Source organism: Lonchura striata, chromosome 26 (genome assembly GCF_046129695.1).
Source record: "Lonchura striata isolate bLonStr1 chromosome 26, bLonStr1.mat, whole genome shotgun sequence".
In the NCBI taxonomy this organism is placed as follows: domain Eukaryota; kingdom Metazoa; phylum Chordata; class Aves; order Passeriformes; family Estrildidae; genus Lonchura; species Lonchura striata.
Genome location: NC_134628.1, coordinates 6685450 through 6807345, shown reverse-complemented (window position 1 = coordinate 6807345; position 121896 = coordinate 6685450). Strand labels below are relative to the sequence as shown.

General features: G+C 57.9%; 6 protein-coding genes across 6 annotated transcripts in view; 2 read left to right on the top strand and 4 right to left on the bottom strand.

Annotated features, from left to right (window-relative positions):
* Positions 1-2006: 2006 nt before the first annotated feature.
* NKAIN1 (sodium/potassium transporting ATPase interacting 1) lies at positions 2007-42936 on the bottom strand. The gene is made up of 7 exons (XM_021528395.2): positions 42630-42936; positions 16009-16146; positions 14906-14986; positions 12859-13056; positions 12007-12067; positions 8583-8664; positions 2007-3726 (listed from the first exon to the last, which is right to left on the bottom strand). Exons 1-7 carry the CDS (start codon positions 42681-42683, stop codon positions 3717-3719), a joined length of 624 nt encoding a protein of 207 aa, XP_021384070.1. The 5' UTR covers positions 42684-42936; the 3' UTR covers positions 2007-3716.
* A 7875-nt stretch (positions 42937-50811) lies between these two features.
* Positions 50812-63937, bottom strand: SNRNP40 (small nuclear ribonucleoprotein U5 subunit 40). Its single transcript, XM_021528396.3, has 10 exons — positions 63716-63937; positions 62843-62972; positions 62253-62346; positions 61193-61358; positions 60369-60491; positions 58579-58699; positions 57478-57560; positions 57029-57090; positions 55034-55137; positions 50812-51877 (listed from the first exon to the last, which is right to left on the bottom strand). Exons 1-10 carry the CDS (start codon positions 63929-63931, stop codon positions 51828-51830), a joined length of 1149 nt encoding a protein of 382 aa, XP_021384071.1. The 5' UTR covers positions 63932-63937; the 3' UTR covers positions 50812-51827.
* A 237-nt stretch (positions 63938-64174) lies between these two features.
* ZCCHC17 (zinc finger CCHC-type containing 17) lies at positions 64175-82757 on the top strand. Its single transcript, XM_021528397.3, has 8 exons — positions 64175-64297; positions 64409-64516; positions 66504-66561; positions 68281-68381; positions 70277-70368; positions 71515-71615; positions 74701-74849; positions 82078-82757. Exons 2-8 carry the CDS (start codon positions 64475-64477, stop codon positions 82240-82242), a joined length of 708 nt encoding a protein of 235 aa, XP_021384072.2. The 5' UTR covers positions 64175-64297; positions 64409-64474; the 3' UTR covers positions 82243-82757.
* Positions 82758-83470: 713 nt separating this feature from the next.
* FABP3 (fatty acid binding protein 3) lies at positions 83471-87074 on the bottom strand. The gene is made up of 4 exons (XM_021528398.2): positions 86872-87074; positions 86045-86217; positions 83926-84027; positions 83471-83755 (listed from the first exon to the last, which is right to left on the bottom strand). Exons 1-4 carry the CDS (start codon positions 87050-87052, stop codon positions 83702-83704), a joined length of 510 nt encoding a protein of 169 aa, XP_021384073.1. The 5' UTR covers positions 87053-87074; the 3' UTR covers positions 83471-83701.
* A 5214-nt stretch (positions 87075-92288) lies between these two features.
* Positions 92289-106884, bottom strand: LOC116184426 (cAMP-dependent protein kinase inhibitor beta-like). Its single transcript, XM_031506769.2, has 5 exons — positions 106568-106884; positions 94471-94676; positions 93305-93408; positions 92933-93084; positions 92289-92403 (listed from the first exon to the last, which is right to left on the bottom strand). The coding sequence occupies exons 4-5, from the start codon at positions 93075-93077 to the stop codon at positions 92321-92323; spliced, it is 228 nt and encodes a 75-aa protein (XP_031362629.1). The 5' UTR covers positions 93078-93084; positions 93305-93408; positions 94471-94676; positions 106568-106884; the 3' UTR covers positions 92289-92320.
* Positions 106885-117911: 11027 nt separating this feature from the next.
* The window catches only part of SERINC2 (serine incorporator 2), a 14029-nt gene continuing 10044 nt past the window's right edge, over positions 117912-121896 (top strand). The window contains exon 1 of the mRNA XM_021528399.2: positions 117912-118004. Coding sequence (XP_021384074.2) covers positions 117966-118004 — 39 coding nt within the window. The 5' untranslated portion in view covers positions 117912-117965. The remainder of the gene's footprint in view (positions 118005-121896) is intronic.

Genomic DNA, 121896 nt, shown 5'->3' with positions numbered 1-121896 from the left:
CGCTCCTCCGCCGTTCCTTTGCCGGGCTTGGGAGGGAGGAAAATCAGCTCGTTTTTCTTCCTGCCCTTCCTGGCTACGGCCGCGCTGGGGGCTCTGCTCGGACTCGGAAATGGGGACGGGGCTGGGGAGGGGACAGGGGATGGGGAGGGAGAGGGGATGGGGAGGGGAGAGGGGCTGGGGAGGGGACAGGGGATGGGGAGGGGAGAGGGGCTGGGGAGGGGAGAGGGGATGGGGAGGGAGAGGGGATGGGGAGGGAGAGGGGCTGGGGAGGGGAGAGGGTTTGGGGAGGGGAGAGGGGATGGGGAGGGAGAGGGGCTGGGGAGGGGAGAGGGTTTGGGGAGGGGAGAGGGGCTGGGGAGGGGAGAGGATTTGGGGAGGGGAGAGGGGATGGGGAGGGGAGAGGGGATGGGGAGGGAGAGGGGCTGGGGAGGGGAGAGGGGCTGGGGAGGGGACAGGGTTTGGGATGGGGACAGGGGCTGGGGAGGGGACGGGGCTGTGGGATTGGGACAGGGCTTTGGGGAGGGGACGGGCTAGGAAGGGGACAGGAGTTTGGGAAGGAGACGGGCCATGGGGAGGAGACAGGGGCTGTGTGAGGGGACAGGAGTTTGGGGAGGGGACAGAAGATGTGGGAAGCACACAGGGCTTTGGGGAGGGGACAGGGGCTGTGGGAAGGGGACAGGGGCAGTATGAGGGGACAGGGGCTGTGCAGATGAACCGGCTGGGGCCAGGGTGGGAGGGGTTCAGAGCGACCCCCCCGACTCCCCCGAGTCTGTGAGTGTCAATGCAATCCCCACACGCACTGGATTTTAAATCTGGGGTGCCCCGATGGTTTTTTGGGGTGCTGCACTCAGCTCCAGGCTAGGGTAGGAACGCGGTGGGGACATCACACGGCACAGGTGACATTGGGGACAGCTTTTGCCCCGTCCCAGGAATTCCTCCTGCTGCTCTCAAAAGACAATTCTGGCTCTAAAACTTAACCCGTGGTTATAAACTCAGAGTTGTGTCCCAAAATTAAAGGTTTTAATGGAAAACCACTTTAAGGAGTCCATGCCAGCCTCCACTTTGATGCTCTACCACCCTTCCCAGGAGGGCAAAGCTGCAGCTCCAACGCCTCTGGAGGATTTCCCAGCTGTGGAGCCCGGCTGGGATGAGATGGGATGGGATGGGATGGGATGGGATGGGATGGGATGGGATGGGATGGGATGGGATGGGATGGGATGGGGTGGGATGGGCCAGGAGATTGTTGGGGAAGAGGCAGATCTGTGGTGAGGGCAGGGGAAGGGTTCGCTCCAGGATGGATGCTCTGGCTGGGGGTCTGTGGGATGGTGTACCAGTGTGGCCATGGAATGAGCCCACCTGAAGAGCTGTCCCCAGCCCTGGAGCCTCTAAAATCAAGGATGTGGAGCTGCTGGAGAGAGCCCAGAGGGATCCACGGAGCTGCTGCAGGGCTGGAGCCCCTCTGGAGCCAGGCTGGAGAGCTGGGGGTGCTCCCTGGAGAGGAGAAGCTCCAGGGAGAGCTCAGAGCCCCTGCAGGGCCTGGAGGGGCTCCAGGAGAGCTGGAGAGGGACTGGGGACAAGGATGGAGGGACAGGACACAGGGAATGGCTCCCACTGCCAGAGGGCAGGGCTGGGTGGGAGATTGGGAATTGCGAATTGTTCCCTGGCAGGGTGGGCAGGGGCTGGGCTGGAATTCCCAGAGCAGCTGTGGCTGCCCCTGGATCCCTGGCAGTGTCCCAGGCCAGGCTGGACACTGGGGCTGGAGCTCCTGGGACAGAGGGAGGGGTCCCAGGGGTCGCTCTGGATGGGATTTAAGGTCTCTTCCCAATCCAAACCATTCCATGATATACGATGGGGAAATCTGAGGCATTCAGAGCCCTGAGGAGGAGGTGGCAGTATTAAGGAAGGGAAAAGGAGCAAAAAAATTTAAAAAAATTTAAAAACCACTCTCACCTTAATCACCTGAACTCCTGGGGAAGGGCAGTGCCCCAAAGCAGAACAGCACCAGCTGAAACTTTCCTTTGACTTTTATCATTACAGAATAGAAAAGAAATCCTCGATTCACGTTACAAAGACGGGCTCATAGAAAACCAAGCCAACAGAACAGAAACACCCAAGGTCCCGGAGTGCCCAGCTCCTGTGGAGCCCAGCGGGGGAGGCTCTTCCCAAGAAATGCCAGCGAGCTCTGCCTGCTGCTTCCTGCTGGTTTGGGAAGGGTTGGGAGCAGAGGAGTGTCTGCCTATCCTTCCCATCCCATCCCATCCCAGAGCAGGTCAGTGGAGCATCCTTGGTCCTGGAAAGGAAAATAAACCCCAAAGATGCTGCTGGCCCCAGGGCTTGGGGATGGGGATATGTTCTGGAGGATGAGGGGGATCACTGCCTGAAAAAAAACCACGATTTTCCATGGAAAAAAGAGAGGCAAAGGGTGGAAAAATTATTGCCTGTAGAGTTCGCAGCTTGGCTGGAGGTGGCGGGGGGCTGTGGGGGGCTCAGCCCATCCCAGCTCCGGGCCCTGGCACCTCCCTCTTGGGAAGGGACAAAAAACCATTCCAGGGTGTAAAAAATTGCCCTGGCACTGGAGGAGAAACAGCTGGGAGGTGAAATCCACCCAAACTCCCCAGCTCCCATGGGTGCAGGGCGGGCTTCGGAGCAGATCAGGGATCCTGGAGGAGCCGCATCCCATGGAAAGGAGAGTGAGGAGCTCGTGGGACACTCCAGGAAAATCCTTTTTTTCCTTCCAGTTCCTTCCAAGGCTTTTCCTTCCCAGCTGATTTCCTTCTGCAAAGCAATCCCTGCCCACGCCATCTCACACCCCCCAAAAATCCTTCTCCCGGTGCCGCGGGAGCTGACGGATGAGTTTGGCACCGAGCCCCCCGCGGATGAAGGGAGCAGGGTGGGACCCCCAGCCCTGCTGAGGTTTGGGAGGGTCCAGGGGGTCCCAGCGATGCTGAAGGCACGGTGTCAGCCTCGGGGGGGGGGGCCCGGCTCAGCCAGAGTCTACTCAGGCACTTTAAATTAAATAAAAACCCAAAGAAATGATTGGAAAAAAAAATCCAAAGCAACCCAAAACATTCATCAGATCCATTCGGGCGGCTGGGAAGGGGCTGTGCCGCAGTGTCGCTGTTCCCAGCTCGGAGCAAGGCCCCCAAAATGTGGGAAGGAGGGGAATGCAGGGCGATTTCGGGGTCCTGTCCCCCCATGTCCCCAAATCTGGGGGTCGGGGCGATGCTGATGGACAGATCCGACTCCTCAGAGTGTCCGGGGCGAGCCCCCTCAATGCTGCATCCATGGGGGGCTGGAGAATTCCTGCTGGGGCCAAATCCCCGTTTTTGGAGCCAGTCTGAGCCCAGATCCGCAGTTTCAGGGCATTGTCCCGAGCCCGCCTGTCCCAGGGCGGGGCCTGTCCCTGTCCCTGTCCCTGTCCCTGTCCCTGTCCCTGTCCCTGTCCCACACCCGGCTCCCGTCCCATCGCCGCTCCAAGGCAAAGCCGGGCTGGCAGCAGCTCAAGTGTCCTGTGGGCGCTGCCAGCCCGCCGCTGTCCCCGTGTCCCGGTGCCCGGGGTGGCCCCGCGGCTCCGTGGGGCGCTGGGCGGTCCCGTGCTGGCTTTGGGCTGTCCCGGGCTGGGGAGGGGACGGGCGCTCGCCGTGGTGGCACCGTCGCACCCGTGGTGGCATCTGGGGCTGGTGGCTCCGCGGGGTCCTGGCGCCGCCGGCTCCCGGTTATCCCGAGCTGGAAAAGAGGGACAGGAGGGGCTGGGACAGACCCACGGCGTGTCCCCAGTGGGGACAAAGGGACAAAAAGGGACAGGAGGGGCTGGGACAGACCCACGGCGTGTCCCCAGTGGGGACAAAGGGACAGGAGGGGCTGGGACAGACCCACGGCGTGTCCCCAGTGGGGACAAAGGGACAGGAGGGGCTGGGACAGACCCACGGCGTGTCCCCAGTGGGGACAAAGGGACAAAAAGGGACAGGAGGGGCTGGGACAGACCCACGGCGTGTCTCCAGTGGGGACAAAGGGACAGGAAGGGACAGGAGGGGCTGGGACAGACCCACGGCGTGTCCCCAGTGGGGACAAAGGGACAAAGAGGGGACAGGAGGGGCTGGGACAGACCCACGGCGTGTCCCCAGTGGGGACAAAGGGACAGGAGGGGCTGGGACAGACCCACGGCGTGTCCCCAGTGGGGACAAACTGACAAAACGGGGACAGGAGGGGCTGGGACAGACCCACGGCGTGTCCCCAGTGGGGACAAAGAGCCGTGGCCAGAGGGGGACAGGGCCCTCTCATGGGGTCCCTGCTCTCCTTCCAGCCCCAGAGATGTCACCGAGTGGGGGGGCAGGGCTGGCGTCCCCTCACGTGGGGACACGGAGTTCTTGGGGTTCATTCCTCTCTCTTCTTCTTGTGTCTGTTCTAATTTTATTTTTATTTTTGGTTCTTATTTCTATTTTTGTTGTCATTATGATCAGCATTGTTATCGTTGTTACTATTAATAATTTTATTGTTATTATTAATAATAATAATATTGCAATTGCTACTGCTACTATTGCCAGTACTATTATTCTTCTTGTTATCTTTTGCTTAATTTCAGTTAATAAACTGTTGTTACCCTGCAGGTTTTCCCTATTATTGTTGTTATTTTTCTTCTTATTATTATTAATAATAGTAATAATAACAAGTTCTCCCTGTTACTGTTGTAGCTATTTCTATTTTCATTGATAAGAATACAGCTCCTCCTACAACTATTATTACTACTACTATTAACATTATTCCTGTTATTATATATTTTTTAATTTCAGTTATTACCCCACAGGTTTTCCCTATTATTGTTGTTATTTTTCTTCTTCTTAATAATAATAATAATAATACAGTTCCTACTACTACTGTTGTTATTGTTATTATATCTTTCTTCATTTCAATTATTAAACAGTTGTTACTCCATAAATTCTCCCTATTATTGTAGTTTTTATTTTTATTTATAACAATAATACACTTGCTACTACAATTTCTATCACTATTACTACTACTAGTATTATTCTTGTTATTATATTTTACTTCATTTCCATTATTAAACCATTGTTTTATCACAGGTTTTCCTTATTATTGTTGTTGCTATTGTTATCAACACCACCACCACCAATATTATTATTATTATTATTAATAATAATAATGATGATGCTATTACTATTTCTATTACTGTTGTAATTATTCCCAGACCTCCCCACGCCACTGTTAATTCAATCACAGCTAATTAGAAACTGCAGAATGAGCTGTAATTGCTGTGGCTGCAGCCCGGCTGGCCCTGGGGACATGAGAGACCTTGGGGACACAGCTGGCCCTGGGGACACTGGTGACCCTGGGGACACGAGTGACCTTGGGGACATGAGAGATCTTGGGGACACCAGTGACCCTGGGGACATGAGTGACCCTGGGGACACGGCTGGCCCTGGGGACATGAGTGACCCTGGGGACATGAGTGACCCTGGGGACACGGCTGGCCCTGGGGACATGAGTGACCCTGGGGACATGAGAGATCTTGGGGACATGAGTGACCCTGGGGACATGAGAGACCTTGGGGACATGAGTGACCCTGGGGATATGAGTGACCTTGGGAACACGAGTGATCTTGGGGACATGAGTGACCTTGGGGACACAGCTGGCCCTGGGGACATGAGTGACCCTGGGGACATGAGTGACCCTGGGGGACAGGAGTGACCCTGAGGACATGAGAGACCTTGGGGACACGAGTGACCCTGGGGACACGAGTGACCCTGAGGATATGAGTGACCCTGGGGACATGAGTGACCCTGGGGACACAAGTGACTCTGGGGACACGAGTGACCCTGGGGGACACTGGTGACCCTGTGGACATGAGTGACCCTGAGGACACGGCTGGCCCTGGGGACACGAGTGATCTTGGGGACATGAGTGACCCTGGGGACACGAGTGACCCTGGGGACATGAGTGACCCTGGGGACATGAGTGACCTTGAGGACAGGAGTGACCCTGGGGACACGAGTGACCCTGGGGACATGAGTGACCTTGGGGACACGAGTGACCTTGAGGACAGGAGTGACCCTGGGGACACGAGTGACCCTGGGGACATGAGTGACCCTGAGGACACGGCTGGCCCTGGGGACACGAGTGATCTTGGGGACATGAGTGACCCTGGGGACACGAGTGACCCTGGGGACATGAGTGACCTTGAGGACACGAGTGACGCTGAGGACACGGCTGGCCCTGGGGACACGAGTGACCTTGGGGACATGAGTGACCTTGGGGACATGAGTGACCTTGAGGACACGAGTGACCCCGAGGACACGGCTGGCCCTGGGGACACGAGTGGCCCGCCCCACAGAGCCTTGTTTGTCCCCTCGCTGCTAAGAGGAGCAGTGGGACCCCGGTGTCCCCCCCTGTCCCTGTCCCCTCCAGGAGCCACCACGTGTCCCCACTTTGGGGACAGGAGCGCCCCTGAGTCCCTGAGCTGCCACTGCTGCCAGGGGGATGGAGGGGACATGGAAATGACACCTGCATGAATTAATCATTAACATTAACCAGCTGCTGGGGACAGGGGGAGCTGGCAGAGCGGTGACAGTGTCCTGGTGTCACCCAAAGGCCCGGGTGGGTCACCGGGACTGGCAGAGGGCACAGGGCGGGTACAGTCTCCCGGGATTTGGGACAGGGACCCGCCCAGGAGCCCAGGTGTCCCCAGCACAGCCCCATCCTGCTCTGCCGGCAGCTTTGTGTCCCCTGTGTATCTAAAACTGCTGTTCCGGCACGTAAAATCCATTTTTGGGCTGATTTCCCCAAATCCTGCAGCTTTCCACAGCCACGGGGGCGTGCTGGGCCTGCGGCACCCCCGGCACCCCCTGTGTCCCCGGGGTGACATGGGTGGCCTCTCCTGTCCCTCTGCCCGTGGTGGCCGTGCCCGGTCCCACCCGGGCAGGGCTGAAGGGACACGGGGACATGTCCCACCCATGGCACATCAGTCCCGGGTCCCCCGAGGGGCCGGGACGACACCCCAGAACCCCCAGGACGTGGGTGCTGGCACCGGGAGCTGCCACTGCCACCATCCATGTCCCCATCCGTGTCCCACCCACACCCAGGGGCTGGGGGCTCTCAGGGAAGGACCAGCCCCGTGCAGGGTGCACAGCACCCATGGGTGCTCCCCTCCACCCCATCAGTGTCCCCAGGGAGGGCCCGGCAGTGTCACAGATGGATTTGTCCCCTCCCAGCCCCTCTTTCCCTCCCTAATGGTATCGCCTGCCCTGGAATTTGCATACAAAACCTAAAATATAATTAAATTTTGGCAGCGGGCAGAGCCTGCTCGAGGTTAATCCCTTTAGATTTGCGAGCCTTATCTCGCTGGAATGTTCATCGAGCCCGGCCTAATGGGAAGGGAGGGCGAGGAGGAGCCGGCCGCGCTTATCTGGAGAGCCGAGAGCCGCGGCTGGCCGGGCACGGCCGGGGAAACTGAGCAACACAGCCCGGAAAACACAGTCCGGAAAAACAGCCCGGAAAATACAGCCTGGAAAACACAGCCCGGAAAACACAGCCCGGAAAATACAGCCCGAAAAACACAGCCCGGAAAATACAGCCCGAAAAATACAGCCTGGAAAACACAGCCCGAAAAATACAGCCCGGAAAATACAGCCTGGAAAACACAGCCTGGAAAACACAGCCCGGAAAATACAGCCCGGAAAATACAGCCCGGAAAACACAGCCTGGAAAACACAGCCCGGAAAATACAGCCCGGAAAATACAGCCCGGAAAACACAGCCTGGAAAACACAGCCCGGAAAATACAGCCCGGAAAAACACAGCTCGAAAAATACAGCCCGGAAAACACAGCCCGAAAAACACAGCCTGGAAAACACAGCCTGGAAAATACAGCCTGGAAAACACAGCCTGGAAAATACAGCCCGAAAAATACAGCCTGGAAAAATACAGCCTGGAAAACACAGCCCGAAAAATACAGCCTGGAAACCACAGCCCGGAAAATACAGCCTGGAAACCACAGCCTGGAAAAACACAGCCCGGAAAATACAGCCTGGAAAACACAGCCTGGAAAACACAGCCTGGAAAAACACAGCCCGGAAAATACAGCCTGGAAAACACAGCCCGAAAAATACAGCCTGGAAAACACAGCCTGGAAAATACAGCCCGGAAAACACAGCCTGGAAAACACAGCCTGGAAAACACAGCCCGGAAAATACAGCCCGGAAAATACAGCCCGAAAAATACAGCCCGGAAAACACAGCCTGGAAAACACAGCCTGGAAAATACAGCCCGAAAAATACAGCCCGGAAAATACAGCCTGGAAAATACAGCCCGAAAAATACAGCCTGGAAAAATACAGCCCGGAAAATACAGCCCGGAAAATACAGCCTGGAAAATACAGCCCGGAAAATACAGCCTGGAAAACACAGCCTGGAAACCACAGCCCGGAAAACACAGCCCGTAAAACACAGCCCGGAAAACATAAACACAAACACAGCCCGCGGGGGGATCCTCCCTGCCCGGGGAGAGGATGCACAGCCCCCAATCTGTGCTGAGACAGCGCCCTGCACCCCTGAGCACCCCGAGACTCACGTGTAGAGCGGCTGGAGCTGCAGGTGCGACGTCTTCTGGGGCGCCTGGTACCCGTAGGAGTCAAAGCCGCCGATGAAGTCAACTGGGGAGAGCCGGGAGAGCGTGGGGTGAGCCGGGAAGGGCAGCAGGGAGATTCCCGGCACCCCGTGGCATGGGGACATCCCGAGCTGCGGCTGCATCCCAGCAAAACGCGACACCCCAGGGAAATGCGACCTCTCAGTGGGCAATTGGGAACTCCTCAGAGCCCCTGCAGGGCCTGGAGGGGCTCCAGGAGAGCTGGAGAGGGACTGGGGACAAGGATGGAGGGACAGGACACAGGGAATGGCTCCCACTGCCAGAGGGCAGGGCTGGGTGGGATATTGGGAATTGGGAATTGTTCCCTGGCAGGGTGGGCAGGGGCTGGGCTGGAATTCCCAGAGCAGCTGGGGCTGCCCCTGGATCCCTGGCAGTGCCCAAGGCCAGGTTGGGCACTGGGAGCTCCTGGGACAGTGGGAGGGGTCCCTGCCATGGCTGGGGTGGGATGGGATTTAAGGTCCTTTCCCACCCAAACCATCCCGTGATTCGGTGATCCTGAATCACCACAGCATCCCGAGGAATCCTGGTGCTGCATCCCCAAGGGAATAAATCAGAACCACAAACTGGGTCAGATCAGAAGGGACCGCTGCTGGTCACCCAGCCCAACCCCCGCTCAGTCCGGGCCCCCCGGGGCACCGGGAATTCTGTCCCGGCTGCTTTGGATCCCCCAGGGAAGGAGGCTCCCCAGGCTCTCTGGGCAGCCTGGAACGGAGCCTCTGGGGAGGCACAGCCCCACCCCGGCCAGGGCCTCGCCCAGCCGACAGCAGCCGGGACGGCGGCAGCATCCCGGGAAACACGGCAGCATCCGGGGAAACACCGCAGTATCCCGGGAAACACCTCAGCATCCCGGGAAACCACGGCAGCATCCCGGGAAACACCGCAGCGTCCCGGGAAACACGGCAGCATCCCGGGAAACACGGCAGCATCCCGGGAAACACCGCAGCGTCCCGGGAAACCACGGCAGCATCCCGGAAAACACGGCAGCATCCCGGGAAACACCGCAGCGTCCCGGGAAACCACGGCAGCATCCCGAGAAACACGGCAGCGTCCCGGGAAACACCTCAGCATCCCGGGAAACCACGGCAGCATCCCGAGAAACACGGCAGTGTCCCGGAAAACACCGCAGCATCCCGGGAAACACGGCAGCATCCCGGAAAACACGGCAGCATCCCGGGAAACACCTCAGCATCCCGGGAAACACCTCAGCATCCCGGGAAACATCTCAGCATCCCGGGAAACACCGCAGCGTCCCGGGAAACACCGCAGCACCCCCGGAAAACCGGGAAAACGCTGCAGCATCCCGCAAAACACGGCAGCATCCCGGGAAACAGCGGTGAGATCGGAGGGAAGGGTCCGGAGCTGCTTCCCTGACCCGGCGGTTCCGTTCTGTTCTCCTCTCGCAGCCCCCCGGGCAGAGGGCGGGGTTCCCTCCCTGCCCCCCGAGTGGGCATTCCGGGAGAATTCCGGGAGAATTCCGGGAGAATTCCGGGAGAATTCCGGGGACTCAGCGCTCCGTTGGGGCTGTCACCTCGGGGCTTGCAGGCACCACCGATCAGCTTTCACCGCTCGGAGGCTCATCCCGCCCCAGCCCCTCACCCGAGCGGTGCCGGGGCAGCTCTGGGGGCGCCCTGGGGTGCCCTGGGTGGCTGTGGGTACCCAACTTCTCCCGGATCACCCCGTGTTTCCCCAGACCTGACCCCTCTCCCTGGCACAGGGATGGACTCCAGGTGCAGCCAGGCTGGGGAATCCAACCTCGGCAGGATCCCCAGCACCACCCAGCTCCCCAAATCCCACACTGGGGTGGGTTATCCACGGGTGCCCAAGAGCTGAGGGATCCAGGGGAGAGCCCCCCTCTCCCGGAATATTTCCCTTCCTGACTCAATATTCCGCCAGCTCTCGATTTTGACGCCATCCATCCATTTCCAAATCGAATAAGATATTCCATTAAAAAGATGCATTTGCATCCCGGGCTCAGGCAGCATTAATATTAAAATTGTGTTGGATGGAGGAGTTTGTAGGAGTGCAAACACGCTCCAGAGCCGCCAGCGCCGGATAAATCCTTTTGGAAAGGAGCTGCTCCCGCAGGCAGAGGCCAATTCCCCATGGAGAGGCTTTATGTCCATGGGAAAGGACGGAAAACAGGGGGCTGGGCTGGGCTGGGACCACCCGTGGGTCCGTGGCAGGGGTGGGGTGGGGATCCCGGGGCTGATCCCGGGGCTGATCCCAGAGCTGATCCCAGGGCTGATCCCAGTTCTGATCCCAGGGCTGATCCCGGGGCTGATCCCGGGGCTGATCCCGGTGCTGATCCCGGGGCTGATCCCAGAGCTGATCCCAATGCTGATCCTGGTGCTGATCCCAGAGCTGATCCCAGAGCTGATCCCAATGCTGATCCCAGGGCTGATCCCAGGGCTGATCCCGGGGCTGATCCCAATGCTGATCCTGGTGCTGATCCCAGTGCTGATCCCAGAGCTGATCCCAGTGCTGATCCCAGAGCTGATCCCGGGGCTGATCCCAGTGCTGATCCCAGAGCTGATCCCAGGGCTGATCCCGGGGCTGATCCCAGTGCTGATCCCAGTGCTGATCCCAGAGCTGATCCCAGGGCTGATCCCGGGGCTGATCCCAGTGCTGATCCCAGTGCTGATCCCAGTGCTGATCCCAGTGCTGATCCCAGTGCTGATCCCAGAGCTGATCCCGGGGCTGATCCCAGTGCTGATCCTGGTGCTGATCCCAGTGCTGATCCTGGTGCTGATCCCGGGGCTGATCCCAGTGCTGATCCCAGGGCTGATCCTGGTGCTGATCCCGGGGCTGATCCCAATGCTGATCCCAGTGCTGATCCTGGGGCTGATCCCAGGGAAGGAGCGAATTTGGGGGGCTGTGGCCCAGCCCTGCTGGGATCTGCCTTGCTGGGAATTATTTCATGGCAGATGAGCTCCTAATGCCCTTGGACAGCCACAGCCTCCAGCACCTGGCTCACCGGGCTGGGGTGGGAGCAGGAAGAGCAGTAAGATTGGATAGAAGTTAGCCTTCACTTTGCCCAGAGTGCTGTTTTCCCCGTTTTGGGGTGAAGACCTGGCAGTGGGGAGGTTGTGGGGACACAGCCCGGGGGACACGGTGTCCCCAAGTTGCTGTGGCTGTCATGGGGGGAGGGAGGTGACAGCTGCCCCGTCACAGCCCAGCAGCTCTGCCTCACCAGGGATGGGAAAATGGGGCAAAAACCCAACTCAAGGGATTTCCTCAGCTGCCTGGGACCCGGGCACTGCTTCCCAGACCCTGCTGGGAGCTGCCATCCTGCCCAGGGTGGCACCAGCTGGGACCCTGTGCCCCTGTCCCCCCCAGGCCAGGCACTTACAGCTGTCCTCCTCCTCCAGGAACACTTTGCTGACGTAGCAGGCGTAGACGAAGCCGAAGAGCTGGGGAAAAACAGAGAGAGAGGTTAATGGGTCATGGGCAGCACAACGGGCACCGTGCCAGTGGGGCATGGCTGGGCGACTGGCAGTGAACTGGGGGCACTGGGAGTGAACTGGGGGGCACTGGGCATGACCTGGGGCAACTGGAAGTGAATTGAGGGCACTGGTGGTGAACTGGGGGCACTGTGAGTGAACTGGGGGGCACTGGGTTTGACCTGAGGGGACTGGGGGTGAACTGAGGAGACTTGCAGTGACCTGGGGGGCACTAGGGGTGAACTGGGGGGCACTGGGAGTGACCTGGGGGGCACTGGGAGCATCCAGAGCCCATCCCAGCGCTGTTTGGGGTGCAGCAGGGTTGGATGGATTCAGCTGCACAAGGCGGGGGCCCCTGAAGGGGCCGGAGCTGGCACCCCCAGAGGGTGCTGAGCCCCACACAGTGCTGGGAGCCCCTCTGGGGACTCTGATTCCCCTCAAAGCTGTATTTTAGGGAGCTCTGCCCCAGGTGTGACCAATTGCCACCCCACCACAGGGGGTGACAGTCACCAGGGCAGGGGGGCCCTCCCTCCCAGCAGGCAGCACATTCCCAGGGAGCGACTCCTCCATCCCTGCAGCGCCCAGCCCTCAAGCTGACAGGTTCTGGGGTGGTTCATAGCCCGGGCTGCTGGCAGGGCTCTGCCTGCTCCTCTCCGGCTGGCAGAAACGCGTGACGGGGCAGCGCGGCGCCTCTGCTCAGCCCGGCGCCGAGCCCCGCCGTCCCCCTCCGGGCTGGGATGGGGTGAGGAGGGCGCCCTTACCGCCAGGAAGATCTGCGTGGCGCTGCTCACCACCTCGATGTACTGGTAGTCCAGCAGGCAGCCGCTGACCGTGATGACGTGGTGGTCCTCGGGCGCCAGCTTGGAGTTGAGCACCGGCGTCACCAGGCAGCCCGGGCCGTTCTCCATCCACCACGAGCGGTGCAGGGAGGTGTTGAAGGTCATGATGAAGTCTCGGTCCTGCAGCAGGGGTGGGGGGGAATGGTGGATCCGGGGCTCTTTGCAGGAGGGTTGCACAGAAAATGGGTTTTCCCAAGGCAAGGACGCTCCCCGAGATCAGAGCAGGGCATCTCCCTGACCCCCGCCCGGGGTTTGGGGCTTCCTCCGCTGCCGGCACCGTGGCCATCCGCTCAGGCAGCACCCAGGTGGCACCCAGGCGACAGGATGGGTGCCACAGAGCGGGCACCAGAGTGGCAGGGAAGGTGTTTGTGATGGTGCCTCCTGCCACCCCAGGGACGGGAGCGTGGCAGCACCCCATCAGCGTGTTCAGGGGTGCAGGGCAGCCCCTGCCGCTTCCCCTGGGCTTTTGGGGTGCCATGTCCTCATCCCACTCCCAGGGAGTCTTGCAGGGTCCCCCTGGAGCACGTCCCCTCCTTGCCAGCCCCTCACAAGCTTTGGGGCTCTGCCTGGGTCCTCTCCAGCAGCTGTGGGGTGACCTTGGGCAGGCAGCAGCCCCCTGCAAAGGAGAATCCTCAGCCCCTGGCTGCCCCTTTCCACCCCACGAGAGCCCCCCGGGCACCTCCGGTGAGCCCCCACCCCATGAGGGTCCCCCTGGCACCTCCGGTGAGCCCCCACCCCATGAGGGTCCCCTGGGCACCTCTGGTGAGCCCCCACCCCATGAGGGTCCCCCGGGCACCTCTGGTGAGCCCCCACCCCATGAGGGTCCCCCTCGTATCCCCGGGGACCCCCCACCCCCCAGAGAGACCCCCCAGCCCCTCCCTGCCCAGCCTGGCTGTGCTGGGGCTGAGCATCCCCCGCAGGAAATCACCGACCTGGAATGAAAAGATTTCCTCTGCTGGGGGCGGCAAAAGCCCCGAAAGGGAGCGGGTGGGTTCGGGTTTGTGAAGCCGAAAGGGAGCGGGTGGGTTCGGGTTTGTGAAGCCGAAAGGGAGCGGGTGGGTTCGGGTTCGTGGGGCCGAAAGGGAGCGGGTGGGTTCGGGTTCGTGGGGCCGGAGGATGCGCAGGGCGGCGGGCGAGGGGAGCCGGGGCGGGCAGCGGGGATTTCCAGCAAAGCCCGAGGAATCCTCCCCTCTCCCCGGCCTGCCGCGCACCCAGCGCTCCGGGACAGCCTGCAGTGGCCCGGAGCTGCTCGGGGAGATGCTCCCGGCCGGGGAACAGCCCCGGAGCCTTCGGGCAGCCCGGAGAGCGGCGCTGGCTGTCCCCAGCCCTCCGCGAGGGCCGGGGAGGGACGCCCAGGGACCCCCGCCCTGGGTCAAAGGTTCCCTCAGAGCAGCCCCATCCCCGCGGGAAGTTTTTCGTGTAAAAACGCAATTGAACAGCGCGGGGTGTGGTGAAGGGACGGCCCCGGTCACATCCTCACCCCACGGCCGCAGGGTGACGTCCCAGAGCCGGGAATGCCGTCCAGCCATGGCTGGGAACCCCAGAAATCCGGGGGAAATTAGGAATATACAGCAGGGAAGTGCCCTCCCCCCACCCACTGCCCTCTCCATCCCTGCCCCAAACTTCCCTGCCACTGCTCATCCCATTCCCGGTGGGAATTCCGCCTCTCCTTTATCCCCTCAGTGGAAATAAAGGGAATTCAGTTTGGGCTCGGACACGGCCGCTCTCTGCCGCTCGGAACCGTCCGTTTGTCCATCCCATCCCCTGGGAATTCCCTGCTCCGGGGAGGCGCCCCCGCATCCGCCTTGCTGCGGGGCTGGGGCTCCCCGGGCTCGGGGGCACTTTTGGGGGAGCAGGAGGAGAGGAGGAGGAGGAGGAGGAGGAGGAGGAGGAGGAGGAGCGCAGGAAGAACGGCAGGACGGAGGGCAGGAGGATGCAGGGAGGAAGAGGAGGAAGGCGGGGGCGTTACCTGTGACAAGCGCCCGACCTCCAGGTAGAAGCAGATGATGAAGGCGTTCCAGCCGACCCACAGCACCAACCACACGGCGTACTGCGGGAGGAGACGGCTCAGGGCACGGGCACCCCCCGGCCCCGCTGCATCCCCCCCAGCCCCGCTGCATCCCCCCCAGCCCCGCTGTACCCCCCCTCCGACCCCGCTGCATCCCCCAGCCCCGCTGCATTCCCCCCAGCCCCGCTGCATCCCCCCCAGCCCCGCTGCATCCCCCGGCCCCGCTGCATCCCCCCCAGCCCCGCTGCATCCCCCAGCCCCGCTGCATCCCCCCCAGCCCTGCTGCATCCCCCTCCGGCCCTGCTGCATCCCCCAGCCCCGCTGCATCCCCCAGCCCCGCTGCATCCCCCAGCCCTGCTGCATCCCCCCCAGCCCTGCTGCATCCCCCAGCCCCGCTGCATCCCCCCTCCGGCCCCGCTGCATCCCCCAGCCCCGCTGCATCCCCTCCGGCCCCGCTGCATCCCCCAGCCCTGCTGCATCCCCCAGCCCCGCTGCATCCCCCAGCCCCGCTGCATCCCCTCCGGCCCCGCTGCATCCCCCAGCCCCGCTGCATCCCCCCCAGCCCCGCTGCATCCCCCCCAGCCCCGCTGCATCCCCCAGCCCCGCTGCATCCCCTCCGGCCCCGCTGCATCCCCCTCCGGCCCCGCCCCGCCCGCTGCATCCACAGCGGTCCGGCTTTGGGTGGTGGAATCCCAAAACCACAGCACGGTTTGGGGTGGAAGGGACCTTAAAGTTCATCAGTTAGGGGAGAACCCATGGGGGCGCCAGGCATCATCCCGGGCTGAGTTAGCGAGTCCTAATTCCAGGGGAGAACTCATGAGACGGGGAAAGTGGGGAAAGTTTTTCCCGAGGATGGGCATCCACCAGCTGTGCCTCAGTTTCCCCATCCATAAAACTCCAATACGCATGGAATTTCCTTTGCGAGGGCTCTAATTCCCACATGACACGGCAGGGACACCTCCCAAATCCCACTGTGCCACTCCCCGCCCTGTCCAGCCTGGCCTTGGACACCTGCAGGGATGGAGCTGGGGCTGACCCTGCTGCACCCCCAGGCTGGTACCTACCATCATGAGGTATCTGGATCTGTACTGGATGGTGCCAAAAATACCCAAAATCACGGCCATGATGTGTAAGAAGTTCGCCAGGATGGGCGCCCACTGGTATCCCAGGAAATCAAAGATCTGCCTCTCCAGCGCCGCGACCTGCAAGAGAGCAGGGGAGGGGCAGGGATCAGGGACAGGGATCAGGGATAGGATCAGGGATCAGGGATCAGGGATCAGGGATCAGGGATCAGGGATAGGGATCAGGGATAGGGATCAGGGACAGGGATCAGGGACAGGGATCAGGGATCAGGGATAGGATCAGGGACAGGGATCAGGAATCAGGGACAGGGATCAGGGACAGGGATCAGGGATCAGGGATAGGGATCAGGGACAGGGATCAGGGACAGGGATCAGGGATCAGGGATAGGATCAGGGACAGGGATCAGGAATCAGGGATCAGGGACAGGGATCAGGAATCAGGGATCAGGGATCAGGGATCAGGGATCAGGGACAGGGATCAGGGATCAGGGATCAGGGATCAGGGATAGGATCAGGGACAGGGATCAGGGATCAGGGACAGGGATCAGGGATCAGGGATCAGGGATCAGGGATCAGGGACAGGGATCAGGGATCAGGGATCAGGGATAGGATCAGGGACAGGGATCAGGGATCAGGGACAGGGATCAGGGATCAGGGATCAGGGATCAGGGATCAGGGACAGGGATCAGGGATAGGATCAGGGACAGGGATCAGGGATCAGGGATCAGGGGCAGGGATCAGGGATAGGATCAGGGACAGGGATCAGGGACAGGGATCAGGGATAGGGATCAGGGACAGGGATCAGGGATCAGGGATAGGATCAGGGATAGGATCAGGAACAGGGATCAGGGATCAGGGATCAGGGACAGGGATCAGGGACAGGGATCAGGGACAGGGATCAGGGACAGGGATCAGGGATAGGGATCAGGGATAGGGATCAGGGACAGGGATCAGGGATAGGGATCAGGGACAGGGATCAGGGACAGGGATCAGGGACAGGGATCAGGGATCAGGGATAGGATCAGGGATCAGGGATCAGGGATCAGGGATCAGGGATCAGGAATCAGGGATCAGGGATAGGGATCAGGGACAGGGATCAGGGATAGGGATCAGGGACAGGGATCAGGGATCAGGGATCAGGGATCAGGGACAGGGACAGGGATCAGGGATCAGGGATAGGGATCAGGGATCAGGGATCAGGGATCAGGGATAGGGATCAGGGATCAGGGATCAGGGATCAGGGATCACGGACAGGGATCAGGGGAGGGGAAGGGATCAGGGAGGGGAGGGGAGGGGGCAGGGATCAGGGGAGGGGAAGGGATCAGGGATCAGGGATAGGGATCAGGGATCAGGGATCAGGGATAGGGATCAGGGATCAGGGATCAGGGATCAGGGCCTGGCACCCGGGGGGCTGAAGGCAAGGAGCAGTGGGAATCACTGGGAATTCCATGGATAACGGGTTGGGGGGGCTGCAATGTCCGTGTGCTGCACTGGCCAGCGGGACAGGGGTTACTGGGGAGATCTGGAGCTAAAAGGGGAACCCAAGGAGATGTGCCCCCACAGCACCTGCTGTGCCTCACTTTCCCATCACTCAGAGCTTGGGCACTCCGAAAACCCATCCCGGAGGATGATTTGTGATGGGAAAAGCCTCCAGGTCCCGTATTTATTTTCCAGCCCATCCTCCATGGCTCCATCGGGCTCCGATCGCCGTTTCCAGCTGTAACCCACAAACGGGGCCGTGCTGCAGGCAGGTAAATCCCCCTGGCAGGGCTGGCAGCTGGGGGGATCCATCCCTGATCCCAGCACTTACTTCTGGCTCCATCGCTCCTAATTACAGGATTAGCTCCAAGGAAGGGCTGAGCAAAGGCAAGCTGGGAGCTCTGGAACGTTCAGCGATGGATTTAATTCGAAAAATGGGGATTTTGGGTGAGGCCATGGTTTTTTAGAGCGGTTCTAAGAAAGTTTTAGGGAACTTGAGGGTGCTGGCACACCACACGGTGCAGGGACAGGTTGGCAGCATCCTGGAAAACCCCAATTTTTTTCCATTTGTCTTACTCAGCCCTGTCCTGTCACTCTTTGTGGTGGCCCCGATTCACCCTGACAGCTTCAGGGCCCTCCATCCTCCCCACAGCACCATTCCCCAATTTTCTGCCTGAAAAAAAGGGAGTTTATTCTGAAAACCACAGGAAAAAAAACGGGTATGCATCCCCCCTCCATTCCCCAGCAGCTCCCAAAGGGATCTGGAATTAGGGGAGAACCCATGGGGTCCCAGGCATCATCCCAGCCTGAGTTAATTAGTCCTAATTACAGGGGAGAATTAATGAGGTGGGGAAAGTCCTTGCCTGGGTTGTTCATGAGGATGTGCATACCAGCCGTGCCTCAGTTTCCCCATCCATAAAACTCCATATACTCATTGAATTTCCTTTTTGAGGACTCTAATTCCCACGGATTTCAGCCCAGCTCCACCCCGGGGCTGTGATATCCCATCCCCTACCCCTGGGATAGGATCTGCTGGATCGGTGCCAGCGGGAGCCTGATTTTAATTAAAAGCGATGCAAACCCGTGGAGCAGCAGCCCCTGCATCTGTGGGGTTGGGACAAAACTGCACTGACACTGAATTCACTTCCCGGCTAGTCCAACTCTCCGAGGAAACAGCCTCTGGAAATCCTCACAGCCGGGCTGTAAATCTCCTGAACTGAGGGATGTGAGTAATAAACGGCACAGGGAGCGCAGTGCTCGGGGTTTTCTGGCCACCCATCCGTCGGGGGCTGTCGGCAGAGCTGCTGAACGGCAGCTCCGGGTACCAGGGATGCCCCAAGCTGAGGGATGGGGCTGGAGGAGCCTCTGAGGGCATCCCATGGGGCTGGAGCAAAGGGATCACACCCGGGCGGCTCCTTAATTCCAGCCGGGACGGCCTGAAAGAGGAGGACGGGGGAAGACCCGGCTGGAAGCAAACCCTTCTCCATCCCCAAGAGGCAGAATTCGGGATAAACACCCCAGTTTCCCCATGGATCAGCTAATTAGGGGCTGCTAATTGCACCACAAAGCTCTGCTGGAGCTGCCCCAGTTGTTCCCTGGGTGTGTTATTCCAGCTTTTTCCCTCCGTGGGAAGAGCAGATCTCGGATTTTCCATCCTCGTGGGATGCAGCTGCAGGTTAAGAGACAGAGACTCACAAAGGCAGCGTGGCTGCAGCTCCCCGGCTCTCACCTCCTGCTGAGGACATCCCAAGGACATCCCAAGGACATCCCAAGGCCAGCCCCACGTGTTTCATGAGTGGGGAAACTGAGGCACAACCTCCAGCGGGAGAATCCAGGTTTGGTGCCCCTGCCCAGGGAATTGCGGGGCTGAGCGAGCACCCTCAGCTCAGAGCTGCTGCTCGGGCTGCTCCAGCCCCCGCAGCATCCTCCCCGACCCCGCGGGGTAAAATCTCCCTGGGAGGGACCTTCAGGACCCCCGGCCCTCGGTGACACAGCCCCGGCTCCGGGGCTCAGCAGCATCCCAAGGAACTGCCCAGCAGCCTCCAACACAGCCGGAATTGTTCCGTGGGGCTCAGGGCACCCTCCCTGTTGGAACTCCAAATGTCCCTCAGACATTTTTGGAGGTTCCAGGCCCTGGTCAGAAGCATTTGAGCCCCTGGCAGGCAGCTGGACACAGCTGTGATTTTGGGTTTGAGCCATGGGATGAGTTACCAACTTTGAAGGTGGAACAAACAGTCACAAAAGTTTAGATATTATAGGAGAGGTAGTCACAAAGTAGAGGGGAAAATTTTTAGTGCTGTACAGGGGGGTTTTAGCACCTGCACGGGGGGGTTTTACTTTGTACATGGGAATCAGAGGTTTTAAGATGGATTTGGGATTTGGGCCTGCCCTGTCCTCCCTCTTTCTCCTTCCTCACCTCCATGTTCTTGGTGATGTTGGCACTCACAGATTGGTTTGGAGTATAAAAGCACCATTTAATATAGGTAATAGGCATTGGGGAAAACTGTAACCATGGAACATGTAATGTACCATATAAAAGATAGAAAATCATCATTTAATATAGGGAATATGTATTGGGGAAAACTGTAACCATGTAACACGTAATGTACATATAAAAGATAGAAAAGCACCATTTAATATAGGTAATAGGCATTGGGGGAAAACTGTGAACATGTAACACGTAATGTACCATATAAAAGATAGAAAAGCACCATTTAATATAGGTAATAGGCATTGGGGGAAAACTGTGAACATGTAACACGTAATGTACCATATAAAAGATAGAAAAGCACCATTTAATATAGGTAATAGGCATGGGGGAAAACTGTAACCATGTCACACGTAATGTACATATAAAAGACAGCAGCAGCCCTGGGTGGGAGAGAAGAAGCAGTTGGGGTCAGAGAGGATGTCAGGGTGTGTGTGTGCCTCTGCCTGAGCTGTGAGCAAACCACAGCAGCCCCAGGAGAAAATCTTTTAGATAACTTGCAATAAACTGCCTTGAGACCGAACAACAGAGACTGCTGAGCCTTTCTTTGGAAGCTCGGGTTGGAGGAGAGACTTTCCAGCACACAGAGCCCCTGAACCAGGCCGGGGCTCCAGCACCTCCCTGCCCCTGGAATGGGAATTCCGGCTGCCCACAGCACCGCCAGCCCCGCTCACACCCCTCTCCCCACCCCCATCCCACTGCTAATTAAGATAAACCCGCAGCGGATCGATGCAACGAGTTTTAGGGCTCCCTCTTAATTAAACACTCACGAGTTCATCGACCGGCCCCAAAACTTCGCTCGGCAGCAAATCACAGCAATTAGCTGGGGTGGGCAGCGGGTCCCGCTCATCCCAGCGCGCCAGGGCTTTGTCTGCACCGGGAAATGGGAGCGGGAGGGACCAAACTGCATCGGGGGCGAGCGGAGGGCACTGCCAGGAGGGGACACCCGTGGGGAGGACACTGCCACTGCCAGGAGGGGACACCCGTGGGGAGGACACTGCCACTGCCAGGAGGGGACACCCGTGGGGACACAAGCTCAGCCGGGGCTCAGGGAGATGGCACCAGGGAGGCAGAGCTGGAGGAAAATGGGATTTTTCCAGCGTGCTGGCACCATATTGAAGAGGGAAGGAGTTCCTCTGCCCCTGAATCAGCTGTGGGTTTTGGCGCCCTCACTTTCTTCAGACCCATCCCATCATTCCAAGTTTTCCCATCCATAATCCCCACAAGGAGGGTGGGAGAGCTGGGTCCTGCTCTGGCTGTGCCAGGAGCATTGCAGGGTCACCAGGGAGCCCCTTCCCACCACAGCTGAGAAACCGAGCGTGGAAACCCAACTGCAAGGTGGGGAGTGCTGGGTGAACCCCCCAGACCGAGCACCCTTGCAAAGCAGGAGCCTCCCTGCCCAGCAGCTCCTCCTGGAACCAGAGAATCCCAGAATGGTTTGGGTTGGAAAGGACCTTAAATGACCTTAAATCCCATCCCATTCCCATGGCAGGGACCCCTCCCTCTGTCCCAGGAGCTCCCAGTGTCCAGCCTGGCCTTGGCACTGCCAGGGATCCAGGGGCAGCCACAGCTGCTCTGGGCACCTGGGAGAGCCCAAACCTCTCCACAAGCCCTGCCAGGCTACAAACCCCCCTGCATTTTCCAGTGGGGAACAGCATTGGGGAGACCTGGAATCATCCAGGAAATCATTATTTCCTTTCCTTTATCCCTCTGGTGCAATGATTTTTGGTCCTTTTTCTCATCCTTGATGAATCCCAGAGTGGTTTGGGTGGGAGGGGATCTCATCCCAGCCCAGGGACCCCTCCCACTGTCCCAGGAGCTCCAGCCCCAGTGTCCAGCCTGGCCTTGGGCACTGCCAGGGATCCAGGGCAGCCACAGCTGCTCTGGGAATTCCAGCCCAGCCCCTGCCCACCCTGCCAGGGAACAATTCCCCATTCCCAATCTCCCACCCAGCCCTGCCCTCTGGCAGTGGGAGCCATTCCCTGGGTCCTGTCCCTCCATCCTTGTCCCCAATCCCTCTCCAGCTCTCCTGGAGCCCCTCCAGGCCCTGCAGGGGCTCTGAGCTCTCCTGGAGCAGTTGGGACCGTGGAGCTGGCACTGGGCAGGACCCTGGAGCGGGCACTGGGCAGGACCCTGGAGCGGGCAGGACGCTGCTCCTGGCTCCCTGCTGCTCTCCAGCCCCGCAGCAGCACCTGCACCCCGGGCTGAGCCCTGAGCTCCCCTCGGGCAGGGCTGCTGACCCCCATGGCTCATTATCCTATGGCTCATTATCCTGCAGCGGGTGATTTCCTCCCGCACACCCGAGCCCGAGGCTCGCCGGGGATTTAACTTTTCATTTCGCCGCGTTCTGAGGGGATTTGGCCGTTTTGATTCCTCGTGTGCCGCGGCCGAAGGCGCTGCCAGAGCCTCGCTCGCCCCGTCCCTGAGCCGCCGCCTTCTCTGCGAGTTTTGGCCCCAAAAACCGTCGGGGTTCGGAGAGAGCCCCCCGGGGCAGCGTTCGCAGGGACAGCGGGATGCCCGACCCAGCAGGAATGTTCCCCACAGCCGCGGAGCATCCCCGGGGCTCCGGCCCGGCCCCGGCCGCTCCCGGTCCCACCCCAAAGGTGCTGCAGGGCCCCACATCCGCACCCCGGCCCCCCGCAGCCTCACCCCTCCCCCAGCCCCTCTTTTTGAGGCAGTTTAGGGCATTTTGGCTCTGCCTGCGCCCTCCCTTGCCCACGAGGAGCCGCAGGAGCCGGGAGGAGCGGCTCCAGCCCGCAGCGCCCCGGGAAGGGGAACCGGCCGCGATGTAACGGGGAGAGCACGGCTGGTTAGCGGGGAGGTGCAAACACCGTGAACCCAGGGACTTCATTTAACGGCTTGGAAACGAGTTCCTGACCTACTTCCAACTGCAAAAACTTCCGTAAAATCAGATGGAAAGGAATGAAAGGCGCCAATCGCTCTCCAGCATCGGGTGGGGATGAGCAGGATGCGGCCCCCACTGGAAAGAGGCCCCGATGCAGGAGCAAACCCGCGGCAGGAGCAGAAATTGGGGTGAAAGAGGCACAAATCGGGTCCTTCCCCAGCCCGGACAACCCCTGTGGGTGCCGCAGGTTGTGGAGCCCCTGTGGACCCCCCCAGACCGGAGCTCCCAAGCCTGGCTGGAGCATCGCTGCTCCCTGGGATGTGGCACTGGGGACACTTGGGGTGCTCAGGGCCCCCAGCACCCACCCCGCACCCCACGGCTTCCCCTCCTCTCTCCCACTGCCCCCCCTCCCCTTTCCCAGTTATTTATTTCATCTCCCGCATCCGGCGGCGTTGCCATGGGAACGCAGCCCCGGCTGGATGCGCCTGGAGGCCAGATCCCGATGGAATCTGCCCCACGGGATGCACCCCGGGGTGCCACCCCTTGGGTGCCCTCCAAGCCCTGCTCCCACATCCGTGCTCCTGGCTCCATCCATCCCTGAGGGTGCCATCAGGGGAGGCTGGGAGATGCACCCTTGGGGTGGTTAACGGTCACTATTATTATTATTATTATTATTATTACTATTACTATTACTATTACTATTACTATTACTATTACTATTACTATTACTATTACTATTATTACTATTACTATTACTATTACTATTACTATTACTATTACTATTATTATTAATTCCCCGAAATTATCAAACCCATCCCATCCTATTCTGGCTCCATCACAGGAGAGGGAAACTGAGGCACGGCATAAAGAGACATCTCCCACTCCTCTCCAAAAGCTTCACGGTGCTTGAGAGGCTGGGAACGCTGAAATCCAGGGAATTTGGTGTTCCCACGTGGAGAGGGGATGCTCCATGACCACCTCCCGATGATTCTCACCCAGGAGGAAGCTCCTCCTCATTTCCACGCCTAAAACAAAGCCCTGAGCCCCATCAGCTCCCAACCTGTGGGGTCTGGGTGCATTCGGCTCCAATATCCCCAAAAGAACCCCGGGAATTCTGACAGTGTTTTCTTTTTCCCCCGGAAACAACATAAATTCCCGATTTCCCCAGGAGCAGGCTGGTCTAAGTGATTTACCACTGATAAAATATCTCCTTAACTCTGACACACTATGGCATTTATATTTATTTTATATTTTATATGTTATATTTTATATGTTATATTTTGTATGTTATATTTTGTATGTTATATTTTATATGTTATATTTTATATTTTATATTTTATATGTTATATTTTATATGTTATGTTTTATATTTTATATTTTATATTTTATATGTTATGTTTCATATTTTATATTTAATGTTTCATATTTTATATTTTATATTTTATATTTCATATTTCATGTTTCATATTTTATATTTTATATTTTATATGTTATATTTTATATTTCATATTTCATATTTTATATTTTATATGTTATATTTTATTTTATATTTATTTTATATTATTTTATATTTATTTTACTGAGCTCTAACACAGCGCCCCAGCTCCTGTTGGCAGCATCGCACAAACGCCGCCGCGAGTTCCCTTTCCCTCCTGCCTCCCAGCCAGGAAACTTCTCCTGGCCGAGGGATCTGGGCGATGGAAGCAGCTCGGTTTCCTGCCCGCCCGCCCAGCGGGCTGGGTATTCCCGCGGGGAATCGCTCCGTCCCTCGGGAACTGCTGCCGCTCCCGCAGGAGGGAGCGGGGCCGGTCCCGCTCATCCCGGGCTGGTGCTCAGCACCCCCCGCCCAGGGGTCCTGGTGGGGGGACTCGGGGTGGTGGCACTGAGGGTGCCAGGGGTGCCCCCGGAGAGGGGAATGCAGTGGGGAACAGCCCGCAGGGGAAACTGAGGCACAGGGCTGTGACCACAGCAGGACTCAGCGTTCCAGTGAGGCTGAGGTCACTGGTAGAGAGCCTGCCCTGCCGTGCCTCAGTTTCCCTGGAAAACGGCCTGACTCTGGCTCAGCACCACACCAGGAGCATCCACTCTCCTGGCCAGGGGGAGCAGCTCCATCGGAGCAGGTCCTCAGGGAAACTGAGGCACGGCAGAGCGCAAGGAAGCTCCAGCCCTGGAGAAAGGCCGTGCCTTGGGAACACCAAGCTGGGAGCTGCTCCAAACCCGTGGGAGCAGGGCTGGGACCTCTGGGGTGGCCAGAGAGCCTGCTGTCCTCTCAGCCATCCCACCCCATCCCATCTCACTGTATCCCATTGTATCCCATACCATCTGTCCATTCCCAATCCCATTCGTGCCAATCCCATCCCGTTCCAGCCATTCTATGCGTCCCACATATCCCATCCTATCCCACCCCTTCATATCATCCCATCTCACTGTATCCAACTGCATCCCATTTTATCCCACTGTATCCCATTGTATCCCATTCCATTTGTCCATTCCCAATCCCATTCATGACATTCCCATCCCATTCCAGCCATTCTATGCATCCCACAAATCCCATTGTATGCCATTGTATCCCATCCATTCCCATCCCATTCCAGCCATTCTATGCATCCCACAAATCCCATTGTATGCCATTGTATCCCAGCCATTCCCATCCCATCCCATCCCATCCCATCCCATCCCATCCCATCCCATCCCATCCCATCCCATCCCATCCCATCCCATCCCAAATAAATCCCTGTCCCACTCCAGCGTGGATCCCTGAGCCCCAGCTCAGCCTTGCAGGAATTTGTTGTCCCCAGGGACATCAGCTCCCAAACCCAAGCCCCATAAAGAAAATCAGGATTAATCCAGGACCTCAATCAGGCATCCCCTTGGAGACTCCCAGCAGAAGCCACTGAGAGCTGAAGCGTTAATTAAAATGGAGGCAAAATCCCTAAAAAACCCCACAAGCAAATGGGGAAAAACTAAGGGCCGAAACCTGGGGATATTGGATTTTAATCTGCGGGTTCAGAGACAAAATGTAGGGAAATGTGGGTTTAGACCTGGCAGATCTTGGGCCTGGGTCTGAGCAAACTAGGGCTTAAATCTGGGAGGTTTTGGGCTTAAATTTGGGGAATCATTGGCTGAGATCTGGGGGAGCTGGAGCTGAATTTTGGGATCTAAGATTTAGGACAGCTTGTGCTTTAATCTCAGTTTAGGGTTTGGATTTGGGGATCTTGGTCTTAGATCTGGTGGATTTGGGGGATTTTGTGCTTTAATCTGGGACATCTTGGGTTTAAATTTGGGGAATTTTGTCCTTGAATTTTGGGGATCTTGGCCTTAAATTTGGGGGATTTGGGGCTTAAATATGTGGGATTTGGGGCTCAAATTAAGTAATCTTGGGTTTAAATTTGGGGAAATTTGTCCTTATATTTGGGGGCTTTATGGGAGATTTGGGGCTTAAATATGGGAGATCTTGAGCTCAAATTTAGGAATTTACTTTGGAGGATTTTGTCCTTAAATTTGGGAGATTTGGGGCTTAAATATGGCGGATCTTGGGCTCAGATTTGGGAATCTAGGGTTTAATTCAGGGGCACTGCGCAGCCAGAGTGAATAAGATGGGAAACCAGGAGAGATGTGGGGAGCCTGACTCCCTCAATCACAAATTCCGGGAACGAGACACAGACAAAGGCTGGGGCTGGACGTGGGAGGGGAAGGGGCAGGGAAAAGCAAAGGAATGGGACAATTGCTCCAAAAATTTGCTAAGACCCAGCAGGAAGGGGCAGGATGGATGCCGGAGGAGATGCCCCAGTAGATTAAGCCGCAGGCAATTTCCATGCTAATTCTCCCCGTTCTGTTCTTTATCCTGACATCTGGGAGAAACCAGAGGTATTTTTCCTCAAATCTCAACCGATGCCTCAAAGACACCGTTAATAAAATCCGATAGAAGAGAGGGGGAAAAATGAATCTATAATATATATATATATCCACATACAAAAAGAAAAAAAATCCAATTTACTGACTTATTTAGCGCCACTTTCCGTAATCAATTCTCCCAGGGAAGAGCCCTGATTAAAGCCAAGCGCATCGCTATGGAAACCGGCATTCCCTCCTCCCACGGCCCGCGGGCTGCGAAGGAGAAGCTCGGCCGAGGAAATCTGCCTGGAAACAACCCCGTTAATGAGCCGGGCAGCAAAAATAAAATAATCCCTGCGAGCGCTGGCGCCGCCAAAGGAGCAGCCGGCGGCAGCCGGTGGGGAGGCGAAGCGGCTCCCAAAATATTGATTTTTCTGGGATTGTTTTGGAGGAGGAGGGGACGCTCCCACATCCTGGAGGGATGAGCGGACATCTGGAGGTGGTTCCCGTGTGCGCCCACCCAGCCCGGCGGGTGTGGGTGTTTCTTCCAGCGTTTATCCAATTTTTTAGTTTTAAATCCCGGATCAAACCGCGCAGGTCTGAGGGATGCGCCTGGCCGGCGAGGTGGGAGCTGCCGGCGTCAATGGGATTTATGGGATGAGCCCGGTGGGTTTCCCTCTCCTCGGGGGAATTCCACAACCCACGGGCACCCGCGACTCTGGGTGAGGGGCACCACCCCCACTGCCCATCCTATCCTGGGCTTAAATCTTGGGGGGGTTGGGGCTGGAATTTGGGGATCGTGGTGTTGGATCTGGGGGATTTTTGTGCTTAAATTTGGGAGAGTTCAGGCTTAATTTGGGGCTTAAATATGGGAAAACTTTGGTTTAAATTTGGTGGATTGGTATTTTAAATATGGGGTATTTGGGGCTTAAATATGGGAGAGTTTGGGATAAAATATGGGGGATTTGTATTTTAAAAATGGGGGATCTTGGGCTTAAATATGGGAGCAACCCCCCCATGGGTGAGTATTTATTGGAGAACTGGAGATTTATTCCTATTTATCCATTGAATAACGAGACCTGGAGGGTTTGGGGGTCTCCTCCTGGCTGGGTGAGCGCCCTGTAAGGAGAAGGAGCTGGGATAGAAATTCCCACGGGCTGTAAGGAAATGAGCAGGGGGTGGGAGTGGTGAATGGCTGGGATGTTCCCTGAGCCCTCCAGGAGCTTTTTGGGGTGCGAAAGTCTGCCCAGGACAGCTCAGTATCCATTGAGGAATTCAATAACAATCCCATCGACATCCTTCCTACTGCTCCAGTAGTGGGAGTGGAGCCCCAGTGCCCTGGCAGGGTCCCACAGGACCAGAGCATCCCAGCGTTCCCAGCACCTCTCCCCCGCAGCCCAGGGCTTTCCGAAATCCGGGAGCTGGAGAGGCACCCAAAGGGAAGCAGCGTCCAAATAAACCCAGAATGTTTGCAGAGACTCCTTCAGCCAAGTGGTGCTGATCCCCACGATCCCTCTGCTGTTGATCCCAATGATCCCTGTGCTGTGGATCCCATGATCCCTGTGCTGTTGATCCCAATGATCCCTGTGCTGTGGGTCCCAGGATCCCTGTGCTGTGGATCCCATGATCCCTCTGCTGTTGATCCCAATGATCCCTCTGCTGTTGATCCCAATGATCCCTGTGCTGTGGATCCCAGGATCCCTCTGCTGTAGATCCCAAGATTTCTTCACTGTAGATCCCAACAATCCCTGTGCTGTGGATCCCATGATCCCTGTGCTGTGGATCCCATGATCCCTCTGCTGTGGATCCCATGATCCCTCTGCTGTGGATCCCATGATCCCTCTGCTGTAGATCCCAAGATTTCTTCACTGTAGATCCCAACAATCCCTGTGCTGTGGATCCCAGGATCCCTGGGGGTTGGATCCCAGAACCTCTTCACTGTTGATCCCACTGATCCCTGGGGGGTGGATCCCAGCATCCCTGTGCTGCCAATCCCAAGATCCGTGGGGATTGGATCTCAGGATCCCTGGGCTGTGGATGGATCCCTGGGCTGTGGATCTCAGGATCTCTCTCTGCTGCCGATCCCGGGATCCCTGTGCTGTGGATGGATCCCAGGATCCCTGTGCTGTGGATGGATCCCGGGATCCCTGTGCTGTGGATGGATCCCGGGTCCCGTTCCCGTTGATGGATCCCGGGTCCCGTTCCCGTTGATGGATCCCGGTTTCCCGTTCCCGTTTATCCGGGCAGGACGTGCCGGGCACGCCGTGGGCGCCTCATTAAGCGCAGCCATGGGCAGCTCGGGAGCTCATTAGGGACTCCTCAAACAGCCGTAAAAATTGCTTCCGTTAATTGCTTCGCCCTCCTTCCATCCGCAGCCCTGCGGGAGGAGTTTTGGGATGGGTTTTTCCAGCCCCTTTCTTGGGTGGGGGTCGTGGCTGAGCAGCTCCGGGGGCTGGATCCATCCAGGGCTCCGCTGCATCCCTTAAGGACAAGATGTGACACCGGGATGTCGCGACAGGCGACATCCCTACACCCAGCAGGGATGTGACACTGGGAAAAGCGGGATTTTCCTGCTGTACCCACGCGGCACAGCTTTGCCAGCTGGGTGACGGGGGCTGTCCCACCCCATCCCCCTCACGGGGACACCCACGGCAGGAATGAGGTTTTCCCTACGAAAATATTTAGGGAAACCCAGCCCAGCAGCACCAAGGCCCGGGCCCCGCTAACGAGAGTGCGTTAATTGCGGTGCCGTTAATTGCGAGCCCTCGCCCCATGTATAATTCAAGGCCCTTTGTTAGGGCCGGGTTTGCTTTGTCTGGGAAGTGCCACCTCCCCACGGGACCGACCCTGAGCCACGCAGATCCTCCTGGGGGAGGGAAGGATCAAAATTAATTAGGGCCTGGGGCTGCTGGGAGGGGGATGGGGTCATTAGCAGGGCTGGAGTCATTAGTGGGGTCAGCATCCCCTCATGGGGCAGGGGATGGGGCAGGGGGACATGGGGACAGCCCGGAGAACCATTTCCTGTGAAAGGAGCAGCCGGGGGACCCCAAAAGGTGGTGGGAGCATCAGTCCAGGCTGTGGGTGCTGCTGGGCTGGGACTTTCCCCCACATTTTGAGGTGGAAAACCTCATTCTTGCTGTGAGTGCACCCAAAAGTTTGGGGTTGGGGCCTGTGGGTGCCAAAGCTGGGGGCAGCACCCATGTCCTGGGTGGATGATGGAGGATCTGCACCCATGGGGCATAAATCAGTGTGGCATTCACAAACCAGCCCCAAATGGGTGAGGGCGTCCCTAAATACAGCTCCTGACACCCACCAGAACCCCAGGTAGACACCCCAAAGTCACCCCAAATTCCCCAGACACCCACAGCTCCCGGTGGTGCTGGACCAGGATCAGCCCCAGGATCAGCTCCAGGCTGGGCTCAGGGCTGCAGCCTGAAATCCAGGTGGGATGCAGCCCTGGGAGGGCTGGAAAGGGGACAGGGACATCCTCAGTCCCAGAGGGACTCTCCACAGGCCACCACCCCACAGCTGCTGAGCTTTAGGGGAGGAAAAGATCTAAAAAACAGAAATAAAGCTTTTAATAACCCACCCCCGTGGGTGTTTTTGGTCACTAGCAGCACCAGGCTGTGCTGCTAAATGCAATCCCTGGGGGAGCCAGCAAATCCAAGACACGAGGCAAATTCCCAGGAGGGAACAAAACAGGGAATAAAGCATAACCCTGAAATTCCCATGGCTCCAGACTGTGCCCGTGTCCCTCCCAGGGGGAGGGGGGACATCCCAGGAGCAGTGTGGCCACAGGCAGTGGCAGGGCTGGCACAGCCAGGGTGGGCACAGGGACCCCCGGCCCCCGGGACTCCCACGCCCGGTCCCAACCCCCAGCACCGTCCCCTGGATGTCCCCACCCAAGCCTGGCAGTGGCACCCACGGTCCCATCACCCACCCAGTGGCCATGGGGAGCCACCCCCCAGTGCCACCCCCCAGTGCCACCTCCAGCCCCGGGCACCCTCAGCCCCCCCAGCTGCTCTGTGACCACCCCAGCGGTCCCCACACGGCCACGGGGGCTCAGTGCCAGCCCTGTGCCACCCACGGCCGTGCCAGGGCTGAGTGTGGCCCCACGGCAGAGCCGTGCCTGTGACGGGCTGGGAGAGGCAGCACGGAGGGGACAGCAGGGGACAGGGGCTGAGGGGGTCCCGCAGGTGGGTGTCCCCAGGGTGGTGAGAGGGACGGGGCTGGTTCCTGAGCCAAACCAGGGCCGGGAAAGCAGAGAAAACACAGATCTGAGCCTGCCAAGGTTTGTGCAAAGCTGCCGACCCCGGGCCCGGCTGCTGCACCCACGGGTGGGACCTGGGTCCTTTCCCAGGGGTGGGGGACACAAATCAGGGTGGGGGGACCCAGCTGGACCCCACAGCCACGGCTGTCACCACCCCTGAGATCCATGGGGTGGAGAGGAGAGGGGGAGAGCCCAGGAGGATGGGACAAGGACTCTCAGTGTGACACTTGCAGGCAGAGCCTGAGCACCACCATTGAGCCGAGCTGTGCCTGCACGGCATTAGAGCCCGGGCAGGGCTTCCCTGGGGCTCCCGTGAGCTCCAGCACTCCAAGAACCCTCCAGCCCCATCTGAGCATCCCCTGTGCTCACCCGGAGCACCCTTCACTCATCCCAAGCACCCTCTGCTCCCACCCCGAGCACCCTCCATGCTCACCCCAGCACCCTTCACTCTGACCCCAAACTCCCTCCGTTCCCACCCCAACCACCTCAAGCACTCTCCACTTCCCGAGCGCTCTCCATCCCACCCCAAGAACTCTCCACTCTGCCCCAAGCACCCTCCATTCCCACCCCAGCCACCCCAGGCGCCCTGAGCCTCCCTGATTCCCACCTGAGCCTCCCTAATTCCCACCTGAGCCTCCCTGATTCCCACCTGAGCCTCCCTGATTCCCACCTGAGCCTCCCTGATTCCCACCTGAGCCTCCCTGATTCCCACCTGAGCCTCTCTGATTCCCACCTGAGCTTCCCTGATTCCCACCTGAGCCTCTCTGATTCCCACCTGAGCATCCATAATTCCCACCTGAGCCTCCCTGATTCCCACCTGAGCCTCCCTAATTCCCACCTGAGCCTCCCTGATTCCCACCTGAGCCTCTCTGATTCCCACCTGAGCCTCCCTGATTCCCACCTGAGCTTCCCTGATTCCCACCTGAACCTCCCTGATTCCCACCTGAGCCTCCCTGATTCCCACCTGAGCATCCATAATTCCCACCTGAGCTTCCCTGATTCCCACCTGAGCATCCATAATTCCCACCTGAGCTTCCCTGATTCCCACCTGAGCATCCCTGATTCCCACCTGAGCCTCCCTGATTCCCACCAGAGCATCCCTGATTCCCACCTGAGTCTCCCTGATTCCCACCTGAGCCTCCCTAATTCCCACCTGAGCCTCCCTAATTCCCACCTGAGCTTCCCTGATTCCCACCTGAGCCTCCCTGATTCCCACCTGAGCCTCCCTGATTCCCACCTGAGCCTCCCTGATTCCCACCTGAGCTTCCCTGATTCCCACCTGAACCTCCCTGATTCCCACCTGAGCCTCCCTGATTCCCACCTGAGCCTCCCTGATTCCCACCTGAACCTCCCTGATTCCCACCTGAACCTCCCTGATTCCCACCTGAACCTCCCTGATTCCCACCTGAGCATCTCTGATTCCCACCTGAGCCTCCCTGTGACCCAGCACCCTCCACTCCCACATCCCACCCCGGGCACCCTCAGCTCCCACCCTGAGCTTCCTCCCCTCCGCTGGGACATTTCCCACCGGGGGTTTGTGTTTGTACCCGGGAGCCCCCGTGGGCTGGCACGAGTGTCCCCAGGGGCAGTGGCACCGTTCCAGTGCCATTCCACGGCTCCCTGCAGCCCCAGCTCCCAAACCGGGGCAGTCACTGAGGCCACCCCCGGTGTCCCTTTGCTTTCCAAGCCCCGTCCAGCACAGGTTCCACATCTTCCTGCCCCGCACCATGCCAGGGAGGCACCTCTGCCTGCTCCAGCTCCCCTTGGCTGCCCGGTGCCACCTGCCCGGGGCTCCAGGGCCTCGCTGCCGATCCCAGAGTGCCCCAGGGTGCTAATTAGCCCTAATCAAGGTAATTAGCCTGAGAGCCCAGCAGCAGGGCAGCCCATGGCTGTGTCCCCTGTGTGTGACAGCACAGCTGTGACCCCGGCCAGGCAGGGAGGGTGATGCGGGTGACAGGACACAGCAGCAGCGGTGGCCTTGCAGTGTCACTGTCACCGCCAGCCCCCGGGTACCCCAGGACCTCCCCCAGCACCCCCAGGGCACAGGAGCCCTCTGCCAGGACAGAGCCTCTGCCGCAGGAGGCGGCACCAGGGGCTGAGAAATCCCCTCTGGGGGGTTCCCAGCCCATCCCTCTGTGCTCACAGCCCGGCACCCCAAACCCCCCAGCCCTCCTGCACCCCTCCCTGCCAGCTCCTGCTCCCCAAAGCTGCCGGGACTGCTGAGCCCCCTCGCTGCAGCCCCCAGGAGCTGATCCCTGGGGGTGAGCAGGGAGCCAGCACCCCACGGCAGGTCCCAGTGCACCCCAACTTCCACACCCAGTACATCATGGGGACAGAGGGGGACACGTCCTGTCCCGCTGCTCCAAAGCACCACTTGGACCATCGTTTCTTCCTCCCCAAAATCTCCTTCTACCACAGATGAGACCCAAAGGAGGGGGAAATTTCCCCCAAGCACATGGGAGCTGTTATTAATCTTATTAAAAACCTCTCGGGGTGGAATGTCCTGGGCTGCTCTCTGCCCGCTTTGCCTTCCCACTTTTCCGGCCCGTTAATCCGTATTTTTGGAAATTGAAATAAATAGCTGCTTTCAAATGGGGGGAAGGAAAAAAAATCAGTGCCAAGGGGGCCATTCTGAGCTGCTCCAAGCATCCCCCAGGATTTGGGTAGAATGTTCTCTCCCTTCTCAACCCCCTGTGTTCATCAATCCAGCCACACTGGCTGCGGTGGTGGGGACAGGGACATCCCAGGGCATTCCCGGGGTGGGAGGGATGGGGACACGGCCTGGAGCAGCGGGATGGGCTGGGAAGGTTCCCACTGCTCAGCCAGGCCGGCGGGGATGGACACAGCCCCACACCCAGAGCAGGCTGCTCAGACAGGCAGCGCTGAGGGACTGCTGGGGCTGCGTCCCAAAGGACAGACACCCCCAGGCGATGGCCGCGGCACCCCGGCCCAACAGGAGTCCCGGGCGGTGGACTGGGATACACAGGGAATGGCACGGGGCTGGCAGGATGTCCTGGCACCCACCCCCAGCACCCTCCAGAGTGCCCAACCCACCCCTGTGCCAGCCTGTGAGGGGCAGGGCTGGGAGCTCTGGGTCTGCATCCCGGAGGGGGATGTGGGTTCCCTTTGGGAACTGAATTCCTCCACGGTGAGTTTTGGACTGGTGGAGCCCCAAAACCTCTTCCAGGGCTTCCCTGGGGTTTCTCTCTGGAGGAACTGAGCAGAGAAGAGCCAAGAGCATTGCTGCAGAAGGGAAAAGTGGTGGGAGCTGATGCCTCAGGTTTTACTTTTCTGTTTTTCACATTCTGTGCTGCTTTGGTGTGTGGGTCTGAGCTTCACATTATGGGATGGTGAGCTCTCTTCACAGAGTACAGAGACAGAACAATTCCTGCTCCAGCTGGGCACCAAGGACAAATGATCCAAAGCTCAGCCCAGGAGCACAAACAGCGTGGGCTGGAGAGAGAAAAACAAGCAGGATGGGACTGATGGGCTGGAGCTGGAATGGGACAATGAACTCCAAGGTGCCAATGGAGCAGAACTGATCCCAGGGAGAGCCCCAGTCACCATCCCTGGGTGTGTTTGAAACAAGCCTGGATGTGGCACTGGGTGCCAGGGCTGAGTTGAGGGGCTGGGGCTGGACTGGACTCGATGGTCTGGAAGGTCTCTGCCAACCCAGTGACTCTGTGATTCTGTGAATCTTGAAGGGATGATGGCTTTAAACTAAAAGAGGAGGGATTCCAATGGGATATTGGGAATTGGGAATTGTTCCCTGGCAGGGTGGGCAGGGGCTGGGCTGGAATTCCCAGAGCAGCTGTGGCTGCCCCTGGATCCCTGGCAGTGCCCAGGGCCAGGCTGGACACTGGGAGCTCCTGGGACAGTGGGAGGGGTCCCTGCCATGGCAGGGGTGGCACTGGAGGGGATTTAAGGTCATTTTCCATCCAAACCATTTCACGGTTCTGTGATGTTCCCTCAGAGCAGCCACAGACCCCGAGCCCCTCCAGAGGCTGTTTTGCCACATCTCCCATCCTCAGCCCCCTCCTGATGTTTGGCAGTGGATTTTGGGATGGAACACGCCCCTGCCTTTTCCAGGAGGAATCTCCCGTGCCAGGCTCTGCTCACCACCAGCCCCTCATCCCACACCTTCTCTTCAGTGCTGATATTATTCTTCTCTCTTTCTGCCTAGTCCTGAAATGAACACCATTGATTTTTCATAGAGCTAATTTTTTTCCTAACAGAAGCCACCGGGGATTAAATCAAATTCCTTATCAGCATCCAGACCATTGCTGGGGCAGCTCAGCCCCTTCCAGCAGCCAAGCTGGGAGCTCAAGAAGAAACAAGAGCCAGGTTTGGCTGGGCAAGACACATTTCCCAGCTCTCTGAGCCCCCCTGCTTTAGGTTTTTCTGCTCACATCAACCTTTCCTTCCCGGGCTCTGACGGCTCCGCTGTCGGGCCAGGCTGGTTTCAGCCTCATCCTCTTCATTTTCTCTACAACCCAGCCCTTTGAGACATTTATTTTCCAGTCCCCTCACTCCCAGCTCTGTTAAGAACCGCCATGAATGATTTAGGGAGTTCTTCAGGCGGTCTCGTTAATCCTCTGGGGTGCACATTAGCTGGTCCTGCAAATTTAGACGTACGGCACTTTAATCGTGGTTTTAATTGCGAGCTGTGAGGCTCTGCCTTCCCAAACACACGTCAATAAACCTTTCCAGCCTGCCTGCAATGTGGCTGTGCCAGAGGATGCTCACCCACACCGAGGTCTGGGCTGGCTGCTCCTCTCCCCGGCCACCCACAGCCTCGGTCCCTGCGGGGCTCTCGGAGCGCTCACCGGGGAGGAGACGGACTGGGCTGGGGTTTTCAGGCTTTTCAAGCACATTTCCCACCTTCCCAGGTGCTCCAGCCCCAGTGTCCAGCCTGGCCCTGGCACTGCCAGGGATCCAGGGGCAGCCACAGCTGCTCTGGGCACCTGGGAGAGCCCAAACCTCTCCACAAGCCTTGCCAGGTACAAACCCCCTGCATTTTCCAGTGGGGAACAGCACTGGGGGCACCTGGAACCATCCAGGAAATCATTATTTCCTTTCCTTTATCCCTTTTGTGCAAAGGTTTTTGGTTCTGGTTTTTATCCTTGATTCAGGAATCTGAATCCCAGAGTGGTTTGGGTGGGAGGGATCTTCAATCCCAGCTCATCCCACCCCAGGGACCCCTCCCACCGTTCCAGGTGCTCCCAATGTCCAGCCTGGCCTTGGGCACTGCCAGGGATCCAGGGGCAGCCACAGCTGCTCTGGGCACCTGGGAGAGCCCAAACCTCTCCACAAGCATTGCCAGGTACAAACCCCCCTGCATTTTCCAGTGGGGAACAGCACTGGGGGCACCTGGAACCATCCAGGAAATCATTATTTCCTTTCCTTTATCCCTTTTGTGCAAAGGTTTTTGGTCCTGGTTCTCATCCTTGATTCAGGAATCTGAATCCCAGAGTGGTTTGGGTGGGAGGGATCTTCAATCCCAGCTCATCCCAGCCCAGGGACCCCTCCCACTGTCCCAGGAGCTCCCAGTGTCCAGCCTGGCCCTGGGCACTGCCAGGGATCCAGGGGCAGCCACAGCTGCTCTGGGAATTCCAGCCCAGCCCCTGCCCTCCCTCCCAGGGAACAATTCCTTCCCAATATCCCATCAGAATCCCTCCTCTTTTAGTTTAAAGCCATCCTCCCTTGAAGATTCACAGAATCACAGAATCTCTGGGTTGGCAGAGACCTTCCAGACCATCGAGTCCAGCCCAGCCCCAGCCCCTCAACTCAACCCTGGCACCCAGTGCCACATCCAGGCTTGTTTCAAACACACCCAGGGATGGTGACTGCACCACCTCCCCGGGCAGCCATTCCAGAACTTTGTCACTCTTGCCATGAAAAACCTTTTCCTAATATCCAACCAAGGTGGGGAGGTGGAAGAGATTCGCAGTCCCGACAGCCCTTAATGCAGGAAAAATGAGGCAAAGCGAGTGGGTTTGGGGAGAAAATGGTTTTTTCAGCCCTGAAGGTGATTAGCCACAGCCAGAAACGAACTCTGGGTGTGTTGGCCTTTCCCTGCTGCCTTTGGGCAGTGCTTGCCCCAGGATTGGGCCATGTTTGGAAGGCTCTGGATCCTCTGGATCCCTGGAGGATCCTCATCCCTCCATGCCGGCCCCTGTGACCCCACAGAGCCGCAGGTATCGGCTCCTGCAGCACCCCCACCCCGCGGAGAGGGATGTGGGGGGCTCGGGGGGTGAGGGACTCCCCTCGCCATCCCCGCGCTCCCGCCAGCCCCCCATTTCCATGGCAACCATGCAAATGGGAAAGCTTTCCATAATCATTAGGGAGCGGAGCGGAGCAGTACAAACAGTGGCGGCAGCAGATTACAAACCCATTATGAACAGTCGCACCTTCTGAGCGCTGGTAATTACACCTAATTGTGCATTTAATTGCGTAATTGAAAACCTCCATCCCGAGTTCAGCCCGGGCTCCTTTCCGCCTTCCCGGGCGGGGGGATGCGGCCGGGGGCGGCCCCGGTGCCCGGGCCGGGCCCGCGCCGAGCGCCCGGAGCCGTGCGAGGACAAAAGACGCCGGCAGGCGTGGGAGCAGGGTGGTTCCCTCCGGTGGTGCCAAACCCAGGGAAACCAGAGCAGGAGGAGAGGGTGGGAGGGCCACGGAGCCCCCAGGGTGCAGAGGGGTCCCGCTGTCGCACAGGGATGAAGGATCACCCCCTCTCCCCGCACCCATCCCTCGTTAAACCGAGCTCCCGATCCTTCTCCAGCCTCGGAGCCGGGGTCACACCCGCGGTGCCCTGCGCAGACCCCGCCTCGGGGGGAAGCTGGGACGGAGCCGCGGCCCCGCGGGGACCGGGCATGCCGGCGCCGCTCTGGCGTGGCACTGCACGGCACGGCACGGCACGGCATGGCATGGCATGGCACGGCATGGCACGGCATGCCACCGCGTGTCACCTCACCGCAGCCCGCCAGCCTGGCAGGCTCCGGCAGGCGGGAGGTGCCAACCCAGCTCTGCTTTTGCAGCCAATTAAAGGAGAAGGAGAGAAACAAAGAAGGAAAGGAGAGCCCGGCTGGAAGCGGCTGCCGGCTCTGCCAGGCGGAGGTGGGGCACGCAGCGCCCCTGTCCCCATCCAGCTGCGGGGCTGGCGGCCGCTCGGAGCGGGCAATGGCATCGCCGCTGCGCGATGGAGAAGGAGCTGAGGATCCTGCAGCGGCGCCTGAGCGCGGCCGGCGGGCACGGAGCGGGCTGGCCAAGGGACACGCGACAGCAGCGGCACAGACCCGGCCCGACAGCTGCCAGCAGTGCATGTCCCGATATCCCGATATCCTGATGTCCTGGTGTCCTGATATCCCGATGTCCCCATGCCCCAATATCCCCATGTCCCCATATCCTGATATCTTGATGTCCCCAATATCCCGATGTCCAATATCTCGATATTCCAATGTCCTGATATCCTGAAATCCCAATATCCCTATGTTCTGACATCCAAATATCCCAATATCCTGATGTCCCAATATCCCAATGTCCAATATCTCAATATCCCAGTGTCCTGATATCCCAATATACCTCAACGTCCCAATATCCTGATATCCCAATGTCCCAATATCCTGATGTCCCGATAGCCCCATATCCCGATACCCTGATGTCCCGATACCCTGATGTCCCAATATCCCAATGTCCCAATGTCCCAATAACCTGATATCCCAATGTCCCAATATCCCAATATCCTGATATCCCCATATCCCAATGTCCCAATATCCCAATATCTCCACATCCCGATATCCCAATATGCTGATTCCCCGATGTCCAGATATCCCAATGTCCCAATATCCCCATATCCCCATATCCTGATATCTCCATACCCCAATGTCCCAACATCTCAATGTCCCGATGTCCCGATATCCTGATATCCCAATATCCCGATACCCTGATATCCTGATGTCCCAATGTCCTGATATCCCAATATCCTGATGTCCCAATATCCCGATACCCCGATACCCTGATGTCCCAATATCCTGATACCCTGATACCTCAATGCCCCGATACCCCGATACCCTGATGTCCCCATGCCCCGATGTCCCGATGTCCTGATATCCCAATATCCCGATGTCCCGATGTCCCAATACCCCGATGTCCCGATACCCTGATGTCCCCATACCCCGATGTCCCGATATCCCGATACCCCAATATCCCGATACCCCGATGTCCTGATAGCCCGATACCCCGATATCCCGATGTCCCGACGTCCCGCTGTCCCCATACCCCGATATCCCGATATCCCGATGTCCCGATATCCCGATGTCCCGGTGTCCCCATACCCCGATATCCCGATGTCCCGATATCCCGATACCCCGATATCCCGATGTCCCGATGTCCCGATGTCCCGGTGTCCCCATACCCCGATATCCCGATGTCCCGCTGTCCCGATGTCCCGATATCCCGATGTCCCGGTGTCCCCATACCCCGATATCCCGATGTCCCGATATCCCGATACCCCGATACCCCGATATCCCGATGTCCCGATGTCCCGGTGTCCCCATACCCCGATATCCCGATGTCCCGATATCCCGATACCCCGATATCCCGATATCCCGATATCCCGCTGTCCCGATATCCCCATATCCCGATATCCCGATGTCCCGCTGTCCCGATGTCCCGATATCCCGATGTCCCGCTGTCCCCATACCCCGATATCCCGATGTCCCGCTGTCCCCATACCCCGATATCCCGATGTCCCGGTGTCCCCATACCCCGCTGTCCCGCTGTCCCGCTGTCCCCGCCGGGCCCGCGGGGGGCAGCGCGCTGTCCAGCCCGCCCGGCCCCGGGGCACAGGAGCTGCGGCCGCGGCTCCAGCCCCACGCCCGGGCGGGCAGGGCCGCCCGCTCCTGCCCCATCCCGCCGCCTCAAGCTCCCGCTTCCCCAAGGGAGGCTCCGGCCCAGCCACGGGGCACGGGGACGGCTCGGTGTCTCCCAGCTGCTGGGAAAACCGGCAAAACCCCGCAGTTTTGGTTTTACCCCACCTCGTCATCACGAACATCTGCTGGTGGCCCCTCGCGGGGCGGGGCTCGGCCGGTGGGGGTTTGGCAAGTGGATTTTTTCAGGGAAAAACCATAAAAGGAGGCAAAATCTGGCACGGGCTGCTTGTCCCCAGGACTGGGGTCAGCCAGCACTCGCAGCACGGCCTCGGCAGGGGTGAAGGAGCTCGGGGGGTGTCTGAATGCTCCAAACACGACACCAATGCTGCAGTGTCATGGCCCAAAACCCAGTTTCTAAACTGGTTTGGGTGTGGGTTGGAGCGGGCAGGGCTCTGCAGGGCCCCTCTGGATCAGGTTCCTTGTGCCCAGTGGGTGCCAGCTGCACCTGGGGGCATCCAGAGCATCCCTGGGACCAGGGGGGCAAGGGAGCAGGTCATGGATGTTGGGAAACCAGCTGGGGTGCGACAGGTGCCCACGAGGGGACACTGGCACACGGGGAGCCGTGGAAAGGTGCCCAGAAGGTGACAGTGGCACACTGGGAGCCATGGGAAGGTGCCCAGAAGGTGACAGTGGCACACAGAAATCCATGGGAAGGTGCCTGGGCTGGGCAGGGAGCACCAGCCAGAAATGGTGGCATCACCTCAGGATGTCACCATGCTGCTGTTTAAGGGACACCAGGGCCCAGGCTGGCCAGGGGGGCTCAGCTGAGCCGTGCCCTCCCTGGGCAGCCCCGCTGGTGGCAGAGCTGCTCCTGCAGCCACAGGGCAGCCCCACACACACCAGTGCAACCCCAGCCCCGTGACTGGGCACACTGGGAGCACAGCTGTCCCCAGCCCCAGAACAGAGGGCCCAGGACAGGTGGGGGGACAGGAGCCCGCTGGTGCCATCCCCATGTCGGGGTGAAGCAGAGGAGGGGAGCAGGGATGGGGTCGGGGATCGTCCCCGCTCCCTGAGGCTCCATCCCAAACCTCAGCTCTGCCTGCTCCAGGTGCTGTGTCACCTCAGGGTGGCCTTGGTCACCCCAGGGGACACCTGGGTGGCACTGCCACCTCCAGTGTTCTGGGGCTGGCTCAGCACAAGGCCATGGGTGGGCACCCAGACCCCTCACCCAGGATGAGGAGCTGAGGCTTGGAGGCATCTCCTCATGGAGGGGTGGAAGTTGCTGCCTCCAAAACCAGGAAGGAGCTCTGGAGAGCATCCCAAAGGATGAGCTGGTTCAGGGTGTGCCTGGAGAAGGAAGGAAAAGGTCCCTGGAAAGGGATTGGAGCCTTTGGGGATGCCAACAGCACCAGGACACACGGGGGAAAGGTGGAGGGAAAGCCTGACCCCAATTAGCAGCAAAGTTCCTCCGGGTGTGAGCAGGAGCTCTCTCCCAGCCCAGGAGCTCGCACCTATTCAGCCTTCCCCCAAAATTAACAGATTAACATCTCTCAGATCTGGGATATCTCGGGGAATAATCACCAACAAACCTGCCTGGGAGCTGCGTGGTGAAAAGGAATGTGACCAAAAGCCAGGAGACTCCTGCACACCTGGAAAAGCCCCGCTGGATTTATCCTGGCTCGGGTGAGTGAAACACCAAGCGAGACTTCACAGCCCAAAGCGAGGGGACAGCTGGGGACACGGAGGCCATCCCTGCTGGGAATGGGGAGACTCCAGCCTGGGAATGATCCCACTGTGCTGCTCAGGGCTGAGCACTGGCTTTAAAGCTTCCCCATCCCCCCAGCAACAGCTCCTGCACCCCCCATCCGAGAGTGGGGACCCCTCCCCACCCACTGCCTTCTGGAGGATGAAGAATGAACAGGAGCTGGGAAGAAAGTGCCTGTCAGCAGGACGCCACCATCATCTCCAGAGGGCTCTGGAGCCCGTTTCCATCGCTGTGTCCATCCATCCATCACCTCCCGTCCCCGGGGACAGCACGAGCTGACCCCACACATTTCAGCAGTCCCTCCCTGCTCTCCTCGCCCTGACGGGCCCGGCACGGCCGCGGGGGCAAGTTGGAGGCTGCCGATTCTCCATTAACGCACCACCCTGCCGGGATAATTAATCGCAACCTCGCCGGCGCTGGTTTGAGCAGAAACCCCCGGATCCCCCCCGCGCTCCCTTCGCCGGCTCCTCGGGCACAGCCTGATGAAGATTGATTCGCGGGCGGCGGCAAGCGCGGCACCGAATTGTCACGAAACCCTACAGCTGAAGCCCTACAATCCCGTGAAAAGCAACGCTCTCCTTTCCCCTTGCCACCCGGTGTCCCCGCCGCGGGTCCCGCTCAGGAGCAGGAGAGTTTCCAAAGTGCTGCCAGCGGCTCCAAGTTTCCCTCTCGCCCCGACTCAGGGGACCGGCACCCCGAGACGCATCCGTGGAGTCACCAGGATGGGAAACCGCGGGCGGGAGCGAACTCGGAGGGGAGAGATTGCAGTTGGGAACAAAGCTCACACCTGCTGGAGACGCAACCTCGGGCACTGACGGCGCAGGGAAGGGGTCCCCATCCACCTCCCCGGCCAGCGCTGGCTCGAGGCAGGAGATGAGGGTGGCACTGCCTATCTTTTAGATCAGCATTTTTTCTTTTCTGTGGGTTTTTTTTGGGTGATGGTGAGGCATCCCCAAGCTGGTCCCAACACAAGGTCACCGCCGAGGCGGCGTGGGGAGCGGTGACAGGCAGCATCTCGCACAAAGCACCCCCGGCATGCCGATGAGCCTTACCAGCTGCAGGCAGCAGAATCCCACCAGCGTGCATCGCCCGTTGCATCTCCCCATGGCTCCCCAGCCGGATGCTCGGGGCTCCCTCACCGTGGCCTCGCTCCGCCGCCGCGCTCCAGCTCCTCACCAGCCGCCCCTCGGCCACCCGGGGAGCGTCACGGGGGGCTCCAGCACCATGTCCCGCTCTCCAGCCTCGGGCCAGCCCCGCCGGCTCAGCACAGCGGCGGGCTGGGCTCGGCGTGGGGCATCGCCCCCTTCTCCCTCCGCCGCCCGCCCCGCTACAGCCCGCTGGGGCGGCGCGGGGGCCGCGGGGCCGCGCAGCCCTGGCCGCCCATGCCCGGCCCGGCCCGGCGCGGAGCCGCCCGCTCCGCTATTGTCTCCCGCACAGCCGCGCTCCGCGCCCCGGGCGGGCGGGGCCGGGCGGCGCGGCCGGAACAAGGCGGGCCGCGGCGGGCGGCGGGGCGCGGCGGGCGGCGCGGCCGGGCGGGGCGGGGGCCGGGCGGGCACAGCGCGCCGCGCCGAGCCCTTGGCGGCCTCCGGGGGCGCGGGCAGCGCGGCCCCTGCGCCGCGCCGCGGCTGCCGCCCGGCCTTATCCTTGATCAGCAGCGTTTGTCTTTGAAATCGCCGGTTTTTGTGATGATTCTTTTTTCGCCTCCGGAGCCAGGTGCGGCTGGGTGAGACCCTGGGGAAGGGCTGCGAGATGCGCCCCCCGTTTTCCCCCCGCGTCTCCCGCATCCCCCGGCCCTGCGGCCCTTGGGCGGCGCCTGGACCCGCAGCACAGGGACCCCGCCACCTCCCCTGGGGTGGCCATGCCAGCACAGCAGCTGGGCTTGAGGGGAGGACAGATGGCCGGGCCCGGAGGGAGCGCCCCACATCCCCCCGCAGAGCCCCGCAGCGCAGAGCCCCGCTCGGCACACGCGGCTGGGGCCAGGGGCGAGTGCCGGCCGCGGGCAGGGAGCCTGGGCAGGGAGGTGGGTGCAGGCAGGGCGGACACGGCCCCTCACCGCCACCCACCCGCTCGCCTTTGTTCTGTTTTCACAGCACACCTTCAGGGACATCGCAGAGTGCGAGGAATCGCCGGGATGCTTTAGAAACCTCTGGCTGAAATGCCGCCTGGCAGAAGCACTTAGAAACAGTTTGCTGCTTTTAATTTCCATGATTTCTTAATCCTCAGTGCTGATGTTCAGAAGGAAACATCTCCTAAACCCACCTCACGCTGCCTTAGGTGTCAGAGCATCCACACGGCATCTGAGGGATGAAGCTGCGTTTGTGTGTGTGGTCCAAACCCATCCGAGCTTGCCAGGGCTCATCCCTGTGTGCTGCTGGGACCAGCCTGCAGCACCTCCCACACCTGGAGCTTCTCCTTCCTCCTCCACGATGGGGATTTCTCTCCCCCCCGGGGCTGTTTTGTGCTCCCGGGAGCATTTGGGGAGTTCATGCGTGTTTGAAGGACGGGGCTTTGCAGAAAACGCCTGGCTTTTGTGCATTCAGACACACACAGTGCAAAGATGCAGCGGGTTCCTCAGGGGATGCTCTGAAGCGGGCTCCTGGGAGCAGGAGCAGACTCAGATGTGGTTTATTCCACCCTGGCCTGGCTGAGTGACCTCCAGCAGCCCTGAGCATTCCCAAACCTTGCTCTGCACGCTGCCAAGGATCCCAGCTGTGGGCTGGGCCATCCCTCCCAGCTCTCATGGCTCCAGAATTCCCAGGCTTTCACACGGGACAGGTCCCATCACCTTCATCCCGTTCAGTCCCAGGCCCATGAGGGTTATCCTGGCACAGCCACAACTCCAGCATTCAGCTTTTGGGCTCCTCTGGGATTAAACACAGCAGAAACTCAGAGCAGAGGGGTTGGCATCACCACAGGTCAGAAATGATAAGGACCAAAGCACCCCACAGCATCTCCTTGGCCATGGCCAGGCAAATCTGCCCAGCTCAAGCCTCCTGCCCCCAAAAACAGCAGGAAAAGGCAAAATACTCTGATGGAAAATCATAAATTCCCATCCAATGGCGTCGAGATCCCACCTGGCTCCTGACCAGGTGGAGTTTTGCAAAGAATCAATTTTAGATTAAAAAAAGGTCAATAAACCCTGTCATGGAGCTTCCCTGGAAGGAGAGGAGACAACTTCATCCGGGAGAGGCTGGGGAATGAGCCCAGGGCTTTGTTCTGCTCAGAACCTGCCACTCCACACGTCCCACCCTGGGGTTTATGTGGAACAAAAAGCCTCAAATGGCCAAAATTACAGAGAAAATACCTGGTGGAAATCCAAAAAGGGTCATGTCATCAATTGGGAGGATGGGAAATGGGGGGGAGCCATCAGGCTCCACGCTTTGGTCCCCAGCTGTGCTCTCACCAAGCCTTGTTGTGCCTCAGTTTCCCCAACACCCCTGGTGGGGTCAGAGCCTCATCCCAAATCTCCTGTGGGACAGAGAAGGGAACGACTCCCATCAAGGCTGAGACTTCATTTCTCTGCCACCCCAGATGCCTGGTGGGGTGGCAGGGATGTCCCCTGTCCCCCATGGCCACCTGGCCCTGGCAGGGGCTGGATCTGACCCAGCTGAGCTCTCCATCCCCAGGGCAGCAGCAGCCAGATGGGATCTCTTCCCCAGGTACACAAAATCCTCTCTTTCCACTAAACCCGAGTGTTTGAAGTCAAAAACCATCTGTATCTTTATGCCAGAGAGAGCTCCGCTTGCCAGGGGTATAAACAGAACACAGAGAAATCAGGTTTTTTCACTAAACTGATATTTTTATACCAAAGTCAGGTTTTTGTCTATTTGGGCAGGGCTGGAACAGCCTGGGGACAGGGACAAGGGACATCCCAGTCCCAGGGCCAGGGATGGGGGAAAGGATAGGCCAGCTTGGGTCAGGAGTGCTCCAGCCCTGGGGGCAGTGACTCTCCAGCCCTGGATTCCGGGGATGCCCCAGGTTTGGGATCAAGGGTGTCCCAGTCCAGGGGTCACATTGCTCCAGCCCTGACTCCTGGGATGTTCCAGAGCCAGGTCAGGTCAGGAATGCTCCATCCTCGGGGTCATAAATGCCCCAGGCCTGGGGTCAAGGATGCTCCAGACCTGGCCCCAGGGATGTCCCAGACCCGGGATCAGGAATTCTCCATCCCTGGGGTCATGGAGGCCGTGGCTGTGGGGCCAAGGGCGCCCCATTCCATGGTCAGTGAGTGACACTCCAGCCATGGATACCAGGGGTGTCCCAGCTTGGCACTGAGGATGTCCCAGTCCTGGGGTCAAAAATGCTCCAGCCCTGAGTTCAGGGATGTCCCAGAGTCAGGATCAGGAATCCGGGGATCATGGATGCCCTGGGGTAAGGGGTGCTCCATCCCTGGGGTGGAGAGGCCCTGGCTGTGGGGTCAAGGATGCTCCGGCCCTGGGGTCAGGGACATCCTGGCCCCGGGGCCAAGAATATTCCATCCCGGGGCTCAAGGCTGCTCCAGCCCTGACTCCAGGGATTTCCCAGGCTCAGGACCAGGCCCAGCCCAGCCCCAGGCTGGAGAGGGCTTGGAGCACCCAGGGATAGTGAGCAGGGGTGAAATGGGATGAGCTTTACATCCCTACAACCAAACCACTCCGGGATTCTGTGACTTCCCCAGCCACCTCCAGGAAGAAACCCACATTTATTTAAGCAAACTTTCCCCAATTTGAAGATAATTAGCCCCCAGCTACCAGTCACCATCAGCTCTGTGGATCCCAGGTAATGGACCAGGCTCAGGCGGCTGCTGGAGAATTGATGGATGAGTTAAAATGAGTTCCCACCATTCCTTCTCTGTTATCTTATCTCTGTGCTGGGGAGAAGGGCAGCACATCACAGGATCCATCATCATCATGATGCCTTTGTAGCTCGCAAAATTCATAATTAACAAAAAATTTCTATTCACTTGCTCATGTAATTTAATTAGCTTTCCATTAAACGCAGACTAAACAGCATCTATTCCCCACCAGAGCAAATAATTGTTTTCCATTCTTTCAGAAATCATCCTTGGAACTCTGAATTCATTAGGGAGCAGCAGTGGGAAAAGGTGGGGAAAGGAAGGGAAAAGCTGCAGGAAGGAGAGGCAGGGGCTGAGAGGGGGCGGGGCAGGGCCGGAGCTGCCTTTGGCTGAGCCGGGATGTGCCGGGATGTGCCGGGATGAGCCGGGATGTGCCGGGATGTGCCGGGATGAGCCGGGATGAGCCGGGATGTGCCGGGATGTGCCGGGATGTGCCGGGATGAGCCGGGATGTGCCGGGATGTGCCGGGATGTGCCGGGATGTGCCGGGATGAGCCGGGACGAGCCGGGATGTGCCGGGATGTGCCGGGATGTGCCGGGATGAGCCGGGATGTGCCGGGATGTGCCGGGATGTGCCGGGATGTGCCGGGATGTGCCCACTGACCCCGAGGGGGGCGCTGGATCCATCCCGCTGCACCCCCGAAGCTCTGGGTGCTGCCTCCACCTCGCCCCGGAGGAGCCTTTGGGCTGCCAAAGGGTCAAGAACGGGATGGGGACGGGGACAGGGATGGGGACGCTCCCCAGGGCAGCCTCGGGGTCACTTCCAGCCCCCCAGTCCCCACTGGGATTGGGGATCAGCCCCCCCTGCCAGCCCAGCCCCGTGGAACCGGGGCTGTTTATCCGGATCCCAGGAATGATTTAATTTCCAGTGGAAATCTCTCAAGCAAATACCTCCCTCGAAGGAATAAACCTGTTTAAGGAAACAATTTTCTCTGCGCTCAGATGAGGCTCGAATGCTTTGCTGCAGCCATGGCCCGGGGCTGGCTCGGATCCACTGCGGGATGGGAGCCAGGAGAGACCCGGGCTGCCCCGGGTGCAGCTGGGACCAGTGGGAACAGGGGGGGCTGGCCCCAAATCCCCCTGGATGCTGTTGAGAACCAGTGAAAATGGGGAAAACTGGCCCCAAATCCCTCTGGGTGCAGCTGAGAACCAGCAGGAATGAGGGGAACTGGCCCCAAATCCCTCTGGATTCTCTGCTGCCCAGCACAGTGCACTGTCCTGTGCCCAAGGGGTGGTGGTGGCAGTGGCCATGCTGGCCCTGGCACCTCTGGGGTGGTCAGTGCCAGCACTCCAAGGTGGATTCCAGCTCTCCATGATGAGTTCCAGCTCTCCAAGATGGGTTCCAGCACTCCAAGGTGGATTCCAGTCCTCCATAGTGAGTTCTGCCTCTCCATGGTGGGTTCCAGCTCTCCAAGGTGGGCTCCAGCTCTCCATGATGAGTTCCAGCTCTCCAAGGTGGGCTCCAGCTCTCCATGATGAGTTCCAGCTCTCCATGGTGGGTTCCAGCTCTCCAAGGTGGGCTCCAGCTCTCCATGGTGGGTTCCAGCTCTCCAAGATGGGTTCCAGCTCTCCAAGGTGGGCTCCAGCTCTCCATGGTGGGTTCCAGCTCTCCATGGTGGGTTCCAGCTCTCCAAGGTGGGCTCCAGCTCTCCATGGTGGGTTCCAGCTCTCCAAGATGGGTTCCAGCTCTCCAAGGTGGGCTCCAGCTCTCCATGATGAGTTCCAGCTCTCCATGGTGGGTTCCAGCTCTCCAAGGTGGGCTCCAGCTCTCCATGATGAGTTCCAGCTCTCCATGGTGGGTTCCAGCTCTCCATGGTGGGTTCCAGCTCTCCAAGGTGGGCTCCAGCTCTCCATGGTGGGTTCCAGCTCTCCAAGGTGGGCTCCAGCTCTCCATGGTGGGTTCCAGCTTCTCCCAGACCAACTTCCCTCTCTCCCAGGGGCTGGGACATGGACACGTGTCCCAAGGGGTGGGCATTGTCCCTAACTGCAATGAGCTGCCCCACCCGTGTGTCCATCCTCACTGCCCACAAGGAACAAAGGGTTATTTGATCCCAAAATTCCTTGGCACTGGGGAAGGGCACAGCGCTGGGATGGGCACAGGGGGCTGGGCTGGGAGCTGGGCATGGGCAGGGAGTGCCCACAGAGCTGCCCAGCCCTGGCTCCGTCTATGCAGGGCCTGCTCAGGCTCTGTCCATCCTGGCTGGGCTCTGTCCATCCAGTTCTGGCTCTGTCCATCCTGGCTGGGCTCTGTCCATCCTGGTCAGGCTCTGTCCATCCAGGCCGGGCTCTGTCCATCCTGGTCTGGCTCTGTCCATCCAGGCCGGGCTCTGTCCATCCTGGTCTGGCTCTGTCCATCCAGGCCGGGCTCTGTCCATCCTGGTCTGGCTCTGTCCATCCTGGTCAGGCTCTGTCCATCCAGGCCGGGCTCTGTCCATCCAGGCTGGGCTCTGTCCATCCAGGCCGGGCTCTGTCCATCCAGGCCGGGCTCTGTCCATCTAGTTCTGGCTCTGTCCATCCAGCTCTGGCTCTGTCCATCCAGGCCAGGCTCTGTCCATCCAGGTCTGGCTCTGTCCATCCTGGCCGGGCTCTGTCCATCCAGGCCAGGCTCTGTCCATCCAGGTCTGGCTCTGTCCATCCAGGCCAGGCTCTGTCCATCCTGGTCAGGCTCTGTACATCCAGGTCTGGCTCTGTCCATGCTGGCTGGGCTCTGTCCATCCTGGTCTGGCTCTGTCCATCCAGGTCTGGCTCTGTCCATCCAGGTCTGGCTCTGTCCATCCAGGCCGGGCTCTGTCCATCCTGGTCAGGCTCTGTCCATCCAGGTCTGGCTCTATCCATCCAGGCCAGGCTCTGTCCATCCAGGCCAGGCTCTGTCCATCCTGGCTGGGCTCTGTCCATCCAGGCCGGGCTCTGTCCATCCAGGTCTGGCTCTATCCATCCAGTTCTGGCTCTGTCCATCCAGTTCTGGCTCTGTCCATCCTGGTCAGGCTCTGTCCATCCTGGTCAGGCTCTGTCCATCCTGGCCTGTCTCTCCATCCCTCTGGTCTCTGGGCCCAGGGATTTACCCTTAATCCGGATCATTTCCCAATCTGGGTCATGGCTCCGTGTCCATCCTGCCCAGGCCATGGGGGTGTGTCTGGGCATAGGGGGTGACACCCAGGGTGACATCCAGAGTGACACCCAGGTACCCCAGGGTGGGTGTGGATCCATCCAGCCCCTGCTGCCCCACCCTGGGAGCCCCAGGACTGCCCAGAACTCAGGGCAGGGGAGGAACGATGCCCCTCCCTCACTTCCCTGCTGGTTCCTGGGGTGGGAATTAGGACCAAAACCCTCTTTTGGTTCCTTTAAAGAAGCAGGACTCGGTAGGGTTCAGGATTGCTGCCACAGATCAGCCCCAAAGGTCTCTCTCCCCTCTGGCACTTGAGTTTAGACCCAAACAAACCCATAAACCCTTGGGATTGTAACAGGTTCTAATTAAGCCCAAAATCTGTGGGGCAGCCCCTCCCCAGCCAGGGGCAGAGGAAGGGGCTCAGCCCTGGGCATGAGGCTCCCACTCTGGCATGGGTGGGGTCCCTCCTGGCAGTAAATAAAATAATAAATAATAATAATGAAAAAAAAAAATAAACAAAAAATTTAAAAAGTAAATAAAACAAACCTCCAGCCCTGCCTGCCCCTCTGCAAGGAGGGGTTTGTGTGCCTGGAGCTGCTCATCCACCGGGCTCTGGAGATGGAGCTGCCTGGGCCTGAGCAGCAGCTCCCTCAGGGCTCCTGCACTCACCCATGGCGGGCAGGGACCATGGGGCACCCCAGGGACCATGGGGCACTCCAGGGACCATGGGGCACCCCAGGGACCATGGGACACCCCAGGGACAACTCCAGGGCCAGCCCCAGGGCTGCAGCAGCCATTCCCATGGGATCCCGCCTGCCATTCCCCCTGGAGTCAGGGGAACGATGGGAGGGGGATGTGGGCAGCTGCCAGGACCTGGGGAATCCTCCCTGGATTTGGGAGAGGGACTGGGGACAAGGATGGAGGGACAGGACCCAGGGAATGGCTCCCAGTGCCAGAGGGCAGGGCTGGGTGGGAGATTGGGAATTGGGAATTGTTCCCTGGCAGGGTGGGCAGGGGCTGGGCTGGAATTCCCAGAGCAGCTGTGGCTGCCCCTGGATCCCTGGCAGTGCCCAAGGCCAGGCTGGACACTGGGAGCTCCTGGGACAGTGGGAGGGGTCCCTGGGGGTCGCACTGGGTGGGATTTAAGGTCCTTTCCCACCTAAATCATAAATTCAGTGATTCCACCAATGATTCCATCATTCCACCTCAATGATTTCCCGGTTATCTCCAGGTGAGGACCAGGATTTAATTCTGGAGAACAGAAAAGTAACCAGAGCAATAAACCCCAGGCACTGAGCTGTGTAAAAAAATCCATTTATTGCAGTTTTAACTGTATCAAAAAACCCCAAAGGGAACAGCCCAGGGAACACACAGGCCACGTGTGGAACTGAACCAAAAACTCTCCATTTCAAGGGAGCTGCAGAAGGGTTTCACCGTCAGTGGCACAGCCAAACCAAAATTCCTTTCAATTCCGAGTTCTCCCCAGAGGAAGGGGAGGGGGAGAAGCTGCACAGTGAGACGTGGGGAGGGGACAGCCTGCATGGGTGTCACACCCTGCACGGGTGTCACCGCCAGCGGGTGTCACAGCCAGCTGCTGTCACAGCCTGCATGGGTGTCACCGCCAGCGGGTGTCACAGCCAGCGGGTGTCACAGCCTGCACGGGTGTCACAGCCTGCACGGGTGTCACAGCCAGCTGCTGTCACAGCCTGCACGGGTGTCACAGCCTGCATGGGTGTCACAGCCAGCATGGGTGTCACCGCCTGCACGGGTGTCACCGCCTGCACGGCTGTCACCGCCTGCACGGCTGTCACAGCCAGCTGCTGTCACAGCCTGCACGGGTGTCACAGCCTGCACGGGTGTCACAGCCTGCACGGGTGTCACTGCCAGCACGGGTGTCACCGCCTGCACGGGTGTCACCGCCTGCACGGGTGTCACAGCCTGCACGGTGTCACTGCCAGCACAGGTGTCACACCCTGCACGGCTGTCACACCCTGCACGGTGTCACAGCCTGCACGGTGTCACACCCTGCACGGTGTCACACCCTGCACGGTGTCACAGCCTGCACGGTGTCACAGCCTGCACAGGTGTCACACCCTGCACGGTGTCACACCCTGCACGGTGTCACCGCCTGCACGGTGTCACACCCTGCACGGTGTCACAGCCTGCACGGTGTCACACCCTGCACGGTGTCACCGCCAGCGGGTGTCACCGCCTGCACGGTGTCACACCCTGCACGGTGTCACCGCCAGCGGCTGGACCCTCGTGCCCCTCGGTGCCAGCCCAGCCCCGCGGGCACTGACCCCGCAGCTCCGGGTCACTGGATCTCCCCCATGTACAGCCTCTTGTCACTGGACGCTGACAGAACTGGGGGCAAGCAAGGAAAGGAGTAAAGGATTAGAGCAGAATGTAAACATTCTAACAATATAAAAACTGAAACACAAAAATAGAATATAAAAATGGAAATAGAATGCAAAAATGGAATATAAAATGTGACACAGAATACAAAAATTAGAATATAAAAATTGAAATAAATGCAAAAATTAAAATAGAATACAAAAATGGAATATAAAAAAATTTAATATGAAAATTGAAATAAATGCAAAAATTAGAATATAAAAGCTGAGATAGAATGCAAAAATTAGAATAAAAAAACTGAAATAAATGCAAAAATTAGAAGAGAATATAAAAATTAGAATGCAAAAATTAAAATAGAATATAAAAACTGAAATAGGATACAAAATATAAAACTGGAAATAGAATACAAAAAATTGAATATAAAAACGGAAATAGAATATAAAAATAGAATATAAAAATAGAATACAAAAATTTGAATTAAAAAAGTGAAATAGAATACAAAAATTGAATATAAAAACTGACACAGAATATAAAAGTTAGAATATAAAAATTGAAATAAATGCAAAAATTATAATAGAATACAAAAACTGAAATTGAATACAGAAATAGAATATAAAACTGAAATAGAATACAAAAATTAAAACAGAATATAAAAATGGAGATAGAATGCAAAAATTAGAATAAAAAACTGAAATAAATGCAGAAATTAAAATAGAATATAAAAACTGAAATAGAATACAAAAATTTGCATACAAAAAGTGAAATAGAATACAAAAATTAGAATATAAAAATTGAAATAAATGCAAAAATTAGAATATAAAAGCTGAGATAGAATGCAAAAATTAGAATAAAAAAACTGAAATAAATGCAAAAATTGGAAGAGAATATAAAAACTAGAATGCAAAAATTAGAAAAAAAAACTGAAATAAATGCAAAAATTAGAAGAGAATATAAAAACTAGAATGCAAAAATTAAAATAAAATATAAAAACTGAAATAGGATACAAAAATATAATATAAAAATGGAAATAGAATACAAAAATTTGAATATAAAAAGTGAAATCGAATACAAAAATTGAATATAAAAGCTGACACAGAATACAAAAATTAGAATATAAAAATTGAAATAAATGCAAAAATTAAAATAGAATACAAAAACTGAAATAGAATATAAAAATAGAATATAAAAAGTGAAATAGAATACAAAAATTTGAATATAAAAACTGAAATAGAATACAAAAAATATAAAATGTGAAATAGAATACAAAAATTTGAATATAAAAACTGAAATAGAATACAAAAAATATAAAAACAAATAGAATTCAAAAATTAGAATATAAAAACTGAAATTGAATACAAAAATAGAATATAAAAACTGGAATAGAATCCAAAAATTAAAACAGAATATAAAAACTGAAATAGAACATAAAAATTAGAACTTAAAAGCTGAAATAGAACACAAAAATTACCCCCGTGGTTTGAGACCTCCCCAAGGACAGCCCAAACTCCTGATTTTGCTGGAAGCAGAGCTCAGCTGCTTCCCAGAACAGGCACGGAGCAGCGCTGTGCCCCAGCCCAGCTGTGCCAGCCCTGCCAGCTGTGCCCCAGCCCAGCTGTGCCACCCCTGGAGCAGCGCTGTGCCCCCAGCCCAGCTGTGCTGGTGGCTGCCAGCTGTGCCCCAGCCCAGCTGTGCCACCCCTGGAGCAGCGCTGTGCCCCCAGCCCAGCTGTGCTGGTGGCTGCCAGCTGTGCCCCAGCCCAGCTGTGCCACCCCTGGAGCAGCGCTGTGCCCCCAGCCCAGCTGTGCCAGCCCTGCCAGCCCTGTCCCCAGCTGAGGGAATGGCTGGAACACCTCCGGAAGGTTCCCAGGTGGGATTTTCATGCCGGGAAGTGCTGAGCTCCAGCCGGGCTCTGCCAGCACCGAGTGCCTCTAGAGGGCACATCTGGCCAGAAAGTGTCCCCAGGGCACCTGTCGCCCTGATTCTTAAGATTTTCTAAAGCCTTCTGAGTTTATATTCTTGTAGAGAAATTTCTCATACAACTTTCTTTAATCCCTGTCCAGGTGAGAACCCTGCAGTGATTTATGGATCAGCATCCCAGGAGTTCCCAGCCAGCAGCTGCACGACTCAATAGGTTTTTAGTAATGGATTTTAAACTGTTATTTGAAGCCCAGTGATTGATGACCCAAGAGGAGCTGAGCACAGGATCCCACCCAGAGAGGAGCTGCTCTGCTTCTCCAGCCCAGCCCCAGCCCTGGATACCCAGGAACAAATCCAGAGCTCCCTGCCCCTTGGCCTGCCTTTGGGGTTGACTGATGCCAATTTTTGGCTGCTGACCAGGCCAAGGTGAGTGTTTCCATGGAAGCACAGCACCCTGCAGTCCTGCCCAGCCCATGCTGGACCAGGAAATGGGACTGGGATCTGGTCCCAGCTTCAAATGGCTCTGAGAAGCCACCACGAGCTTTGCATCACCCAGCTCTGAGTGTGGTGCCATGTGTGAGACACGTCCAGAACAGGGCCCAAACCCACTGCACCAAGAGCTTCCTTTGGGTGGGATTTTGAGGAGGAATTATTCCCTGGGAGGGTGGGAAGGGGCTGGGCTGGAATTCCCAGAGCAGCTGTGGCTGCCCCTGGATCCCTGGCAGTGCCCAAAGCCAGGCTGGACATTGGGGCTGGAGCATCTGGGACAGTGGGAGGGGTCCCTGCCATGGCAGGGTGGCACTGATGGGATGTAAGATCCCTTCTAAGCAAACCATTCTGGGATTGTGATTTTATAATTCTCTGATTTGCTTCCTACAACCTTTGGGGAAGTTAGGACCCCTCAGGCTCCCAGGTGATCCATGTCCTCATGGAATCACCAAAACATGGTCATACCCCTGGCATTCCACTATTCCAAGCCCTCTCCTCATGGCCCCTGGGCAGTGGCAGCCACCCCCAGCCCACAGCAAGAGCCACCCTGCTGCCCTCTGGGTGTCCCCAGCCCAGTCCCAGAGTCCCTGGGCTCACCCAGGGTGTCCCCACCCAACTGGAGATGAGCAAAGAAGGCTCTGCCACCCCTAAATCAGCTAATGGACTCTGAGCCACTCTGGCAGTTTTGAGGTCACTTCCCAGAGGATCAGCAGCTCAGTGAGCCCTGGAGCTGCTGCCCTGGGAGTGGGGAGCACTTACTGATGGGTTCCTCGGGGTGGAAGGCCAGCTCATTGACAGAGCCAGCATGGCCAGGCAGCTTGTACAGGATCCTCCTGGAGGTGGTGTCCCACACGTACACAAACCTGCAACAGAGTCCTGCTGAGGACAGGCATGGGCCGAGCAAAACACCTGTGCCCCCAAGGTGCAGCTGGCTGGAATGATCCTCGTGAGGATGAACAGGAACTTCCAGGAGAAAAATGCTGCTCTGACAGGCCCAGGAGAGCAGAGGCCTGAGCAGGGAGGAGATAAGAGTGGCAAAAACCTCACTGCCAACAGTGCACCTCACCCCTCAGGGCACAGAGATGGATTTGAAAGCTGTGAGGCCAAAGAAATCCTTGATAGTGCAGGGACAGGGAGTAAGTCAGCACTGGGACTGGGGAGGAGGAGGAGGGGCCTCACCCTCCCAAACACCCCCCAACACTGTGTGCATGTCCAGGCATCCCCTTGGGCTGGCAGTGAGGAGCCCAGAGCCCCCCAACCCCTGCTGCACTGCAGCCCCTCCCAGCCAGCAGCTCTAAAGATGGGATTTCTCCCTGCTCTGCCACAGGAGCCACATGCCAGCATTTATTAGGGAGTGATGGGATCGCCCTGAGCCCTTCGATCACCCTCTGCCAGGCCTCACGCACTGCTGGCTCCTGCCTGAGGCCCCCAGGATCCTTCCCTGGGGGCACCAGACACAGCCCAGCTTTCACACTTCTCTTGAAAACTGTCTCAGAGTCAGGGAAACCGAGCCCAAATCCCTGTGTCTGCCGTGGGAAGCTCTGCTGGGACCTGCCCCAGGAGCTGTCAGAGCCCTGAGCTCCACCAGCACCTGCAGAATGAACCAAACGACCCAAACTCCAGGCACACCTGCCCAGAGCAGGGCTCAGCCTGCCCACAGGGGCCCAGGCAGGAGCTGCTCTTCTCCCCAAGGGCAGGAATTCCTGCTCCCCCTAGGGCAGGAGCTGCTGTTCTCCCCCAGGGCAGGAATTCCTGCTCCCCCTAGGGCAGGAGCTGCTGTTCTCCCCCAGGGCAGGAGCTGCTCTCCCCCAGGGCAGGAATTCCTGATCCCCTCAGGGCAGGAATTCCTGATCCTCTCAGGGCAGGAGCTGCTCTCCCCCAGGGCAGGAATTCCTGCTCCCCCCAGGACAGGAGCTGCTCTCCCCCAGGGCAGGAATTCCTGCTCCCTCCAGGACAGGAGCTGCTCCCCCCAGGGCAGGAATTCCTGCTCCCCCCACCGAGAGCCCAGCAGGGCTGGAGACAATCCAGCCCCAGCTCATGCTGGGACAGCTGCCCCACTAAATCTGGACAGGGAGAGCTCAAGTTCTGCCTCTCAGCCACCAGAAGCTCATTAGTCTGGTAATTACTGCGGCCCCATGCCCTGGCCCCAGCCTGTAGGAATTCCTGTCTCCCTGGCACTGGATTTGGGCCTGGATTTGCTCCAGGGGACATTGGTGTCCTTCACAGGGACCTTCAGACCCGACCTGCTTCCTCCCTCTGCCCTTTCCCCTCCTCAGCTCATTTTACAAAATCTTTCATTTACAAGACTGAGATGTGCCAATTGATTTTTTTTCTCCTTAATTAAAGGAGGAGTCATTAATGACCCCTGGAATCCCACCATGCAGGAATTTACCTGGGATTTCTGCTCCTCATCCTCCAACCCCTGCTCTCAAAGACCCCCCCAAGCTTCTGCCAGGACACCCAGGGGTCCAAGCCAGTGGCAAAGATGTCCCTGTCACCTGCTGGGGGATCCTGTGGTGGGACAGGGCAGAGCCTCAGCCAGCTTTTGACAATAATAATAACAACCTGATTTTACAACATTCAGATGCTCCTCCATGGAGCCCAAAGCAGCAGAAACACATCCCTGTGGAAATCAGGGAAACTCCCTGCGGGCTGTTTGGCATTTCACACTCAAACACGAGTCTGAGCCTGGAGATTCTGATCCAGGAACGCTGCAAATCCATCAGGGGACAGAGGAATGCAGTGGCAACTCACCTGTCAGCAGAGCCCCCTGCAATTTTACTGCCATCTGGGGACCAGGAGCACCTCAGAAGGTTCTAAAACAAAACAAAATGCACAGACCTATTTAGTTTCCCCCTTTTCTTGAACTCAAATCACCACGAGACTTTAACCAGCACCACTTTAATGATCTCCCTTGGAAGATGAGATAGTAATTACAGATTTTATTTTATTGCTGGAAACAGCCAGTGAGTTATTTTACACAAAGTAGATGGTAAGTGTAGAAAATACTTAATTTACACCTAATTATAAATGAACTGAACACAGAAGTCTTGTTACTGAGGCTTTAATTGGAACCCACTTTGTGGATTCATCTTCCTTTGAGTTCTTATTAGCGCCTTTCTGGCCTAAACTTGCATTGAAAAAAACAAATTAGAGAAAAGTTAATAGCAGAGGGAACTGAACAAGGAGTGGAGCACACTCACCTTTTCAAAATTATGGACATTTCCCTGGAAAATCTTCACACATCTCTCCTTGGGGGCAAAGGGCCTGATGTCCCAGATCCGAACTGCAACAGAACCAGAGCCAGCAGCTGAGGGGACAGGGACAGGAGCCCTGGCAGAGCCCCTGTGCCCAGGACAGGCTCCCTGAGCCCCCATTCCCCAAAGGCCACGGGGAACCAGCAGCTTTCCCTGCAGGAGGCTTTGCTCTGGCACAAACAGCAGCAACGGGGAATTACAAAAAATTCCCCACCTGCCATGCCAAAACTGAGCCATCACCTCCTCACAGAGGCTTTGCCTCATCCTGACACATCCCATGGGCACGGTCCTGAGGGGCTCAGCCTCACCAGGGACAGTGGGACAGGCAGGGTGGCACTGGGCTGTCATTCCTGCTGAGGGGACACAGCCAAGCCACCTTGACACGAGCCAGGCCCAGAGTGCACAGGTCACCTGTGCCACGGCTCCTGTCCCCAATATCCTGCAGGATAACCTGTCCCCAGTGTCCTGCAGGATAACGTGTGCCACGGCTCCTGTCCCCAGTGTCCTGCAGGATAACCTGTGCCATGGCTCCTGTCCCCAATATCCTGCAGGATAACCCATGCCATGGCTCCTGTCCCCAGTGTCCTGCAGGATAACCTGTGCCATGGCTCCTGTCCCCAGTGTCCTGCAGGATAACCTGTGCCATGGCTGCTGTCCTCAGTGTCCTGCAGGATAACCTGTGCCATGGCTCCTGTCCCCAGTGTCCTGCAGGATAACCTGTGCCATGTGTCCTGCAGGATAACGTGTGCCATGGCTCCTGTCCCCAGTGTCCTGCAGGATAACCTGTGCCATGGCTCTTGTCCCCAGTGTCCTGCAGGATAACCTGTGCCATGGCTCTTGTCCCCAAGCCCTGCAGGATAACCTGTGCCATGGCTCCTGTCCCCAGTGTCCTCCCAGCTGGGACAAACCCCCTGAGGCAGCTGCTCTCCCCCTCAAGGACCCACACTCACGGTTCAGCTCCGGAGCCCAGCTCCCTGCAGCCCAGCCCAGCACTGTTTTTGCAGGAGGAGCAGGCAGAGGTGTCCCTGCAGGCTCAGCAGGGTGTACCTGTGTTGTCCATGGCGTTGGAGAGCAGGTAGGAGCCCTCAGAGCTGAGGCTCAGGCCCGTCACTGAGTCGGCGTGGCCCCGCATGGTGTAGGTGAGCTTGTTCTGCCGCAGGTCCCACACCTGGCACGGAAACACAGCCAGCACTGCTGGGGCTGCAGCTCCCACAGCACCCACACGGGCACTGGGGGCACACAGCTGCCATCAGCTGGGGGTTCCAGCTGCTGAAGCTTGATGGAGTTGTAGGAAAATGGGATTTGTGCCTTGCATTTGTAACTGGAGGTGTTCAAACCCCAGGAGTTACATGGCAGCAGCAGCACACACACAGCACACAGGGAATGGCTCCCACTGCCCAAGGGCAGGGCTGGATGGGAGATTGGGAATTGGGAATTGTTCCCTGGCAGGGTGGGCAGGGGCTGGGCTGGAATTCCCAGAGCAGCTGCGGCTGCCCCTGGATGCCTGGCAGTGCCCAAGGCCAGGCTGGACACTGGGGCTGGGAGCTCCTGGGAGTGTCCCTGCCAGGGCTGGGGTGCAGTGAGATGGTGTTTCATGTGTTTCATCCTTTCCTTCAAACCACTCCATGATTCTATGAAAACATGAGGCTGGAAGTATATGGGTTTCTAGAAAGACAGAATTTGCCTTTGACAAGATTTCTAAGTGAATACATTCAAACTGCAAGGAGCTCAATGCCAGCAGCCCCAGGGCTGCACAATTCCTCTTGAACTGGCCCCAGAATCCCCCAAACCCCCTGGCACAGAGCAGGAGCTCCCCAATTCTCACAGTTCCAGGGGTTCTTCCCAACGAGGGGCAGTGGGAGCAGCTCTGGTGGCAGTGCCACACTGAGCTCTGGCTATGACAGGCTGGGGACAGCCCTGGTGGCAGTGCCACACACAGCACTGGCTGTGACAGGCTGGGGACAGCCCTGGTGGCAGTGCCACACACAGCACTGGCTGTGACAGGCTGGGGACAGCCCTGGTGGCAGTGCCACACACAGCACTGGCTGTGACAGGCTGGGGACAGCCCTGGTGGCAGTGCCACACACAGCACTGGCTGTGACAGGCTGGGGACAGCTCTGGTGGCAGTGCCACACTGAGCTCTGACTGTGACAGGCTGGGGACAGCTCTGGTGGCAGTGCCACACTGAGCTCTGGCTGTGACAGGCTGGGGACAGCTCTGGTGGCAGTGCCACACACAGCACTGGCTGTGACAGGCTGGGGACAGCCCTGGTGGCAGCACCACACTGAGCTCTGGCTGTGACAGGCTGGGGACAGCTCTGGCAGGTTGATGACAGCCCTGGTGGCAGTGCCACACAGCACTGGCTGTGACAGGCTGGGGACAGGCCAGAGCAGGGCTGAGGGCATGGGGACAGCCAGAGCCCCGCAGCCCCCAGGGCAATCAGCTGAGCTCACTGTTAAAAAAGAACTTTCCACAGCATCAGGTGCCAGGGGCAGCTGCAGACTGGGGCAGAGGGCACAGAGGGGACGTGTCACCACGTTCTCTTCAGCTCACCTCACAGCTGGCTCTGTCCCAGGCTGCCAGCACAGCCAGCATTCCACACTGGCTCCCGGGTGACAGCAGTGCTGGGACACCCGAGTGCCAGGCTGTCCCTGCCAGGCTGTCACAGCTCCATGCCACTTTATTGGCTCTGTACCACCAGCAGAGATGGACACAGCAGGTCCAGGGGGGTTGGGATGTAAAATTCAGCAGGTGGCACCCAAGGCTGTCCTTGACCAACACAGGGTGTGACAGGATGGAAAAGGTGGGCACAGGGGGAAAGGGACACAGGGTCCTACCTTGATGTCATTGTCGATGCCTCCAGAGATGATCTGGTCACTGGTGTCATTGAAGGTGACAGCCAGGACCTGGTAGGTGTTCTGGAATGTCTGGACAGCAGCTTTTTTCCTGATATCCCACAGCTGGAAAGAAAAGTGGCACTTATAAGAGGTGTGCACAACAAAATCACTGCAGAGATATTGGCAGGGACTCAGCCTGTTCTCCTGAAATCCATTTGTAGGTCTCATGAAAAACATCAGATCTGGAGATCTTTATAAAAAACACTGAATCTGCTGTGTCTGGAGCACAGGAATGAAGGCAAGGAAGAAGGGGCCAGCCCAGATTCCAGGAATAGTTTTCTCATGCTTTGCTAATCCATAAAGAAACTGTCATTTCTGTTTTTCTGTCCAGAAAGAACTCTTTGGACCTCCAAGGATGGGGACTCCAAACCTCCCTGGGCAGTTCCAAGGCCTGAGCCCTCTTTCCATGGGGAAATTCCTGCTGCTGCCACCCTGAGCCTGCCCTGGCCCAGCCTGAGGCCGTTCCCTCTCCTCCTGTCCCTGTTCCCTGGAGCGGAGCCTGACCCCCTGGCTGTCCCCTCCTGGCAGGAGCTGTGCAGAGCCACAGCAGCAGAAAAATCCCAGCTGAGCAGCTCAAGCTTCCCAAACCCCCTGAGAAACACAGAAAAAACAGAGCAGTGAAATTTGCTGTCACATTTTTGCCTCTGAACTCAGAGCGCTAACGAAACGAGTACCAAAAGGCTGAAATCAGCCCAGATAAAGGGGAAGATCCTAAAAGCTTCTCCACCTTTTTTCCCTAGGCTTTGCCCAGGGCACACACTGACCTTGACAGTGCCATCGTCGCTGCCCGTGCAGACGAGCTGGGGGCCCCTCCGGGCAGGGTAGCAGGAGTTGACAAAGGACGTGTGGCCCTTGAGCCTCTTGACCCTCTCGCCCGTCTCGCTGTCCCACACAGCCACGGTTTTGTCCGTGGATGCTGAGAAGAGCATGCTGCAGGAACAACCACTGTGAGGGCCCAGCTCCCTTCCCAGTTCCTTTCAGGAACAACCTCCCCTGTTGGTGTTTTGGAGGCGCCTGAAACACTGACTGACACTGGAACAGCTGCATGGATAAACTCCCCTTAATCCCTGCTGTGAATGGTTTTGCTGCCTCCTCAAGCAGCATCTAGGATGAGCACAGCTCAGCAAAGCTCAGCAGCAATGGTGGAACAGCCTTTTAAATTAACCAGTATCTCACTTGCTCTGTCTCCCTCCCCAGTGACTCCCGGGCACCCAACACAAACTTCCCTCTGTGCCCCAAAACTGCATCAATGGCACTGGGGGGGGTCACAGGTGCCCCCAGATCCTTTGCCCACACTACAAGGACTTGGTGTCCATGGACTGAGCACAGGTGACAACCCCAGAATCATTTAGGTTGGAAAAGAGCTCCAAGAACATAAAATCCAAGCTGTGCCTGGTCCCCACCTTGTCCCCAGTCCAGAGCTCTGACTGCCGCCTCAGGGATGGGCACTCCAAACCCCCTGGGCAGTTCCAAGGCCTGAGCCCCTTTCCATGGGGAAATTCCTGCTGCTGCCACCCTGAGCCTGCCCTGGCCCAGCCTGAGGCCGTTCCCTCTCCTCCTGTCCCTGTTCCTGGAGCAGAGCCCGACCCCCCGGCTGTCCCCTCCTGGCAGGAGCTGTGCAGAGCCACAAGGTCCCCTGAGCCTCCTCTTCTCCAGGCTGAGCCCCTTCCCAGCTCCCTCAGGGATTCTCCAGCCCCTTCCCAGCCCCCTCAGCCCCTCCTGGGGCTCCAGCCCCTTCTCAGCTCCCTCAGCCTCTCCTGGGGCTCCAGCCCTGTTCCCTGAGCTGCAGTGAGTCCCTGAGCAGCACAGAGCCCCTGCCCTCACCTGCCATCCGTGTTGTAGTGCAGCTCCATGACAGCCCCGCTGTGTCCCTTCAGGGTGGCAAAGTTGTCACAGTCCCCGTAGACGTTCCAGAGCACTGGGGGACAGCAAGGGACAGGTGAGCACAGGAAAGGCTCGGGAACAGCCCCTGCTGTGCATGGAGCTGATCTTTGGGGATTCAGCAAAGTGGGGATGGACCAGCCCCACTGCTGAGTCCCAGCTGGGACAACTCACAGCAGTGACAAAGCATCGTGTGAGCCCCAGGGCAGAGCAGCTTTAGGGAGCTTGGTTAAGGTGAGTTTATTATGAACAATTATAATTTTTGCCTCAGGAAGCCTAAGCATTAAAACTGCATTTCTGCAGACCTCTGGAAGCCGTGTGCCAGGGACACAGGGCGGTCACAGCTGGCACCCAGCAAGGCACTTTTCCAGCACCATCAGGATGGCACCTGCCAGAGCAGCTGGGAAAAGCTTCCTGCACCCCCATGGGGGAGCAATTCACACCCAGAACCCAGCCAGGTGAGGGCTGAGCTAAAACCCCCCAGCAACAGGGCCTGAGCCCGGGGGACAGCAGGGGACAGCAGTGCCACTCACAGATGAGCCTGTCGAAGCCAGCTGAGGCCAGGGTGTTGCCATTGGGATGGAACTTGCAGCAGTAAACCTCCCCCTCGTGTCCTGACAGCAGCATGATGGGGGCCTGCAGCGAGGAACAGCGCGGGGGGCCCTGGGGGACACCGAGACACCGTGAGGGGACAAGGGGCAAGGCCAGCCTGCCACCCCTGCCGAGCATCTTCACCTTCCCACAGCACATCCCACCAGAATTCCAGCATTACTGAGGCTGGAAAAGAGCTCCAAGGTCATTGAGGCAACCTGGTCCCCAGCTTATCCCCAGCCCAGAGCTCTGAGTGCCACATCCAGGACGTTCCTTGGACACCTCCAGGGATGGCACTCCAAACCTCCCTGGGCAGTTCCAAGGCCAAGGGTGGGCAGCAGCAGGAATTTCCCCATGGAAAGGGGGGGGTCACCCTTTCCATGGGGAAATTCCTGCTGCTGCCACCCTGAGCCTGCCCTGGCCCAGCCTGAGGCCGTTCCCTCTCCTCCTGTCCCTGTTCCTGGAGCAGAGCCCGACCCCCCGGCTGTCCCCTCCTGTCAGGAGCTGTGCAGAGCCACAAGGTCCCCCTGAGCCTCCTTTTCTCCAGGCTGAGCCCCTTCCCAGCTCCCTCAGGGATTCTCCAGCCCCTTCCCAGCCCCCTCAGCCTCTCCTGGGGCTCAGTTCCCTTCCCAGCTCCGTTCCGCGGACAGGCCCCAGCCGAGGGCCTAGAACCTAACACAGGTGCCTCAGCAGTGTCCAGCCCACCACGCTCGTGGCCCTTCCCTGCTCCTGGAACCACGCCTGGCCTCTCCTGTCCCCTCACCTCCCGTCCCACCCCGATCTCCTCCCACCCTCCCCTCACGTTCCCCCGTTACCGCCTGCAGCAGAGCTCCGGCCGCGGGCTGTCCCCCCGCGCCGCCCGTGCCCGGCGCCCCGGGCAGGTCATGGCGGGGCCGCTTGGCGGGCGCGGGGACGAGCGGGAGGTCGGGGCCGGGCGCGGGGGCGGCGGCGGGGCCGGTGGGGCCCGGGGGGGCGGCAGGACCGGGCCCGGGCGCGGGGCCCGGCGCCTTCCGCTTCTGCTGCTCGATCATGGCGGCCGCCGCGCCCCGCCCCCCGCGCCCCATTGGCTGTCGCTGCCGCGGCCGCCGCGCTGATTGGCGGAGCGCCGGGCAGGTCCCACCCCCCGACGCTGCGCCGAGGATGGAGCGGGGAGCGCGGCGCCTTCTGGCGCGCTTCGCTCTGATTGGAGGAAAGCGGTCGCTGGGTGGTATGGGTAACGCTGATTGGCTGCGGGACCATCCCACGGCAACATTGCGCGCTGTGATTGGCGAGGAGCGTGGCCCCTCAGCGTGAGGGGGTGATGGCGGCGCGCTGGTGTTGCTGCCGCGGGTGCTGACGAGCCCCCACCGCCCCGCGGGCTCCGGGAGGAGCCGTCCTGTCCCTCTGCGCCGGTCCAGGTCAGTCCTTCACCGCAGCACTGCGGGTCCAATCCCCGCGCCCCTCAAGGCGCTGAACCCCGGGTGCTCTCTGGGGCTTTTCGGGCGTTAATGAAATTTTTCTTTCCTCAGCATCCTGCAGAGGAGATGCGGTAGCGAGGGTGAATCCAGCTGGCTGTCACGGCGCCTCGGGAGGCGATGGAGCCGCTTCCCGAGCTCTACTCCATCTTCCAGGGCGAGGTGCGGCACGGCTGGCGCGGCCCGGGCCAAGCTCGGGGGGAATTCATTCCGTGGGTTCGGTCGGGATAGCGCGGGGGAGCTCTGGGGATGCACAGCTCTGTCCAGGTGCACAACCTGTGTCCGGGGGCTGTTCATGTGCAGCTGCGGGGGCAGCCGAGGAGAGGCAGTTCCGACCTCTTCTGTCACTGGGTTCCCCACCCTCAGAGCTCGGAATTCCAACAGGAGCAGCACCTGGAGCTGCTGGAGAGAGCCCAGAGGGATCCACGGAGCTGCTGCAGGGCTGGAGCCCCTCTGGAGCCAGGCTGGAGAGCTGGGGGTGCTCCCTGGAGAGGAGAAGCTCCAGGGAGAGCTCAGAGCCCCTGCAGGGCCTGGAGGGGCTCCAGGAGAGCTGGAGAGGGACTGGGGACAAGGATGGAGGGACAGGAGCCAGGGAATGGCTCCCACTGCCAGAGGGCAGGGCTGGGTGGGAGATTGGGAATTGGGAATTGTTCCCTGGCAGGGTGGGAGGGGCTGGGCTGGAATTCCCAGAGCAGCTGTGGCTGCCCCTGGATCCCTGGCAGTGCCCAAGGCCAGGCTGGACACTGGGAGCACCTGGGACAGTGGGAGGGGTCCCTGGGCTGGGATGAGATTCCCTCCCACCCAAACCACTCTGGGATTCAGATTCCTAAATCAAGGATGAGAACCAGGACCAAAAATCATTGCACCAGAGGGATAAAGGAAAGGAAATAATGATTTCCTGGATGGTTCCAGGTGCACCCAGTGCTGTTCCCCACTGGAAAATGCAGGGGGGGTTTGTAGCCTGGCAGGGCTTGTGGAAAGGTTTGGGCTCTTCCTGGTGCCACTGCCAGAGGGCAGGGCTGTGTGTGGCAGCAGCTCTGTGCCCACAGAGGGAAACACGGCATTCCCAGGCATTGTGCTGGGCAAGGCTGTGAGAAGAGCAGAGAAACAATTCTTATCTTCACTTGCTGCACCTGGTGTTGTGAACATGTAGAATGTGTTATGGGGATTTATTTACCAAGGGGTGGTTTCTTAATTAGCCAGTAGTGATAGTGGTTTGATTAGAGGAGCAATTAAGTCTAGCTGTATTGTAACTGTCTATAAAAGTGGGGGGGTTTCTTAAAAAAGATAGATATTGATCAACCTTCTTGAATCATGGAATCAATGCTAATTATCGCCCAGCCAGGGGCCTGTTACCATGACAGGGATGGATGGGATTTTGGGAATTGGGAATTGTTCCCTGGGAGGCTGGGCTGGAATTCCCAGAGCAGCTGTGGCTGCCCCTGGATCCCTGGCAGTGCCCAAGGCCAGGCTGGACACTGGGGCTGGAGCACCTGGGACAGTGGGGGTGGCACTGGGTGGGATTTAATGTCCCTCCTGCCCAGCCATGGCTGATTCTGTGCCCATCTCCACACGTGGAGCTGGGCACTCTCCTCTGTGTGGGAGGGGATTCCTGCAGCTCTGCTGTGATTTCTCCCCCTTTGGGAAGGGATTCCTGCAGCTCTGCTGTGATTTCTCCCCCTTTGGGAAGGGATTCCTGCAGCTCTGCTGTGATTTTTCCCTCTTTGGGAAGGGATTCCTGCAGCTCTGCTGTGATTTCTCCCCTCTTTGGGAATTGATTCCTGCAGCTCTGTTATGATTTCTCCCCTCTTTGGGAATTGATTCCTGCAGCTCTGCTGTGATTTCTCCCCCTTTGGGAAGGGATTCCTGCAGCTCTGTTATGATTTCTCCCCTCTTTGGGAATTGATTCCTGCAGCTCTGCTGTGATTTTTCCCTCTTTGGGAGGGGATTCCTGCAGCTCTGCTGTGATTTCTCCCCCTTTGGGAAGGGATTCCTGCAGCTCTGCTGTGATTTCTCCCCTCTTTGGGAAGGGATTCCTGCAGCTCTGCTGTGATTTCTCCCCCTTTGGGAAGGGATTCCTGCAGCTCTGCTGTGATTTCTCCCCCTTTGGGAAGGGATTCCTGCAGCTCTGCTCTGATTTTCTCCCCAGGTTGCTGCAGTGACGGATTTTGGGGCCTTTATCAGAATCCCTGGCTGCAGGAAACAAGGTTGGTGTCCCTGGAGCTGTTTTATGGAGCTGTGGCCAGGGCAAGCAGCCGCCTCACAATTAAAAACTTCCAGAAAAAAAATCAGAAAAGGAGTTTTTTCCTAAATGAGGAAGAAATTTGGGAAGCATTTAGAAGATGATGGACTGTAGAATGATTACCAAGAATGACTCAAAGGACTTTTTTGTAACTTAAGGATATTTTGTGGTGGGTTTTGGGGAAATTCTGGAACTTAAATAATAATAGTAATAGTAATAATAGTAATAATAAGTATAGTAACAATATGTATTGTATTTTACTATATATGTTATATAGAAGGTATATATAACATATATAACAGTAGATGGGTTATAATATATTTTATTATATATAAAATATAAAAGATACATATATAATATATATATTATAGGGTATATAATTGTATATACTATAGATAAAATATATAACCAAATATATAATATTATAATGTATATTATTGTATATATAATATGTAATATATATTTGATACATCTATTACTGTATATATATTATATATATAGGATATATTCCTATATTTATTAGAATATATAATTTATTAACATCTGCAGCTTTACTGGTGGTAGCTGCAGTATAAAACAATAACCAAAAAACAGAAATTAAAAATGAGCTAAGGAATTAATAAAGTTTTCAGAAGAAATTGTAGCAGGGAACATATTTTTAAATAAATAAAAATAAAGAAAGTAAAAATAAATGAATAGAAATTGAAATAAATATAAAACTCAATTTAAAGGATTTAAAACAAATAGTTTTTAAATCCTATTTATTGATAAATAAAACCACATCCTTCCCACACCCCAAAGGATTACCTGCTCCAAGGCACTTTGGAAATGCAGATCCAAGGTTTAGTGCAGGAATGTTTGTGTAAAACTGATAAGAGGATGAGTAGAGGATGAATTGAACACTAATAATTGTTATATTTTATTTATCTTCTATTTATTCATTTAATTTGTTGATTAATTTTATTATTTATTAATTTTATTAATGTTTTTATTTTATTTTGTTGGTTTATTAATGCAATTACTAATTCTGTGGTTTAATTTTATTATTTCATAGAATAAAAGTATCACATCAATAACACAATTAGTAATAAATAACAACATATATTTTATAGTAAAATGAATTTAATATTTTAATAATTTTTTTATTAAATATATTATTCTATTGATTTTTTGATTAATTTTATTAATGTTATACTTCAATTTTTAGTCCATTATTTTATTATTAATTCTATTTATGCTGTCATTTTATTGTATTAATTTATTATTAATGTAGTAATTAGTATACATGTTATTGTTTTTATTTATTTATTATTCTATTTATGTTATAATTTTATTTTTATTGCATCAATTTATTATTAATTTTATTATTTTTAATAATGTTATAATTCTTCTTTTATTTTATTAATTATTTCATTAATTAATTTACGGAAAATTTATCAATTTGATGCATTAATTTATGAGCCCCACCACATTCTTCCGACATGGCATGGGAAGGTCCATTCCTTCGGGAAGGCGGGTGTGAACGTTCTTCCTGTCCTCTGTCCCTCTCTGTCCCTCCTGTCCCTCTCTGGCCCCCCCATGCCCGTCCCCATGTCCTGTCCCCCCTGTCCCCCCATGTCCCCCCTAATCCCCGTGTCCCTCTGTCCCCGTGTCCCTCTGTCCCCGCGTCCCTCTGTCCCCGCAGGCCTCGTGCACCGGAGCCAGCTGTCCTCGTGCCCCGTGGACAGCCCCGCGGAGATGCTGGCGGTGGGGGACAGGGTGTGGGTGAAGCTGATCGGCAGAGAGGTGAGCTCGGTGCCGGGCAGGGCGCCGCTGCGGGGCTCTGGGAGCCTGCCGGGAGCGGGGGATCTCTGCAGCCGGGCTCGGCACTCGGGGGCATTGCAAAGGGAGCGGGAGCAGGGCCCTGCTGGGGCTGCAGCCACAGCTCCCAGCAGGCCCCAGAGAGCAAGAGACAGAGAGGCAAGTTCCCGTTACAATACCATAAATCTTCTCTGCTGGATATTCCAATTTTCACTAATCAGCCCAGTACACAATACAAATCCTATAGCATTTACATACTATAAAGAATCATGACGTTACTATACTGTGGTATGTCACTATAGGACACGTGAAAGCACAACACAAATCACTGCTATTGCAAAGGTGAAAAAGAGAGAGTTTATTTTTTGACTCCAGCATTTATACTTTTTCAAAGGTGACAGTGGATTGGAGGGTGAAGGTGCCACCTCTCCAATGACATTGGACAAACTACTAGTACATCAAGTTTCTCCACTTCTATGAAGGAATGCAAAACAATAGGTTGTTTACAGAAGGTTGTGTCAGAAAGCTCTCTAACAGAATGCAGACTCGGAAGGCTTTAGAAAATCTTAAGAATCAGGGCGACAGTGGTACATTTTTGTTGGGGAAGATGAAATAGGAAAGCCTTATAAATATGATTGTCTGGCAAAAGACTTAGAAAATACAGAGATTGAGATGGTAACAAGTTTTGAGATACCAAAGTTTAGTTACTGAACAAGTAGAAAACAATAGTACAGCCAGGATGAGGACAATCCTCCCTTCTGGTTGAACAATGCCCTTACCTACAGATAAATCCAAAGGTCAAATGGAATGTTCTATCTCACCCCCCAAAATGTTTGGGTCATCCCACACCTGTAACCCTCCCCTGAAGCATCAGGAGTCTGTGACCCCAGTGGCCCAAGTCTTGTTCCAGCCCACCTTGAAGACCCTGACAAGGAGTCCCTGAGGAGCCAGACGCTCTCTTGGAACCTCCACCCTCTTGGAACTGCCCCTCTCCTGGAACATCCTCTTGGGATCCTCTCTTATCTCCCTCTGCCCCTTGACTCTCCCTGCCCCCACACCCTGGGGCCTGCCACGGGTCACGTCTGGTGACTCCAAGCAGGGCCTTTCACCCTCCCTAATAAACCAGATATTCTACGATCAGCCTTCAGAGATCTCTGGTCTCCATCCACCCAAACCCTCCTGGAGTCCAGCGTCCTCACACATTTTAAACCCTCAAAACGACCCTTCTGCCCAGCTAGTAGGGTCTGCTCTGCCCCTTGGAGCTGTCTGCAAGCAGAGGGTGTTGTTTCATCAAAAGGGGATTACCTTCAGCTGGCCATACCGCTGTTTTCCAGTTGTTCAGTAACTCAAAACTTGCTTTCATTTCAATCTCACTCATAGTTTCTATATCCTCAAAATCTTTTGCCAGGCAATCATATTATAAGGCTTTCCTGTTTCATTTTCCCCAACACTCATTAACGTTTTTAAGTCATTTATTGAGGCATTCACATACCCTCTGAACAGAGAGAGACTTGGCTTTTTCAAGATTTCTCCTGAGAGAAGCAGAGAAAATAAAATAATTCTTGTCTCATTTGCTGCTCCCTGCTTGTGCCCATGTGGAATGGAGATTGTATACCCAAGGTGATTGCTTGATTGGATTCTGGTGATGCTGTTTGGATTCATTGACCAGTTGGATCCACAGCTGTGTCGGGACTCAGCAGAGAGTCACAGGCTTTTTCATTAATGATACAGGTAGTTAGTGATAGTTCTTATTAGTGCAATATAGTTTAATAAAGTAATTAATTAGCCTTCTGAAGTCATTAGAGTCCTACACATCATTCTTCCCGCACTTCAGGCATCCCAGCACCCATAATTCATCCTGCTAATTGCGTGTTTTCCAGATGAAGGATGACAAACTGAAGCTCTCCCTCTCCATGAAGGTTGTTCACCAAGGCACGGGGAAGGACCTGGATCCCAACAACGTTTCCCTTGAGTGGGTAAATCTGAGCAGAACAGAGGGAATGGTTTCCCACAGGACACAGGGAGTGGCTTCCACTGCCAGAGGGCAGGGCTGTGTGGCAGCAGCTCTGTGCCCACAGAGGGAAACACAGCATTCCCAGGCATTGTGCTGGGCAAGGCTGTGAGAAGAGCAGAGAAACAATTCTTATCTTCACTTGCTGCACCTGGTGTTGTGAGCATGTGGAATGTGTTGTGGAGATTTATTTACCAAATGGTTGTTTCTTAATTAGCCGGTGGTGATAGTGGTTTGATTAGAGGAGCAATTAAGTCTAGCTGTATTGTAACTGTCTATAAAAGTGGGGGGTTTCTTAAAAAAGATAGATATTGATCAACCTTCTTGAATCATGGAATCAATGCTAATTATTGCCCAGCCAGGGGCCTGTTACCGTGACAGGGATGGATGGGATTTTGGGAATTGGGAATTGTTCCCTGGGAGGCTGGGCTGGAATTCCCAGAGCAGCTGTGGCAGCCCCTGGATTCCTGGCTGTGCCCAAGGCCAGGTCAGCTCTGCTCTTTCGGTTTAGAAAGTTTTATTTTGCGAGTGTCCTGGTTTTGCATGGGAGGCACTTGTGGGAAATCCAGGACTCCTGCACAACTGGCCAGTATGGTCCAGCAGAAGCCTTTATTGTTTACATTACACACACTTACAGATTCTACAAACTACTCAGATCACACTTCTCCATTGGTGCCTGTGTCTTGCTCCCTCGTTCTCTGCCTGCATTTCTCACAGTGTGTGATTGGTTACACCCAGGTGTTTCACAGCCCTCTGTTATCCAGTTCTTGTGCTCTTGCTATTTGGTTTCTCAGCCTCTTCTTCCTTAATTTAGCACAATTTATGTTCCAATAGCCTTGATGAATTCCTGAGGCTTTGAAAACAAACTTAGAAGCAGGCTGGCTGGTGCACACTAGGGCCTTACCCTGCAAATACATTGCAACAGGAGACATTCACAGATGTGATCTCAAAATTAGTGAAATCTCCAATTAGCAATCCAAAACCACCACACCACTTAACCTTTAAAAGCCTTGTGGTCATACAAAAACATAAAAGCTTTTTGTTTGTAAAAAATGAGGGATTAAAGATGAGAATGGATTGAAAATGGAGCTGTTCTTGTCCTCCCAGTCAGGATGAGAGGAGGAAACGCACCTTCAGGGACTACACGAGCCAGAAGATCACCCTGGAGGCCGTGCTGAACACGGTGTGCAAGAAATGTGGCTGCAAAGGTGGGTCTGGGCTGCTTCTTTATGGCTTTGTCCCAGGCAGGCAGTGACCCTTGCTGGGGTTGTATCAATGTCTGCCTCATGGTTAGAATCCCAAAATGGTTTGAACTGGGAGGGACCTTAAATCCCACCTGATTCCAGTCCCCAGGGACACCTTCCACCATCCCTGGCTGCTCCAAGCCCCAATGTCCAACCTGGCCTCGGACACTTCCAGGGATTCAGGGGCAGCCACAGCCACAGCTGACGTGGTTACATGTGGTTGTAAGGACTGAATTTTGGTTCCATGTTTATCCTTTAGAGGAGGAAGTTTTTTATCTCTTGCTTCAAAACCAAAATACTTAGTTCAAGTCCTTTAAAAAAAAAAGTTTATTCCTTAAAATCACACCCTTTTTGGCTACTGGTGAGGGGCCAGTGGAGGCCACAAAGATGATGAAGGACTGGAGAGATGAGGAGAGACTGAGGGAGCTGGGCTTGATTGTGGAGAAGAAAACTAAGAGGAAATCCATCAATCCACACAAATATCTCCAGGGGGTGTCAAGAGGATGGAGCAGACTCTGCTCAGGGAGAGGAAAAGGACTGGTGGCCAGAAACTAAAACACAACGAGCTCCACCTTGCTGTGAGGAAGAGCTTCTGTCCATGGGGAGTGGCAGAGCTCTGGAACAGGGAGGGAGGCAAGCCTGCCACTCTGGAGCCATCCCAAACCCCTGGATGTGTCCTTGTGTCACCTCCTCCAGGGGATCTCCAGAGGTCCCTTCAACCCCAATCATTCTGTGCTTCCTGCTGGGAGGCAGAATCATTTAGGTTGGAAAAGAGTGCCAAGGACAGCGAGTCCAAGCTGTGCCTGGTCCCCACCTTGTCCCCAGTCTAGAGCTCTGAGTGCCACATCCAGCAATTCCTTGGACCAGGGATGGGCACTCCAAACCTCCCTGGGAGTTCCAAGGCCTGAGCCCCCTTTCCATGGGGAAATTCCTGCTGCTGCCACCCTGAGCCTGCCCTGGCCCAGCCTGAGGCCGTTCCCTCTCCTCCTGTCCCTGTTCCCTGGAGCAGAGCCCGACTCCCCGGCTGTCCCCTCCTGGCAGGAGCTGTGCAGAGCCACAAGGTCCCCCTGAGCCTCCTTTTCTCCAGGCTGAGCCCCTTCCCAGCTCCCTCAGGGATTCTCCAGCCCCTTCCCAGCTCCCTCAGCCCCTCCTGGGGCTCCAGCCCTGTTCCCTGAGCTGCAGTGAGTCCCTGAGCAGCACAGAGCCCCTGCCCTCATCTGCCATCCGTGTTATAGTGCAGCTCTATTGTCGGAGTCCAGCACATCCCTCTGGCTGTCCTGTCTGTCTCGGGACCCTGGCAGGGGGCTCAGAGACCCTGGCATGAAGTCAGAAACATCTATGACTTCGATTTTAGCCTGTGGAAAAAACTGCCAACTCTGTGTGAGGAATTACAAGTCACAAGGGTTTGAGTGGTGTGATACTTGAACTAACAGGATGGAAAAGTAGAATTTTGGGTTTTTTAGAATGTAATTCAGGGGTACAAGATGGAGGAATCTGGGTATATCTTGGCCTTCTTTCCTTTCTTCTTGTCCTCCATGTCTTGCTGTGATAGTGACCCTTTTCTGTTGGTTTAAGGTAGAGATTCACAGTCTGACATAGTTGATGGGAATTGGTGAAGAAATTGTAAACGTACACATGTAGTTTTGACTATATAATGTGGGAGCTGCCCAGGACTCAAAGCCAGACTGGCATGGCTTCTGTACCAGCCAGAGCTTGGCAGGTCAGAGAGAAAATATGATAGATAAGGAGAAATGAACAGCCTTGAAAAAGCACAGTCAGAAGCATTGCAAGACTCCTCATTTGGCTGTGTTCGGGCCAGGGAAGCAAAGACTTTTCAGATCTCTTGGGGTCACCCTGACCTAGGGAACCCCAAGAGAGAAATCCACACTCCATGACAGCCCCGCTGTGTCCCTTCAGGGTGGCAAAGTTGTCACAGTCCCCGTAGACATTCCAGAGCACTGAGGGACAGCAAGGGACAGGTGAGCACAGGAAAGGCTCGGGAACAGCCCCTGCTGTGCATGGAGCTGATCTTTGGGGATTCAGCAAAGTGGGGATGGACCAGCCCCACTGCTGAGTCCCAGCTGGGATGATTACTCTGATTTTGGTTTTTAAGAAGCAAACAAACCTTCAGCAGTGATTCCACCATGAACAACCATCAGTGGAAGCTCCAGCTCTGTTGGTGGGACACTGGAGCTGTGTCTTAGAGCTAAAACCAAGTTTGTGGCCTGCTGAAATGATGTCCTGCCTGGTTCAGCAGTGTGAAGATGATTTTCTGGTGCCTTTCAGTAGATTTATTCAAGTTGCTGAGGTACAAAGTAGTTTCTTCTGCAGGAGTTTTTGCTGTGCCCTACTTGTGTTATTTAGAGGAAATGGTTAATGGGGCTGGTGCTATTCTAGAGGAGGCTAACGCTGAGTGTTGGCTCTGTAGTTGTACAGAAGTATCCTTAAAATACTGTTCTAAAGAATTGCTACTATTTAAAGAACTATTATGTATAAATCACTATTTTAAAGAACCCCAAAACCAGGATTATACCTATTTTCAATATACTTTTTAATAATGGTGTCTCCTCCTAACAGCAGGTGCCAGCTCTCCAAATTCCCACTGCAGCTCTTAGTAGGTCAACTTTGATGTCTCCAGAGTAGAGAGGGTAGAACCAGAAGAGCTGAATTTCTCTCCTTTGTGGCTTTAGCTCATTTTCCAGGTGCCAATCACACCACTTTACCTTTCCCCCATTCTTTTCTGGGATGATTAAGCCCCTGCAGAGACAGATTTTTACTTGTTGAGACAAGAATATTATCTTTTTTGCCTAACTAATTCCTCCAGAATGACCTGGGTTATGTTTGTTCCCTGTCCTGTTTAATCAGGGCATGTTCAACTGGCTGAAATTTCAGGATAAAAAATGTCCAGTGTAGATTTTCTCCTTGTGACTAATAATCAAAAGAGCCTTGGCAGCACTTCAGGTGTATGAAAGGCATTTGTTAAAAAAAGAACAAAAAAAAAAAAAGGAAGAGGGGCTGGGTTGTTCCTTCAAACACCTTTTTCTCCTAGGTCACTTTGCCAAGGAGTGTTTCATGCAGCCTGGAGGAACCAAATACAGCCTCATTCCAGAGGAGGAGGAAGAGGAGGGGGCAGCAGCAGGACATGAAGGAGATAAAAAGATCAGCAAAGTTGAGGAGTCTTCAAAAAAGAGGAAAAAGGTATGAGGAGGCCTCTGGCTGGCCTGGAAAGGGATATGGGGGATGGGAATTTGCTCTGTAGTTACAATTGAGTTACTCCAGCAAGGTGTGTGTGAGTAGCCAGGTGTGGGCTGAGAAGGTGCCTCAGTTTTGGGCAGGTTCTGTAGCAAAGCAGGAATCTCCTCTGCAGGATTCTTACTAATTCTTAGGTTTTCTCCTTTTATTGTCAAGCTGCCTTCAAGCTGGTTTTGTGCTACAACACACAGCCCTCCAAAGATATTCTTAGAGTGAGAAAAAGCTGATTATTGTTTTTCCTGGTCTTTGTGAGGCTCTACAGGCATTGCTTCAGTGTCCTGAATTCTTGTGATTCCTGCTTTCCTCCCTTCTCCTGCCCTCACACTTTCCTTTGATCTGGACTCGGTGCCCTGCTGGCTCCAGGGGTATCCTGACCCTGCCAGAGCTGTGGGAATTGGGTTTATCTGCCCACTCTGGGGGAAAATCCCTGGCTGTGTTTGCACATTCCCAGGCTTCAGAGCAATTTCTGTCCCTGTGAAAATGGCACCGGATCAGAGACATTTCCCAGGCTGTGTTTGACCTCTGGCTCTGAGCAGGATGAGATAAAATAAAACAAGGTGAGACTTGAACCCAAGCCAGGAGCTTTTTGTGGTCAGGTTTATTCAGGGATGAGTATTCACAGAATCCCAGGGGGTTTGGAGTGGAAGGGACATTAAATCCCAGCCCACCCCTGCCATGCTCCCAGGTTGCTCCAAGCCCCATGCAGCCTGGCCTGGGACACATCCAGGGACAGCCACAACCCAGTTCAGGACTTCAGTAAATAACTTCTTCCATTAGCCCCTTCACAGTCCACTTTCAATTACTCTTCCAAAGCCCTTTCCCTATTTTTTCCCCTCTTCCTAGCTCTGTGGCCTCTCTGTATCCCTGGAGACTGGCAACAGGCAGAAAGACTCAAGTTATTTCAAAGTTTTGGGGAAAAGTTACACAACAAAGTGCACAAATAGCACAAACTGCTTGCTATCCTCCCCCTGCCCATCCACCAGGGATTCCCAGTGGAGTCTTGCCCTGCTGACACTACAGGAAATGTGGGTCACTGTCCTGAATTTGTTCCCAATTTTTTTTGGGTTGGTGGATTAATAGCTTTCCTTGAAATCTCACTTGTTCCTTTGATCTCCCTCCCTTCTCAAGGGTGACATCAAAAGTTGTCAGATGTTTTCCAGAGCTGGAATAATAAAACTTGGAGCTTTTTTGGAGGCAGGATGTGGGATCCTGGAGATGAATGGTTCCCTTGTAGTCTGGAGTGCCTGCTGTGATCTTGTCTGGGAGCCACCATGTGCTTCCCTGCTTGCCTGGAGCTCCAGGGATTTACAGCACGTGGAAATAGCTCTGTGGATTCAGGGACAATCTCCTTGCTGACCTGTCCCCTCCCATGTGTGTGACACCAGTGTGGCCCTGGTGTTTTTAAATGAGAGGAGGGAGCTGCCAGCTCCCAAGGGATTCCATCTCCACTGAGTGTCAGAGCAATAAAATTAAAGTTTGTGATTGTTCAGGATCAGCACTTTGTGCTTTCCTGGATCTGATGTTTCCTTTCAGTTTCTGGGGTTTTTCTCCTCTTCCTAGAGATTCCTCCAGGATCCTCACCCCCCTTTTTTTTTTTCACCTGCTTTCCCAGTGGTTCCCAGCTCCTGTTTTCCCTCCTGCCTGAGCCCCCCCAGCATTTCCAGGCTGGAGCTGGATCCAGGTCTCTGTGTGGGGGTGGCACTGGTGTGACAGTGACAAATCCTTGGGTGGCAGCACTGAGCCCTGTCCTGTCTGCTGCAATCCCTGAGAAAATGGGTGATGCAGGGAGAAGAAAGGCTGGAGGGTGTCCAGGGAAGGGAATGGAGCTGGGAATGGGATGGAGAATCCTGAGGGAGCTGGGAAGGGGCTCAGCCTGGAGAAAAGGAGGCTCAGGGGGACCCTGTGGCTCTGCACAGCTCCTGACAGGAGGGGACAGCCGGGGGGATGCTCCCAGGGAATGAGGGGTGGGGTGAGAGAAACAGCCTTGAGTTGTGCTCAGGGAGGTTCAGGGTAGCCACTGCTCAGCAGGTTAGAAAAAATAGACACCTAAAGGTTTTCCACTTGTGTGCGGCCTGACAGACCAAGAACATGGCTGTTCTCCCCATCCTTGTACCTTCAACACAAGAGTGTAGCTGCTGTCTTCTCCTCTTTCCCAGAGGAGGGCAAGATTGCACCGAAGTGCACATGAAAAGCCAGCAAACACAGCCACTGCTCCAGAACTGCCATTGTTCCTGTCCCCTGGGCCAGGAGAAGGCAGGGGATGGCACCTGCTCTGACCCCATCTCTGCTCAAACCACTCCTGACTTCCCGCCATCTCAGCAACCTGGGTGTTTTGAGGGCTTGTGGAGCCCCCCTGACTTCTCTTTGAAATTTTTGCTCCCTTGTCTGCTTTTCCCTTTTTATACGCCATCTCCCATCCAGATATTTGGGAAATATCCTTCACACAAAGGGTTGATAAAACTGTCCTGGCAGTGGTGGAGTCCCTGTCCCTCCTAAGCCACGTGGATGTGGCACCTGGGGACGTGCTGGGGCCACGGTTGGACCGGCTGATCTTGGAGGGCTTTTCCAACCCAAACAGTTCCAGGATTCCCTGGTGCTGTGCCAGGGATGAGCCCTGGAGCCTGTCTGGGACAGCTGGGCAGGCCCAGGCTCTGTGTCCCTTCTCCTCCTGGGGTCAGGGGGTGAAGGAGCTCCTGTGGGAACAGCAGTGTCCCTGCTGGGATTGTGTGGGAGGCAGGAGGCTGGGAATGGCTGAGCCCTTCTGATCTGCTGCCTTTGACTTCCAAGAAAAAACCTGCAGTGCTGGCTGAGGGATAACCCTTGCATTGGAATTCTCCAAGTTTATCCCAGCTTCTGCTCACACAACCTCAAATTTGAGGGTTTAGATCCATTTCAAAGTTCCTTATGAGCTTTATTCCACATGGAACAGCTCATCTCTGAGGTGGTTTTGGATGGCTTTTGGGATTGGGGCTTTTTTATGCCTTTACTGCTCTTTTTCCCACCTCGGGGAAGATTTCCAGATCTTCCTGCAGATCTTCGTGTTAAAACCACACCTAAGTGTGTTTGTTCTTTGACCTGTGGCTCATCCAGCCTTGGTCCATCCTCAGTTTTACTGTTTTTTTCATGGATTTAAGAGGGCACAGCCCTCCACACATTGTCTTAATTGAAATTTTTCTGAATCTGGCTGTCTTTATTTGCTGGCTCTAGGCTGGGTTCTTCTCAGCTTCATTCTGACTGCTCCCCCAATAAAGGATGCAAAAACACCTTTAGCTGAGTAACGAATCTTGCTTGGAATGGTATTGGCTGGTGGAATGAGGATAAAACACAAAATTAAGAAGCCCAGAAGGATTCCTGGCACACACTGGGGATGCAGACAGACATTAGGAATCCATTCGAGTTTTTCACAAGGACAAGACACAAATTCTTGGAGTGGGATCTTAACTCCTCAAAAAGGTCTGGTGAAAAATATTTCAACTTTTTGGACAGTCTGGGCACTCCCCTCTTATCTCAACCCCAAATACCTTTAGGAGGAATGAGCTGTGGTAACATTCTGAGAGCACAGCCTGGAGCAGTTTCCTCACAAAGGACAGGAGTGCTGGAGGGGCCCCTCTTGGAGGGGTTTCTGGAGCAGTAGGGAAGGAATTCCATGAAAACCAGCTCAGCTCTCAGGCTCCAGCCCAGCCTGCTCTGTCCTGCTGGCAGCTCCAGGAGGGGCTTGCAGAGAGGTTTTGGAGCATTTTTGTTGGGTTATGGTGTGATAATTGCATAGGTGGGGCAGGATGTGCAAGCAGCCGTGAAGTGCAGCTCTGTGTGCTGGGAGCCCTCTGCACTGAGAGCTGCTTGGGCCAAATCCTCTCCAAATATTGCCCCAAAATGCAGTGTTTGGGGTGCTGGGTGTGCCCAGAGCTGAGCTGAGTGTGCTTGAGTTGAGCTGGGTGTGCCAGAGCTGAGCTGGGTGTGCTTGATCCAAGCTGGGTGTGCCAGAGCTGAGCTGCGCCCCATCCAGCACGGCTGGAGGGCATTTGGCAGCTCAGGGTGCCCTGCAGGCACGAAGCTGGGCTTTGCTGGGCAATCCCTGAGCTGGAAACGCTCCCTGCACGCCGAGTTCCCTGCTGACCTCAGTGCTGACCTCCCAGGGATGCTGCATTGAAGGCAGGGTCTGGGCAGGATGCTGCTTGTGCAGGAGGATTTTCTGGCAGTGCTGCCTCCTGCTACTGAAAATCATAAAATCCTGGAATGGGTTGGGTTGGAAGGACCTGAAATCCCATCCAGTGCCACCCCTGCTGTGGGCAGGGACACTTCTCACTGTCCCAGGCTGCTCCAAAGCCCTTCCAGCCATGGAGCAGCCACATTTTTATCCTCTGGGAATGTTCAGCTCTCCTTGAGTCCAGCTGCACTTCCAGCCCAGGCTGTGCCGATTTGCTGCACTGGAAGAATCAGAGAATCATGGAATATCCAGGGTTGGAAAAGACACACACACACAAGGATCACTTAGTTCAGCTCCTGGCCCTGCTCAGGACACCCCAAGAACCCCACTGTGTGCTAGAAAAGGGATTTGTTTCTCTTGGAGTAATCTTGGCTGTTAGAAGCCCCCAAAAAGGGGAGAGTGAGGATTTGTTGATTTTTCCCAGTCAGCACAATGCCCATGTGTGCTTTTTTGTCTCCTGCTCCATCCCCAGGAGCATCCTGTGTGTGACATCCTGTCCTGCCTTCAGCCCTCACATCCTGAGAAAGTTTCCCAAGCTTTGGAATGAAACTCTTGGTTGTGAAGGTTTCCTCAAACTTTCTCACCATGTGCACAGGCTGGAAAAGCTTGAGAAAATTCTCCTTGCTGCATCCCCTTCTCTGGAGGATTTAACTCCTTCCATCCTCTTAGGGCTGGGAGGATTTGCTTCTGCCTTTCCTCGGTGGGTCAGGGACTTTGCAGTGAGTCTGTTGTTACCCCACAGGAAAACAGACTCAGTTTTGGGTGGCATTATTTGCTGTTAGGGAGCTAAAATGTGCCAAGGGTCTGGTGGGTGTGAGCCACTCCATCCTCTGCTCCCTTCCCTGGAATCCCAGAGGACTCTGCTGGATGCTCAGCTCTGGGTGTTCTCTTTGCTCTTCCAGCTCCCTAAAAGAATTGTTCTGTTTGATTAAAAATAAGCTTCCAGCTTCTTTCTTTTTTCACCAGCTGGTAGCCAGGGCCTGGTGCTTGGACACCCAGTCCAATTTGGGCACAGGTGCTTAAAACCTGGGTTAGTCAGAGCCCTGAGCTGGGCTTGCTGGGCCACATTCCTCAGCGGGCTGTCCAAGCCTGTCCCAGGGCTTTGGTCACCTCAGTGGCCATCTCTGCTCCCTGAAACCCTCCTTGGCTTCTTTGCTTGAGTCCTCTAATAGGGCAAAAATTCCTGATCAGCCCCTCTGGAGCCAGGCTGGAGAGCTGGGGGTGCTCCCTGGAGAGGAGAAGCTCCAGGGAGAGCTCAGAGCCCCTGCAGGGCCTGGAGGGGCTCCAGGAGAGCTGCAGAGGGACTGGGGACAAGGATGGAGGGACAGGAGCCAGGGAATGGAATTGGAATGGAATTCAGACTGGAAATGGGGAGATTTGGGTGGGATATTGGGAAGCAATTCCTGGCCATGTGGGTGGGCAGGGGCTGGGCTGGAATTCCCAGAGCAGCTGTGGCTGCCCCTGGATCCCCGGCAGTGCCCAAGGCCAGGCTGGAGCTCCTGGGACAGTGGGGGTGTCCTTGCCAGGGCACAGAGGTGGAACTGGGTGGGCTTTCACCCAAACCACTCCGTGGTGCTCAGAGCCTTTTGCAGGAAAGTCTCTCAGGCACTGCCTGGCCTGGCTGGAGCTGGTGGATCCTCCTTGGAGCTGCTGCTGCTGTGCTGGGACAGGAAGCTGCAGCTGTGCATGAACCATGTGCAGGGTGCAGTTACTTTAGGGGCCCGTTCAGCTGCTTCCCTTCACTTCCCAGAGCCAAGGGGAGGGAACACCTGAGTTTTTGCAGGATGGGGTGTGTCAGGCCCTTGGGAGCTGCTGGCAGCATTCCTGCTCCCCACTGGAAGGGGATACAGGGGATGAGCTCTGGCATCAGTCAGATCCTCTCTCTCCCCAGGCCTGTGCCCTGATTAAATATCCCCAAATTGCCGTGCTGCATCATTAAACACTGCCTGGGGGTGATCCCAGTGCCCCCCAGGCCTGATCTCAGTGTAATCTCTGCCTGCTGCTTTGTCACACACCTCAAGTTGGAGGGTTTAGGTCCATTCCAGAGTCCCTCATGGGCTTTATTCCAACACCAGCTGTTCTCGTGCTGCAGCCGAGGGTCAGTCTGGAGCTCCTGGCTCGGGGCTTTGCAGAAACACAGCGTGGGGCTAGTGCAGGGGGAGAGAGCAGCAGAGGTGCAGGGGAGGCTGGGGAGCAGGAGGGGAGGCTGGAAGAGAAGTTTGGGAGCAGGAGGGCGTTCAAGGAAAACTGGGAATGAGGAGTGTAAGAAGGAATCTTCAGGATGGGGTGCAGAGGAAACTGGGGAGCAGGACAAGGTGCAATGGGAAGATGAGCAGGATGGGGTTCAGGAGAAATTGGGGTGCAGTGGGAAGTTGGGGAGCACAAAGGGGTGCAGAGGAAATTGAGGAGCAGGAAGGGGCACAGAGGAAGTTGGGAAAGAGGAGAGGGTGGTGAAATCTTTAGGGAGGTTGTGCAAAGTGCCACATCTTGCAAGAGGGCACTGACCTCGTCCTGCTGCTCCACTGGGCTCTCCTGCCTGGAGCTGGGAGTGTTTGGGTGCTCCAGTGCTCCTGTCCTGGCAGGCTGGGGGCTGGTGGTGGGCTGGGGCTCCAGGGCTGTTGCTCATGGCTGGTTTAGAAACCGAATTTTTGGGCAAAAAAGCCTCATCCTTCCAACTTTTACTAATAAAGAGCAATGAAATAATGGAATGAGAGCAAGAACTCTCCTTCCATGAATTATCCGGTGTTTTCCAGCCTTGGATTGCCACATTGTTGCCCTCCTGCTCCCATTCCTGCCCTGCTCTGTGCCCTGCCCCTGCAGCTGAGGGCTGGCAGTGGTGATTAACTCCTGCCTCCTGGGGCACCGTGCCCTTTCCATGCAGGAGCAGGCCCAGAAAGGCTCCTGCTGGCCTGGTGAGCACCAGGGAGAGCATTCCCACATTCCCTGGCTTTTCCCATGTTTTCCTAGGAGAAGAAGAAGAGGAAGAAGCACAAGGCCAAGCAGTCCTCGGAGTCGGACTCGGACAGCTCAGCCTCGGACAGTGATGGAGCTCAGCCCTCCAGCAAGAGGCCCAAGCACTCCGGGAAAGCCAGCAAGGCTCCCAAGAAGAAGAAGAAGAAGCACAAGAAGTAGCCCTGGGGTGAGCAGGGCAGGCTGGGCTGCTGCCAGGGCCGTTCCCTGGTGCAGCCAGCAGGATCAGCAGCTCTCTGCTCCAGAGACAAGGACTTTCCTTCTCCAGGTAGCATGTGGTGTTACAGGTGTTGACCTGGCTACGAGCTGTCCCCTGTCAGCTTGGGATGGGGCTGCCCCTTTGTCCCACAGCTGCTGCCAGCACAGGCTGATGACACCCTGCAGGACACCCCTGCTGTGCCACAGCCTGGTGTCAGCTCCTGTGGCAGCTGGGGGACAGCAGCCCTGCAGAGCCAGGCCCACGCCGTGCTGGGGACAGGGTTTGGTGGGACCACAACCCCCTGGCACAGAGCTCTGGGCTGCAAAGCTGCCCCGGCTCCCTCGGTCTCTGCAAACACCAGGAGTGGAGGAGCAAGGAGCAAGTGGGGGAGTGGAGATACTGGGAGTAAACATGGACTGTGGAGTGTTTGCTGCCTTGGAAAGGGATGGAAAATAAATCTCTGCTCTCTCCAGCTGTACTTTGTACCAGCTCCTTTCTTCTCTACCCTCCACACTTCATCTTGGGCAGGGGGAGAACAACGCTGGCTGTGTGCAGGATATGGGAAAGGGTTTTTTTTGGGAAGTTCTGGCTGCTTCCTGAGGTTCCCTGGGGTGGAAAAGGGGGGTGTGTGATGAGGTAACCCGTAAGGAGAAGCCTTCTGGAGGGAGCATAAATCTTGTAACTGGAGCTGAAGGTCAGGGGAAGGGATGGCAGGGGGAAGGTGCCAGGAGCAGCTCGGCCCTGCTGGGACAGATGTGGAGCCGCCCCTGCGGCCTCTGGCTCTGCAGGGAGCTGGCACTGGCAGCTCTTGGTGTGCCAGGAGAGCTGGGACTGCTGATGCAGCCTCCCCTTCTCCTTTTTCCTCCCTGTGCTTCCCGCTCCAGCTCCCCATGGCTGCATCCCCCTTTGGGGCCATTTCCCTTCCCAAATCCGGCACCGAGAGCTCGGCACCTTTGTTCCAGGGGAGCCTGCCCCTCTGGCTGGGGCTGTGGGGCTCCCTCCTGCCCTGGGGAACCGGCCTGGCTGGGAGGGGCATTCCCGGAGAGCACAGCCAGAAGTGATTCTGCAGCGTGGAGAAGAGGCTGGGATGGGCTACTGGGCCCACTGGCCATTAACCCCCTCCCTGCCACCCCTGTGGGTGGGTGGGCATGTGCCAAAAACGCCTTTTCCCGAGAAAACCGAGCACAGAGCTGTAACAACACCTTTATTATTTTTCCATGTGACTTTTCCCACTATCAATTAAAAAAGAACCCAACAACAAACACGAAACCACCACCCGAGGCCCCGGAGCCTCTGCAGGCGGGGGCAGGGGCGGCCCCGCTGGGGCAGCGGCTCCGAGCCCACCGAAGCCGTGCCTGGCACGGGGCCAGGAGGTGGGGACAATGTGGCACCGGGTGACAGGCAGGGGACCTGGGACAGCGTCTATGTCGCCTTCTCGTAGGTGCGGGTGGAGACCACGTTGCCCATGGTGAGAGTCTGGGGGCAGAGAGGTGGCAGGAGTTAGTGCTGCTTTGCCTAGCTCTGAGCTGACCCACTTCAAACCATTTCTGAGGCAGGAGCCTCAGAATAAAACCAGTTCTGAGGTGGGAACATCAGAATAAAACCAGTTCTGAGGTGGGAACGTCAGAATAAAACCAGTTCCTTACCAGAACCAATTTCCCATCCTTCAGCTCTCGGACCAGCGACGTCTCCTTCCCCTCCCACTTCTGCACGTGGATGAGTTTGCCTCCATCCAGTGTGACCAAGGACTGCAGGGAGGGATTCAGAGCCACGGTTACTTTCCGGGTTTCTGGGCTCCGAGGGGGTTTATTCCTCAGAGGGGGCCCTGGAGCCCCGCAGGGCTCGGGATCAGCCTGGGGGTGCCCCTGTGGGGATGCCCACCTGGCACCATCCCCGCCTGGCTGGGTCAGCCGCGCTCAGCCCGCCTGGATCTGCACTGGCTCACGGCCTGGCTGCTCCCCTGTGACCCCAGTGCCACCGGCAGGGTCACCGTGCCCTCCGTGCCCCGGGCCACGTCCCGCTCCGGGGCCACCCGGACCTGGCCCGTTCGCGCTCCCGAGCGCGGCTGGCCGGCTCCGGCGGGGACCAGGCAGGCGGGGCAGCGGTCGGGCTTGGAGCCGAAGCGTCCCTGCCCTGCAGGGCCCGCCGGGGCTCCTTGGAGCGGCTGCTGCGGCAGACGCGCCTGAGCTCGCCGCGCTGCTGTTTGCAGAGCGCCGCTGCTGACTCAGCCCCGGGAGCCGGCCCGTGCCAAGGTTACTGTGACAGCGCCGGCCGCGGCACGCACGGCGGGGTTGTGCCGGGACAGGCGCTGGCACCAGCGCTGGCACCGCCTGCCTGTCCCCATCCTGCCCTGTGCCCCCCACCCAGCCCCTCCGGAGCCAGGGGCTGCCCCAGGGCTTGGGTCTGTCCAGAGCTCAGGTGTGCCCCAGCCCCGCATCCCCACAAGGCTCTGGGTGCGCCCTCAGACCCCGATTACCCCATAGCTGTGTCCCCCCACTGCTCAACTGTCCAAAAGTTTGGGTACTTGCAGGGTGTGGGTGCCCCACAGCCAGAGGGCAGGGATGGATGGAGCACCGGGGAGAAATTCCTCCCTGGGAAGGGGCGAGGCGCTGGCACAGGGTGCCCAGAGCAGCTGTGGCTGCCCCTGGATCCCTGGCAGTGCCCAAGGCCGGGCTGGACAGGGCTGGGAGCAGCCTGGGACCTGGAAGGTGTCCCTGCCATGGCAGGGGCGGCACTGGATGAACTTTAGGGTCCGTTCCAACCCAAACCATTCCAAGCTATCCCGGGTGCCCCACAACTCCCCGCACCCCAAGGCTGACCCCAGTGCCCCATCCCGTCCAGCCCCGTGCCTCGGCAGCCGTCCTGGCCCCGCTGACCCATCACGTGCCCTCTGGCCCGGCCCAGGGACACCCCAAGGGCACGTCCCGGGCCGTGGCAGCAGCTCCGGGCCGGTCACACGTTCCTGCTGCTTGAACAGCTTCCAGCAGCTCCGCGGCAGAGAGGGACCTCACACTCAGCCCCTTCCCCCAGCCTCACTCGAGCCCAACCCTTTGTGCTTCCTGCTCTGGGGCCAGGAAAGGGGTTTGTGGCCGAAGAGCCCCCAGGTTCCTGCTGAGGTGCCCCCCGGGCTGGGTGTGGGGCATAGAGCTGCTCCGTGCAGCTGGAATCTAGGAAAAATCAGGAGCTGGGCCACTCCTTCGAGGGAAAATGTCCCTGCAGGCTGGGAGAGGCCAGGAAAGGCACCGCTCTCTCTCAGGTGATTTTTTTCCCTTGCTCTTACAGAGAGGAGCAGCTTGGTCTGGGAAGTTTTGAGCTCCCCAGGGACCCGCAGCCCTGGGACGAGCCCTTGGAGCGGCACCGAGCAGCTGGGATTGCCCCGGTGCTGCATCCCTGCAGCGCTGCCTGCTTGGGAGGGCAGGCGGAGGGGAGTGGGCTCAAAAAACAGGGGTGGTGCCCCTCTACCCCCGGAGCAGGGACACTTCCCACCACCCCACCACGGCCTCCTCTTGAGCAAGCTGGCACTCGCCAGCCCGGCTCTTGCACAACCTTCCCGGCAGCTCCGTCGTGCCCGGGAGAGCCCCGCTGCACCACGGCTCCGGGGGTGCCCGGCCGGGAGCGGGCTGGAGCAGCAGCCCCGGCGGGCACGGGGCCGCTCCCCTCGCACAGACAGCCAGGATGGAGCCCCGGAGCCCCGGGCTGGCGGGGCGATCCCCCGGAGCCCACAGAGCCTTTCGGGGGTGCCGCGGGGCGGGGCGGGGGGCTCACCTTGACGTGCCTGTCGTCCGCCGTGGTCTCGTCGAACTCCTCGCCCAGCTTGAAGGTGATCTCGGTGTTCTTGAAGGTGCTCTGGGTCTTCACGGTGACCTTGTCGCCGTCCAGCTCGATGATGGTGGTGGGCTTGGTGAAGCCGGCCACCTGCCGCGTGGCGAAGCCCACGCCTGGGGAGCGAGGGGGAGGGCGTGTGGAGGGGCACGAAGCGGCCACCCAGCCCCGGCATCACCCCCGAGCTCTTCCTCCCCGTGCTGGTGGAGGGTGAACCCCAAAACCGCTGCCCGCTCACGGTCCTGGGGGGCTCCGTGCGCCCCCGGGGCAGGAGCAGAGAGGGGGTGCAGGGAGGGATGGATCCGGGAGCAGCCCCTGAGCTGCGTGAGGGGGGGGCTGCTGTCTGTCCCCCATTCCCTGCCCTGGGCTGGGCTGGGGGACTCCCCCGACCATGCTGGAGCTGGCTGATGGGGGGCTTGGGGGCTGGGAAAGGCTGGGGGGTTCCTGAGCGGCCCCCAGCACCCACGGGGGGCATCTCATCCCTCCACCCTCTGCCAAAGGCTGCCCCTGGAGTGGGCACGGGAAGGACGCGACCCTTCACCCCCTCACCAGCCCGAGCCCCCTCACCCTGCCCAGCCCCACGTGCACAAAACCCCAGAGCCCCTCTAAACCACCCACGGAGGCAGCAGCGACTTCTCCACCGCCCACAGAACCCCGTGGGGAGGCAGGGGTTCACCAGGCAAATTGGGGTGGGGGGGTATAGGAAATAAAAAAAGGGGTGAAAAAGAGGTGACGTGACCCCGAATCCGCTCTCAGCCGCGCCCACTCACCCAGCGCTTTCATGTACTCATCGAAATTGTTGGTGTCCACCAGCTTCCAGGTGCCCACGAAGGCGTCGACCATGGCGAGGGGGCGCGGGGGGCCGCAGACGCGCGGGGCTCCGGCCGGCTGCGAGCGTGGCACCGCCTGCAGCTGCTCCGGCCCCGCGGCCGCCTTAAATAATGTCCTCATCACATGATTGGAAAGAGCAGAACGCGCTCCAGAAATACTCCCCGGCAGCGCTGCCAGCGGCCACCCCGGCCCGGCCACCCGCCCCCGGCCACCGCCCCCCGCCCCGGGGCAGGGGTGGGCACAGCGAGAGGGGCACTTGTGCCCTGAGCCGTGCCCGGGCTCTGCGGGGCACGGCGGGGACGGGCTGCGGGGTAGGGGGGCGCTGAGGTGGGCGAGGGGGGTCTGTGCCCAGCCCAGGTGGTCCCGTGGGTGCGTGGGGAGGGGCAGTTGCTGCCCCTGGGCACGGTCAGGGCGTGGGGACAGCGACGGCGGTGATGCCCTTTAGGGACACGAGTGGCGGGGATAGGGGAGCTGAGCTGGGGAAACTGAGGCACGGGGATAGGGGAGCTGAGTTGGGGAAACTGAGGCACTGGAAGCAGGGAGCACCGGGGAGGTGTGTGGGAATACGTGTGGGGACTCCAGGAGAGTGTGGGGACATGTGAGACACCCCCTCAATTCCGCGTGTCTGTGGGGACGCGTGACCCGGTCCCAGCTCGGTGTGCCTGTGTGTGTGGGCACGTGTGTGACCCTGTTCCCTCCCTGTGTGCGTGGGAACACACGCGTGTGCCGCCAGTGGTGCTTCGGGTGCCGGGGGGACGCGGGGGACAAGCACAGACGGGGCTGTGGGACCCCCAGCAGGTGCCCCCATGTCCCCGTGCTTTGGGCTCCAGCGCATCCCCAGCCCCTTCCCGGCGTGGGTGGGTCACCCCTGGCCGTGGGCTCCGGTGTCCCCTGGAGCCCCGGGGACGGTGCCCGCTCCTGCCCCCACCCCGGGCCGCGGAGGGACCCAGCTGGGGGCTCAGGTGTCCCTGAGCCCGGTGCTGCAGCGTGTCCCCTTGCCTTGGGGACTTGGGGGTCACAGGCACCAGGGCCAGGAGGGACCGGGGACACTTTCTCCCTGTCTCTGGCCTCTGTGTGACATCGCAGACACCCAAAAATAGCCAGAGCTCGTGTTCGGCGTCCTCCTGCTGGCACTGCCACCGAGCAGGACCCCTCACCTCGTGCCCTGGGGGCACAGGACTCGTCCCGTGGGATGCGTGTCCCTGTCCCGCCTGGGACACGGGCAGGGCGCTGCTCGCCAGGGTCACAGGGACAAATCATTCCCCAGGGACACAGAGCCCCCACGGCCGGGGGGACACCGAGGGCAAGGACTGTCCTCTGTCCCCTCACCTGGGTGGCAGTGCCCCAGACCCGCACTGTCCTGTCCCCTTTACACAACGGGACCAGGAGATGGGGACATTGACAGGAACAGCTGCCCTGGCACGGGGACACCCCAATATAGGGACACCCGGGCACAGGGACACCCGGGCACAGGGACACCCCAATATAGGGACACCCGGGCACGGGGACACCCACTGACAGCGACACCCGGGCACAGGGACACCCGGGCATAGGGACACCCCAATATAGGGACACCCTGGCACGGGGACACCCCAATATAGGGACACCCGGGCACGGGGATACCCACTGACAGCGACACCCGGGCACGGGGACACCCGGGCACAGGGACACCCCAATATAGGGACACCCGGGCACGGGGACACCCCAATATAGGGACACCTGGGCACAGGGACACCCGGGCACGGGGACACCTGGGAACAGGGACACCCCAGTATAGGGACAGCCATTGACAGGTTCACACACTGACAGGGACACACACACAGATATCCCTGCACATGCACAGACACATGGATGCACACACCCACACAGATGCACACACACAGATATCCCTGCACATGCACAGACACATGGATGCACACACCCACACAGATGCACACACACAGATATCTCTGCACATGCACACACACATGGGTGCACACACCCACACAGATGCACACACACAGATATCTCTGCACATGCACACACACATGGATGCACACACCCACACAGATGCACACACACACAGAGATACTCCTGCACATGCACAGACACACACAGCGATATCTCTACATGTGCACACACACATGGATGCATGCACACACGCACAGATGTGCACACACAGAGAGAGATGCACACACACACAGATGTCCCTGCACACACACACACACACACACACACACACACACACACGCACACACACACACACACACACACAGATGCATGCACAGGAGCTCATGCCCATAAATGCTCATGTAAAGGAGTGTCTGTGACCACGGATGCACACATGCACACATTGATATCCACTGCACGTGTGCACAGACACCCACACAAATGCACACACACACACACACACAGATATCCCTGCACATGCACACAGATGCACACACACAGCAGTGCCCCTGCACGTGTGCATGGATCCCCATGCACACAGATGCCCATGCATATGGATGCAATGCATGCACACACACACGGATGCACACACACACTTGGGTTCACACACATGGATGCACACACACACGGATACACACCCTCATGGATGCACATTCTCACAGGTGCACACACACATGGGTTCACACACATGGATGCACACACACACACGGATACACACCCTCATGGATGCACATTCTCACAGGTGCACACACACATGGGTTCACACACATGTGGGTGTATATGAAGTCCATACACACAGATGCCATGACCATGGATCACCACGCACACGGATATCCATGCACAGAGGTGCATATGCACATGCATGCCCATGGACACCCACATGCACACGGGTCACACTGATGTGCACGTGCACACCGATGCTCCTGCACATCCACACAGATGCCCACACACATGAATTCCCATCATGGGGGTGCCCATGAACACACACATGGGTGCACACACACAGGGGTGCACACACACATGGGCACACACATGGGTGCACACACACATGGATGCATTCACACACACGGATGCATACACACAAGGATGCACACACACATGGATGCACACACACACGGATGCACACACACACACGGATGCACACACACACGGATGCACACACACACGGATGCACACACAGACAGATGCCCCTGTACAAGGACACACATACATAAATGGATGCACACACTTGGATGCACACGCACAGATCACACTAATGGATGCACACATACACGGATGCACAGACACATGGATGCACACACACACACACACACAGATATGTCCCTGCACACACACACACGGATGCACACATATGGATGTGCACACACAGAGATATGTCCCTGCACATGCACACACACATGGATGTACACATACACGGATGCACACACACACACAGATATCCCTGCACACACACACAAGTGGATGCACACACACACGGATGCACACACACACAGATACCCCTGCACACACACACACGGATGCACACACATGGATGCACACACAAACGGATGCACACACACACATACAGATGCACACACACACACAGCTATGTCCCTGCACACACACACAAATGGATGCACGCACACACACACAAATGGTTGCACACACACACGGATGCACACACACACAGATATCCCTGCACACACACACATGGATGCACACACATGGATGCACACACAAACGGATGCACACACACACATACAGATGCACACACACACATAGCTATGTCCCTGCACACACACACAATTGGATGCACACACACATGGATGTGCACACACACGGATGCACATACACACACAGCTATGTCCCTGCACACACACACAAATGGATGCACACACACATGGATGCACACACACACGGATGCACACACACACGGATGCACACACACACATACAGATGCACACACACACAGCTATGTCCCTGCACACACACACAAATGGATGCACACACACACGGATGTGCACACACACATGGGACTCCATGCCCATGAATGCCCATACAAACGAGTGCCCATGAGCACACAGATGCCCCCACACAGCGATGCCCGTGTGTGGGGGTGCCCATGACCCTGCACATGGATGCACACACGCATGGCAGCCCATGACAATGTAAATGAGTGCGCACGCACAGGGATGCCCACGCACAGGGATGCCCACGCACAGGGATGCCCACGCACTCGGGCTCCCATGCCCACGAATGCCCGTGTAAATGGGCGCCCACGCCCGCGGATGCCCGAACACACGGGTACCCACACCAGGGATGCCCCTGCACGTGCCAGCCCTCCCTCCCGTCCAGGACTGCGCTCCACGCGAGGTGCCCGGGAGCCCGATGGTGGCCGTGGGGTGCTGGGGACGGTGGCCCCGCCCGTGGGGCTCTCCTGGTCCGCGGGGGCGGCCAGAGGGGCCCTGGGCTGGGGATGCCTTCGCTGGTCCCACAGCGACAGCTACAGGTGACCGTCCGGGACGGGATGGGATGGAGGGATGGGACGGGATCAATCCAGCTCCATCTCCAACCACCCTGCCCGGCTCCGGCCAGCGACCCCCAGAGCCGGCAGAGGAGTCCTCCAGTGCCCGGGCAGGAGGGTCCCATCCCGCCCTCTGGCAGAAGCAGAGGGTTTGGGGAGCACGGAAAGCCGCACTCTGTGTCCCCCGCATCCCCAAAGGCCGCAGGACCCGGCTGGCCCCGCCCGGGGCTGCGGGAGAGGATCCGGCGTGGGGACAGTGGGTGACCTGGCTCGGGGGGCTGGGGCTGCTCCAAACAGCATCGCCCTGCTCCCCACCCCCAAACTCACCGGCACCCCATCCCCGGGAGTGGGGACCACGCTGGGGTGCCCTGCTCCCCAGTGGGATCCCTCAGAGACCTGCTGGCAACCCGGGAGCTTTACCTAAGGGCTGGGGGGGTCTCGGGTTGTGTTTCCCCACCTCACCCCCCAAAAACTGGGAGTGGCTCCTGAGTCACCCAGAAGAAAGGTCAGGAGACGAGGTGGTACCCAAAAACATCACAGTGAACACCACACTCAGCAAGAAACACCCGTGGCTGCTCCTGCGGCCAGGAGGGCCCCCCCGGGACCCCCCCCGCGCTCGGCTCCGCCAAATGCCCCAGAAGAAAAATATTCCTCCCCCCGGGGAGGCCAAAACACCCCCTCCCCCCGAGTCCTGGCCCAGGGCGTGGGTGGGAGTCGCCCCTTGGTCACGGCAGGTCCCCTCCGTGTCCCCTCCGCGTCCCCGCCACGCGCGGCTCCCCCATGGCCGGGGGAGCTCCAGGGCCTCGCTGCGGCAGCACCGAGGGGATCCCGGCGGGCTCCGGCGGTGCCAGGAAAGCCGGGCCGGTGCCCCGCGGGCTCCGGCGGTGCCAGGAAAGCCGGGCTGGTGCCCCGCCGCCTCCTCCTTCCTCCGCCGCTCAGCCGTGTCCCCGGCGGGGTTAGGACGTGTCCTTCAGCTCGGGGCTGGGCGGCTGCGGGGAGGGCACCTCCGCTGAGGGCGACTGCATGTCCTGGGCACTGCCTGCCGGGAGAGACGGGAGAGGGCCACGGGATGGGAATCACACAATCATGGAGGCTGGAAAAGTGCTCCGAGAGCATCGAGTCAACCCTGTGCCCGATAACCCCTTGTCCTCAGCCCAGTGACCAGGGATGGGCACTCCAAACCTCCCTGGGCAGTTCCAATGCCTGACCACCCTTTCCATAGAGAAATGTCCCCCCATATCCAACCTGGACCTTCCATGGCCGTTCCCTCTCCTCCTGTCCCTGTTCCTGGAGCAGAGCCCGACCCCCCGGCTGTCCCCTCCTGTCAGGAGCTGTGAGAGCCACAAGGTCCCCCTGAGCCTCCTTTTCTCCAGGCTGAGCCCCTTCCCAGCTCCCTCAGGGATTCTCCAGCCCCTTCCCAGCTCCCTCAGCCTCTCCTGGGGCTCCAGCTCTGTTCCCTTCCCTGGACACGGTCCAGCCCCTCAGTGTCCTTGTCCCTAAGAACGGGATGAACTCGGGAACCCCGGTCCCGGCTCACCCCACATCCCCCCCATCCCCTGGTCACCCACCTGCGCTCAGGGACATCTCGGCCAGTTTGAGGGGCAGGTCGGCGGGGCTGACGCCGGCAGGCGAGCCCAGGATGTCGGGCAGGGCATTGCGCCGGCCCGTCCTGCTGGAGGATGCGAAGTCCAGCACGGGTTCCACCTCGGTCATGCTAACCCTGGGGAGAGATGTCCCCTCTGTCACCCCCGGAGCACAGCGAGCTAAAGGGAGCCGGCTCTGCTCCGGGCCGGGTGCTCCGGTGCCCTCTGCTCCCCCCTGCACTGCCTCTGCCCGACGGGAATGGAGGCAGGGCCACCCTGCTGCCCCGGACCCCGCTGGTCACTGCAGCTGGAGCGAGGCGCTCCCAGGTCCCACTCCCCCAGCCCGGGCAGCCTTACCGGGCAGCCTCCAGCCTGGCCTGGCACCGCCTCTGCCCCGTGCCCGGGGGAGGGACACCGCGGGGGACAGGGATCCGTCCTGGCTGCGGCCCCTCGGCTCTGACCTGCGGGAGGCAGAGCAGGGGTCACCAATGGGGCCGGGGGACACGGAGCAGGGAGCGAGTCTGGGGGGAAACCAGAATGTGTCCCCAGGGGAGCACCCACAGCACCCTGAGCCTCGTCCGTGGGGGTGGGTGGGGATGGAGGGATGGATGGATGGATGATGGATGGATGGATGGATGGATGATGGATGGATGGATGATGGATGGATGATGGATGGAAGATGGATGGATGGAAGATGGATGGATGGATGATGGATGGATGGATGATGGATGGATGATGGATGGATGATGGATGGATGGATGATGGATGGGTGGATGGATGGATGGATGGATGGATGGATGGATGATGGATGGATGGATGGATGATGGACAGATGGATGGATGGATGGATGGATGGATGGATGGATGGATGGATGATGGATGGATGGATGAATGGATGGATGATGGATGGAAGATGGAAGGATGGATGGATGATGGATGGATGGATGGATGGACGGATGGATGATGGACGGATGGATGATGGACGGATGGATGATGGATGGGGATGCAGAGGTAAAATGGAGGGAGGCCGAGCCAGCACTGCCAGGGAACTTCATGGAGTCCCCAACCTGGGGACAGCCTGTCTCCCTTGGAGAACGGCTCTTGCTGAGCCAGGCAGGCAGCAGCAATGGTGGCGTGCCCTGGGTGGGTGGGGGCACTCCTGGGAAGCCTCAAGAACCAGGAAAATCCAACTGCCATGGAGCCATGTAGTTTCCCGTGCTGCTGTGACCTTCTCGAGGTGTTTGCTCAGCTCTGGAAACACTCTGAGCTTTTGCCATGGGAGGTGGGAGTGGCACAGGGGTGGGGGATGGCACAGGGGTGGCACAAGGGTGACAAAGGGGTGGCACAGAGGTGGCACATGACTTGGCAAGGACAAGGAACCCCCCCCCACCATCCCCTCCACCCCCCTCAGAGCACAGGGACCCCAGACCACCACCCCAGCAGCCCCATCCCCTCCGTGCCACATGTTGGTGGAAGCACTGGGACTGCTGTCCCCAAGCTGGTAGCAGTGGGGGGTGAACTCACTGGTGGTCCGCTGGGAATTCCTGCTGGCAGCTAGTTCTGGGAGTCACTGGGAGTCACTGGGAGTCACTGGGAATCCCCGCTGGGAGTCACTGGGAGTCACTGGGGGTCACTGGGAGTCACTGGGAATCCCGCTGGGAGTCACTGCAGGGAGGATGAGCCGAGGTCCTTGGGTGCAGGCTCTGTGTGCACGGGAGGGGTGGCCACAGCTGCGGGGAGGGGGAGAAAGAAATGATTAACCCGGGAGGTGATTAGTGATTTGTTAATTAGTGATCAGTGCTGGGGTGGCTGTGCCATGAGGGGCAGGACCGGGGTGCTGCTCAGGGGGGAAACTGAGGCACGGGCCGGGCTGGCAGTGACAAAGGCAGGGGTGGGGACAAAGGTTCCCTGTACACCTGCGCGGCCATTGTCCGCAGGAGCCACCTGCACTGCTCCAGCACAGGCGTGTGCATTGTCACACGTGTGTGCATTGTCACACGTCTGTGCATTGTCACAGGCGTGTTCATTGGCACAGGCGTGTGCATTGTCACAGGCGTGTGCATTGTCACAGGCATGTGCATTGTTGTATGTGTGTGCATTGTCACAGGTGTGTGCATTGTCACACGTGTGTGCATTGTCACACGTGTGTGCATTGTCACAGGCATGTGCATTGTCATATGTGTGTGCATTGTCACACGTGTGTGCATTGTCACAGGCGTGTGCATTGTCATAGGTGTGTGCATTGTCACAGGCGTGTGCATTGTCACACGTGTGTGCATTGTCACACGTGTGTGCATTGTCACAGGCGTGTGCATTGGCACAGGCATGTGCATTGTCACAGGCGTGTGCATTGTCACAGGCATGTGCATTGTTGTATGTGTGTGCATTGTCACAGGCGTGTGCATTGTCACACGTGTGTGCATTGTCACAGGCATGTGCATTGTTGTATGTGTGTGCATTGTCACAGGCGTGTGCATTGTCATAGGTGTGTGCATTGTCACAGGCGTGTGCATTGTCACAGGTGTGTGCGTGTACATTATCACAGGTGTGTGAAGAATTGTCACATGTGTGTGCATTGTCATGTGTGTGTGCAGTATCACAGGTGTGTATAGTGTGACATGTGTGTGAATTTTCACAGGTATGTGCAGTGTCACATGTGTGCTGTGTCACAGGTATGAATTGTCACAGGTGTGTGCATTGTCACAGGTGTGCAGTGTCACAGGTGTGTGCATTGTCACAGGTGTGTGCATTGTCAAAGGTGTGCAGTGTCACAGGTGTGTGCAGTGTCACGTGTGTGTGAATTGTCACGAGTGTGAATTGTCACATGTGTGTGAATTGTCACGTGTGTTTGCATTGTCACAGGCGTGCAGTGTCACAGGTTTGTGCAGTGTCACGTATGTGTGAATTGTCACATGTGTGTGAATTGTCACGTGTGTTCGCATTGTCACAGGTGTGTGTGTATATGTGTGTCACCTCTGGCTGGGCTGTTCCATGTGGCTGTACAGGTGTGTGCATGTGTGACATTCCCCGTCACCTGTGTGCATGTGTGGCACCCCATGACACACTGTGGCACCCCCTGACATGTCTGTGTGACAGTGTGGCACTCCTTGTCACACATCTGTGCATGTGTGGCACTCCCTGGCAGTCTGTGCCCGTGTGACACCCCTTGCCACACTATGTCTGTCACTGTGTCTGCACACGTGGAACTCCCTGTCACACCTATGTGACAGTGTGGCACTCTTTGTCACACCTATGTGCATGTGAGGCACCCTTTGTCACACATCTGTGCATGTGTGGCACTCCTTGTCACACATCTGTGCATGTGTGGCACCCTTTGTCACACATCTGTGCATGTGTGGCACTCCGTGGCAGTCTGTGACCGTGTGACACCCCCTGCCACGCCGTGTGACACCCCGTGTCACTGTGTCTGCACATGTGGCACCCCCTGACACATCTATGTGACAGTGTGGCACCCTTTGTCGCACATCTGTGCATGTGTGGCACTCCTTGTCACACATCTGTGCATGTGTGGCACCCTTTGTCACACATCTGTGCATGTCTGGCACTCCGTGGCAGTCTGTGCCCGTGTGACACCCCCGTCACTGTGTGTGCACGCGTGGCACGCCCAGGCTGGCAGTGCCACAGCCGTGTCACTCCTGTCCCAGAGCTCGTCCCACCCCGCACCCGCTCCAGGTGCCGTCCCTCACCCCTCAGCTGGCACCGCCCGTGCCAAGCAGCGCCCGCGGAGCCCCGAGCCTGGCACGGGACACGTGTGACATCCCCGGGTGTCCCCGGGTGTTTGGGCACACACCGCCGCGTGTGGCGGTGGGAGCACACGGCACGCGCGTTCCGGAGGGTTCCGTGGGATTTCGGGAGAGATCCTGCAGGAAAGGGCTGTGCAGGAGCCCCGGGAGGGGCTGAGCAGCCGCGGGGACGTGGCACCTGGCGCCAGGCTGGGCACACGGCTGGCGGCCGAGGGAGCGGCCGCACGCCGCCGCGGGGCTCCGCGCTGAAGGATTTGGTGATTCCATGTGGATCCCTGTGAACCCCGGTGCCAAGGTCACACACACGTGTGCACACGCACGCGCACTGACACACACACACACACAGATCACATACACACACTCACATACTCTCACGCACATGTGCATGCTCAGACACTCTCACACACTAACACTCTCACACACGTGTGCACACATGTGCACACATTCACATGTGCACACTCACTGTCATGCTCTCACACACACTTACATATATGCACACACACACTCTCACACAGACGTGCACAAGCACACACAGACACACACAGACTCACACCATCACACACACATGTGCACATTCACACACACACTCACTGCCACACACTCACTCTCACACACACGTGTGCACACTCGCACACACAGAGACACACACGTGCGCATTCACACACACACTCACATAAACACTCACACTCATGTGTGCACACTCGCACACACACAGACACACTCACATACACGATCACACTCACACATGTGTGCACACTCGCACACACACAGACACACTCACATACACACACTCTTGCACACACACAGACACACACTCACATACACACTCACACTCTCACACATGTGTGCACACACACACACACACAGACACACACTCACATACACACACTCTTGCACACACAGACACACACTCACATACACACACTCACACATGTGTGCACACTCGCACACACACACACAGACACACACTAACATACACATTCACACTCTCACACATGTGTGCACACTCACACACACACACACAGACACACACTCACATACACACTCACACATGTGCACACGCACACACACAGACACACACTCACATACACACTCACACTCGCACACACTCACTCACACTCGGGTCTCGCACGCCCCAGCCCAGCCGCAGCCCCAGGCCGGCTCAAAGCTCCTTCCCGGCCCGGCGGCTCCCGCTGCCCCGGGCCGGGGGTGATGGGTCCGGGACCCGCTGGATCCCGCGGGGATCGGGATGTACTGGATCCTGTGGGGATCGGGACCCGCTGGATCCCATGGGGATCGGGATGTACTGGATCCCGTGGGGATCGGGACCCGCTGGATCCCGCGGGGATCGGCCCCAGGACCCGCTGGATCCCGCGGGGATCGGGATGTACTGGATCCCGTGGGGATCGGGACCCGCTGGATCCCATGGGGCTCGGGATGTACTGGATCCTGCGGGGATCGGGACCCGCTGGATCCCGCGGGGATCGGCCCGGGACACGCTGGATCCCACCGGGGATTGGCCTGGGACAGCTGGATCCCGTGGGGATCGGGACCCGCTGGATCCCGCGGGGATCGGGATGTACTGGATCCCGCGGGGATCGGGATGTACTGGATCCCGCGGGGATCAGGACCCGCTGGATCCCGCGAGGATTGGGACCCGCTGGATCCCGCGGGGATCGGGATGTGCTGGATCCCGCGGGGATCGGGATGTGCTGGATCCCGCGGGGATCGGGGCCCGCTGGATCCCGCCGCTCGCAGGGATGGGGACGGGGCTGGCCCCGCGGGCTCCCCCCGCTCCGACGGCCACACCAGGGACCAGGGCGCTGCTGCTGCCCGGGGACAGACCCGGGGCTGGCGCTGCCCTGAGCTCTCCGGGTGCAGCACCGCGGTCCCAGAGCCCATCGGGCCGTCCCTGCACCCCCGGGGACAATGTCCGAGCCACCAACACCTGCCCCACGCCATCACCTCCCGGTCCCACAGGCAATTCCAGCCCAAACGGGGCAAATCCCACTGGATAAACCCGGTGAGCGAGGATTTCCCCCTCTAAGCAGGGACAGTTTTGGTGGCTTAACGTGGTCTCAGCCTAAAAAAGCTCCTGCAGTCACATGGGAGGTCCTCGGGGTGCTGGCTCCTGCTTTAATGCCCCTAATGGGATAGAGGAGGGCAGAAATAAACCTTAATCCCTGCTGGAAATAGGCTGGGAAGGTGCTGGGAGAGGTGGAGGGAGGAGATGGACTGGGATGTGTTCCTTGGTCCGGGAATAGCAGAGCCCTGGAGGAGGGGAGGAAGGTGCTGAAGAGGCAGGGAAAGGTGAGACCCACCTGGAGATGGAGCAGAGGAACCCAGGCCAGGGTAAAACACACCCATGATCCCCTCAGCATCGCTGTTCCCCTCCAACACAACTTTTTGGGGATGCTGGGGGTGGTAGGGACCCCAAACTGCACCTGGAGCCTGGGGACCACCACGGACACACAACAGCTTTGCCAAACACACTCCCCCCACCAGAGACAACAAATCAGGAATGCTCCAGGAATGCAGGACCTGGGAAGTGTTACAGGAATCTTGAGGATTCATTTAACCACAAGGATTTGCTTCTTCATCTTCTGAGTTGTTAGTGGGTCATGAGCTCCTCTGGAAGGGGGTTTGGGGCATTGAATGATCTTGGCTTTCTCTCTCTGAGGGTTCCTCCTGCTTGTTTAATTCAACATTTTATGGGACCTGTGCTGGGAATGCTGCAGCCTCCAAAAATCCACCAGCAACCCTTCAACGCTGATGAACACGATAAAAAATGGGAAGGATTTAGCCAGATGAAACTGTAAAATTGGGTGGAATTGAAAGAGATGCCCCAGGTCAGAAGGGAATGGGAACATCATCCAGGAAAATGAGCCAGGAGTCCACACGGGAGGGAAATCCAATGGGGTTGGCTTAACCAGAGCCCGACAGGCAGCAGACAGCCCGAGCAGCCCGGAGCCGGGAGCAGCAGATGGCAATAATTAAACACAGGATAAAATCTGGAGAGCTGGGAGCTCTCTGGGGAGGCAGCAGGTTCTGCTCCTCTCCAGGGAAGTGGCTGCAGGCTGCTGGAGCCCTGGGGACCCTGAGGTGGGAACGGGTGTGTCTCCTGCCCAGGGACAGCTCCAGGAGCCCAGGGAGAGGGAAGGAGGGGGATAAAAACTGTCCTGAGCCGCTGGGAAAGGGGGAAAAAGCTGCAGGAATGTGGGCTGGGGCAGGAATATTGAACATGGAGGTGCAGAATGACTTTTGGAACAGGTTTTGCTCCACACGAGGAAGTGTCTGGAGAGGATGATCCGTCCTGGCAGGGATGCAGCTTCCAGGACCCATTCCCATGGGATGCTGGCTCCCCCATGCCTGCCCTGGGCAGCAGAACCTCTCCAACCATGTCCTGGCATTTGCATCCCTAAATCCCCAGGATTCCAGGTGGGCCAGGCAGGAATTTGGGCCAGGCAGGAATTTGGGCCAGCTCGGATCTTGCTGGGCACCTTTGGAGTGATGGTGTGAAGTGAGTGCAGGGATACAAGTGAACCTGCATCCTGCTTGGAGCATCAGCAGGGTCTCCCACTGGTTTCCCCCAATTTTTCCTCTGGCTCTTTTCCTCCCCGGCTCCTTCCCAAAGCTCTGAGGAATTGTTCCAGTGGGATTTCTAAGCAGAGGTGACGCTGGCAGCTCCCCAAAGCTCTGGCACCTCCCGGTACCCTCAGGGTTGGCTCTTTCCTAGGATTCCCTTCCCAGCAAAGCCCTGTTCCAAAGGCTTTGGTCAAGTGGCTTCCCTCTCCATGGAGCAGCAGATCCCCCTCGTTGGGATAATTCCACTTCCAGAGGAATTCCCATCACCCTCTAAGCCCCTTCCCATCATGTCTTGCCTTGAGCTCTGACCTTCCTCCTGCTCTTGCACACTCATCCTCACATCCAGACCAGCTTTCCCTCTTCTCCACTGCTCCTGTTTGTGCTTGGATTGTCTCACCCCTGGATTTGGGAAATGCTGAAGGGTCTCTTTGCGCCCTCCATCACCCTCACATCCCTTCCCCTGCTCCCTGCCTGGTCCCCATTGCTGCCCTGCAGATGGACAGGACCAGCTTTGGGCTCAGCCCCATCCCTGCTCACACCCAAATCCTGAATAATTCCACCCAGACATCTCCCTGGATCCCAGGGATCCTTTTAAAGATCAGCCTTCATCCTCTGCTTCCTTTTGCACCATTTGGGGTCTCACTGCCCGGAGCAGCTGTGGCTGTCCCTGGATCCCTGGCAGTGCCCAAGGCCAGGCTGGAACACCTGGGACAGTGGGAGGGGTCCCTGCCAGGGCAGGGGTGGCACTGGATGGGCTTTAAGGTCCTTCCAACCAGGAATTCTTTGATTATTTTTGATTTTTTTTTTTTCCAGCTGTAGGACTTGGAATTTTTATTTCCACACAAAACCTGAGCTGCGTCCCAGCTAATACCAGCCTAGGTGGAGCATAAACCCTTCTCTTCAGGGGCTCAGCTGGGCTTGTGGGATACTGAGACCTAAATTCCTGTTGAAGGCAAGGAGAAGAAGGGCTCTGAAGTGGGACACCGGTAATCTCCATTCCCTGCAATTCCCGGCTTCCAGCAGGGCGATGTGCAGGGGAGGAGGGGTTTGCTGCTGCATCCGCGGAATGGAGCCGCCGGCAGGAGCAGAGGCTGTGCTGTTATTCCGCTGTCACTCGGGGGATGATGGCAGAGTTCAGCTGTGCCTAAAATCCAAGCTGAGTCTGTCCAGACGGGATTTCAGGCTCTCTGTATAACCTGTCCCTTTGGTTTTTAACGCTGGGAACACAAACCAGAGCGAGCCCTGCTCCAGTGTGGGAGTGAACCCAGCTCTTGTGCTCCCGGACATCCAACCCTAAACTGCCCTGAGCAAACCCAAATTGTGCTAACCCAAACCCAGGTGCTCCCAGACCTGGGGGTGCTCACACCACATCCCACATCAGGGCTTGGCTTCCGCAGAGAAAATCCCCTCTGGATCCCTCAGGCCTGGATTGGGCCAGGGAACAGCGCTCCAGAGGCTCAGCAGTCTAATCCTGGCACGTCCCTGCTGAGCTCAGCATCTCCCACGAGTCCACACTGGGATAAAATCGAGGTGTTTTTCCCCTGGGAGCAGCACACAGGGCATCCTGGAAAGATGCTGAAAGCACCAGGCAGACCTGGATGTGGGATTCCCTCTGGAGCACCTGGATTCCAGCCCTGGACAGGCCGGAGTTGCTCTAATTAGAGAGCAAAGCACCAAGGGCTCAGCAGGCAGAGGCACGAAAACATGGGTGACACTGCAGGGCTCCATCCTGCATCCCAAACCTCCAAAAGAGGGCATGGAAAACCTGGAGAACCTCAGCTGTGCTGCCCACAGTGCCCAGAGAGGGAATGGGCGAATCCCAGCTCCTCTTGCCCATCCTCTGAGGCTCCCAGCCCAGCGCACATCCCTGCTTCCACCCCTCCTGCTCTCCCTGGGGAACGTTTCCATCACTTTGTGCTCCTAACGAGGACCTCTGGCTTTTCCCAGCACATGGAGCAGGGTTTGTGGAGGCTGCAAAGGGTGAGCTCCCTGTGCCAGGAGGCACTCGGGGCATGGCAGGGATGGAGCTGCCTGGCAGGAGGGCACCCCTGAGGCAGGGAGCAGCTCCTGGCCAGCTCTGATCCGTGTGCTGGGCAAAGCAGGGGAGGGACAGCGGCTCAGGGACAGCAGCCGGGGTGTGAAAAGCACACAGGAGCACCAGCCAGGTCTGCTCCCTGTGGGAACACGGCAAATCCCCAGGGCTGGCAGCCCTGAATCCCAGTGCCAGCGGAGGGCACAGCTCTGGGATCCTGCCTGGCACCAGCAGGGAGAGACACCCACCCCACGGTGGATCGGGTGGGGATGGGGAGAGGGGAGGGAAAGGAAAGGAAAGGAAAGGAAAGGAAAGGAAAGGAAAGGAAAGGAAAGGAAAGGAAAGGAAAGGAAAGGAAAGGAAAGGAAAGGAAAGGAAAGGAAAGGAAAGGGGAAAGGGAAAGGAAGAAGGAAGGGGAAGGGAAAGGAAGGGAAAGGAAGAAAAAGAAGGGAAAGGAAGGAAGGAAGGGGAAGGAAGGGAAAGGAAGGAAGGGAAAGGAAGGGAGGGATCCCACCCCATCCCAGCCTGTAGGCCATGACCTGTTCCAGAGCTATTCCTATTCCATCCTCCACCCCCATCAGTTAATTCTCTTTAATTAACTGATTAAAGGTAATCAGCTGGAGTGATGGGAGGAGCACAGGAATTCCTGCTGGGGAGTTTGGGTGCCCATCAGGGGCCCTACAAAGGTGCTGGGTGAGCCTCCCTTCCCCACATTCCTCAGCCCCATCTGCTGTGTCCAGGTCCTTTTTGAGTTCCTGGGGGAAACTGTGGCAAGCACATTTCTCCCCCTCTCAGGATTTTTCATAGACATGCACAGAGAGAAATGAAAGAGAAAACAATTTATATTCCTGCTCCTTGATTTTTCATATGTGGAATGTGTTTGGAGAATTGTTTACCTGGGGTGATGCTTGGTTGGATTCTGGGGAGGATTGTTTGAGCTGGTGGCCAATCCAACCCACCTGGGGCTGGACTCTGGAGAGAGGGTCATGAGTTGTGTTAGAGCCAGAGAAAGTAGTGTGTAGTTTTAGTATCCTTGTTTTATATAGTATATTGATGTATTTTAGCATAGTTATAATAAAGAAATAATTCAGCCTTCTGAATTGAGTCAGACATCATCATTTCTTCTCATTGGGTTTGCCTGCATTTACAATAAGTGGCATTCCACATAGGAAAAAAAAGGAGCAGAAATAGGAATTGTTTTTTCTTTCATTTCTCTCTGTGCACGTCTATGAAAAATCCTGAGAGGGAGAGAACTGTGCTCACCACAGGAAACACCATGGCCCCTTTGGCATGAGGGGGATGGGAGCCATCCCCAGCCCCATGAGACAGAGCTGGCACCGGGATAACCCAGCCTGGATAACACAGCCTGGATAGCCCAGCCTGGGTAACCTGGATAGCCCAGCCTGGATATCCTGGATAACCCAGCCTGGATAACCTGGATAGCCCAGCCTGGGTAACCTGGATAGCCCAGCCTGGATAACCTGGATAGTCCAGCCTGGATAGCCCAGCCTGGATATCCTGGATAACCCAGCCTGGATATCACAGCCTGGGTAACCTGGATAACCTGGATAACCCAGCCTGGATATCCAGGGTAGCCCAGCCTGGATAGCCCAGCCTGGATATCCCGGGTAGCCCAGCCTGGATAGCCCAGCCTGGATATCCTGGATAGCCCAGCCTGGATATCCTGGATAACCCAGCCTGGATATCCTGGATAGCCCAGCCTGGATAACCCAGCCTGGATATCCTGGATAGCCCAGCCTGGATAACCCAGCCTGGATATCCCGGGTAGCCCAGCCTGGATATCCCGGGTAGCCCAGCCTGGATATCCTGGATAGCCCAGCCTGGATATCCTGGATAACCCAGTCTGGATAGCCCAGCTCCACTCTGGGAGTCAGGGGAGTCAACAGCAGCTCCGTGGGGAAGGAAGGGATCTAATGAGGGTAATTAGGGTGATTGAGCCCTGGGTAATGGAGCTCCCAGCAGAACCCTCAGTTCCCTGCTCTGACACGCCACAAACTGTAATTTTGCATAATAAAACCGGGTAATTTTGAATAATAAACGTGTCACCCACATCCCCAGCAGTTCCATTCCTCGCCAGGTTCGGGCTCCCTCCTCCCCAAAAGGTTTCTACCTCTGCTCCAGCCTGAGCACCTCGGGTGGGGCTGAGTGACACAACCCGGGGATGGGGACGGGGACACCCGCGTTTCTCCTGGCTGTGGAGCCGTGGGTGGCACCGGGATTGGTGCCAGGGGAAACCCAGGGAGCTGTGGGCTGTCACACGGTGCCAGCTGGGTGCCACCAGGCACATCCCAGGGAGTGCCACGGGCTGGGTGACACCGGAGCTGCTGCACCACGGGAGCCTCACCTCCCTGCACGAGCGAAAAGGTGGCACCTGGAGAGGACCCTGGTGCAGCTGGGGATGGAGGCGGCTCCCAGCCCTGCCAGAGCACTGGGGTAAGTGCAGGTACCCAAAATTCTGGGGAGCAGAGGCAGCTGAAGCTGCCCTGGGAACTCTGGCTCTCCGGGGAGCCCCGGGCATGGCTTCCCCAGCCCTGGGGTGTGGCGGATCCTTCCCGCTGCAGCTCAGCCAAGGGGGAGGTGGAAAACCCCCAGGACACCCAGCTCTGAGGCAGCAACCCCCCCGGCAGTGGGACCTTGCGTGGAGGTGATCCAGATGTTTTCCTGCACCGAGGCTGGGGCACCATCGGGATCCTCCAGCTGTCACCTCCGCCCTGTGACAAACCCCCGGCCCCTGGGAAGCCACCAGGGAGGGGAACAAAGGCCAAGGAAGGAAGAAATCCGTGCAGGTGCTCTGGGATCAGAGGCACAGCTGGAAATCGGGCATGGAGCAGAGCCCGTTCCAATGGCCCAGGGCTGAGCCAGGAGCTGGAATTGTTCATTCCAGGCGCCAGTGGAGCTGGAATTGCCATTCCAGGAGCTGGACTTGGCTGTTCCAGGAGCAGGAATTGCCATTCTAGGAGCCAAAGGAGCTGGAATTGCCATTCCAGGAGCTGGAATTGTCATTCCAGGAGCCAAGGGCAGAGCAGGCCCGGGGTCCCCACCCTGTTCATGGTGCCAGGTCCCCCAAGGTCTGGAGCACCCAGCTGAGCTCCTCCAGCTGCCCCAGGAGCTGAAGCCCGAGGTCTCCTCACAATCAAACTCCCAGGGCCTCCCCAAGAGCACCCCCACTCTGCCTCCCAGCATCCCAGAGCGAGGAGGAACGCTGGGATTCCCTCAGTTTAAAAGAAATGAGAATCTGGCTCTGCCACCACCCTTCCCCTTGCCCATCTCCCGCTTTTTGGGGGGCGATGGTGCTGAGCAGGTGAGGGGTGAGCACAGGGGGACAGTGGGGGCTGTGTCCCTTTGTGACAGCGAGGACTGAGGTGTCCCTTGGCGGACACCCCAAGGTCACGGGCTGGGAGCTTTCGGGGTGAGCACGGGACATCCTGCCTCTGCCACATCCTCGGTGGCACTGCCACCCTGCCAGGGGACAGCAGCCAGCTCCGGGGACCCAAGGGACGCGATCCAAGCATCTGCAGGGGCAACCTGCCAAAACGATGCCCCGAAGGCAGGGAGGAGGGGCTGTCCCCGGGGGAAGCCCTTTCCTCCCGGAGGAAGCACCACAGGAGCTCTCCTGTGTCCCTGCGCGGGGGTGCTCAGCCCGTGCCTGGGGACCCCCGCAGCTCCCCGGGCCCAAATCGCCTGGGAAGCTCCAGCCCGGGGAGCGGAGGGCTGGGGCTGGGCGTGGGGGTGGAAGCGGTAGCTGAGAGGAGGAGAGGGCAGGGGGAAAGGTGGAGGGGGCAGCGGTGACCCAGGACACGCAGGGGGCGGGTGCCAGGGCGCGACAGAGGTGCAACCATGGGGGTTGATCTGAATGCCCACCCTGAGACAGACGAGCCTTGCTCGGTGCCTCAGCACTGCTCCCCCAAATCCTCCCCTGAGCCCCCTGCCCCGGGGGAGGGTGGGCACCGACACCCCAAGCCCTCGAGGGACACCCCACCGCAGCTGCTGCCAACATTCACCCCCCCAAAAACCCATCTGTCCCCGAGGCCACCACCATCCCCTGACCCCCGGGCTCTCCGCCTTCCCAGGGAGGTGCCCGGGGTGGGCACCCAATCTCCAGGGTGGGCACCAATCCCCGCGGTGGGCGCCCGGTCCCTCGCCCCGGGGCACCCTCCGCGGTGGCTCGGGGCCTCGGTGCCACCGCGTCACCTGCGCCCAGCAGCCGCCGGCCGCTCACCTGGTGCCAGCAGCGATCCCGGGGCCGGTGCCGAGGCCGGTGCTGATGGTGGCACCGAAGGTGATGCTGCTGCCGGGCCCGGGGGCGGTGGGATGTCGGTGCCGGGGGCGATGTCGGTGCCGGGGGCGATGCCGGTGCCGCCGTTGATGCTGATCCCGGTGTCAGCGCCGGTGCCGATGGTGATGCCGGTGCCGGTGCCGGTGCCAGCCCGGCTGCCGGGGGAAGGATGCTCCGCGCTCGGCAGGAGCCGCGGGGAAGCCTCCGGCTCCAGGCGGCCCTGGGGCACCCGGGGCCGAGCCGCCGCCGCCGCCGCCCGCCCAGCGCCGCCGCCGCCGCCCGGCCCGGCCCCCGCTCGGCGCGGGGGGGACCCAGCGCCGGCCCCGCCCGCCGCCCCCCCGCTCCCCCGCCGCCGGGGCCGCCCCCCGGGCCCCCGGGCTGCTGTGTCCCCGCGTCCCCCCGCGCCGACACGAGGGGAGGGCTGTGGCATCCCCCGGCCCGAGCTCCGGGTGACTCTGCCCCGCTCGCAGCCCCCAGCCCGGGCGGGGGCTCGCAGCCCGGCGTGGCCCCCGGCCCTGCTCGGGGAAATGGAGAAATCCCCTCCGATTTCCTCTGGATTCGGCTCCCCGGCTGCAGAGCCCCCCGGGGCGGGCGGGTTGAGGGGGCTCTGCTCCCCCACCAGGACAATTTGACCCCAACCCGCACAGCTCCATTTATTGCAGCCAGAATCAATGACAGGCTCCGAATCTTTGGGGGGAAAAAAAATAATTTAAAAAATCCGTGGCTGCACCCGTGTGGCATGCGGTGGGTGGGGGAGGGGGCGGGGGGCTGGGAGACCCTGACTGCGGCTGGCGAATCCAGCGGATCGCGGCACGGCCCCGCTGGGCACAGCCTGGGCGAGGAGCAGATGCCACCGGCTGCTCCTGGCCTGACACCGGTGTCACCTTGAGGGGGGGACACGGCCAGCGCCGAGGGTGTGAGATGGGGTTCTCACCCCCAGCCCCGAGCTGGGTCAGGGCAGCGAGGTGGGGGAGGCAGAGCGGGAATTAAAACCGGAATTCCACCCAGGAGCAGGAGCTACCTCCCAACGCTTCCATCGGCATCCCTGCCACTGGGAGACCCGCGGGGCTGGTGAGAGGCTCCAAAATGTCCCTCCTGGCCCTGAAGGCGGCTGTTCCCATGGCTGGGGGAGCGGGGTGTACTTTGTGAGTGACCCCCAAGGGTGACGGGGTCCCCATCCCTGCAGGGGGACGCTGCTCCCAGCAGGAGCGGGGCTGGGGCGTGATCCCAAATTCCCGGCTCTGGCCAAGCTCCTCTCGCTGCCGATGGCCACTGGTGATGCTCAGCACCTGCAGCGCGGTGTCCATCTGTGCCTTCCCCCAGAGCCCGGTGTCCATCCGTGCCTTCCCCGTATCCCGGTGTCCATCCCTGCCTCCCCCAGAGCCCGGTGTCCATCCCTGCCTTCCACCGGAGCCCGGTGTCCATCCCTGCCTTCCCCGGAGCCCGGTGTCCATCCCTGCCTTCCCGTATCCCGGTGTCCATCCCTCCCCTCCCCTGGAGCCCGGTGTCCATCCTTGCCTTCCCCGGAGTCCGGTGTCCATCCAATCCCTTCCCCCGTATTCCGTGTCCATCCCTGCCTCCCCTGGAGCCCGGTGTCCATCCCTGCCCTCCTTGGAGCCCGGTGTCCATCCCTGCCTTCCACCAGAGCCCGGTGTCCATCCCTGCCTCCCCCGTATCCCGGTGTCCATCCGTGCCTCCCCCGTATCCCGGTGTCCATCCCTGCCTTCCCCGTATCCCGGTGTCCATCCCTGCCTTCCCCGTATCCCGGTGTCCATCCCTGCCTTCCACCAGAGCCCGGTGTCCATCCCTGCCTCCCCCGTATCCCGGTGTCCCTCCCTGCCTCCCCCGTATCCCGTGTCCATCCCATCCCCTCCCCCGTATCCCGGTGTCCCTCCCCGCCTCTCCCGGAGCCCGCGGGCCGCGGGGACACCGCTCTGGCCGCTCCGGTGCCGCCGGCCCGGGACGGGCGGTGCTCCCCGGAGCCCCGCACCCAGCCGGGACAGCCCCGGCTGTGCCAGGGGACAGCGACACGGGCCGGCGCCGCCAGGCCACGGCCGGCGCTCGAGTCCGGTGCCCCCGCACCCCAAAATCTCGGCAGGGCTGCGGCGGGGGGGGACACTGGTGGCCCCGGCCGCTCACGCGTGGGGACGGGCGAGTGGCAGCTCCCCGCGGCGAGCCGAGCCCTCGCCAGCCGCTATTTTTAGCTGCTCACGCTCCGCGTTCTCCTTGACTGTCTCCCCTCTCCGGAGCAGTGTCGGGCCGAGCAGCGGCGATGTTTATCCTGCCTGGCACCCGACGGGATGTGACACTGCTGTCGCGGGCCGAGGGGACGCCTGGCAGCGAGGGAGGGGATGCTGCGGGCATGGGAAGGGGCAGGAGAGCCCGCTGTGGTTCGGAGCACCTTGGAGAGTTCTCCCTCTCCGCTGCTCCCGAGCGGATGCGCTGCCCTGGGACAGCTGAAGGGCAGGCACACCACATCCATTTCCTCTAAGGCTGAACAATTCCCTCCCACTGTGATCCTTGGGATGGCTGGGCTGGGGGAGGGGGGAAACTGAGGCACACCAGAGGGGTGTGATTCCCCCATATCCCGTCAGTGCGGTGCTGACGCGGAATAACCTCTCCCAACCCGCCTGCAGCCAGGGCGTGCTGAGCAGCAGCAGCTCCCCGCTGGAGCCCCCAGAACTCTTGGGCACAAACCCCAGGGATTCAGGACAGCAGCTGGGAAGGGAAAATGATTCCAAAATGATTCCAAAATTATTCCCTTCTCAGGAAGGTCCCCCTGGGAGCTGGTCCAGGGCAGGGCCGTGGTGCTGGTGCTGCCCCAGCCTGGGGGCAGAGGCTGCTCTGAGCTCCCTCTGCTCTCCCAGCTGCTGCTCTGGGGCTTTGCAGACCTCGGGATCCTCTTCGCAGGATGCTCCCAGCAGGATGAGCTTTCCTGCTGATGAGGGGCCTAAAATACATAGTTTGTGCCCTCCCGAGCTTTGGGAGAGCCTCTGATTGATCCATCAGGGGTGTGAAGCCAGCGAGGATGGACTCAGACTGCTCCCGGCTCTGCTCTAACTCCTATTTTCCCCTAAAACCCCAGGATCCAGAACTGGGAGAAAATGGGTCTGGAAGAATGTATTCCCCTGCTGCTGCTGCTGCTGCTGCCCAGCTGCTTTATCCCCCTGGGGCAGGAGGGTCAATAAACCCCACGGACCCTCGGGCTGCTGCAGCTCGGGGGCAGCTCCTGGTGTTCCTGGAGGCAGCAGGGAGGGAGCAGAGCTGTTTTCCTCTCCCTGCCCAGCACTGCGGGCTCCGATCTGGGCTAAAAGTCACTGCTGGGGGAGAGCAGCCCTTTGCTGTTCCTCTTTTAGATGCATCTTTCCGATTTCCAGCCCGGCTGAGCCCCTGCCTGCCTGCTGGGACACAGGTGACGTGCAGGGAAGGTTATTCCTGAGCCCGGGGGCTGCGTCAGTGCCTCGGCTAAGGTGCTATTTTGGGACATGGGTCACAGGGTTTGGGGACCTGCAAGTTGTTCCCTGGCTGAGGACTGGGACTTTCCATGAGCTCCAGCAGGACACGGCCTCGAGGCCACCGTGGAGCGATGGAGGTGGCTCCTGAGGGATGGATCTGCAGGAAACACCCTCGGGGAAAACCTTCCTGCCTGTGAGATCTCTGGGGCCAAAGGCACCGAGAGCATTTCCTTGCCTGCAGGATTTCAAAGCAGAGGGAAAATGCCAGCAAACATCTCCCAGGGAGAAGATCTGTCACCAGGCAGGCTGGGGCGTCACACTGGGCAGAGTCTGGACATCTCGGAGCTGCAGCAGTGCCCTTCCCGGGCACCCTCCGTGCTCCAGGGCTCTGCCATCTGCATCCCAGTCTGCTGCTCCGCCCTGTCCTTCGCAGGGCACAAGGATTCTGCAGCTCCATCTGCCCCCAGGCCGTCAGGGAGCTTTTGGAGATCCTCCCCCGTGGCCCAGAGCATCCTGCCCCGGCGGGGGACAGCGCACGAGCTGCTTGTCCTGATTTTATTCCCTAGTTCAGGCTGTCAGGGCAGCTGGAATGTCTGCAGTGAGTTGCACTGGTCATTGCAACTCATCTGCAGCCTCGCTGTCCCCGGCAGAATGGAAAATTTCAACCAAAACCATGATTTGTTGCTGTTTTTGCAGCAGCAGAAGCTCCTTCCTGACCCAAAGGTGAGGTGGATCCGCAGCCAGATGCAATCCCAGCCCGAGGCTCATCCTGCTGCCAGTTCATCACAGGAGCCGTGGGAAAAAAGGGGCATGGGATGACTCAAAGTGCCTCTCTTGGGGCTCAGCCACCAAAATATTCATCTCCTGCCCCAGTGGACCAGCAGAACGTGCAAATGATTTCTGGGAATTAGCTCAGGAAACCACCTTGCCTGTGCATTGGCTCTGATATTGGCTGAAATCCCACATTTCTGGGCAGCAGCACAGGCAGGAGTGAGCCCAGGCAAGGTCAGGACAGCTCAGAGCAGCACGGGAGGGCTTGGGAACAGCTGGGATGGGGTGGGAAGAACTGGGGTGGGGTGGGAAGAATGGGGTGGGAAGAACTGGGGTGGGAAGAACTGGGATGGGGTGGGAAGAGCTGGGATGGGGTGGGAAGAACTGGGGTGGGGTGGGAAGAACTGGGATAGGGTGGGAAGAACTGGGATGGAGTGGGAAGAGCTGGGATGGGGTGGGAAGAACTGGGGTGGGGTGGGAAGAACTGGGATGGGGTGGGAAGAACTGGGATGGGGTGGAAAGAACTGGGGTGGGGTGGGAAGAACTGGGATAGGATGGGAAGAACTGGGGTGGAGTGGGAAGAACTGGGGTGGGGTGGGAAGAACTGGGGTGGGAAGAACTGGGATGGGGTGGGAAGAGCTGGGATGGGGTGAGAAGAGCTGGGATGGAGTGGGAAGAACTGGGATAGGGTGGGAAGAACTGGGGTGGAGTGGGAAGAACTGGGGTGGAGTGGGAAGAGCTGGGATGGGGTGGGAAGAGCTGGGATGGGGTGGGAAGAGCTGGGATGGGGTGGGAAGAGCTGGGATGGGGTGGGAAGAACTGGGATGGGGTGGGAGGAGCTGGGATGTGGCAGGATTTGCCCTGTTCTTCCTTTAAGGGGCCAGATCAGGGCAGCGAGGGGAGCGTGGGGAGGAAAGGTGTGCTGGAGTTAACCGAGCAGAAAGGCAGCATCCCCCAAAAAATGTGTTCACGGGCAAAAAAAAGGAAGCGCTCAAATCTATTCTTCATGCTCCAGTAACTTCCAGATGCCTGGAATGGGATGTGGAGCCTCAAACACCTCCCGGCTCGGGGAGCACCTTGTGCCCCCTGCCTGGGCACAGAGCGGGAGGTGGGCACCCCGGAACTCGGGGTTTCACCAAACCCACCCGGTTCCAAGCCCCGAGTGCCCAGCTGGGCGCAGAGACGCTGCAGACCTGTGAGGAGCCTGCAGGCGGGCGGGCAGGGAGCGGCTGGGCCCGGTGCCAGCGGGAGATGCGGGCACCGCCCGCAGCGCTGCCCGCCTCGGGGATTCGTGCACAGCTCCCCGCGCCCGGCCTGGGCTTTTTTTATCCCTGGCTGCTCTTACGTTGACATTCTTAGCTGTGCCACTGGCTCCGGCGCTGCTCGCTAACCCCTTTTACAGGCGGCTAAATTTAGCGCAGGCAGCCGAGCGAAATCTGCTCGGCACGGCCGCGTGGGGCTCGGCAGAGCTCGGCCCCGCGGGCCCGGGGGGCTGCCGGCACCGGGGGGACACGGCCAGCTCCGTGCCGGTGGCATCTGTCACCCCGCGGTGTCGCCGCTGCCGCCCATCCGCGGCCTCGGGAGGTGGTTCGGATCCCCGAGCCTGGACAAAGCACGGTGGAAAAGCCCGGCTGGCTGCTGCGGCTAACAAAGAACAGCCCTGGAGCCCCCGGGGTGCAGGCAGCCAAGCCAAAATCCACCGAGGGCTGATCTGCACCCCGCAAAGGCTCTGCAAAGCGGGGACAGGGTCGGGGTGGGCTCAGCTCGGCTCCCCCCTCTCCCGTCAAACGGGAATACTTCTGCTGGATCCATGAACTCATTAAGCAGACACTGATCTAATTGTCTCCACGCCGCCACTTGTGGGGGTTTTTCTCTCCCTTTTTGGTTTTAGCTGGCAAGAGCGAGGTGAGAGGTCGAGCAGAGAAGTCTAATTGGATCTCCGTGGCTCATTAAGTGCTCTCCGAGAGGGAGAATCGTTAAGGCTGCAGATGAAGAGGCTCAAAAGCCGCACGTGCCTTGGGCAGCTCTCCCAAATTTCCATCCCCACAGCATTGCCCTGCCTCCTGTGCATCCAACTGGAGATGTCCTGGCAGCCAGGGGACATAGGAAATGCATGGAGGGGCTCAGGGGGGCTCGTGAGGGAGTTTGGAGGAAGGGTGGTGACTTTGGGTGACATTGGGTGACATTGAGTGTCTTTGGGTGACATTGGGTGACATTGAGTGGCTTTGGGTGTCTTTGGGTGTCCTTTGGCAACATTGGGTGGCTTTGGGTGACATAGGGTGGCTTTGAGTGACATTGGGTGACATTGGGTGACATTGGGTGACACTGGGTGACATTGGGTGTCTTTGGGTGACATTGGGTGTCTTTGAGTGTCTTTGGGTGTCTTTGGGTGTCCTTTGGCAACATTGGGTGGCTTTGGGTGACATAGGGTGGCTTTGAGTGTCTTTGGGTGTCTTTGAGTGACATTGGGTGACATTGGGTGACACTGGGTGACATTGGGTGTCTTTGGGTGTCTTTGGGTGGATTTGGACACCAGGAAAGAAAATGGAGGGGCTCAAGTTTTGAGGGTGCAAGCAGGAGCAGGCAGAGGGGAAGGGAAGAAGCAGCTCCTCCTGCCCAAGGACACCTTCAGAGCAAGGTCTCACCCTGCTGCTTCCTCCTGCAGGCTCCCCCCGCCACCTCTGCACTCAGATCCTTGGGCAAGAAATGCAGCTCACGGTGGAGTAACCCTCCAAATTTTCCACCCCAAGAGAGACCCAGTGGTTGTGACAGCACAGAATCTCTGCGGTGACACTGCCATCCATCACCAGGCAGGCGTCTGGGCACTGCCAGGAGAAAGACAAACAGCATCTGTCCGAGCTCGGTGGGGAGGCAGCGCAGCTCTCCCAGCCTGTCCGTGTGTCTGGGAGCCCAGGACAAACCAGGGCTCAAGGAGAGCCTTTCCAGCCCTTCATCCCCCTGGACCAGAGGGGCTGTGGGCAGAAGACCCCAGCACGATGACAAGGGACAGGTTTAGTGACAGCCCCTCAGCCTCTGTGTCACCCCAGTGGCCTTTACGACATCTCAAAGTGGCCAAAGGCCCTTGGAGAGGGTCCCAGTCCTCTGTGAGTTTCCCAGAAGCAATGCCAGAGGGCGGGGAGGCCATCAGAGGGCTCAGAAGGTTTTTTGGGGCTCCATCAGGCTTCTGTGCTGAAGGCTCTGCTCCATCCGGCTCCCAGGGGATGGGCACAGCCCCGAGGCTGCCAGAGCTCCAGGAGCCTTTGGACACTGCTCCAGGGATGCCCAGGCTGGGGTTGTTGGGGTGTCTGGGCAGGGACAGGAACTGGGATTCACTGAGGATTTCCAGCTCGGGATATTCTGTTATCCACAATTCTGGGATTTGAGATGTTCTGGGCTGGGAAGACAGGAGGGTCCTGGTGGATGAAATGACAACAGAGGAGCTCAGGCACAGAAGGTTCTGCAGATTCCTGCAGTGTTCCTCCTGAAAGTCATCCCCTCATTGCCCTGCTCTGCAGGCCGGCTCCTGTGACCCTGAGCACCCTGGCTGGCCGTAACTAAAGGCTGAGCAGTTGCCCGTTGCTCCTGTGTCTCTGTTTATTACAGAGCAGCTTAGTGAAAACCAATTCCCTGCCTGCCTCAGAGGCGTCCTCGGACCAGGGGAAGGGGGTGCTGCCACCTCAGCCCTTCTGCACTCATCCATCCCATCCAGCCTGGCTTTGTGCCTGCCCCACGCTCACCTGGGGCTTCAGACCCCGAGGGGGACAGCAGAGCAGAGCAAAGGCACTTGGGGGGCTCCATTCCTGCCCCTCCTTGCAGCACAGGGTGGGAAGGGGGACCCCCAATCCCCAAGGCTGGGATTGCAGCTGGGGGCCGAGGGGAAGGGTCCTGTGTGCCCTAAATCCCACCCTGGAGCCCCCAGGATGCCAAAGGCAGGGCAGCCCCACAGACCAGGGGTTTGTCAACCCCAAACCCGCCACCCCAAAATTGTGCCACGGCTGCATTTCCCTGTCTAGACAATGCTTTGGAGAGCATTGCTGGCTTTAGCTGCTTTTCCAAATGCAGACCCAACTATTAATTATTACTAATTGCTCTAATGTAGGTTTATCCATGACTAGCAGGGCTCGGGAGCAGCAGGATTCCTGCTGGCTGCACCCACAGCTAAGCTGGTATTGTCCCAGATACAGTCACATGAGAACATTTGTTTTCCCAGGCAGCCCTGGCAGGCTGCTCCTCTCCTGCTCCCCCGGCCCTACAATCCCCCCACGGGGCCAGAAATGGGGCCCTGAGCCCTAATGAACCATAATTGAGCTTTTGGGTGCCCTAATGAATCACCCGGGGGCAAAGATGCCTGGGGGATGCTGAGGGATGCAGGAGAAGAAGCAGAGGGGGAAGAAAAGGTGTTTTCTTGGGATGCAGGGATGCTCCGAGCAGCGGGACACGGGCAGCCCCATGTCCCCGAGCTCTGGTGACAGCCCCCATTTCCCTGGGGGCAGCGCGAGGTGAAGCTGCTCTGCGCGGGGCCCTCAGGGCTCTGTCACTTGTGACGCTGCTGTCACACGGCTGTCACAGCGCCGGTCCCGCCCGGCCGGGAAGGGGACATGGACACGGGGGGCTGATGCTGGCGGTGGTGGCAGTAGGGTGGCCTCCGGCGGGTGGGGACCCTCTCCCCGGGGTCCGGCAGGGTCTCACCCCGGCGCTGCCATCTGGGGGCATCGCCGGAGGGACCGGGCGCGGTGACGGGGGCGCACCGGTCCCTCCAGGCTGCAGGGAAGGATTCCCGCTCCTGGCGTGCCAGCGAGCTCATGTGCCTGCAAGGACAGCGGGACCGAGGGGACAAACACCTGCCCGGCCGGCTCGTCCTTCCCGAGGCACAGGGACTGCAGGACACTCCCGCTGCGGATGTCACGGGGCTCTGACAGCCAGCCAGGAGGACACGGGAGCTGCCGGACGCCCCCGAGCTGTGTCAGAGCCAGCCCGCGGTGTCCCGGGGCCCGGGGCGCTGCCAGACCCGTGCCCGGGGCAGGATGTGCCCGCACAGGCTCAGCGAAAGGAGAAACCGGAGAGCAGCTGAGATCACAGCGCCGTTTTCAGGCTGACCTCTCCTGTTGCAGGGCTGTGCCCTGCCAGCAGATTTTGGGAGCCCGCAGAGGCTCAGATAATCCTTTGTTGATTTGTGCCAGTGCTGAGCAATGGCCAAATCCCGGAGCTTTACCTCTGGAGCAAGAAGTGTGCCACCCTCCTCTTCCTCAAGGACACAGGGGACAAGTGTCCCCAGCCTTGTGTCCCCAAGCCTGTTGCTGTCACATACTCAGGGACTTTCTCCTCTGTCTAAATTTAGGGTCTGGAACTGGGCTGGCACCTCCCGGTTTATCCCAGCCCTGAATTATGCATGGCAGAGCACTCACTGCCCTGGGAGGTCATGCCAGGCTCTGGCTGGGCAGGAAGAGCAGGAAAACCCGGCTCTGTGCCATCCTCAGCCCCCTGAGCCGGGTCTGGCCCTGCAGGGGAGTGGGGTGACGCTGCGGGCTCTGCTGGGAGTGGTGGGAATGCTGGAGCTGGAAGGTGTGGAGTCAAATCCAGCAAGAAGGGCTCCTGCAGGAGAAAAAACAAGATCAGGTAAAACACGGCTCCGTTGTTGCACGAGGTGGGGAATGGCCGAGGCAGAGAAAAGGAATGCTGCCTTTGCCTCTTGCCAGCCTGGCTCCAGAGAATGCAGAGATCCCCTGGGGAAAGGCTGCACCAAGGGAGCAGATCCTCGATGGGACAGGACTCAGACCAGGGCATGCTTCAGCAAACTGAAAACCATTTCAGTCCCGCTGGGTGAGGGAGGGACTGGTGGCATTGTGAGGCCGCTCTCAACAACCTTCACTGATCCTGGGCATGGAGAGAAGAGTCTGGAAGGCTGGAGGAAACCAAATGTCACTTCAACCCTCCAGAAGGGCAGGGAGGAGCCAGGGAACTGTGGATGCATCAGCCTCAGTCCAGTCCCTAGGAAGGTGATGGAGCTAATCCTGGGAAGCATTTTCAGGCACATTTCGGATGCTGAGCTCAGCCAACCTGACAAACTCCTCCAGTGGCTTGGTAGAGCGGTGGGTATTTCCATGTGTCACTGAGATCCCTCAAACCCCTCTCCAGGCTGACCAGCCCCAGCCTCCCAGCCTTTCCTCATACATGGGGTACTCCAGACCCTTAATTACCCTCGTGGCCCTTTGCTGGAGTCTCTCCAGCTCGCCCACATCTCTCCTGTTCTGGAGAGCTCAGAGCCAGCAGCACCTCCAGGGCCTTTCCCAGAGCTCTTTTCCAGCTGAGTGTCCTCCACCACATATTGGAATTTGGGATTCCCTTTCACCTTGTTGAACTTCCTAAGGCTCCAGTCGGCCTCCCAGGGCCTGGAGGGGCTCCAGGAGAGCTGGAGAGGGACTGGGGACAAGGATGGAGGGACAGGACACAGGGAATGGCTCCCACTGCCAGAGGGCAGGGCTGGGTGGGAGATTGGGAATTGGGAATTGTTCCCTGGCAGGGTGGGCAGGGGCTGGGCTGGAATTTCCAGAGAAGCTGTGGCTGCCCCTGGATCCCTGGCAGTGCCCAAGGCCGGGCTGGACACTGGGAGCTCCTGGGACAGTGGGAGGGGTCCCTGGGATGTCAGGGATGGCACTGGATGTGCTTTCAGGTCCCTTCCAACCCAAACCCTTCTGGAATTCCATGACCCCTTCCCGCGGGCTGCTTCCAGCCCAGACAGGGCTCTGGCCGTCCCCCCCAGTCCCGGCGATGTCCCCAGGTGCGGGTGGGGTCCCCTCGGCGGTAACCGCGGACGAAGGGGAGACGAGGAGGATGAAAGGGAGAGGGAGGGTATGGAGAGGGGGCTGGAGTGAGGATGGAGGAGCCATGGAGCGGCTCCCCGGCGGTCGGGAGGGGGCCCGGACCCCGCTTTGCTCTCTCCGCCGCCGTAGGGGCCGCCCCGGGGGAGGCGCGGCGAGCGCGGCCGCCCCGAGCTGCCCGGTCCGGGCGGAGCCAGGGCGGCGGCGGGGACCGGGAGCGGGACCGGGAGCGGGACCGGGACCGGGACCGGGACCGGGACCGGGACCGGGACCGGGAGCGGGAGCGGCGGCAGCACCATGGGGGCCTGTCTCGGGGTCTGCTCCCTGCTCAGCTGCGTGAGTGCCCGCCCGGAGCGGGGGGAGCGCGGGCCGTGTCGCGGTGCCGCACCGGCGGGCGCGGCCCACGGCGGGCGAGTCGCGGCCGCTGCGGGTCCAGCAGGGTCCGGGGAGAGCCGGGGAGGGCTGAGGGACACCCCGGGGATGTGCCCCGCTGCACCCGGACGCGGAGGGGTCCAAGGGATGGCGGGAGGGAGATGCAGGGTACCCCTGGGGGATGCACCCCTGTGTACCCGGGGATACCCCCGGCAGGACTCACCCCTGGATGTGGGGGGTACAGGGGACCCCCGGAGGATGTTCCCTACCCTGTGCACCCGGGGGGTACAGGGGACCCCCGGAGGATGTTCCCTGAGTACAAGTGGGATGTGGGGCACACCCAGGGGTTACACCCCTGTATATGGGGGGATTTTGGGTGCATCCCTCGGTGTGGAGAGATGTGGGGGATTCTCAGAACAGGGGATCCCACTGCAGCGGGGTATCCATGGGAGAGCTCACTCCAGAGAACTCTGGGGCCATGGTGGAGGGGACAATGGGGTGGGAATGGGGTGGGTGGCGCACCCCAGGGCGCCTGGGGGAGGTGGGAGGCCAGAGTAAGGATATCCTGCTGGCCCTGGAGGGGTGGGGGGTCCTGGGCCCACCATGCAATGGGAGGCTGGGGGTCCTGCCTGGTTCTCTTTGCTGAGCCCCAAAGTGGGGATGGAGGAAGAGAAGGAGCTGGGACAGGGGGTGCAGGGGGCTGTGTGTGGGGTGCCATAGCCAAGGGTGGGTGCAGGGTGTGTGATTTGGGGTACCATGGCCCAGGGCACACACCAGAGTGTGTGTGATTTGGGGTGCCATGGCCCAGGGTACCTACAGGATGTGTGATTTGGGGTGCCATGGCCCCGGGTATCTACAGGGTGTGTGATTTGGGGTGCCATGGCCCAGGGGAGGTGCAGGGTGTGTGATTTGGGGTGCCATGGCCCAGGGTACCTACAGGATGTGTGATTTGGGGTGCCATGGCCCAGGGCAGGCCCAAGCTGAGCATTGTGGTGCTGTGCCCTGTGACGTGGAGTGTCTGGTTTGGGTGACGCAGGCACCTGCCCACACCAGCACTTCCTGCCCTGGCAGTGCCTCACCTGTGGGCACGGGGCCAGGGCAGGGCTGTGGAACCGGCCTGGGAGCTGCTGGCCTGGAAACCTGGGAATGGGACCTGTTTTGCAACTTGACCTCTGAGTGCTGGAGGTTTAATAAACAGGATGTTTGGAAATGAGGGATGGGAGGGAGGGTTGTCTGCAAGGCCCCTCTCTGTAGCACATTCCTGTGCTTTTCCTTATGGACAGGTGTTGGGAAAGCAGGGAGTTACTCCACAGCAGGCCTCTGGAGGTTTCTGTATGAATTCTGGATTTTTTCCCCCCCAAAAAGGTGTTGTGGCTCAGACTGTGGTAACAGTAGAGTCACTGTATAGGTTTAATTTTCCTGTTCCTTCATGTGGAAGTAGTTCATGAAAGGGCTGGTTTTGTGCAGGTCTGAGCTGAAGAACAACACTGAAAACCCAAACCAAATGAAACATCCCGCCTAGTCTGTGTAATTTTTAAAAATAATTACTTTTAACAAGGTTTTGTTTAATTTTGTTGTCCCCTCTGGTGGACCTGGTTGATGAAGGGGCTGTTCTAGCATCTGTCTGAGCTGAAGAACCACAACACTGAAAAAAACCCAAACCAAACTGAAGAAACCCCCCTAGTCCTTTCTTTTTTTTTAATTGTTATTTTTAACAAGAACATCCTGACTAACTCCTTCTGCTCTGCCTGCATCCCTTGAGTCACAGCATCACGAGATTGCCAAGCCCTTCCTTCAGTGCTTTCCCACTAAAACCCTACAAGCTGCTCCTGAGTGAAACCTTGAATCACAAAAGGAGAAACCTTGAATCACAAAAGGAGAATTTATCTCTCACTGCCTCCCGTGGGTCTCCAGGCTTTGCCCACTGTCATGAGCAGTGTGGTCATTCTGAGCTGCCTTCCTGGGTGACAGGGTTGGGGTGACCAGCAGAAGGCTGCCCCAGCCAAAGCAAACCCTGGAGGCTTGGACAGTCCTTAGACACCCACTGGGGACACCCAACCTCGTGGTACCAATCCAAAGCCACCTGCCAGGCAGGAAGGCCACCAGCTCCCCAGGCTGTGGGGATGTGCTGGGATCGGTGCTGATTAACCCGCCTGCTCGTTAATTTGGCAGCAGAGAAACAGCGGCTGCTCGGCATCGCTTTGGGTTGACTCACGCTCGGTGTACCTGGGACTGCCAGGGTGAAGGCGGCTGGCAGGTGTGGTGGTGGGGTGGGGTAGTTGGGGTGCTGTATTTGGGCTGGTGTAGTTGGTCGTTGTTGTTGGGGTGATGTAGTTGGGGTGATGTAATTGAGCTGATGTTCTGGTTTGAAAGCAAAATCAGTGAGAGACTCCAAGTCAGAAATACAGTTTATTAGGCAAAGGGAAAAGAAACAAAATCCATGCAAAAACACAAAAGGAAAACCACAGACAGAGTCAGAACACAACCTGACACGCCTTTGGCCAGCGTGTCGGTGGCAGTCCAAATCGGAGTGGCTGCAGTCCCTGGAGTGGCAGGTGTGGTTCTGTCGGAGCAGTGATCCTGTAGAAGGGTGGAGTCTTCCTCTGAAGGTCCAGAGGAGAACCCCAGCTGTTCCTCTTGGGAACCAGTGGAGAGGCTGGGTCTGGTGTCCCAAAACCCAGATTATATCCAGGTAGGAATGCCTGGCTCCTCCGTCTGGGTGGAGCATCCCACAATGGGATGTTGCAGTTCTTATCAGTCACCAGTGACACTCAATAGCCGTTATCAGCAGATGTCTCCCCTGAGGGAGGGTTGGTTGTGAAAGAGATAAGGAAAAACTGCCCACTGAACAGAAGACAATTGCCACAGAGATGGCAAATGGATTCATCTTTCCTTTCAGTCTGGGACAGCTGGTGTAGTTGGGTTGGTGTAGTTGGGTTGGTGTAGTTGGGTTGGTGTAGTTGGGTTGGTGTTATGGGCGTGGTGCTGTGGCTCAGTGTTGTTGGGGTGATGTTGGGTGGGTGTCTTTGGGTTGGAGTTGTTGTGGTGATGTAGTTGGGCTGTTGTTGTTGGGGTGATGTAGTTGGGATGATGTAATTGGGGTGGTGTAGTTGGCTTGGTGGTGTTGGGGTGGTGTTGGGTGGATGTTTTTGAGTTGGTACTGGGGTGACATAGTAGGGCTGGTGTTGGCTGGGTGTTTTTGGTTGATGTTGGGCTGGTGGAGTTTGGTTGGTTGTGTTGGGTTGTTGCTTGGGTGTAGTTGGGTTGGTGGTGTGGCTTGGTGGTTTGTGTTGATGTTGGGTGGGTATTTTTGAGTTGGTATTGTTGGGTTGGTGTAGTTGGGTTGGTGTTGGGTTGGAGTTGGGCTGATGTTGGTCTGGTGTAGTTGGGCTGTTGTTGGGATGATGTAATTGGGGTGGTGTAGTGGGGTTGGTGTTGGGTTGGAGTTGTTGAGATGATGTTGAGCTGGTGTAGTTGGGCTGTTGTTGGGGTGGTGTGGGTTAGAGTTGTTGGGGTGATGTTGGGTGGCTATTTTGGGGTTGGTGTTATTGTTGGTTGTAGTTTGGTCAGTCGTGTTGGGCTGGCATTGGTGTAGTTGGGTTGTTGGATTGGTAGAGTTGGGATGATGTGATTGGGCTGCTGTAGTGGGGCTGGTGGGGTGGGTTGTTGTTGGGGTGATATTGGGATGGTCTTGTGGTGGTAGAGTTGGGATGATGTAATTGTGGTGGTGTAGTTGGGTTGGTGGTTTGGCTTGGTGTTGTTGGGGTGGTAATTTTGGACTGGTGGTGTTGGACTGGTGTCGTTCAGTCAGTCATGTTGGTCGAGTGTTGATGTAGTTGGGCTGTGGTTGGGGTGG

Coding starts and splice junctions, on each gene's coding strand:
- NKAIN1 (XM_021528395.2), bottom strand. CDS start 42,683: ATGGGGAGATGCAACGGGCGATGCACGCTGGTGGGATTCTGCTGCCTG. Junction 14,987..16,008: donor GATCCAGATACCTCATGATG/GTAGGTACCAGC, acceptor CTCCTCCCGCAG/TACGCCGTGTGGTTGGTGCT. Junction 13,057..14,905: donor AGGTCGGGCGCTTGTCACAG/GTAACGCCCCCG, acceptor CCCCTGCTGCAG/GACCGAGACTTCATCATGAC.
- SNRNP40 (XM_021528396.3), bottom strand. CDS start 63,931: ATGATCGAGCAGCAGAAGCGGAAGGCGCCGGGCCCCGCGCCCGGGCCC. Junction 57,561..58,578: donor CAACGCCATGGACAACACAG/GTACACCCTGCT, acceptor GTTCTGTTGCAG/TTCGGATCTGGGACATCAGG. Junction 51,878..55,033: donor CCACCCCGAGGAACCCATCA/GTAAGTGCTCCC, acceptor GCTTGCCCCCAG/TTCTGTCAGCGTCCAGTGAC.
- ZCCHC17 (XM_021528397.3), top strand. CDS start 64,475: ATGGAGCCGCTTCCCGAGCTCTACTCCATCTTCCAGGGCGAG. Junction 68,382..70,276: donor TGAAGCTGATCGGCAGAGAG/GTGAGCTCGGTG, acceptor CGTGTTTTCCAG/ATGAAGGATGACAAACTGAA. Junction 70,369..71,514: donor CCCAACAACGTTTCCCTTGA/GTGGGTAAATCT, acceptor TTGTCCTCCCAG/TCAGGATGAGAGGAGGAAAC.
- FABP3 (XM_021528398.2), bottom strand. CDS start 87,052: ATGAGGACATTATTTAAGGCGGCCGCGGGGCCGGAGCAGCTGCAGGCG. Junction 86,218..86,871: donor TGAGTACATGAAAGCGCTGG/GTGAGTGGGCGC, acceptor CTCGCTCCCCAG/GCGTGGGCTTCGCCACGCGG. Junction 83,756..83,925: donor AGGATGGGAAATTGGTTCTG/GTAAGGAACTGG, acceptor CTCTGCCCCCAG/ACTCTCACCATGGGCAACGT.
- LOC116184426 (XM_031506769.2), bottom strand. CDS start 93,077: ATGACCGAGGTGGAACCCGTGCTGGACTTCGCATCCTCCAGCAGGACG. Junction 92,404..92,932: donor CGAGATGTCCCTGAGCGCAG/GTGGGTGACCAG, acceptor CTCTCCCGGCAG/GCAGTGCCCAGGACATGCAG.